Raw genomic sequence first — 144,179 nt, 5'->3', positions numbered from 1 at the left:
AGAGGGATTCAACATATCATTACGGAACAAAAAAAAGAGTACGGAATATATTTAAGTTAAGTTAAATACAACTGCACAACAAACGTGACTGAGTGGTTGGCTTTTGCGCTTCTATCGGGAAGTCCGGGATTCAACCATTCTGACAAAGCCTTCCTTCATTCCATCTGAGAATGTAGAAATAGTGCGTGTACTGGCCGACTAGGAGTGTAGGAGTTGGCCGACTTCCTTTCTTATTGTTTTTAAATCGTTATTATTACTAATTACCAGCAGTGACGGTTTTGCGAAGGTTAGAGGATCGGTCTTTCGGACTAAAGCCTGTTCTCCAAAGTTGTGGAATGTCTAAAACGAACGAAATATCTATTAGTTATGCCTTTATTCATAAACTTTAAGCTCCCGTCAAATAAAAATTACAAATGTTTAGAAAAACTAAACATTAATAGTAAGAGAACCCCTCCCAAAACACTTTTTTAAATTCGCCACTGATTCTCAGTATAAAATGATCTTCAAGGTTGTATCCGGAAGATTATTGCTAAACATATAAACGAAACGAAATATTAGTTATGCCTGTACTCATAAACTTCAAGCTGCTCCCAAATAAAATTAGGACTTTTTAGAAAACGAAACAATCAGAGAAACCCCTCCCAAAGTACTTTTCTAAATCCGCTATTGATTATTTGTATAAATTGGTATTCAAGGTTGTATCTGGAAAATTATTGCTAAATCATTGCACTACTACAGTATAACAGAAATGTGGAAATACGGTTTGACGGACATATTGAAAAACGTATGCTTTGACGGATATATAGAAAAACGTAAGTTTAACTTTCGTGCTAGAAGCTGGAGTACTAAGCTCTTAGAAATGAAACACGGATGACAAACTAAAATGACCTAGAGAAGGAAAAACTGTCGATAACTCAAAAGTTAAAATAAAGTTAAATAACCTGTAAAATTGCCCTCAATTCTTCATGTTAGCTTTAATTCGTAAAATATGTGCTCCATCCATCTTGATGGTGAATTACAGAGCTAAATATGGCATTCAGGTCGTGGAAATCTTATCTAAATATAGAATATACTATAAGAAAGCTATTTGGATAGAAAAATCATGAAAATGAAAAAAGCCAAAATTTCCAAAATTCTCGGTTTTTTTCCAAAAAAGCCGGCTTTTTATGTGAAAAAAACTATCGATTCAAAAAAGCCGGCTTTTTTGCATCTCTACCGTGCAGATCTCTACTACATACTAACATATATCAACTCACGCATAGAATGCCCAAACATTTTTATTTCTGATACCTAAGCGTAGATGATAATTCATAGCTTCGTTTGTCGCTTACTACTCGTCTCGGTGAAGTGATCCTGGAGCGGTTGCGTATTGGACGCTACATTCGTACATAGTGTGTGGCGTCAACGGTCTGTCTTCTGAAGCATGTGTCGTCTCGGCACTTTCTCGTAGAGTTTCTTTAATATCATATCTCAGAGCTCAGAGATTGATTACGACTACCTAATAACATTAATCAGATTCTAAGGCCTACACCTAGATTTTAATGAACAATTTCGTTTTTATATGTGTTCGGGCAGAGTTTCGAGTCAAGTCGAGACAAAACGAGCCAAATCCTGTGTGCAGTTTCAAGTACTGTATTCAAGTATCCTACAGAGACAATATAATTTTTAGCAATGATACTACTATTAGTACTACTACTACTACTACTACTACTATTATTATTATTATTATTATTATTATTATTATTATTATTATTATTATTATTATTATTATTATTATTATTATTATTATTATTATTATTATTGTAGGAATTCCGTGTATAAACATGAAAGATAGGCTGTTTGTATCTGAATACTAAAAAGTAGTTGGCTGCCGACCTCGGTAGTCGTGAAGTCTAGGAGGCAAGGACATGGTCCACGAGGTTCTGGGTTTGAGTTCCGGAGAAGCAAGTATTCGGGTTGAGTCAAAAATTGTTAAAAGTTATAGAGCGCCGGCCAAACATGTTCAAAACTGCTTGGCCCGGGTTTAGGGCTGTCAACAGTTCGAGCGGCTCGGCTTACAGCTCATTCACTATCGAGCCGAACTGAGGAATGAGCTGAGCCAACAGCTCATCCCAACCGAACCGGCTCGAGCTATCAGCTCAATTGAGCCGAGTCGATAGCTCATCCCAACCGAGCCACCTCAAGTCATCGGCTGAATTGAGCCGAGACAATGGCTCATCCCAACCGAGTCGGATCGAGCTTTTCGCTCAGTTGAACGGTGCCAAGCCGGTTGACATCACTATCCGGGTTGGGCTAAAAAAAAAAAAAAAATCAAAATTCGAACGTGCAGGTCTCAGCCTTCATTGTAAGAACTGCAATACTTATATTTGTCTCATAAGGCTGTCTCATTAAGGCTGTCTCATAAAAATCTATTGTCGTCTCGTTATCGAGACGAGACGAGATGCGAGCAATGTCCCCTCTCGTGACCAGCACTAAAAGTATTCCACACTGCTACATTTCTCATGGCTTTCGCTTTCCACTCTAATCAGGCTATGATTTCAAAACGAATTAAAACGATCTGAACGAGCGATCAATTTATCAAAGTCGACTCGACTCAAAACTCGACCTAAAAACAATGACTCGGCTCGCAACTCTACTCGAGAAAATTACCTTTGACTCGACTCGTGCTCATCCCTAAAAGATATATTCGTTATATTTTCTATTTTGTTATTTCTTCTTTTAGTTTTTTTTTATTACTTCTGTTTTACCTTGCATAACTTCTTAAATTTTATTGTCTCGTAATTGGAGCTTCTGTCTTGTGCAGTATTTGGGATTGTTCCCGAAAGAGAGTTCAACTTTATGACGGTTATGACGGAATAACTAAAATTGCACTTAGCATAATTTAAAAGTTATGGGATAATCAGGAAATCACAAATACAATGATCATACATTTCTAACTTAAACTGGTTAATTATTTAACTCAAACTTTCCAAGTATGGTGTGTGAGGCATTAATCGAGTTCCTAGAAGAAGTTCGGATAGATGGATTAATTGTTAATAACCCGATTTTAAAATAATGATCTTTTCTTTGGTGAATAAGAATCAGTAATCTCTGACAATGCATACACAAATAACGCACATAGCGATCACAAGAGTAACATTGGTATGTGAGTAACTTGCTGTGAAACGGAGTTGTTAAGCCACGTTCAGCATGAAAGTCTATGCACACTGAAAATACTAGAAGTGTTATGGTGTTGGCTTCGCTTTCGAGAGGCTTTGGTATGAATCCCTGTCTTCACAATTCTGTGAAATTATTCTGGCGACCTTCTCTTTTTCTTCTACATTCATTCGCATGTACGAACTTGATGATTGAGACAAGGTTCGAACTAATACCATTATCAGCGAAGAAGTGTCCAATGTTCGAGAGGGAACCACATTGCGTGATCAAAAGTTTGGTCTGTGGAACCGAACTAAGAAACACCAACCTATGTCTAAAATTTCCTGGATCGATTTTGTCACTCGTGTTGTAGTGTAGCATTCTAAGAGGGTTAAAGATCCTGTCTATTTCCCAATGGTTCTAAAAATTTACTTCCGCAAACTTCCTCTCCGTCATTTCAGCGTCCATACACAATCAATTCTGCGTAACCAGCGTTTACATCGATTGCGCTTTGAACCTTAGACAAAATCGGTAAAGAGAAAAAAAATCTGGTTTGTTGTTCAAAGGTTACAATATGACATCCAAGAAAATGCCTATCATGTCCCTCGTTAGGTCAGAGAATAGATTTGTAGAGAAATTAAAATAACAAGCAAACAATATCCAATTTGAGAAGAACGCGGATACCTTGGCTACATTGGAATTGCAGAATTGAATAATTATCTTTGCTTACCCTTAATAGTATGTGGAGAAGAATAAAAAAAATAGCTGGGTCGAGCGGAAAATGAATGTGAGGGTTACAAATGGCGGGGGAGATAAGAACAATTGTATATATTATTGAAAATAGGGAGAGAAACTGGTTGGAACATTGGGTAAGAAGGACTTGTATCATGAGGAACGTACTAGAGGATATGGTGACAGGAATAAGAGGAGGTCAATGAGTAGGGATGCGCACGAGACAAGATTTGTGGCTGTCTCGTCTCGAAAATGTGCTGTAAAAGTGATGTCTCGACTCGAAAAATGTATATTTTACTATTGGAAGAGCCATGTCTCGACTCGAATTTTGTCAGGAAACTCCTGTCTCGACTCGTCTCGTGCGCATCCCTATCAATGAGGCTACAATTGATAGATGGTATCAAGACAAAAAAAAAAAAAAAAAAAAAAAGTACGTGAAAACGAAGAAGTTAACTGAAGACCGTAAAATATGGAAGGGTCAATCCCTCTGAGGTGGTCCAAAAATGGTGAAAATGGTTGCTCGACCATCTCCGAAAATTATAAAAGTTTGAGTGTGACGAACCGTGTGTATGGGGAGGTCAATAACGTCATTCACGTTGTCGTATGTGCAAGTGTTCCTGAATGGTGGCCGTCTTTGTTGTCGGTGGAGTGAAAATTTTTGCATTTGCAAGCGTTTACGAAAATTACAGTTGCTCAGGACGTACAAATCAGACGAACACCAAACAAATACGAATGTTTACAGGAGAGACTGAGGTACACGGAGAATATAAACTTTTGCGTCTAAATAAATATGAAGGGTTGCAAACTAATACATGAAATCACCAGAAAATTACACTTTTAAAGGGGCTGTATTTAAAATATTTGTACTGGTTCTACTTAAAATCTAAACGACGAAGGCATAGAGGAAGGAAATGGGTTCATTTCTTGAATATTCAAAGACCTGTAGCTGGTGCATTTGTGCTATTATTTAGTGAGTTACGAAGTGATGAAACCAACTTTTTAAAATTATTTTCGTATGTCCATAACAACCTTCGATGAATTGTTAGAGAAAATAAATTGGAATTCAATCTATTGCAAACCTCTCTCCAAATAGCTGTTATTTTGTTCTTAGACTTGTATGAATCGAAAGATTTGTTCCACAGTATGGGCCTTTCCTCCACCAAACTAAGTAATGTTTCTCTATCTCCCATAAAATCAATTTCTTAAGAGAGCCAAAAGCAACTCCTTCTAGCACCCTTCAATAAACTAGCAAACAGAATTTTGTCAGGCGCACGCCATCTATTCTGAAGAGAACCATAAGCGACAAAAGTAATCAACATGCAGTGTAAGGCGCCGCGCCGCGCAGCGTCTTGAAGGGCGCCTTGATGTTTACTGTGGCGCATGCGGCGAAACGCCATGGCCAGATAATCTGAAAAGCATCATATATACTAATGGTAATCAAATAATCACGGCGGCGTGCGCCGCATAGTCTGAAAGAGCCGTAATAATCAACGTTTATTTTTAACACAAGAATTAATCACATTTTTAAGTGTAGTAGTTCAAATTGTACAATGAGTTTTGTTCAAGGAGATGCTGAAACTGTAATTGTGACATGTGCCATTTTTACATTTTGTAACGACTCCTACACAGAAATATATACATGAAACATTTATGTGTTGTTCACAGTTTAAGTAAACAGTCATGTTCACCAAATTTTAAAGGATATTTGAGATGGTGTGTGATATTTTAAAAATCGGTTGAATTGACATGGAATGACACATTTGTGATTCCCAGTGATACGTGTCTCGTCCTTGGTGCGAGAGGTTCCGGGTTTGATTCCCGGTGAGGAAACTCGATCGAAAAAGTTTAAAAGTTTTTTCAGGCCAGCCATCCTGAGTGGTTTTCCTGGGTTTTCCTCATTTCTACCAGGAAAATGCCGGGATGGTACCTAACATACAGGTCACAGGCTACTTCTTTCCTTCGCTAGTTCTCTCTTCCTTCTCTTTCCTCGGATAGTGTTATCACCGAGATATGTCATCCCTCATACGTGGCGGGCTTAGGGATGCGCACGAGTCGAGACATATCTCGAATATCGACTCGATTCGAGTCGAGACACACTTTGTAAAATTCGAGTCGAGTCGAGAATGCTCGTAAAAATCTCGACTCGACTCGAATGTCTCGAAAATATTTCTATGATTTTTATATTATTTTGAAGAAAGTATTCACTCAGAAACAGCCTTGAAACCAATTCCAGCATTTATTACTTTAGAAAGATACAGAACGGATAAACTTAGTAGTTAATCTTTCGAGATCAAGATTTAATTTTCAGCTCAATTCAGTTAATTAAAACTAATAATTAATGTCGTGATATTTGATTGTACTTCAAATATAATAATAATAATAATAATAATAATAATAATAATAATAATAATAATAATAATAATAATAATAATAATAATAATAATAATAATAATGTAGTTTGTATAAAACATTTTACCGTAGCTTATATCTAGTTTGCATAAAACTATTGCGATAAAGTAAACTTCATAAATTCTCTGAATGAGCAATTAGGAGTCTATATAGTAATTTAGCGTAGTTATAATTATTGCTTTTTCTTTCCTATGAACGCAATAAGGCTACGTAACTCCTCATTATTCGCTTCCCCAACTATTTTGAGGCTTTAATGTGTTGCAGCATTTCATACTGACAATTAGGTAGGTAGCCATAATGATCTGGCTGATGTGTGCGTATATTTTAACTCGTACATTTTGTCTTGTCTCGAATTCGATTCGAGTCGAGATTATTTTCTCGAGACGAGTCGAGACAGGCATAAATCTCGACTCGTGCGCATCCCTAGGCGGGCTAACACGGCCAGAGGTGCCGAAAGCCCAGAAATCTAATTCCTAATCCTAATCCTAACGATACTTTTTTTTTAAAAAAAATAACGTTTTTCTGTTTCTATCACAAACAAAAAAATGTCAAGTTATGTTACAAAAGAACTTGCTTCCCAGAAAGTCTATCTTTAACTCTACATAAGTTTTAAGCAAGTTAGTTACATACCGTATTTTTTAAAAATACTTTCTCGGCTGGCTTATGCATCAAAATTTACCAGCTGTGGATGCGAATAGAAAGTATTAAGAAAGTGTATGATTAAAAAAAAAAAAAAAAAACCTAGAGGGTGATCACATGAAAGTAACCTAGTCAGTATTCGGTACCACCACGCTTGGCTAATCTTATATGGGCCATCTATTCTGAACTGGCATTGTTAATGAGCATAACTTCAATGTAAATGATCTCTGGATCTACTATCGTCGGGAGCACTAAAACTTTTCCGGTGATCATCCAGCATCATCAGGTAAATTGAGAGCTGCCTCAATTAAGACGTATCGAACTCCGGTCAAGAAAAACAGAAATAATAACGCCGATGGATTGATCACGAATCACTTAGTTGAACAAGCGTCATCTGGATGGCAGAAGTTCTTCATGGCTATAGAGAAAGGAAATTTAGTTAGTACAGTACTTTCTTCTATTTATTAGCTGATTTTGTCAATATTTCAACATCATATAACTAAAAGTTATCTTGTGGCCATATGATTAGCGTATTCATCTTTGGCGCGGCAGACTCGAGTTTAATTTTCAATGGGACATCATCACATGAAATGATGTGATGTAATATGTATTTAAACTATGTTATTAATGGATTATATTGCGTAACGACTTGCGTATCTCTAAACGTTCATAAATGCTCTTCAATGTGTTCGTACAACCATTTTATTAATTTATAATTTTATTTTATGAATAGATATGAGGTGGAATTTTTTCCGTTCTAAACGAATATCCATGACCAAGTATTAACTTAACATGAAGCTATGAAATAGGTTGGATGCATGTATAAAATAACAGCAAATTATAATTTCTCCAATAAAAACTTCTCATAACTAGAAAATTTTCAAATATTATTTCGTATTTGGTAATGAAACATGTAGATAGTATTTCTCTCTGTGTGTGTACAGTACAGTCAAAATAAATATGGAAACCAAGTTTTCTTATTTAATGCATGAACTGCATAAAAGTTTCTTATGGAAATTATTTATCTATGTCTATATCAGTTTTCTTTGGTTATACAAACTGGGATGTAGCAAGGGACTTCTGCTCCCCGTAAATTTCTGACTTTGGAACAAAGTTTTGTATGTTTCGGGAGGGAGAGAGAGAGAGAGAGAAGTTATGTGGAAACATTGTATTACTCGTACAAAACTGATAAAACGTCGATATAATGATTTTTCTACGATCGAAATGAGTTCTATAGAAAAAGTGCATTAAATTTTTCGAACACATTTTTCGCGAAGTTTCGCTGGGGCTTTTATTACAAATGAAGTTTACGATATAACAATGCAGCAGGAAAAGTGAAACATTTTTTTTTCCTTTTAGGAAACGAAATATTTTAATCACTAACTATGAATCATGTAATATTATAAATAAAACAGTGTTTGAGAAAAGACTTCGGTGAAATACTAAATATAAAATGTTATAGATACTAAGGATATTAAAAGTAAATTAACTGGAATAATTACCTTACCAGTGACAGCAACAAGAAGACCCAGAATGATCTATCCATGAATGTAAGTTGCTTCTCAACATAAACTTCAAAGCTTTTTCCAACTCCTCGTTTTATATCTGATTTTGTCATATAGTTGCTACTATGACAACACGATAAACATATATGCCATAAAATTCCCGCATTGTTGTACTGTCTCTGTTACACGATCGAGCACTACGAATACATTGTTTCTTAGTTACTCTTTCGCAAAAAGTTCATTGCCACCACAACTTTAGCCACAGCGTAAAGAGGCGAATCATCCAGCATTATAATAAAATAATCAACGTATGTTGACATCACGATCTAGTTTTATATGAAAGAGGTATCTTACATAACGAAGGAAACAAAATTTAGAATCGCTTAAACTACCGAGAACATTGGACACTTCTTCACTTTGAAACTCCTTGGAGCAGAATTAAAAGAGGTATTCGAATGTGTCTAACATATATTTGTTTACGAAAACTAGGTTTTCGGGTGTCCATGAACACATATTAATTCTACGTGAAAGGAACTGAATAGAAAGAGGGTCATGACAGATTTCTCCAGCTCAACGCTAGTTAAACATGCAGGAATAACCATTTAGTAAGCTGAGGCTTATGAACTGATCATGAACTCAACGGCATTTCATTTTCTTTCTAATTTAAGGGAAACGAAGGATAATGAATTTTTACATGAACATGTTAATCATACATTCATTCATTGTTCTAGTGTTTTGTCTGAATAATATTTTTTTAAAAAAAGTGATCTATCACTGAAGATGTATAAAGAACCAGCATCCCAATACTCAGCACCAAAATTATTTTATATGAATAATAATAATATAGATATATATTATTATTATTACAGTGAAACCTGAGTTTAACAAATTTTCGTAGTACTTTCGGTTGAGAACAGGATTTTACTGGGAAAAAATACAGTACATTGATTTTGAGCAAAGTATTATTGATTACAGAGCAAAAAGATGAAATTCTACCTTATTATTATCGTTGAAAAAGGGTAGTTGAAAGATAATGTACATATCAACCAATAGATTTTATTAAACTGAACAAAATAATAGGATGAATGTAAATCCTCAAGTACAGAGCCGCAACTAGGAGAAGCAAGTGAGGCATGTGCCCCGAACGCGTAGTTAGAGGTGCTTCTAAATGGGCAATATATAAAAATAAATTTGGGGCTCCGAATTTCGTGATTGACCAGGATGATACAAACCCTAATTGCAGGCTTACTCAAGCATAACTCTTCTAAAATAAATAAATAAATAAAACTAAAAAAAATGAAATCAAATCTTTCTCTTTGAGAGTCTTCATCCCGGCGAAATTAAAATACCGCTAATTTTACAGTAATTATATGATATCTTCAAATAGATAAAAGATAATTGAAATATGAAACAAGAGCGCCCTAGACAATATTATTTTGCGTGAGGTACTGTTATCACAAGTCACCTAGTGGCTTTTCGTTTTCAGCTGTTTAGAAACGCGAAAATAAATGCCGATTTTCAAAATGGCTCGAAATCGAAAGCAGATAAGTGAGTCGTGATAACGGTTTCTTATGTAAAATAATATTCTCTAGGGCGCTCTTGTTCCACATTTCGATTATCTCTTATCTATTTGAAGATATCACATAATTACTGTAAAATTAGCTGTATTTTAATTTCGCCGAGATGAAGACTCTTAACATCCCACAATTATGTCTGTTAGGGTAAGGGAGAAGGATTGTTAAGGCAAGTAAATGTTGCTGGAAGAATTGGTGGAATTATAATGTAGAAGGAAACGGAAGTACCCTAGAAGACCCACGATCCACAAAGAACACGATATTGTCCACCAGAAACTTACTTGATCGGGTATCGAACCAGGAACCCCACGCACCAGAGATAAGCGCTCTACTATTGAGCCACCGTGCCGTACAAAACAAAAAAAATTAAAAAATGAATTTGTTTGTAAACTGGAAAATTGATGCTTTACGATAACAACGTAACCTTCTAAGACGAAACTGATGCTGATCTACAATCTCATCAAGCTTCTAATTATGGCATTACCAAGATGACAGTATGTAACATAGATAATGAGATATACAGTAGATGTAAATTACGATTAACTTTTAAACTTGAGTTTTTTTTCAACTATGATATTGTCCGAATATAAGGTGCTTATTAATATCAATCAACAGATTACATTCAGTCGAATAAAATGATATTCCTGAGGATAAATTCTGATGTGTAGGTTTTCGTGAGACTTGAGAAAAATGAATTTTTATGGCGTTGAAAAACGTGTTCCTCATTGTGAAGTCTTTATTTATTTATTTATTTATTTATTTATTTATTTTTTTAAAATATTTATTTATTGGAGTAGTTTATTTGAAATGAAATGAAATCTTTACGTTTTACATCCCACGATTATGCCAGTTAGGCTAAAAGAGACGGTGATGATAAGAAATGAATGAAATGGTAAAATGAAGAAAGTGGGAGGAAACGGGTGAACCCCGAGGAAACCCACACACGGGTGTTTGTCCACCTCAAAGCTCGCTTGGCGCGAGCTAGCGTCGAACCAAGGATTCTATGCACCAGAGCTCACGCTCTGACAATGAACCATAGCGGCGAATGGTTTATTTGTTTACTTATCTACTATATAAACATTTACTTTATTTAGTAACAGATTGTGTCTATTGTTTGTTTTATCCTCATAGCCACGCCCATACTCCAAACAGTGACATATTCCTAATAATGTCTCACATATGACTAGTAATCACTATAGAGATATTACACTAATTTACTGTATGTAAGTTAAATGCTTCACGACAGTTATTCGCGAGTCAGTCTTTCGTATGTTCTAAGTGGAAACCTATAGTATTATAAATTTTGGAAACAGTAATTTAAATATAAAACATTAACAGAATGTTAAAGAACAAAACTACTTTTCCACTTAGTGGTAGATTTAAGCATCTTACAGCTCTAAACAGTTTATAGCCGGAGATCTCTTACCCACCACTACAGTCACTCCATGGTAAACTGTCTACTAGTGAAAAGGTTACAGCATACTTTTGATATGTTTGCTTTAACCATAGACTGTCTTACAGTACACTACTTCTACAGATTATAAAGGTATCTTTGGAGTCAACAGTTTAGTAGATGACATCACCCAACGCTTCCTAATCAATGTTGAGTGTGAACTATGAAGTCATTTTGACATAAAATTTAGGTTTCTTATTTTAGACTTAGAATGAAGTGTATCAAACTGAACAAAACGTAAAACAATACCTGCATTTAGAATAATAATAATTCTTCCAAATGTTGATTCCTATTTGTTTTGCGGCTCCTCCGAGTTCTGCGGCTCTAGTCAGCTTGGCTTGTTTGCCTAATCAGAAGTCCTACGGTGCTTTCAACTAGCAAATTTCAGCATACATAATGAAGGAAAAAAACCTTCTAATTGGTTTTATGAGTATTTCCTAAAGCTACAGAAATTTTGCAATATTTCAACGTGACCCTGCGTCGCTCAGATGCTTTCTATTTAATCACTCACTCTATTGAGTCTGATGGTCACACACATTTTGATTTAATTGAATTACTAAAATCAATAATGCAAGACAAGTATGTAAAACTGCAATTAAGGGGAAATAAAATATAAAATATTAATGTTATATTTTGCTAAGATCTCTTAATAGTCTAAATTAGTACACGACCAAGCTAATGTATGTGTTATTTGATGTGAATGTGGCAGTCGATTTTATGAGTCGTACTTATAATCCATCGGTCGTACTTATAATAGTAAGTACACTGTTATTTCCTAGAATATTACATTTGCTTTTCAGACAAAGTTTTTACAGACATTTTTTAAAACAAGATTCCTTAAAAACTCACTTTTCAACGTAAACAAAAGAAGGGGTAAGTAGGTAAGGTAATACTAACAAGACTTACATTATGGTTGACTGGTAAGGGAATTTTTTGTCTTTCGTCATAAGATTTTGATTTCATGTCAATATGTGTAACCACATCTTACATAATTTCGTACGGAATGTTAGACTAGGAGTTGGCGGCAATTATCCAATGCACAACATTTAGTAGTAATTGAGTATCAAGAGTTTATATTATAAAACAGATCTGAGCACTGAGTGATGAAACAATATCCGTCGAGTATTGCCTATTACTATCAGAACATGTTTCCTCTAATACGAGAACCTAAACAAAGAATGTGTTTTTTATTTGGGGAGTTTGGTGCACAAGATATTTAAGCCCAATTTTGATAATTTTGGAAATATTTCGTCTTAAAGATCTCTACTTGCATGCGCGCCGATTACGCGGGTGCTCCTGTACTCCAGCACCCACACAAATAATCGTGTTGGTGCGCCGCTCCCACAAAATTCTTATTTTGATAGAAACAAAATAAAATTATTATTTCTCACTTACCATTATCAACAAATAATAAGCAATAAAATATTGAGATGGAAATTAAAATTTCTAACACCTAAAACATAATTGTTTGTTTGAAGTGTGTTTGTCAAAGGCAACCAAGCAACATATTCCCCCTTTCTTGTCTATTTCTGACCTAGTCAAAGACAGACCCACAATAAAAAATGGAACTATATTGTTAATAAAATCGCATACTTTCGGATTGCTTTACTATTTCCTTACAAGTGACACACTACAATACCACTTATAGTAGCGGTATATTTTACTTTATCACAGCACAGCCTTTTATGATTGTGATCAAGAAGATCTTAACTAAAAGGAAATCAATTAAAAATATCGAGGCTTCCCTGAAAATATATAACACGCACCACCATCGAAATGCACCCACATGAATTTTGGAAGTTCGGCGCCGTAGTCTACCTGAAGTTCATTTCAGGGCTTAAAAGAATCATGTCCAGATATTGTAAATAGCTCTAATAATGTAAAAGATTGTTCACTTTTAATGTATTTAAACGTTGTATACAAACTTTCTCTCTCTTTTTCTCAACTTTAAAAATTGGACTTGAATCCCTTGTGCTCTGAACACGTTTTTTTATAGAGTGAAACCGTAATTTATTCGTAAAATTGCGCGATTATTGGTTTAATGCATTTATATTTCGTTAGTGTGTTACAGTCATTGGAAATTTGTTATTTACAACTGCCGACAACTTGTCTGTGAAATATTACATAGAATATTTAAAATAAAGTGGGGAAACGTTCCTCAGAGTTAAGATCTACAAAATACATCCCATGTTTCATGGAAATCTGCTAATTATTAGGAAAGATATGATTAAACTATTTATATATATACAGAGTGTTTCAAAACAACACCGACAACGTTTCGGAGGTGATTCCTTACACCAAGATGAGACAAAAAGTATAGACCAAACTGGGTGCACAAATGCTTCCTTTTAAAATTATAGGCTGCCGAAAACATGAAAAAACGAACTTTAAAGGTTCATAGCTCCAAAACTATGGGACCTATAGCAGTCGGGTCAAGACTTCACTTGGGAAGTAACACGTGCCGTATCCAAAAATCCATGTTTCAGAATCCTAAGGTACTCGCGTAACAATTTTTATAGAGGGAGTTCGGCTCGGGCACATAATTTAAAGTACTCACCAACCACCTCTATAAAAATTATTGCGAAAGTAATGCAGGATTCTGAAACATGTATATTTGAATAGGGCACATACTAGTTCCTAAATGAAGTCTTGACCCGACTAGGCTAGATCCCATAGTTTTGGAGCTATGGACCTGTAAATTTTATATTTTTTCATGTTCTCTTCAGCCTATAACTCTGAAAGGAAGCATTTGTGGCACCCAGATTGGTCTATATTTTTTGTTTTGGTGTCAGGAATCACCTGCTCATTTTGTCGATTATTTTGAAACACCCTGTATAATTTGCCCATCTTCTTATACCCACTTGATCTTAGCCGTAAGCAATGTGAATGATTTGGAAGCCTGAAAGGAAATATACAGTATATTCCTATAAATCTTTTTCTAAAGTTGTTGGAAATGTGTTTAGTAATCACATAATTTATATGCAGAAATACACAAGTTGAGGTTGAGGTTGTATACCCTTACTCTTGGCTGATTTCCATTCCCGACTAAATAGACTTATTTCCTAAATCTCAATGTACGCCATAAGTTATTGTAGAATAGGCTAAACAACAGATACGTAAGTGTATGTTCAATTGACTGGTAGAAGTTCACTCATGGTTGTTCATTATTATTATGTTTTAAGGGAAAATATTAAAGGAGAAATACTGAAGAACAAAATATAGTATATACCGTCAGGTAATCGAATGATTAGCGTACGTCACTTTAGCTCATATCGTCTGTACTGGATTCGATTCACAATACAACAGAATTTTCGGGATGAAAAAGCGGTATGACTTTGATTTCATCTAAAACAAACGAAAATTATGTACATTAAGCTTGCAAAATTGCAAGCAAAATTCTATCTCATCAATATTGAATATACAAAAAGAGTAAGCGGTAAATATTTTATACATAACGACTTGAGTATTAATTGCTGTAATTTAGAGAAAACAATTATAATAGTTTTAAAACTGAACCACATAACATCTCTTGAAGCACACTTATTTCCGCAAACGGGGACAGGAAATGTTAAGTACACATTAAAAAAAAGAACCCGGTCAGAAAGCTGAAAACTCATGGGTCAGAAAGCTGAAATTTCAAAACGGTCAAATCTCCCAAAAGTACGTTTACAACGCCAACAAAAATTGTCAGAACGCCCAAAAGTAGAAATAGTGCCACAAACATGCAGATTAACTTTACTGAATAAATGTGACGTCATCCGGTGAGTACACCCACATACAACGCAGCGAGCTCATATGCATTTATCTTGAGTTTATGTTTACTGCACATATTAACTAATGTACAGTATCTCGCCTTTACATTTTGCTTATAAACTAAACTGATCCAGTTGGTGGGACCAGTCTGATGGAAAGAATTTAAACAATGAGAAAAAACAAAAAGGCTACTACTCACTGCGAAAAATATGTAGCAGAATTTTCTACATGCAACAGGTAGCGCTTTCGGAAGATGCTACTTCCTTCTTCAGCTTGTGATAGACTCCAAAATTGATAAAACATGAAGGAAGGGTAAAAAATGGTTAAAAGTTTAAGATATGTAAAAACCAAATCTTTTGTCAAATATTCAATTCTCTCTGTCTTACAAGTTAGAGTTAAGACAACTTTCCTCACAGGGGAAATACTAACAATATGACTTCACATGTCTACTATGTTGATTCGTACTTTCTGAGAACGTAACGTGTTTAGCAGATAATTCATGAATACATAAGGGTCATTCTTAGGGCCTAGTATGAGTCATAAATGTGTCTGAAATGTTATTGTTTCATTGTAAAATTGTTTCTAACTTCTTCCACCATTACTAGAAGTAATAGCAATATTTTCGTTCGCCATTTCCAACACGTTCCATATATCCGTTCAACCAAAATTTGTAAATAGGATCTATTATTTTTATATTTGTACGTATATTTTGTTAAAATATCAATATAACGCACATAATCCAAAGTAATTTACCCAAAGAAAGGACGTTACTATGTATCGTGATGAAGACAAATCCCACTTAGTTTCTGTTAAGACATCTAATGTTTCGATATTCGTGTTGTCTACAAGATGACACCTTTTTTCTCTCTCTTTTCCTTCCGGACACTAATTCTTCCAAATTATCTCTTTTAAGGCAATTCATCCTAGACAGATTCCAAATCAATTTCTTTTCCTTTTTCCTATCAAGTTCAGTATACTTATTTCCATTGGAATAGAACGTAATATTGAAGTCTCACATCTTCAGTAATAATAATAATAATAATAATAATAATAATAACTATTATTATTATTATTATTATTATTATTATTATTATTATTATTATTATTATTATTATTATTATTATAACAAATGGGTTTACAACTAGGGGTCCATCTCTTAATTTTGCATGGGAATCTCGTAAGTCTGCTACGCCAATGGTGTCCCTTAGTCTGTGTTTGTCTCTCTTTCCGTTTCTTGTGGATGTTTGTTGTTGTGCTGTTAGGCATTTATATTAAACCTTTACATTATGTAACCCTTTTTTCCTTTACAAGTTTTCTTTTTTTGAAAAAGGAAAGAAGCTGCTTTCCTCTGATATCTATTTCTTACCATTCATCTTGTTTAAACTGCTTAAGTAAGATCATTTTGTAACTTTTTATGTCATCCATTTCCCTCACAATAATAAAACCATCATTCTTAACAATTTATTTTATTCTCTTATTTGCAGTTTGCCACACTCATATATTTGTGACAAAATTGAGGTTTGGTCCAACGCCTTTGAAATTCTCAACCACTCCAACGACCAAGCTTTATGGGTTGCCTACAATTGCAGGAAAAGGAGACTTGTAGGTGGTAATGCACTTTTGGAGTCGTGTGTACAATCCATTTTTATATATTGATGAATAGTTTCCTAACAACATTTTTTTAAATATATGAAAATTTCTAGGAACTCAAACCGATTTGTTCAAGATCGAAAAAATTCTCCATTGCGGGTGTTGTCTTTTTGATTTCAGTGGTTTACAGGGGTTACAGCCGTACTGGGATGACAAACGGTAATAATTTCATTAATTTAACAGTTTCGTATGTTATTATTTGTATTTAATCTCATTCACCATGTGAAGAGTTTCAAATTACGTTTTCTTTGTGTATTCTGTTTTTAAAAATAGAACATAAGTTGTTGCAACATGCTCATTTTGTGAATACAAGTTATCTTCTGTTTTTTTTTCAAAATAGGTTTAAAAAATTCCATTTAAGGTAAATTTTATTCGTATATTTGCTCCGTGTATGATTAACTAACTAACTAACTCTATGGCCTATGAAACCCGGAGGTTCAATACCGCATTCACAAAAGCTCTCCACTGACTCTTATCCTTAGCCAATTGGATCCAGCTTTTACTTTCCATTCCTATTTCTGCCAGATCCATCTTGATATTGTCCTCCCATCTGCGCCTAGGTCTTCCTAATGGTCGCTTTCCGATCGTTCTTCCAGTTAAGACTTTGAAAGCATTCCGTCTTTCTTTCATCCTAGCTACATGACCTGCCCACCTACGCCTCCTAGACTTGATGACCCAAACAATGTTTGGTAAACCGTATAACGTATACATTCCCTCGTTATGAAGTTTCTGCCATTCCCCACTCCTGTTCCTCTTGTGTCCGAATATTCACCTCAGATCCTTGTTCTCAAACACTTTCAATTTATGTTTTTCCCTCAGAGTAAGCGACCATCCTTCGCAACCATACAGAACAAGAGGCATGATTATCGTTTTATATATTTTAAGCATCAAATTCCTCGACAGAATTCGCGACGACAAGATATTTTGAACTGAATAATAACAGGAATTCCCTGCTTTTAGTCGACATTCTTTCCTTCGTGTATCACTTCATTGCCAAATAGAGGTTTGCACGTTAGCAGCTCTGAGAAATAGGTAAGATTATTCCGATATTAATAGAGGTCATTGTAAATATTCCTTAGATGTTCGACGCATCTTTCCTAACAGAAAGGCTTTAATAATGGTTATGCAGTCTCCCACTTATTTCTAGTGATTAGAAACATGATGCCTCATGGAGGGATATGGTGGGATTACATATGAGTATAAGGTAAAACCAATAAATTAGTCCTTATAATCATTTGATTAACTCAGTCCCATTTAACTATAAAGATCGGTCGTTAGGGATGCGTTCGAGTCGAGTCGAGACAGAATTTTACTGACAAAATTCGAGTCGAGACACAGCTCTTCGAATAGAAAAATATATATTTTTCGAGTCGAGACATCACTTTTACAGCATATTTTCGAGTCGAGACATTCTCAAATCTTGTCTCGTGCGCATCCCTATCGGTCGTTAACCCTAGAATGATCAGGGGAGTCAATTTTGCCCGAGAGCTCTTTTTAATTAGTTTTTATGAATTAATATATATTTAGGATTCTCTGTTTTTTGGTTATTGTTCATTTTGATAAAAGATTCATTTTCGTTTTTCTTCAACTGAAACATGCTGTGTTCTTTTTTTGTAAAAAAAAATGCACGTTGTAGGGGACCGATTTGACCCCCCTTTATTCATAGATGCTACCTATCTTTATTTTCTGCAAAATTACTTTCGTTTGTTTTCTATATATAAAACTTGTATTACTTTTTTTTTTTTAAAAAAAAATGTTACTTCCTTTATATGAAAACTTAGGCTTTCATAGAACTTGTCGAATGTTAGTTATAATACTGGTTTTCTGCATAGTGTTATAAAAAGAATTGGTGTAATATATAAGCAGTTTCACACAGTGTTTAGCCCGTTCTTTTACAAATAAAAAGCAGAATTCCTTGAAAGACTTCTTTTTTAAAATTTAGTTCAACACATTAACTCAAATTGAACAAATATACTCTGAAAACTATTTAAAACCAGCACCGGAAACTTTGACCCCCTCTTGGTCCTTCAGTTAACATATACAAGCACGGATTTTCTAGAGGATAGAGTATATCGTTCTGTTCGTTTTGAGCTTTATTTTGTTAGAATGTGTTGAGAAGTTTCGAAGATACGGAGGAAATTAGATTCTACAGCTTAACAAATCAAAACAAATTTCTGAATGCATTGTGATATATTGTTGAGTAGTTGAATACAAAAAGTTTAGCAAGAAAATAAGATAAATACAACGAAATCAAGCAAATTAGGTCAACAACGCTACAACTCTCGAATGGAAGTGGTGTTTTTTTTTTGTTTTTGTTTTTTTTTTTTAATCTTAATAACGTTGCATGGGTTACATTCGTACTTGCATTACAAACGGTACTGATTTCATTAGTTTAAGAGTTTCGTATGTTATTCTTTGTATTACCTTTGACTAATCATGTGAAGAGATTCAAATTACGTTTTATTTACGTATTCTGCTTGTAAAAAGAGAACACAGGTTGCAGAAAAATGCACATTTTTGTGTGCAAGTTATCACCTGTTTTTTAAAATAAGTGAGGAAGTTACAATATCGTCGATCCAATGCCATAACCGCGAATGTGTTAAATTTGACTTTTGGGTTATAAGTATTTTAATATTCAACTTACCCCGAAAAATCAGTATATAGACTTAGGTACATGTTTTAGAAATTGACGATAACCTCGAATGTAGTCATATTTCACAAATGGGACTTTAACATTGGAATCTGTGCGCCCCAAGTAACATGAAACTGCACTTAGGTGAAAATGACAAAATTTGCACATTCGTGGTTTTGGCATTGGACCGACGATATTTAAGGTAAGTACTCTGCTCCAAGTATCACTTGTTTGTCAAATGGAAGTTGCACGTTACCAGGACTCAAATATAGGATTGATCATTCCGATATTAATAAATGTCATTGTAAATATTCCTTCAATTTTGGACGCATCTTTCTTAACAGGACAGCTTTAATATTGGCTATGCAGTCTCTCAGTTGCTAGTGAATACAAACATGATGCATCTTGGTTGGATATGGTATAATTACATATGACATATAAGGTAAAAGCAATACATTAGTCCTTATACGCATTTGATTAACTCAGTCCAATTTAACTATACAGATCTCTCGTTAATACGAGAGGATGGAGAATATCGTTCTCTTCGTTTTGAGATTTGTTTCGTTGAAATGTGTCGAGAAGCTTCGAAGATATAGAGGAAATTAGATTCTATAGCTCAACAATTGAAAACATTTTTCTGAATATACAGTCTTAATATGAGGCGTATAGTTTCTAAATCCGCCATCTCCAATTTTCAAAAAAAATGAGGTAAGTAGATTTACTGGTATTCCTTTCCATGCCCTACATGATGGTGTAAAGAGTTGTTTGAAATGTCGCCACCTCCACCCTCAATTACTGCTTTAAAGTTCAGGGTATTCTTCAAAAGCCGCCATCTCCACCCAGCAGTGTGTTTGTAAACCCCATCATCTCGATTCTATTCTATTCTATGCTATGAATTGAAGACCGACGTTAATGAAAAAAAGTTGCAAGATGTTGTTCAACTCCTAACGAAACACTTTGGGGAAAATTGGCGTGCTAATTCAAACTTAGCCATTTATGTTGATGCTGAAAAGAGACTGACTGCGTCAACAGAAGAAAGTGTAGATGAGGATTAGGCTGAATGTCAGTGTTTGGAACATGATTCTGATGAGAACTATATCTGAAAACAGTGTAAAGATCACTTTCAATCCTTTTCTTGTTGGTAAAGGTGGCATTTATTCCGAAATTCTCATCCTGTTATGTCAGTCTATGTTAGGTTAGGTTAGGTCCCAATGGGTTAGATTAGGTTAGTGAGGTGAGGTTAAGTTAGCTTATGTTATGTTAGGAGACGATATTTCTAAACGAGCTGGGAACTTCTGAACTTGACCCGTAAATGTAGCTAACGTACTATGATTATAGCTTCATTTTTTTCCTTGTTTGTGCACATTATAATGTTACCCAACAAGTTAATATCGTTGTTTAGATTCAGTTTATCTCCATCTACTGTTCTGTTCTGAAATAGTTATCAGAAATTATAATAGTAATGACTTGGAAGCAAATAAACCCCAAAAAACTTAAGTACGTTTGTTTCAAAGTCCTCCATCTCCAAAAGTTGTTTTCAAAATCCGCCATCTCCAAACTGCTTTCTGCAATAACCGAGAAATGGGATGAGAGAGATTTTTGTCAATTGGTAGTTATAATGAATGTCCAGAAAGCAGTAAAGTATTTCTAAAAAGAAAATTTTATCTCACATAATCTCTGAGTTATCAGTTTTTCCTGTTTTTCTCGAAACCGTTTATGAAGGAGATGGCGGATTTAGAAACTATACGCCTCATATATAATATATATATATATTCTGCTCAGAATATCTGAGTCATATTTAAATATGGAGATCTCTCATCAATATCAGAGGATAGAAAACATGTCTCTGTTTGCTTTCAGCTTTATTTCGTTAAACTGTGTCAACAAGTTTTGAGGGTATGGAGGAAATTAAATTCTACAGCTTAATAATTCGAAACAATTTTCTGAATATACAATGCATTATATTGTGCAGTCGCCCCTTGTCGGTCTGAGAGCTCAGATAATGTACTTACAAATGACGTAATAGGGGATGTTAGAACCGACAAGTTGCGCCCAGGATTTTGTATAAATTGAACCTGACAAAATGTGAGGTACGGGATCCAACCTGGGTTGCATGTAAATAAAATCTAACATGTACAAAAGAAACAGACTGTGATGTTAAAGGGGATGAAAAGGGGTAAGAAGGGAGTAACTTTCAGGAGAGGTTAACCTACTTGCACTTACTTGCAGGTCAGATTGTTGCCCTCTTGACGATTCCTCCAGCAGGCCGACGTCCGTCCATCTCTCTGTTTGGCTGGCTGGTCGTTCAAGTAACCAAGGTTAAGAGTCAGCGAAACCCGGTCTGAGAAACCAACTTTGCGAAGACCACAATTTTAGTTAGAGTCGAAACTTCTTCTCAAAAAAACAATACATCGTCGTTAACAGCTGTCTGACGTTAGCTGAAACAAAGGTGCTCTATAGAACAGAGCAAGGCTACATCAATCGTAATTTTCAAGAAGAGTTTCGCGGTCTACATCTTAACTCGTTTCTAACTTCATGTCGACTGTCCCTTTCAAAAGTCTCTCAATCCATTTTGCATAGCGTGCCTTCCGGGTTCATATTCTCGGTTATTCACTCTGATTTGCGTCCCGATGAAAAAGTGCGTGCTCGTAGATTAACCAAGGTAAGGTGATGGTAGGAATACGGACGGGGAAGCAATCTGTTGTTTTATTAATTGAGAAATTACAAACGTAAGAAGTAAATGACAGACAGCAAAGACAAATGAACTTAGAAAAAAAAGTCGAAAGGTGATTTAACTTAAAATGAATGAACAATATTATTGAATAGTTGAATAAAAACGTTTTTGCAAAGAAAATAAAAGTTTCGACATAATCAACAAATTAGTTCAGGAACGAAAGAACTTTCGATTGGAGGTGATGTTTCTTTTTTTTTTTTTTAATCTTAATAGTGTTGCAGGGGTTACAGCCGTACTTGAATTACAAACGAATAATTTCATTGGTTTAAGAGTTTCTTGTGTTATTCTTTGTATTATCTTAGGTTAATCATGTAAAATGATTTAAATTATGATTTCTTAATGTATTATGTTTGTAGAAAGAGAACATAAGGTGTTAAAAAATGCACATTTTTAAATGCAAGTTATCATATGTTTTCCAAAATGATTTAGTAAAGTGCAATCTTTAAGGTAAGTTCTGCTCGCATTTTGCCTCAGTATCAGTTGTAATCCAAATGGAAATTTGCACATTAATAGATCTCTAGAATAGGTAATATTATTCATATATTAATAAAGGCTATTGTAAAAATACCTTCGATTTTGGAAGCATCTTTCTCAACTCAAGATGATTAATATTGGTCATGCGGTCTCCCACTTGTTGCTAGTGATTCCCAATACCGTTTCTCATTGTAAACACCTTGGAAATTCATATTTCAGATAAGGAAAAGTAATGAATTAGTTCTTATAGTCATTTGAATATCTCAGCTTATATAACGACAAAGATTTGGCGTTAAAACCAAAGTATAGAGACAATAGCTTTGTTCGTTCTGAGCTTTCTTTTGTTCATATGCGTGGAAAAGTTTCAAGGATATGGAGGAAATTAGATTTCACAGTTTAACAATTCCAAGCAATTTTCTAAATGTACAATGCATTATGATATATTGTTGAATAGTTGTCTAACAATATTTTCGCAAAAGAATTAAAGTTCCGTTTGAGCTTTATTTCGTTAAAATGTGTCGAGAAGTTTCGAAGTTATGGAGGAAATTAGATTCTACATCTTTAGAATTGCAAACAATTTTCTGAATGTACAATGCATTATGATATATTCTTGATAGTTGCCCATCAGCACATTTTTGTTAAAAAAAAAAAAGGAGAATTTCGATGTAATCAAACAAATTAGTTCATGAACGACACAACTCTTGGCTAGAGGTGGTGTCTCTCTGATCTCAATTGTGTTGCAGTGGTCAAAGACGTACTTGGATTACAAATGGTAAGAATTTCATTAGTTTAAGAGTTTCGTATGTTATTCTTTGTATTTCCTTTCATTAATGATGTGAAAACATTCAAATTACGTTTTTTATGTATTCTGTTGTAAAAAAAAAAAAAGAGAGAGAACATAGGGTGCATCAAAATGCACATTTTTTGAATGCAAGTTACCATCTGATTTTCAAAATGGGTGAGGAAATTGCATTTAAGATAAGTTCTGCTCGTATTTTTGTTCCGAGTATTACTTCTTTGACAAATGGAAGTTTGTACATTAATAACACTGTAAAATAGGTCAGATTATTCCGACATTAATAAAGGTAATTGTAAATATTCCTTCGATTTTCTACGTATCTTGCTCAACAGAAAAGGTTTAACATTGGCCATGTAGTTCTCCAGTTGTTTCTAGCGATTACAAACATGATGCCTTATGGAGATATATGATAGAATTATATACATATGGAAAAAATATTAAATTAGTACTTATATTCATCTGAATAACTCAGTTCCATTTGGCGATACAGCTCTCTCGTTAAAACGAGAGGATAAAGAACATAATTCTGCTCCTTTTAAGCTTTATTTCATTCAAATATATCGAAAACTTTCGAAGATATGGAGGAAATTAGATTCTACAGTTCACATGTAAGTTACATCTTCCTAACTTCAGGAATTCGTAATATACACTATTGTTGAGAAAAACTGAATCTCCCATTACGCACTAGGAACATTCTGTACAAATTTCACATTTCTTCCTATACTAGTATAGCTTGATGATAAGACAGTCAGTTCTATTCTTGATAACCTGGAATGTTTGTGGTTTCTTGAAATGTTATTATTTCGGAAAATTTATGAAAACAGTAGTTGTTAGCGCATGATGTGATAATATGTGATATTATCCGTTGAAAAATTTGATTCAAGCCTATTACGTCGAATTTCAAAGTTTTGAATACTGTTTCCGCCACCTTGTGACATAGAAGTAAGAGTCAGTATTTCCCTCCAAATGTACTTCCCGGGGAAGGCATACCGCCCCATTCCAGATTTTTCCAATCCCCTTCTACCAGAGCTTTGATAAATTCAATTGCAATTATATATCACTGTTGTACAAAATATGCCTTTTAGCAGATAGTGCCCCAGTGAGCGCTTTCACATTTTAATTTTGCCTGTTGAAGAAATCCTTATTAACATAATACCATTATACCTCCCTGATAAGCTATAGTATTCGACTTTAATTAATTAATTTAGATATAATACTCACTATTTAATAGTTTCTTTATTATTTTTACTATTAAAATCACGATAAAAGTATGTTATTGAATTGTGATTTTATTTTCTTACTACCAGCATGTTGATTTGTTATGAGCTAATACGATTTAAGAACACATTTATAAATGAATAAACATTTTTATGATGTTCTACATACTCTTTTTGAAACAATGTTGCAGTTATATTGCCCCTAATGAAGCCCGTAATGTAAGAATAAGTTGGTTATATAATCAGTCAGATGCATTTGTTAATTTAAGAGTTGGTTGCTATATGTGAATGCTGCTATTGATTTTTCTATGATCCACTAGCAAGACGATTTGAGACAGAAAATTTAATCAAAAATTACGTATTTCAAATACCACAATATTGAAATGTAGATCATTTAATGAAAGCACGCATTACTGAAACATTAACGTTCTTCATTCGTAATTATTCATTTCAATTTATTTTATCCAGAATGTTCCTATTGTTTTATCCAGTAAATCTTAATGTAGTAGATTAAAATATATAGAGTCAAGTCGATTTCCTACAAGGTTTTATTTTACTATAGTTTAAAATATTAAAAAAGTTAAAGGAATGAGTACGTATTTATTGCATAACATTAAAAATTCAATTTTCGTCATTAATAGTCGATCAGGATATATATATAAAAAGTCATTTTGTTAATATTATTGTTTATATTATAGTTTGAAATAGGATGTACATAGTTAAAATAAAGTACTGTATTAACATGATTTACAGAATAGTAAATAGTTTAATTACATAAGAATGTTTTTGAACAACTTGTTAATAATATGTAAACAAAATTTTCAAGCTGTAGTAGTTGAAGTAGTAATACGTTAAATTTATACCAAATACAAACTAATAATGTTTACACTCTGTAAAATAGAATTTTACTATACTAGTCCGAAAGAACTTTCATATTTTCACGAATTCAAATTTCATAAATATTTATATGAATACTAGAAATAAACAATAATTGAGTAAAGACAACAACGTGGACTACACCTAATGTTAAATTGCAATATCTGCTACATATTTACTTTCGTAAGTATTCTCATAGTTGGAACAAAAACAATGTAATATACTGTATATGAATAGTTTCTCTAATAGCATATCCAGGAGCATATTTTAAATTACAATATTCACGCTCTGCTTCTGTTGCTTGGAGCACCAAACAAATAGATTAAATTAGGTAAAGATACGTATTTGTATTTAAGAAACATGTTTACGGATAATTTGTTAGTGAATTCTTATTTTTATGGAAGAACTTGCATGACTTACAGAAACGTTGTTACGATCTTCATACACTTGTTCCCAAATCCAACAGAAAAAACGCTGATATTTTTATTATATATGACAGTAGAAAATAAATATATTTGTTGTCGAACTAGAAACAAAATACCACTTTTAGGACACATTTTAATTTTTGGTTTGTTTTGAAAAGACACTATGTACTTCAATTATTAATTCTTAAATATACTGACTCCGCACTTAACTTCAAATATTTATGCGGAAAGTGACTGCGTTTATGTTACATTGTGAGGTACACTTTTCGACCAAACACAGCGTAAAGTTAATTTATTACTCACATAGCGTTCAGTGGTTAGATTTCAGCAATTATTCAACTTATCTTTAAGGCTATAGAACTAATTGAGAAGATTAGTTGTAAATGTAGTACAGGTCTAAATATTTGGTAAGGGAGACCATAGATCCTTATTTTGAGAATTGAAAGAACGTTTTAACGACTAGCTTCACCCTGTGGTTCAACGCTATTCTAGAAGAACTGGCCTACCTTGGCTTCCCTCTAGTCACATCTACACTTATAAGATTATTAAGTTATACAATAAAAATATAAGCACTTCTAAAATTTTATAAAATATTGTACTATACAGCACAATAACATCGATATAGCTTTATTAATATGATTTCATCGGTAATTATTTGGAATAAATTGACTCATTTAAACTCAATGTTCCAAGAATTACAAGATACATACAATAAATACGGTTAAACAAATGTTCATTACTAGCGAAGTAAATTAACACACTATGTCAAATAATCAGATGAAAATCATAAACACACTTAAAACAATATCAAATTGTATAAGATTTCATGACAGCGAGCAGATTTTCTAATGATAGTAAAATATATATTTACATATTTCATATATTTTAGACCATGACCAATTAAACGTACACTCATTATGTTAAATTGTAAATAAGCTGGAATTTCGTGCAAAAGTAAAGCAATAAATCATTTTGATTTCTGAGAATTGTATTCTCTGCAATAATTATATATGTAAAATTATTTTTAATAAAAATGTGTACACTATTTTACAGTACTATATTAAGAGTTTACTATATGTATTCATAATACCATGTTTCTAGTACTTCAAATAAATTTATAAAAATAGTTTTTTTTTATAAATTCGAACATGAGCGTTCACCACATTAATATTTTATGTTAATTAAAATTACCTTTTTAAACATAAACAGCACATTTTTATTCAGAGTATGAATGAATATTTCAGACATTGTTATTAGTAAGGTTATTCTGTGTTAATTTTTCAAAAATATCTGTCCTTGTACTATTAAAGCACAGCTAAAATAATTATATATGATAATGCTAATTTTGAACAGAAGTAATCAATTTCTCTTAATAGCCATGCAACATATTCAATTATTCTTTCTATGATAGAATGAATAGCAATAATTATAATTTGGATAAACATATTTTCAACCATATTATATAAAACTGAAAAATGATGTAGTGTTACTTTTAGCAAAACGCAAAATCTGTGTTTAAAAACTTTGAATATTGTAATGACATCCTCACGAAAATAAATAAAGACAAGCCCTTTTGCGTCATATACCTAAGCTCCTAACATTTAACAATAATTACTTTTTTATCGCGATAAAAGCTACAACATCTTCAATGATTTTGATAAATGTATTTTATTTTCATCCTATCATCGAATATCTCGAAAACATCTTGGTAAATATTTTCGAGAGGTGCAAAATTTCTACGTATTGGTGTAAACTGGTTTGTAGTTTCCAATGCATAATTTCTTCATGATGTTCAAGATACACTAGTGGGCAGAAGGGAATATGCTTATGAAAATATTATTAATTCAGTGAATGTATAATATTCCTTTGGACATTTGATTTTGCAATAGACACTTCATTGTATTCTATTTAATACATTTGTGTTACAAATAATGTTTTATTAAAAGATTAAAATTTAATAGCTATTTTAATAAGAAGCTTCGAAATTGAGCTTTAAATAAATTTGGTGATATATGACAAAGATTGGTAGAATAAATTGTCTACTTTACAAACGTCTTTTAACACGTGATAAGTTTACACTTTTCAAAACATGGCTTGTGAACACATAATCATAAAATTAATATTCCGAAATTTCTTGTTAATGGATTATTATCTTTTCATTTTTCCTACATCTACTGTTCGAGACCTTTGGTTAAAAACTTCAACTACTTACTACCATCTACTTCTTAAAAAGTAATATCTCGTCTTTAAATGCTTTTCATTGTCTACATCAGAAATATATGAATTGGCTTAAAGTGTTCGTCAATTCGCCTATAATAAAGTTAGTTTTCTTCTAATAAGAAATAATTCTTATTAGTTCTATAACTTGTAAGTTTTATTAATGAACGTGGGCGATATGTTATATATGTGTGTATAAATTAATCGATACTAGGTATCTTAACCTCAAGTTCCCTTCAATTGATACAAAGAATCTAAAAATCTTCTCTAAACCTATTTTCATTACCAACATTTGTGTTGCTTTGGTAAATTAGATTATATGATCTACTCAGAATTTCCCATTCTTTCATCTTCTCTGTATTCTGGATCCATATACGTTCTATGATGTGATTTTGGTAGCACCGGCAAAAGTACTGGACCAATAAAATTCGGACGATTATTTTTAGCGTTTCTCTGCTGTTTCTGTTTAGTAATTTTATTTGAGAAATTACGGCCTCTTGTGCTACCACTTCGGGACCTTTTTTCGTCACTTATATTTCTTGAAGGTTGCTTTTGTTCATAATGCGTACAATTTACATTATGTACTGTTTCAGTTTCGCCACTACGAAACCTTGTAGCGTTTTGTTTCCGTCCATTACCCCTTAGGGAACTGTTTACCAAAATGCAGTCGTTAGAACCCAGATCATTAATAATACTACCATTTTCTCCTGATTGTTGACTTTTGGAGAAGTTATTGTAAGATTCATTGGTATAGAGGTTTGTATTGCTTAAATTTAATTCCCTCCCTCTAACAGTTACCTTATTTTTAATTTTTGTCTTGTTATTGGCAGTTTCTAGTGATTTAACTACAGTTTTTCTTGAAATGTTTAAACTTCCTTTATCTAACAATTTATACTCTGTAGTTGATTTAAGGGTTGTCTTGTCTTCCACAAACTTTGTGATCAATTTATTCATATTTTTTAGAGTAGAAATCGGGGTGGAACTTGTAGTAAGTAAATAGTCAACGGTAGTAGTAGTTTTTGGTATACTGTTCATTGACTCAGTAATCAATGTAATGTCTGGTTTGTCAATAATAGTCTCGTTTTGTGAAGTGGAAGTTGAAAGAACATTCTCTGATTGACTAGTTGTATCTCTTGATTGCTGGCTGTTGGAGGTTTTGTACGATTCATTGGTATAGAGGTTTGAATTGCTTAAATATAATTCCTTTCGTGAAACATTTGGTATATTTTTGCTTTCTGTTTTGTTATTGGCAGTTTGTTGTAGTTTAACTACACTATTTCCTGAAATTTCTAAACTTTCTTCATCTAGCAATTTATCCTTTGTAGTTGTTTCAAGGGTTATGCTGCCCTCCGTGAATTTTGTAATCAATGTTTCCGTATTGTTTAGAATAGAAGTCGGAGTAGAACTTGTACTAAGTAAGTAGTCAACTATAGTAGTTTCTGGTATACTAATCGTTGACTCAGTAATCAAGTTAATATCTGGTGTATCAATAATAGTTTGCTCGTTTCGTGAAGTGGAAGTTGAAAGAACATTATCTGACTGATCATAAGATGACAGTGTGAAGTTTTCTAGTGACAGTTCTACAGGAGATACGCTTGAAGTTATTGGCAGTATGGTAACAATAGAATCATTGCTGGAGAATGTGTCACTATCAGAGTAATTTTCATAGCTGTTTGATTTTGAATAATTATTTGAATTAAGTGAGGAAACTAGCTTATTATAGTTTATTATTATCCTTTGATTGCGTTGGACTAGTTTTGGAACTTTCATGTCTAAAGCTTGTGAAATATTTCGATTATTTACATTTGGGTTAACAGAATTTCCTATGAAATTCGGTACCATCAGTTTGTCTAGTGTTCCAGCAAAAGTTTGTTTTTGATTTACATAAATTGGTTGTTGATTACGAATAACAGAAACATTTGCAATTGGAATTAGGTTTTGAGTAGCTCGATTAGATATTTCACTAATTACAGAATCATTATTATTTGATTGCATTTCGAAAGTATTTGTAGTATTCAAGGCTTCAGAATGTTCCTGCAAAAATCTTTTCCCTTCGTTTAGATTTTTATTAGTTCTTGTTTCATCACTATCATTATGAACGCCATTTAACATTTCACTTAGACCTCTTTTCGTTCTCCTGCCTGCATTACTGATAGCATACATGTTATTACGAAAATAATTACCTTCTAAAGGGCCATTACGATAACTTTTTCTAAATTTATTTGGTCTTAAACTACTAATTCCAGACTTTCTAGGCATATTTTTTACATTTTGACTTGTAGCATAATTTGTATTAAAATTACTTTGTATGGGAGTGTATTCTAACATATTGTATTCGTCATCGTTCTCCATATCTAAATTATTTTTGTCAGGGATATTGTTTGTATTTTGATTTGAAGTATATTTTGTATTAAAACCACTTTGTAGGGGATTGTATTCTAACACATTGTATCCATCATCTTTCTCCATATCTAAATTATTTTTGTCAGGGATATTGTTTGTATATTGACTTGTAGCATATTTTGTACTGAACCCACTTTGTATAGGAGTGTATTCTAACATATTGTATCCATCGTCTTTATCCATATCTAAATTGTTTTTGTCAGGGATATTGTTTGTATTTTGACTTGTAGCATATTTTGTACTAAACCCACTTTGTAAAGGAGTATATTCTAACATATTGTATTCATCATTTTTCTCCATATTTAAATTATTTTTGTCAGGGATATTGTTTGTATTTTGAGTTGCAACATATTTTGTACTAAATCCACTTTGTAAAGGAGTGTATTCTAACATATTGTATCCGTCATCTTTCTCCATATCTAAATTATTTTTGTCAGGGATACTTTTTGAATTTTGACTTCTAGCGAATTTTGTATTAAAACTATTTTGTAAGGGGGTGTATTCTAACATATTGTATCCGTCATCTTTCTCCATATCTAAATTACTTTTGTCAGGGATACTTTTTGAATTTTGACTTCTAGCGAATTTTGTATTAAAACTATTTTGTAAGGGGGTGTATTCTAACATATTGTATCCGTCATCTTTCTCCATATCTAAATTGTTTTTGTCAGGGATATTGTTTGTATTTTGACTTGTAGCATATTTTGTATTAAAACTATTTTGTAAAGGAGTGTATTCTACCATATTGTATCCATCATCTTCCTCCATATCTAAATTATTTTCGTTAGGGATATTGTTTGTACTTTGACTTGTAGCATATTTTGTACTAAACCCACTTTGTAAAGGAGTGTATTCTAACATATTGTATCCGTCATCTTTCTCCATATCTAAATTATTTTTGTCAGGGATATTTTTTGAATTTTGACTTCTATCGAATTTTGTATTAAAACTATTTTGTAAGGGGGTATATTCTAACATATTGTATCCCACATCTTTCTCCATATCTAAATTATTTTTGTCAGGGATATTGTTTGTATTTTGACTTGTAGCATATTTTGTATTAAAACTATTTTGTAAAGGAGTGTATTCTACCATATTGTGTTCGTCCTCTATTTCCATATCTAAGTTATTTTTGTCAGGGTTTTCTGGATCAAACTTCTCCATATTGTATAAGAAGTCTTCTCGTATAATATCTTCTTCCTGATTAACATCATAATCTTTGACTTCCGTTCTTGGTTGGTTTGTTTGATCTTTATCAAATTCTTTGTTATATTTTTCTGTCACTATTTCGTTGGGGGTTTCTACAATTGATTTTTCTGTTCTTGCTACATAAGGATTTCTATCAAATATAGCTCTTAAATTGATTCTTTCTTTAGATGCAACAGAAGGCAAGGGCAATTTGTCTTTGGAGTGTTTTGTTTTACTAGGTAATTCATGCTCATTTTCTGACTTTGTTTTTTCTAATGTCATTTTAGAACTGTCATTCGATGGCACCTTCTTATACTCTTTCCCTGAAGATTTAACTTTTAATTTTTTTCTACTTCCTTCATACAATACATCTTTTGACGAACTTTTAAAGGTTTCATGTAACGTACCTTCAGTAGTAGTGTCACTGTTCCTTGCATATTTAAAGTTTTTCTGATATTTTGGTTGAGAAATTTTCTTTTTCCATGACATTGCATTAAAACCAATTAGCTTCAGCTTCTTACGCTTATTTTTATTGTAACTTGGGTCCCTTGTATCATTATTTTCATTCCTATTGTTCTTTTTCGTATTTTCATTTCTTTCGTAAATACTCATATCTTGTTTAACTATGCCCTTATTCTTCGCATGTAACCTTTCTATTTCTATAGAATTTGCTAACTTAGCTTTGAGATTTTTCTGTAACGTATTACTCTTAAAGGTGTCAAGTAAAGTACCTTTAGTAGTAGCGTCACTGCTACTTGCATATTTAATGTTTTTCTGGTATTTTGGTTGAGAAATTTTCTTTCTCAATGGCATGACATCAAAACCAATTAGCCTCAGCTTCTTAGACTTACTTTTATTGTAACTTGCATTTCTTGTACTATTATTTTCATTCTTATTGTCCTTCTTCGTATTTAGATTTCTTTCGTAAATACTCATAGCTTGTTTAACTATGCTCTCATTCTTAGCATGTAATGTTTCTGGCTGTCTAGAATTTGCTAATTTAGCTTTGACATTTTGACTCTTAAAGGTGTCAAGTAACGTATTTTCAGTAGTAGTGTCACTGCTACTTCCATACTTAAAGTTTTTCTGATGTTTTGATTGAGAAAATTTCTTTCTCAATGACATGACATTAAAACCAATTAATTTCAGCTTATTACGTTTACTTTTATTATAACTTGAGTTTTTTGTACTATTAATTTCATTCCTATTGTCCTTCTTCATAATTGCAATTTTTTCGTTAATACTCGTATCTTGTTTAACTATGGTCTCATTCTTCGCATAACGTTGTAACGTTTCTTTCTCTTTTGAATTTGCTAACTTGGTTTTGACATTTTTTTGTAACGTATGATTTTTAGTAGTGTCAAGTAACATGCCTTCAGTAGAGGTAGAGTCACTGCTATTTGCATGTTTAAAGTTTTCGTGATGTTTTGGTTGAGAAATGTTGTTCTTCATTGACAAGACACTAGAACCAATTCCTTGAATCTTACTATGCTTATTTGTACTGTAACTGGAGTTTGTTGTACTATTATTTTCATTCTGATCGTCCTTCTTCGTATTTGCATTTATTTCGTAAATACTCGTATTTTGTTTGACTATGCTATCATTTTTCGAATGTACCTTTTCTGTCTGCTTAGAATTTGCTAACTTAGCATTGAAATTTCTCTGTAATGTATTGCTTGTTGCACCAATTAATTTCAAATGGCGTTCTTCTTTTGTCGTCATAGTCAAACTACGTTTTCCAGTACTTGTAGAAGTAGATTCGGGTTTAGATGAAAGAACAGAGTTGCTCTTACTTCTTTCTGGCCATGTTCTATAATTTACTTCCGTGTCACGTGATGAATTCATTTCAAAGGAAGATGAATCTCTGGGTTCTTCTTTTACAACATTTTTCTTAGGAGACTTCTTTATTTCATATTTTTCTTCTATCTGTTGTTCGCCATTGCTTTGTGGATAATTAATGTATCTTTTCGATGCTTGTACAGCTCTGATTTTTTTAACATCTCTTGGAAGGAAGGATCCAATTAACCTCATTCGTCGATTTGTTACAGACCTGGGAAATTTATATGATGGTAATTTATTTCGAATACCAGAATTTAAAGTAAAACTTTTGAATTTACTTTGGTCAAATTCAGAGTAGTCATTCTTGAGGTAATTTGGATTACCACTTCTGATATGGAAATCATTTGAAGCTGTGTTTCGATTTTCAGTGATCTCATTCTTTGTTTTGCTTGATTTAATGATACTATTCATAATAATATTTGTGTTTTGGGGTTGAGTATCACTCTCCATGTCACGTAACGTTTCTAGATTTTCTCTGTTGTAGTTTCTTTCATTTCTAATAAGAGTTTCCAATTCCTCTCGTTCTTGCCTACCATATTTGTTACTTCTAATGTTAGATTGGGTATTTTCTCCACTTAGATCGTAAAACGCTATTTCATTGCTGTCTGACGTTTTCAACGGTGTTCTCTTAATTCCATAATATACTCTTTCATTGCTGTTTGGTCTTTTCATGTGATCTTCATCTGTGTTTTCAATTATTTTTTCCATATTATTTATATTTTCCACTTGTTTACGTGGTCTAATGTTAACGTTTCCTCCTATAATTCTTTGTCTTTTACTGTAGTCGGCTTTAAAGTGTTGATTTCCAATTATCGTTCTTTGACGATTGCCAATTGCAGTCTTTACAGTGGGTTTCCTGATTGCATTTTCATTTACGTGTCTCTTATTTAGATGTAAAGCTCCCCTTTGTTTAATTTTGTTTGCTCTTTTGAGATTTTTTGTAACATTCATAGGTCTAATTAAGTTCAATCTGTACGATTCTGTATTATATGATCGCTCAGGACTACCATCATCTACTTTTTCATCAATACGGCTCTCGTTTCCTCCAAATTGTTCAGATCTGTCTTCAGTAAGAAGATCTCTCCTTTTAACTCTAAAAACAGTACCCTTATTAATAAATTTGTTTGATTCTGTGTTTTCTGAGTCAATGTAATTTTCAAAAGTTGAATGGTTCTTAATAGTTGTTATTCCATTGAAATGAAAACTACTATTAATTATTTGGGGTTTTGGTGGTATTGTTCGAACTAGTGTATGCTTTAAAAGGTTTGAAATGTTTTTCGTTTGACTATCAATAGAATTTTCTGCACTATTAATTGAAACTGATATACTGCTTCTCAACTTGAGTTCATTTTCTATGGGAGATCTCTTGGTTCTATCCAACTTTTTGAAATCAATAGTTCCAATCAAATTGCTTGGCTTTTTGTTATTGCCTTTTTGTGCAACTTCTACTTCTTCATATGAATAAGAAAGTGGAAAATACTTTTCATTACTAGAACCTGAATAAAGATCTTCATACGAGGATGTGTTCGGATCATCTAAATCAAAATTGGGAATTTCGTAGTAAGCTGATTCCGTGTCACTTGAATCTGAATGTACGTCTTCGTATGAAGGTGATTCCAGATTACTTAGGTCTTCGTATATTTCATATGGAGAAATGTTCAGGTCGGTCGAATCGAAATTATTGTCCTTGTAGGCAGATGCATTTACGTTAGTGTCATTCTCATGATAATCTAAAGTATTTGGAAATTCGTAACTAACTTCATCTAATGGAGCATTCCATGCGGTACGGTTGCTTTCTAATGTAACTCCATCTTCAGCAGATAGTGTTGCCTCGGCAGCTCTTGACACTGCATGTGATTGTGCATTTACTACACCATTCCGTGATATTCGCAACCTCATAATTCCTTGGGTAGGCCTTCTTATCACAGAACCTATTAATTTAGGAGCGTGATGCAAATTGTGCCTGGAAAACTTATTATAGGATTTGTACGTTTCTGGAAAATACTTTCGATGTCTTCTTTGGGACCCAAACTTATTATAGGATTTGTACGTTCCTGGAAAATACTTTCGATGTCTTCTTTGGGCCCCAAACCTCACGTTGCCTGTGCGTAAGTTTTCTAGATCCATACTTCCAATAAGTTTCATACGTGTTGGATGCTTTCTAAATCTTTGAGCGGTCCTCAAATCACCAATTAATAGCAGTTCACTTGGATTAAGATTGTATGTTTGTCCATATCTTCCCATATCGTAACTAGCCCTTGTAGTATCATAGAACTTGTTTAAGAATCGACGTTTCCCTCGTACTGGAAAAGGTTTCATGCCTCCTTCTTTTAGCATATTAGGTCTATAGTAATAATTGTTTACTGTGTTTATTCTATTGTTATTATCTAAATGTCTTCCTCTGTTGAAATTGGAGTGAAATCTTTGCGTTATCAAGTGCGCATTAGGAGCATAGTGTTTTCTTTCATTGTAAATATTTCTGAACCTCGTCCAACCTGGAGATGTTGCCAGCGAAGGATTTGACTCTTGAAATTTATATTCGTTAAACATGTTGGCAAATGCTTCCAGCCATGTGAGGAACGACTCTGTAGGAATAACTTTATTTCCAAATCTTAAATATATTTCACTTTCGTCTGGTGAAGTGTACAATTCAAATTTGCCGCCATTTCTACTTGTACGACGAATGTCGTAGATATTATTATCAAAAACATTTCTTGTATCTCGAAACCCTTTTGGTTTGTTGTTTAATGTTGAAGAGTCCTTTCTATAAGAAAATTCAATTAATTTCTTCGCTGTTGGTTTCTGAGAGCCCGTTATGCGTGTACCATAGAAAATGTATCGAATGCGATTTTTATGATGATGAGGCAGATGGTGCTTAAAGTGATGTAATGATTCCAATCTCGGTTTGAAAAGTATTCGCCCTGTCAATATTCTCTTTGATGGATCAACATGATCTGTATCGATAACAGTACCTTTTATAACACGAGGGTAAATGGATCTCGGTGATCGATTTTGTTTCCAATTTTTCTTTAAAGAAAGTTCCCTATTTGAAACACAGTAACTGGGATTAAGGAATTTGAGAATAAAGCGATACAATGGAAATTTCCCATACAACTCGAAATAGAAGTGACATTCTGATGAACCTGTGGTAATCAAATGGTGTCTACTGGAAGTGTTCTGGAGTTTGTTACTGAAAGAACTATTTTGTTGATTGGGGAAAAATTCATTCTTTGGTAGTGGTATGTTGCTTGTTTCAGAAGAATTGAAGAAATTGCTACTGTTTATAGAAAGTGGTTCCTGTTTGAGATTTTCTTGTCCGCTTCTGATAAGTGTAGAATTGTGAAACAAACTTAACCCATACTTGTTGCAAATAAATCCTGTCCAGGGCCATGAATGAATCCTACTGCATATTGCTGAATTGTCAAAGACAAATACGTCCTTCTTCACTGATATGGTGATGAGCGTGGCAGCACACTGTAATAAACGAAATAAAAATGAGATTACACTTTACTGACTAACGAGCATTTACTCGTATTAGGGTTTTGTATTTACCAAACGATGTGTTGATATATTTAGTAGTTCGAATCTATGTTAGTAGGAACTTTTTCTATTGTTTTTGACGTTCGTTCTCAGATAAAAAGTTAGTTTGTGGTAATTAGAGACCGGATGATAGGCAAAATGCCTATTATTTAATATTAAAGTTATGGCCAAAAATAACCTCTTAAAGTTTATATGGGGTTTATAGTTTCGTTTTAAGCCAATTTCATTTTGCCTACTTTGCGTATATTGCTCCTTCCTGCCTAAATAATTATTTTAGTGCCTAATGTTGCCTATTCTATGCATTTTCTTCAAAATAATGCTTTCATTGATAAAATATATAAATAGTAAAAGAAGATATTAACAAACAGGTATGTTTCTATATACTTTGAATATTATCTATGACCTGAATCTATTTTTTAATTGTATTGAGTATTTAGCTTCATTATTTCGAGATACATTTTAGTGTCTATTTTACTGCCTATTTTCCAGATTTTTACTGCCTAAACATCCGGTCTCTAGTGATAATGAAATAGTAGAAATTTGAAGCAATATAACTCATGGTTATCGATTAAGAATTAAGTTATATGAGAGTAGTAACGTTGGATTTAGAGTGTGCATAGCTCTATTTGTGAAGATTTCTACAAGACAGAGGATTAGTATAAAATTTAATAAGATATTAAGTATCAGAATATATTAATAATAAAGTATTGAAAGTTTGATTGTCCAGTACAGTCTTATTAATCCTATTGTAACTTACGAGGGATGTACTTGAACCTGAACCCACAAAGTGGGGGTGATGTACATATTTTCTGAAAGCTTGGGTCAAGGTAAGATCAAAACCGGTTACTATGATAAAATTGGAGAGATTTCATGCATTCCGCTTGGGGCAGCACTTTACTTATTGTTATTAAAATCTTTAAGCGTGTTCATACGGTACGTTGCAACCCCGCAAAATCTGAAACGGTGAGACAGATATGAGAACAGAAAAACATGTCTTTCATCACTTCAAAAGTACAACGTATCAAAGTAAAATAAATTGTCCCACAGTCCCTCGCAGGGTCCCAGACGGAGTCCAACTAAAAATGTTGAAATGGGAAAGGAGTTCAAGTTGAGTATCGTATGAAAGCTGATGTTAAGTGAAAGAAGATGAAACGAGTCTTGACTCTTGATGATAAGCCTGTGCAAAATGGCGGTGGGTCGAAATGTCAACACAAGCATCATTGGAATGTCCATGTCCACTTCTATTAATCTGAAAAGGTAAGAGAGGTGTAAAAACAAAACAAAAGAAACTAGAATAAATCAAAGGAAAAACGAAATGTCCCAGGGTCAACCGCAGGATCCCAGATGGGTCCAACTCACAAGTTTTAAAAGCCAAGGAGGGCAAATAAACACATCATGTAAAAGCTGAACTTGAATCCCTTTCCCATTTCAACATTTTGAGTTGGACCCCGTCTGGGACCCTGCGAGGGACCCTGAAACAGTTTTTATTTTTTACTTTGAATCATTATACTTTGGAAATAATGACATATCCGTGATTTTGTTTTTACACTTATCCCACCTTTCAGATTAATACAAGTGGCCAAAGACTTTGCAATGAAGATTGTGTTGATATTTTGACCCATCGCTATTTTGCACAGCTTATCGTAGAGAGTCGAGACTTGATTTATCTTCTTTCATTAAACATCAACTTTCATACGGTATGCAAGTTGACCCCCTTTTCATTTAAAAATTTTGAGTTAGACCCCGTCTGGGACCCTGCGGGGGACCCTGGGACAATTTATTTTACTATGATATGTTGTACTTTTGAAATGATGAAAGACGTGTTTTTCTGTTTTCATATCTGTCTCACCGTTTCAGATTTTAAGTGGTTGCAACGGACTTTATGGACACGCTTGAAGATTTTAGTTCAATTCAATTACATCATTCATTACTACATTTATTCAATCACTTCATAAGAGCGGTTCAAGAAAAACAATATTTTGATTGTTTTTAAATAAGTGTATGTCACTTTGTTCCCTTTTACCTCTTTTATAACTACCATACTTGTAATGCCAGATACAAATCTTCAAGTAATATCTAGGATGGAAAAGTAACTTTTAAGTTACGGAAACTTACCAGTGTAGTTACAATAGCCACTACAATTTTCCAGTGCATCATTTCACTTCGTCGCCGTTACTCTTAAGATCTGAAAAAAGAAAGCAATATGTATTAATTGTGCTATATTAAGAAATCATTTGGAAATCATATCGTTCAATGACATTAAATATTAGGTTGTCTAAAAGTATTAAGCCTTTGGAGGTGAAAGTTGAGAATAAATTTATTGTTATTTGAAATTGATATTATGAAACCACATAGGCATTATTTTGTTTAGTGACCATCTATCATTTTAACACCATAATTCCATCGCTACAGAACTTCTGTTGTTTCTGTCAAAAAAAAAAAAAAGTAACACGTTTTTCTCACAGGCCTCTTTTACAACTAACTTAACACAATTCAAGAAGTTCTACAGAGACCAAAATAAATAAAAGTCTGACAGTGCTAGGTCCTGGGTACATTGTGGGTGCATTAAAATCTCCAAGTTAAGTTATCTCAATTATGGCGGGTTCGTTAGTAAATATGCGCTGTACCGTTGTAAGTGTAATATACGACATCCTTTCTTTCAACCAGTTCTAACCGTTTCTTTCGAATTCCTAGGTACACTGGCGCTAAATTTTCGACATTATAGGTCCGAGTCTGTCGTTCTGCCCACCGCCAGCAGCTCACGATGCATGATACCCTACCAATTCCACCAAATGTACCTAGGTACAGCATAACCTTTCTGGACGTCAGAGTGGGCTTTGTCACAGATGGTGGAGCGTCTCGTCGTTTCGACCCGATCTTTTTCCTACGTTGTTGTTGTAGGATGTCAACTTTTCATCACTCGTGATTACCCTCATCAGAAACGATTGGAGTTTGTTCTGTTTCGGTAGATATTCGCAAATAGAAAATTCGTTTGAGTAAATGTTTCTGAGTCAGATCTTGTGTCACCCTAACGTCGAGTTTCTTTTTATAGCCAGCTTTCTTCAAATAGTTTAACTTGTTTGGCAGTGGATCTTTTATTATTGATGACGTCATGACTGCTTACATGCCAGTCTTGTTCGTCTTTTGCCAGAATGTTATCCATTTTTTGCTGTGATTGGTCACCCACTGTAGACCCACTGGTCACCCATTGGACATAGAAATTTCCAGAACGAGAGCAACTGGATCATCTTTCGGCTGTTGTTTTTGATAATGTATCTTGCTCATAAAGAACATACATTTTCTCATGGACCTTTGCAGAATTTTCACCTTTAACGAAATAACATTGTAAAATGTGGCGTCTTTTTTGCGAAAAATTCCGTCGCCTTCACGGTACAGTACCTTACATTTGGTTATAAGAATTTCAATACTTTTTGCACATTTAATATCATCAAATGTCAATTATCAAATGATGTTAAACCTGAACCGCTGCGACTTCTATACCTTAAGATTTGGAATGTTAATGCCATCTCGTACACAAAAGGCCCAATAATTTTTAGGCAACTCGATGTCATAGATTTAATCCAAACACATTTTCTGGTACTTTTTTTTTTCATTTCATGCTCCTTATAGCATACACAACTCCAGTATTGATTCCGTTTAACATTCCATGGCAGAGAAATATTTCACAGTCAACAGTACAACATTTGAGAATTATTCTGGTCCGCAGGGTAACCCTTACAGAGTACATTGGAACTACAGGTACGGAAGCAACTGGACGCCTCCGAGCCCTTCTCTCTGTCCTCTCCAGTTTCAGATTCACACAGGGGAGTTGCCATGACATTTGGCAAATGTGCATTATACCTTTTCTTACGTATGCTTAACTGGAGTCAAATATCAACTGATCAGGAGCAAGGTAGCAAGAGCTATTACCGGACATTAAATCGACACAAAAATCCAGCATATATATAAAGATGAGGATATTCCACCCCTCCAAGACCTTCGTCTCCATATGAAATTCTATCAGGAACTCCATAAATCTAGCCATTGTAAACATCGGAACACAGAAAGTACACAGAAGTTACCAGATGCCAAGATTCTGAACATCGACTGAAGCTAACAAAACCGAGCCGCAAAAGTAGTTGTCCGACATTGTGTCCGATACTGAAATTCGTGGACATTGCACTAACTAGTAAATGAGTCCCACTCAAAACTAATTTACACCAAATTTTTGTTATGTACACTCACTGTCTTTGTTCTCTTGCAGTACCGATATATCTTTGTTTCTTCATCTTCGTTTTCTTTCACTTTCGGTTCATCGTTTGAATATAATTTGCTGTTGAATAGTTAAACCTCCTTCTGAATTTCAAAGTTTTTCATAGTTGTTTCATCTTTTTCTCCTTGCGCTAAGATCTGCTCCAGTTCGTTACTTAGGCTTTGCTTTGCCCTATTAAGAATCAGGGTTTCTTCAATTGTTTTTCTTACGATGTAGCTGTTGAATTTTCTCATACCTTATATAATGTTTTTGCATATTGTCTTGCGAAATTCCACAAATTCTGTGTCGCATTGTCTCATTGTCATTATTATTCTGCATCCTGCTTTTTCCTTTCATCAGATGTCTTGTTGTTCGGAGATTTTCTTCTCATTCTTCCTTGTTATAACACTACTTATATTCGTAGCTGTACCCATCAGAATTTTTGTTTTCTTCTTAGCTTTTGAAATGTCTATATCCTCTTTGAGTGCTGCAAAACAGTTTTTCAATGGAAATATGTTACGCTACTCTCTTTGCAGACGTTCCTGTCGCCCTACAAACTTTCTGAACTTCAAATGCAATTTGTACTTTACTATTCAATGGACACTTTCATTCTTCATTCTAGTAGAAACATCTCAGCTTTTAATCCCGTATCTTCTGTTTCACATATTGTAGTTAATTTCGCTTGTCCTCCTACTTGAGTGTCGTTGTTAATATTTTACGGGAGTCCTTTGAAGAAAGAATACATAACACACTGCTATTTAGCTTCATTAAATTCTACTAAAAGGTTTCCACATTTGTATTGTTCACCATATGTGAAATTTCCTATTGTTTCCGTTTTTCTCCTTCTGCCGTTCTCAAGTTCTCAATGACAAACTTTACATAATTATTTTCTGTTTTGAATTTTTTTTAAGAATTCTTCCACTTTCCGGTTTCAAGTTTATCGCTGGATAATGAAAACTGTAACATAACGAGAAGCTGCAAACGATTCAACCTTCAAAGATAACGTATCATGACTAACCTGAACCGGAAGTGGTTCAAGTTTAATATTACTTTCGGTTTCAACACTAATTTCAAGAGGAAGAACGGTAAGAGACATCGAGATGCTGTTTTCTGCAATCGATTCAGCGTTCCAAGATTAGATTCCATCTTCTGTACTAACTCTCTTTTAGGACTGAAAGTGGTGCAAGTTAGTAATTTCCGGTTTTAGCGTTTATCGCCATAGAACGAAAACGGTTACAAAAACGAGAAGCATTGTAAATGATTCGGAGTATCATGGTAACGTACCATGACTTTCCAGGACATACTACCGAAACCGGAAGTGGTTGAAATTTCTAATAATTCCGGTTTCAATACTGATTTTTATAGAGCAAAATCTGTAGGGGACATCATAATACTGTTTTTCACAATGGAACTTATCTTATTTTCACCGAAATTTCTTTTGTTTATATAAGCACAAATTCAGTGAACGAATTGCATTTCTATAAAGTCTTTGTGGGGGTCCGCGGTGGCTCAGTGGTAGAGAGTTCACATCTGGTGCACGGGGTCCTTCCTTCGATTCCAGCTCGCGCCAAGTGGTGAACAAACACCATGTGCGTGAGTTTTCTTGGTGTTCTCCCGTTTCCTCCCACTTTCTTCATTCCACTATTTCACTGATTTCTCATCATCACCGTCTCCTTTAGCCTAACCGGCAATAATCGTGAGACGTAAAACTTAAAGATTTCATTTCGTTTCATTTATAGTTTCTGTATAATTTGCCACTTGAAAGTGTTCTGTTTTCTATCGTTCCGCCATCTGGTGATGAAAGAATTAATGATTAGACGAAAAGGAAGAAGTAAAGAGAAGAGACAGTTCGTCGAAAATAGTGTGTAGTGCGTTTAGGTGCGTAGGTGTGGAGTGAATTTCAAACTTGTTTAGTCATTTTGACGAGTTCTTTTTGGCGCACATCCAGGGGCGTCATTTAGGGGGGGGGCAGGGAGGGGCATTTGCCCACCCCCCCTGAGTTTGAGATGTATATAGATTTTATCAATAGAATAGTAGTAAATCAGTGAAAAACGCGAAATTTTACTTATATCAAGGGGTTTTGCCCCCCCCCCCCCCAAGCAAAATTTGAAATGACGCTCCTGCGCACATCAATAAATCTCAACCTCAAAATAAAGAGGAGATTCGAGTTTATTAAAAGATGAATAAATCAAACTTGTAATGAATATGTTAAATGTGTTAGTTAAAAGTAATCGAAACAATCGTATTACTATAAGCAACAAGTTCTTAGTTTGCTAATTGAGTAATTAACAAAAGACAACCTTGCTAGAACTTACGAAAAGTGAATGTTGTGTCAAGAGTATTACTTTTGGCGCTGCAGTGAATGAACATCATGAAATATTTGTAAGACCCTCCACTAGCAAGTGACAGAATCATCGAAATGCATAGTTTGTCGTTACGAACTTCAATTCGTTTCGCTTTTCCATACCAGATGTTCGCGATGTCAGCAGAACTGACATGTGTTAGGCTAATTATGGACTTTGAATTACCATAGTAAAATTCAAACTAATTTTGTGGTATGTGAAATATTATCAGGTATCTTTTGTGCTAATAGACCCTATCCAATAAGCACGTAACGGATTATGCTATTTTTTGATTTAACATGTTTTCAGTAAACTATCAGTTCCAGTGAAATATATGTATGTACAGTAGTAATAGGTGTTGCAATTATGGGGAAGAGTAGGGTAATATCCATTACCTATTCTCCTCTAAACAAACACTAGACCATCTTGCAGTTGCCTTAGCTCCGAACTTTGACATTACAGTTTTGGGTTTAATTCTTTATGAAATCATTACTTCGTGAGAATCTGCTTTGTTTGAACGATCTCACCACACGTTTTCATTAGTTGAATCAGAACCAACTACTTGGAAGATGAGGTGCAGAGCGAAGCTTAGCTGGTGTTCCTGAAGTCGCGATGTTAGCTAACTTCTAACTGGATAGAAGTAGACTAGATAACTTTAATAGCAATTGATTCAGCTTTTCAATGAATAGGTTTCGCCTTCTGTATTAACCTTCTATTTAAATTGAAAGTGATTCAAATTAACCATTTCCTGTTTCAATACTTTCGCCAGAGAACAAAAATGGTAATAGACAACAAGTGGATTTCTGGAATCCATTCTTGGTGTAAAGAGAATATATTGTCACAACCCACAACACTCTACTAAAACCAGAAGTGAATGAAATTTACTACTACTTTCAGTTTTAATACTGATTTCCATACAGCAAAACTAATACAATATATCGAGATGTAGTTTTGTGCACTCGTCTCAGCTTCTATCTCCTTCCTTAACGATCTGTTCAGATTCGACGTGTTTCAAATTAATAATTTCCAGATTAAATTTTATTGTTATAGAACAAGAACTGTAAGTCATAGCGAGTAATGGTTCTCTGATGTGGATTCAGCGTCCGAGGAACAGGTTCTATCTTTCATTTTATTGATCTATTGCAACCAGTAGTTATAGATGTACTACTTAAAAGTTTGAGTATTGAATTATCATAGCTTGGAAGTCTACTGTGGTTTTACACTGTGAAAAAGTTCATTTATTATTATTATTATTATTATTATTATTATTATTATTATTATTATTATTATTATTATTATTATTATTATTATTATTATTTTGACTTGAAGCTCATCAGCAGGGCCCGGATCTTATTGACAAGTCAACTTTTTTCTGTTACACATAGGACAAGGCAACTTCAAATAAAAACGTTATCCTTCAACTCAAGATTCTAAAAGTATGTTGTTTTAGGGTCAACTTTTGGTCACTTTTTGGATTTTTGAAGTTTCACGTAATTTTTTAATATTTTAAGGTAACTTTCAGGTCACTTATGGTCATTTTAGTCTTTTCCTTCTACATAAGGAAATCTTAAAATGAACACTGTTTACGGATTTGAAAAATACGAAGTTACCTCTTTTCCTGCTTCCTGACTATTGGAGTGGAAAAACAGCATTCCTAAAAAGTTAATGAACACTAAGTTTTAGCTGGTTGAGTAGGGGTAGGAGTTCGTAGGTGGCCAAACAGATGGTTTTGGATTATTGACCACAGAGAATGGGATCACGTGAGTAACTAAAATGGATTAGAACACGTACAAACATTTTTAACGGGGTTTTTATCTATTATCCTCATGTATACAGTCTACACTTGCGAACATCTATTCTTTAAGTGTGCTTCCTAATTTCAACTCGAGACTGAATTGACGCATTCACTACGTACAATGCCGTACAATGCAGTGCTTAAAGTGACATCAGATGAGGTGACGGTATGGAACAAATATGACCATATATATATATATATATATATATATATATATATATATATATATATATATATATAGATAGATAGATAGATGCATGAGGTTTATTTATGCCAAAAAAGTCCTGCTAAGACCGGTTTTTCCAAGCACTCAAATACCTATGAGGTCTATGCCGAACTTCACTGGTCTATTTCGGTCCTCGTGAGGTCTAACCCGGTCCTCGCGAGGTCTAAGTAGGTCCTTTGAGGTCTAAATGTGACTTCAGGGCTGCCAACATACTTTAAAACAACTTCAAGAATCAAAATAAAGATATTGTGTAAAATGCAACATATTAAATTATTTTGCATTTTAAACAAACAAAAATCGCTGAAATTTCGTACCATGGAAATATTAACAGGGAGATATTTTTTGATGTATTATTTAGTGCAACAAAATTAACAGTGTTGCCATCCCAATAACAAGATTTTTCAAATAACACTAAGCAATGTTTTTCTATATTTCAAATTTGCATGTTAAACGAAAACTTACTGCCTTTATTGTTTAATAATGTAAACCGAAGGCGTTGCAGTATCGAAAACATTCAAATTTCAAAGGTCTCTACTACAATAATATAGCAAGTGAATTGCAAGGGAAAATGCATATTGGAAGTACCTTAGTGTCGAATACTACGATGACAATACGACTTATTTCGAAGAAATGGAAACAATGATACATCAAATTCTTTATTTTGAAAAAGGTACTAACTATAACAACAAACCGCATAATAGTTTTCAATAGACACAAATATTATAATGCCATTTACAACAATTTGATAAATCAATCCGTACTTACATATGAAAAAACGTTGTTAAAGATTGTTGTAGTGCATAAAATGAAATATCTGTAGGAACCTTTTAAAACACTGTTGGTTTCCTTTGCTTCCATGACATTATATCGATTGTTTTTGAAAATTGTATTTATAACAAATTGAGGAAGAAGATGATGGTCGCCAGATTAGTACACGAGCTTAAAAACTCACAGTTTTTAAAGATTTTTATAGTTTGTAACTATTTCAATTTTAGATTTTTTTTTTTTTACTTTGGTATGATCTTTATATTATTTTTTAAAAAATTCAATTTATCTGGCGTCATCGATAACGTTTATTTACCACAGTTTCTTATTTTAAACTTAAGACCAAGCTATTCGGATCCATGTCCAGGCAATTTTGTTAACAGTTTATGTTGTAGCTATTGAAGCTCTTATATTATAAGCAATTACATCATAACAATCTTAGTGATAAAGTGTACTTGGCCATAAGGCTTCGACTATTAGACCCCTATTATTATTATTATTATTATTATTATTATTATTATTAACACGAATAGATGAAAAGGAACTACAGAAAATTTTCGGAATTACATATTTTTTAGCATTTTTGCAAGCTTATCTCCATTGTTTATCACATCTCTGGAACAATGTCAGATATCAAATTGCTCTATACTACATTATGATCTTTATATCCATTAAAAAGAATATATGATTGAACGTAGTATTTTCCAAAGCGGCTTTAAGAAATAAAACATGTTTGATATGATATCGTACGATACTGTACTTTGAACATGAATTCCCCTCATTTAATAGTTTTAACGCATTAATGAAAGGATACGGCAATTCGTAATTTTCCATCGACTTCATTTTCTACGTAGTAAACAAAATAAACGTTTCAATTATTGGTTGAAAAAAGCATTCGATCCAGTTCTTCCAAAACATCGATGTTAGAAAAAAGTTACAAGTCAGAAACACATTTAATACAAACTGCAAAAACTTTTTTGTATTTTCATGTAGCATAGGCCTCAAGAACAAAATTTAAATGTAAGAAAAGACAGATTAAATCAACACTTGGAGAATATATTATCTATTCTTGTACAGTCGTGCATTTGTTTCTTTTTTAAAAAAATAATGTATCTTCCTTTTACCCTTCCCTGTAACTTGTTTTTATTTTAGAGTTGACTGCATGATAAGAGTTAAAGCTGTCTCGTCTCTAGAAGGTGTTGTGGAAAGGCTGTCTTGTTTCGGAAAATGTAATATTTCCATTTGGAGGAGTGCTGTCTCGTCTCGTATCACGTCACGAATACTCTGTATCGTCCCATCTCGTGAGTAACCCTAGTTGCATGAAGATACAAGTTAAAAGGTGTTATGCGACGTCCGTCAAGCTGGCCCGCACAAATTTCATATTCAAACTAAAACAGTACCAAAAATTTGTACCCAATATGTACCAATTTGTACCACTAAAATTAGAATTTGTACCCCCACCAATTTCGAAAAAAATGAATTTCTGATGGCGGGCCAGCTTGACGTCAAGCTGGCCCGCACAATTTATTTTTCTTTCCAATCCGAACAAAAATGGTACCAAAAATTTGTACCCAATATGTACCAATTTGTACCACTAAAATTAAAATTTGTACCCCCACCAATTTCGAAAAAAATGAATTTTTGATGGCGGGCCAGCTTGACGTCAAGCTGGCCCGCACAATTTATTTTTCTTTCCAATTCGAACTAAAACGGTACCAAAAATTTGTACCCAATATGTACCAATTTGTACCACTAAAATTAAAATTTGTACCCCCACCAATTTCGAAAAAAATGAATTTTTGATGGCGGGCCAGCTTGACGTCAAGCTGGCCCGCACAATTTATTTTTCTTTCCAATTCGAACTAAAACGGTACCAAAAATTTGTACCCAATATGTACCAATTTGTACCACTAAAATTAAAATTTGTACCCCCACCAATTTCGAAAAAAATGAATTTTTGATGGCGGGCCAGCTTGACGTCAAGCTGGCCCGCACAATTTATTTTTCTTTCCAATTCGAACAAAAACGGTACCAAAAATTTGTACCCAATATGTACCAATTTGTACCACTAAAATTAGTATTTGTACCCCCACCAATTTCGAAAAAAAATGAATTTCTGATGGCGGGCCAGCTTGACGTCAAGCTGGCCCGCACAATTTATTTTTCTTTCCAATTCGAACAAAAAGGATACCAAATATTTGTACCCAATATGTACCAATTTGTACCACTAAAATTAGAATTTGTACCCCCACCAATTTCGAAAAAATTGAATTTTTGATGACGGGCCAGCTTGATGTCAAGCTGGCCCGCACGATTTATTTTTCTTTCCAATTCGAACAAAAACGATACGAAAAATTTGTACCCAATATGTACCAATTTGTACCACCAAAATTAGAATTTGTACCCCCACCAATTTTGACAAATTTGAATTTTGACAAGTTTGAATTTTTCTCTTTAGTGTTTATACATTTAGTTTAAAAACAAAGCATTATTTATTCTTTTTTGTCAATTACTTGTTTAATTTTCCCATCCTGGATTTAATTCCCCATCCGTCTTGAGGAATAATTTTACGGAACTGAGGTTCATTGTGAGATTTCACAATCTGAATATAATTCGTCTATAGTGTAATCTTTAGTTTAGTCTTCCATTGTTAGTTTAGAGATAAGGTTAAAGCTTTTGATTGCTTCTATACATCACATGACTTAGCAAGTGCGTACTTCATCCTCCTCCCTCTTGTCTTTTTCAAAAAAATCTTGTATCCAGTTCTTATTTCTGTTTAGAGGAATAGATCAACCAAGAATTCATCATGCAACCAAAACGAGGCAAACCACCCTCTATTGAGAACCGTTATATCGAAGAGGAAATCATACGTATTCTCTTAATTAATACAAACACCAACTTACTTACGAAAAGAGTTGTGTTTTGAAAACTCGCATCGTGAATTGTTTGTGTCAACTTAAAAGCCATTTCGATAAAAATGCGAAAGGTCTCTGAATTAGCATTAGCAAGTCGAAAGAGGGAGCGAACCAGTTATATGGACCGTGCTGGCGTCGCAGGTCGGATAACCAACGTCGAGGGCAGTTTCCAGTGCAATGAGGAGTTGGAGTGAAGAGAAAGATAACGTTGGCCTCTGAGCATACTCTTTGTTAGCTTTTCAATTCTGGGGGAGATGCATTGAGTTCACTAAATTTCATATTACTGCGTTCGTTATCTTTTTTGGTATTTTACCTAAAAATTTGGGGGGACACATTTCCCATCACCCCCGCTAATGACAACTCCCATTATCTAAGTCTTATCATCATGGTCAAGTTGCAGGAGGGAAGTTGCTTGATGTAGTTTAATACTACAGAATTGAGAGTTGGAAAAATTTCAATTTAGTATAATATATCACAAAAAAGAATTTATAACCGATCAACAGGCCTGACGAAATGGTTTCGAGGGCCGGTTTTTTAACAGGGGTCCGACTGCTTTTAACCGTAATTAAAACATAAAGTGTATATACAATAGTTGTAATAATTTTAACTAGATACTTAGTGTCCCCCGGAACTCTGATATGTTTTTAAGGGCTGACATGTTTTTCAGACATGTTTTTAGGGGCTAGTGCCCCCCCGGAGCTCTGTGAGTGCTTCCGGAGGAGACCAGAATAATACGTCTATAATATAATAATAAATAGAACAGTACCATGTGAAAATAATAAGTGCTCCTCCGAATACCGTTGAGCCTGCCCCCGGAACATCATTTTCTGAAATAAACACTGTTCAGTGTCTGTTAGTATGTCCGAATGTTCTTACATAGACTGGTGTCTCTAATACTAATAATTATGTATTCTGTGCATAACTTCGCATGTTCTATTGAACATTTAACTTGGGAAAATAACTAAGTTAAAAATAATAATATCGCTCTAATATAAAGCCAATCAGGAAAAAGGGAAGAAAATACATCTACCACGTCTAAACTACTAAACAGATTGATTAAAGAATGGAAACAATACAAATCTCTGGGTGTAGACTTAATTTCTTCCGCGTTAATTTTAGCTGGGGGGGGGGATTGTGAAACGAATTACAGAAACTCATTTTCCTCACCTGGAAAAAGGGAGGAATTGCCACAAGATTAGAAGGGATCAATCATCGAAAAAATGAAATGAACTCTTTAGCTTAAAGTTCCACGTTTATGCAAGCTAAGTGCTAAAGGAGACGGATGAAATTGTAAGTGAATGATGGAAGAAATGGTGGAATGAGAAACAGGGAAAAAACGAGAGACTCCCGAGAAAACCCACGAATACGATTTCGTCCACCACGAATCAATCATTGTTCCGATTCACAAGAAAGGCGACAAGATCGACTGTAATGATTATCAAGGCCAGTGGCGTATTTATGATTTTGTTCCGGGGGGCTCTTCGAACTGTAGCGTCCACTGTACTTTCGAACTGTACTTTCGGTACTGTCCACTACCTCCTGGTTTGCAAAAGATAAGGTATAGTTTTAAAAATTACATAAATTCAAATTACTCGAAATGGGTGGAGGAACAAATTCTACTTTTCATGGTACAAATTGATACATGTTAGATACAAATTTTTGGTACAGTTTTCATTCGAATTGGAAAGAAAAATGTGTTGAGTAGGGCAGATTGACGTCAAGCTGGACCGCCTTCAAAAATTCATATTTTCGAAATCAGTAAGGATCCAAATTCTAATTTTGGTGCTACAAATTGTTACATTTGTGTACAAATTTTTCGCACCATTTTTGTTCGAATTGGAAAGAAAAATAAATTGTGCAGGCCAGCTTGACGTCAAGCTGACCCGCCATCAAAAATTCATTTTTTTCCAAATTGGTGGGGGTTCAAATTTTAATTTTAGTGGTACAAATTGGTACATATTGGGTACAAATTTTTGGTACCGTTTTTGTTCGAATTGGAAAGAAAAATAAATTGTGCGGGCCAGCTTGACGTCAAGCTGGCCCGCCATCAAAAATTCAATTTTTTCGAAATTGGTGGGGGTACAAATACTAATTTTAGTGGTACAAATTGGTACATATTGGGTACAAATTTTTGGTACCGTTTTTGTTCGAATTGGAAAGAAAAATAAATTGTGCGGGCCAGCTTGACGTCAAGCTGGCCCGCCATCAAAAATTCAATTTTTTCGAAATTGGTGGGAGTACAAATACTAATTTTAGTGGTACAAATTGGTACATATTGGGTACAAATTTTTGGTACCGTTTTTGTTCGAATTGGAAAGAAAAATAAATTGTGCGGGCCAGCTTGACGTCAAGCTGGCCCGCCATCAGAAATTCATTTTATTTCGAAATTGGTGGGGGTACAAATACTAATTTTAGTGGTACAAAGTGGTACATATTGGGTACAAATTTTTGGTACCGTTTTTGTTCGAATTGGAAAGAAAAATAAATTGTGCGGGCCAGCTTGACGTCAAGCTGGCCCGCCATCAAAAATTCAATTTTTTCGAAATTGGTGGGGGTACAAATACTAATTTTAGTGGTACAAATTGGTACATATTGGGTACAAATTTTTGGTACCGTTTTTGTTCGAATTGGAAAGAAAAATAAATTGTGCGGGCCAGCTTGACGTCAAGCTGGCCCGCCATCAAAAATTCAATTTTTTCTAAATTGGTGGGGGTACAAATTCTAATTTTAGTGGTACAAATTGGTACATATTGGGTACAAATTTTTGGTACTGTTTTAGTTTGAATATGAAATTTGTGCGGGCCAGCTTGACGGACGTCAACAGCGAGCCTTTTTTAAGACGGAGATCTACCGTTCAACGTAGACTCTGAACCTCAAGAGCTCCCGCCGGGGCTTTTCCGTCCCAAAGACTCATATGCTAACTATATACCACAAGGGAGCTCGTTCGTGGTTATATTCAATGCTTGAATTCGTTTATCGACATTGCGGGTAAGTAAAATAACGATCAACATGACACATACTTCTAAAGATGTAATAATTCAAAAGGATACATCGTTTTTTTAACCTCTCCCACTCTGGTAGCAGTCGTGAAAATAAAACTTTTAAATTAATAATTTTGACAACAACTAAATTAACGACGTATTTTGTGAGATACCTACAAGTAATCTTTCCGAACGTTCGAGTATAGTATTGAATGTGTCTAACAAGATATGTACAATGTCAGACATCTGCAAATCCATCAACGACTTCGTTAAAAGAGTTAATATAACATCGTCATACAAATTCACTTAGGATGACAAACTGAGGGATTTAAGAACACAGTTACAAGTGACAACTATAGGGACTATACAATACTTCAAGTGGGCAACGATTAAAAAAAATAGAAAATATAATAAATTGTAGTTAGTTTTGAGTTAAAATTTGAAGTCAAAAGTTTACATATTCCGTTCTGAAATACAACTATCAGATTAAAATTATATGAAAAAAAAAAAAAAAAAAAACAAATCCAGTGGAATATTTTCGAACTTGAAACCACTAAACACGGTTTGAGGTGGGAAGAAAGCAAACATTCCCTCAAGGGATGTTTCAGTTAGTTTCTTTGGAGATCATTCAAATGGGATTGAGGGGGAATATCTCTCTCGTTCTCCAGTAATTCGCACCCTGGTTGTAAGTATTAGGGTACTCTTTATTTTTCGACTTCTGGTTTTTTTTTTTTTTTTTTTTTTTTAATCTCACCGCGGATGGTTCCATATCAGACCAAAACAACTCATGAGAAAAATTAGTTCAGTTAAATAATATTAAATGGTTCTAAACCCGATCTCAAGTTTCGAATGTATTAACAACACACAATATGAGGCAAAAGTGGCCTACCTTATAAATTTGGAAAGACTAATGTAAGTTAACAACCACATATTATGAAAGTAATACGTATTAAATGTTTATAGATACGAAGGAAATAACATCAGACGTGCCTTCTGGTTAAACGCACTCCAAAACATATCATATGGCACTTTTCAATTAAAAATTTTGCACTTGAACCTAAGATGGAGGACTTCGGGATGGCAACCATTATGGTACTATACAGTAATAAATGCGATTCTACCTTAATTATCCTTATTCAAGATATGATATCACTTCTTCTAACCGTTAGAAACTTACAAGGTACTTTTGCCTCGCATTGTATATTGTAAATCATTGAAAACTTGCGGTCATTTTGGGCACCATTTAATATTATTCAATTGAGCTTATTTTCCTCATGGGTTACTTTGGTATAACATAATATGAAACCATTTTAGGAGGTGAGATTCAAAGAACCTCGGAAGTTGAAAAGTAAGGACCATCCAATATGAATACAGGGTATTAATGAACTACACCGACAAACTGTAAGAGGTGATTCCTCAGATTAAAAAAAAAAAGTTCCTATGGACCTCTGGGAAAAGCGCATAGTTTCAGAGATAGAGCTGTCCAAAATAGCGAAAAAGCCAAATTTGAAGAGGCCCTATTTCGAATTCGAGAGATCGTGGAGTGGTGGTCTTCATCAGCATAAAGAAGTCATGCATACGCAATCCAAAATGCATAATTCATTAATGTTCAATGGGTGTGTAGAGTATTCTCTAAAGGATGAAATTCCCAGACATGATATCAACCAAATATGATCTGATTTATGATTGGTCCAAAGTAGGCAAATGATCAGCCTTTACAGCAGTGAACACGAAATCCTTTGGCGCGATACGGAAGTGTTAAGAATCGTCAACAACACGGACTCTCGTACTCGAGAAAAAGCATGCTGTGATGTTTTCTTTCATGTTTATAAGTGAAGAAAACGTGAAATATACCGTGACGAAATGCACCGCATTGCACGTTATTATGAACACTAAAAAACATGGAGCTGCCTGTTCCTAACACTTGACTTCCCTTCGAAGTACTGGATGTCGATTCTTGTCAAGGCTTATCTCCTGCCTACTTTGTACCCTCCTTGAAATAAAAGTATATCTGAAAACTCTATTGAGAACATATTTAAGAATTATACCCTGTACAGAGTACCCTGCAAACCCATTGAAAATTGACGTAATATATATATATATATATATATATATATATATATATATGTGTGTGTGTGTGTGTGTGTGTGTGTGTGTGTGTGTATGTGTGTGTGTGTGTACATGAAGCGAGAGAGAAACTTTTACCTCATGATGTTATGCGAGTAATTATAAGCTATACAAGATAGTGAAAAGAAAAGTGAGTTATAAAGTGTAAATAAACGTTAGTTTTTTAAGGAAGTTTACGTACATATACTGTAACCATATACGTAATTGCGCAATCTGGTATCAAACTAACGCTTTCAGGTCCAAGAAGTCAAAAAATATGTAGAACTCATGGTATTACGAGTATGGTAATGTAATATCTGCAGGTACATTCTCAAACACGTAGGAAAACAATCCATTTATTATGTGGACCAAAAGCGTTCAATTAAAAATTGACAAATATGGTTCACCTCAGAAAGTGGGCATTAAAGAAAAACGATCATGTCAATAGTGTAAAATACCCAGGTTTGGAAAACTTTCTAATTATGTTTTTTTTTTTTAACTAATTTCATGATGGGGGCCGCGGTGGCTCAGTGGTAGAGCGTTCACCTCTGGTGCTAGGGGTCCCGGGTTCGATCCCAGTGAACTTTGTGGTGGACAAACACCGTGTGCGTGGGTTTTCTCGGGGTTCTCCCGTTTCCTCCCACTTTCTTCATTCCACCATTTCATTCATTACTCATCATCACCGTCTCCTTTAGCCTAACCGGGATAACCGTGGGACGTAAAACTCAAAGATTTCATCTCATTTTTTTAATTTCATGATGCTGAGTCCAATTATGCTATTTAAAAAAAATAAATGTAAAAAAATACGTCCAGTCACCTATAGACGTTATGGTATTTGAATGCCTTGGAAAAGAGGTCTAAACGGGCCTATAACGTCCCGTCTAGACCTCATGTGGGTATTTATCTACATCTATTTACGAACGAGACTTAAAATTTGACATTTTTCGGTTACCCATAAACCTTTAATTGAGGGCAGGGATACACCTACGGAGACAAATTGGGGCTCGACTTCCCACATGACTTCCTGTTCCCCAAATGAAGTTCGACTGTTAGGTCTTTACTTCAACATGTTTATTAAAGCAAATGAATGCTTATAATAGAACAAATAGAAGTGCCCATTCTTCACATGGGAAGAATAAGGTTAAAACGAACATAAAAGTGGAAATTTGAATACTATAGACACTGCCCCACTTATAGAAACTGCCGAAGTTTTGGAAAGGCTGAAATACGTTTTTGATTAATTTCAATTAAAAGCTTATGTACCAGACTTCTTACCTCTAACTTTAACAAATACTCACATAAAGTTTTATTAGTAAAAAATTTGAAATTTGAATATTATAGAAATTATTCCCTTTCCCCAATCTAACCTGAACACTCAAAACATGTATTCTCCTATTTTTGATTAAAAGTCTAAATATCGAATCCTTCTCCTCTATCTCACATTTAGCAGTTTCACAATAAAGAGTCGAAGTTCGTAAGATAGAATTTACCCTACTTTCGCTATTTCAGAGCAGAATTTTCTGAAAGCACGGAAATTCAACTTCAGTTAATTTTAATGGAGAGCTCAAATGCCAGGTTTTGTTTTCCTAATGTCAGATACTTCATTCTTTGAAAAAGATTTGAACCCCTTATATACATATTTTTAAAAATGTCTTCTTATGATTTGTTTTCGTGGCGGAGTCACCTGTCCAAATTTTGTTTCTACCTATAAGTATTCCTTTGTGTTTATGAGTGTATTACTTATACTACCGTATTTAATAATATTGATCTGAAGAAAAAAATCTAAACGTCAACTCATAACAATTATGAATTTCCGAAATTCAATAATTAGTACAACACTGATCAGTGGCATAGCCATAAATATACTATACCAAAGAAAGTATTAATTATTGCGTAACGAAAAAAAAAACGCTTACACACACACAAACGTACACGTGCACATACAGCAAACATTATGTGACGTTATCGGTTGAAATGTGGGACATATGGTCAGCCAGAGTGCTTCATGGGCTTTTGTGACACGAATTTTAGTATTGTATTTCATCATATAGAGGCGAGGCGAATTTCAGGTGAGACAGATAAGAAAGAAGTTAAATTGTTTCCAGTTTTCTGTAGTTACACAGTATTGAAATACTGATGAACTTTGGTAAATAATAAATTAATCTTCCTGACGCTACAGCCATGAAAGACTATGACTAGCCACATGGCTCACATTCAACTGGATGAGGAGCGACAGTGCATCGGTTCCCAGGCGCCATTATTTGTGTCTTTCTAGATCACAGTTCGCCACCTCTTAATTCACTAACAATGAGGTTAAACTAGATCTAAATAATAATATTATTTTTAAAGAAAAATAAACATCCACCTTCTTTTTAAGTGGTATCTACTCGTATCTGCAGATGGTAAATTTTGATGGCTATTGTAACAAAACATTGTTTTAAAAAATTAAGACTGTTATATAATGAAATCTTATGTAGAGTTTAAAATATAGCTTATGAGAAGTAAGTTTTTCTTTAAACATCTCATGTAGAGCTTGTTTCTCATGACAAATTATCTGCATAAAAGAGTCTTAACAATTCTAAATAAAAGAGTCACAAATGAAACACACTACATGAAAGCAGAATCTATTTCAGTATCAGTGTACTAAATGGGTGTGGATTTGGGCCAAACCAACTCTCTGCCTACGTCTTTGATACTGATTATTCATGAAATTTGTTGCCCTCCTTTACCTAACTGGATGCAGACAGTTTACTATCGATATGAGAGCGATCTTATCCTTTTCTTCGATTTTTCTCCATTTTTACTTACAAGTGTCGATAGGAGAAAAGGAAGTATGGTGATCGTAAAGCGACTAAGATTTTGTTTATATGTCATTTATAAATCTACAATGTTGTACTAATTACTCGTTAGGAAAATGTTTAAAAGGGTTCCTATTTATTGTTAATATTTACTATATCGTCAAATATGACTCATGCAATTTTACTGACATTACATTAACAAATTCCATAAATAACTCTACTACTTGCTAATCATTTGTAATTACAAAGTCTACATACAGTAGTCTGATTTGAGTCTGTTTTCTTCGAACGAAGTTTTGATAAGAAAAAGAAAGAAAGAAAAGGAAAGAAAGAAATGTATATTTCACAAATGTTTCAATAATACCTGTAGCATAATATATTTTTGTTTAAGAAATCAGAGCGAAAAAGTTCAGTACGGTGGTCCGTAAGCAGTAAATATATACCATGGGAGTGATTGGGTGTAAATAAAGAAAACTAAAGCTTTCCTTTGGTGTAAATAACTTGTATTCCACTTAAAAACTAATAGTTTTATGTGGCTTAGAAAAAAATATACCTTTGTTTACGCAAAATAAGAAGTAACTTATTTCTAAATCTCAATGATATTTGAATGCCTTTTCAAGCCTTCCAGTTATTGTTTATAGCATAGCAGATTGTCCTGTGAATTTAATCCAGTGTATCACATACGAATAGCCGAAAATGTAATATATATATATATAAAAGCCCAAACAGATCCTATTTACAGCATCAACACTATTGGCATACACAACGGCCACTGAGCACTTAAGTTGAACAAAATAGCTTAATGGACAAATAAACACAATGCACTATGAAACAAAAGTGTACACCATAAAAGACAATGATAGCACAGCATTTAAATGAATTCTAAGCAAAAAAAAAAAAAAAAAATGTTCACTTAAGGCATTGCACTCATTTACCCCCGCACCATGCGCCCAATTACCCCGTGGAGGTATTTGGAAGGAACAAATTTTAACAAAATTTTAACTGCCTCACAGTGTGGATTCAAGATTGCTGCTCTTCACGGCACCATCCTTATGATGTTTTTCAGCAGCACGAAAAATTCTGGCTCAAAACATTAATAGATGAGCAATTTATTTTAACTCAAACCAAAACACATACACACCTGAAACTCGGTTTCAAATATGTCATTTCTCAATCCAATCAGGTTTTGGTTTTTTGTCATTATTACACCCTCTCAAAATTCACGTAAGCTTTTTTTTTCTATCAACATCTACCTACCCAAAATTTGTGTGTTATTAAATTCCATAGAAATATACTGAAATGCAAAATATTTATATAAATTTTTAAAAAGTTTCTCGCCCAATACCCCCTTCTACTCTCTCTCTCTTTCTCTCTTTCCTAAATATATACCAAAATGATTATTAATATTTAAAAATATGTTTTAGTATACCATTGTACAAAAATGACATATACCTAACTAGTTATATGTATGAATCAATATAATGCATTGAGCTGAACAAAACCACATGTTTGAAGGTAAATTCTTATGCGTAGTATCGAGAAAATCGAGGAAAATGCTTTTGTAGAAATGAAAACTATGCAGTTCTTTAACCAATAATAACAGACAGTGTTTAATTTTACTGAAAGAGATAGTTATTGGCTTACGTAATGTATGAGTAGTTTAATGCACTGTTAACTAGCAAATTGTAGATCTTTGTCTTTTTCGAAGTGACACACACGCTCCTTTACACACATAGGATTACTACTTATAACTTAACCTTACAATTCAACGACCGTGTGCCATATGCTTTTATTTTCTATTATACTTGCTCATTCTTTAGATTATAATCCAGTTCCCGAAAACGATACTGGGATACTAGTTTCTGATATTCTTTCTAATGTGTTGATTTTAGCCAATCTGAATCAAGGACGTGCATCTTTTAAATTCCAGACAAGACGAAACAGTTGTCTCCCAAACAGAGAAAATAAATTAATGGCATCTCCAATTAATCAATAGGCGTGGGAGATTCGAGTTCGATCTCCGGTGGGGGGCTGCGATGGCTCAGTGGTAGAGCGTTCACCTCTGGTGCATGGGGTCACGGGTTCAAATTCTGCTCCCGCTAAGTGAACTTTGTGGTGGACAAACACCGTGTGCATGAGTTTTCTCGGGGTTCTCCCGTTTCCTCCCACTTTCTTCATTCCACCATTTCATTCATTTATCACAATCACCGTCCCCTTTTGCCTAACCGGCATAACCGTGGGACGTAAAACTCAAAGATTTCATTCTTTTTGATCCCCGGTGGAAGTTCATGTGGTTTGGATCCCACAATAAGTTCACGTTTTATGTAGCCTCGATACTCAAAGAGACGCTAAACACAAATCAAATCAAACCAAATCGATAATAGCAGTATCGCGTTTCCTCTAAAATAAGATCGAACCTATTTTTAGGTAACCAAAGGACGCATTCCGGTTTTTATCTATTTATACAAATATCGAGCCTTTTACATATCCAAAAGATAAATTCGGGTTTTTATCTATTTATACAAATACAAATATAGCATCTTTCTACATGTATTATGAGTAAATCAACCATTTTGAGTTCTGCAAGTACTGGGCCAGAGTATGGCTTAGCGTGTTTGCACACGATACCGACATAATAGGACGAAGCCCCGATAACATCGGTGTCGGTGTCGGCGTACTTTGCACACGTCGCCGAAAATATCGGTGGAATCCCCGATAATATCGTTGCCGGTGATGAGTGAAGTAAGCGACACACACAATATATTCTGCACTGTTTCTATAAATCTTCTCCATATATGAAAACAAATAAAAATAATAATAATCGGGAAAATTATTTTTTAAAACAAGGATTACAAAAACTGTTTTGAAGAGGTGTGGAGAACGGTACAAAACTTAGAAGAAATAGGCCTATGCCTAAGCATGTTTAGATTTAACAGTGCCGTTTTAAATATAAGTCGTAAACATACTATTTTTGCTTCGATGAGAATTGATGTTGCGGTACATTGCAAACTATATTCGTTTTTAATTTTTCTTGAAACACTGTTACATATTGTATGTATGTATATTATTTTGTTTTCCATGCAATTAACACTAATGTCATAGTAGATTAAATTATAAGATTCGAATTAGTGATTTTGTTTTACATTGCTCCATACATACACTGGCGCAAATCCCGGGGGGATGAAGGGAACGTGTCCCCTCCAATCTTGGAACTGGGGAGGTTCCCCCCCCAAAATCCGATTTGAAATGTGTTTTTTGGGGGAGAAATTTGATTATTTGTGTCCGGTCGCCAGAAAGGAAAGTGAGATGAAATTAATGTCCACTCAGAATAAGCCTCTAAAGTGCCCGCCTCCCAATGTTGAAGACAACTCTGCTCCCCTGATCCTCCACAGCATTGTTTCTCGACTGATCTTACCCGTCCCCCTCCCCAATGTTGAAGACAGATTTGCGCTGTTGCATACATACCTGTCGTTGCTCGTTTCTTTTTGTCCATGAACTCAAAATCCTGGGCAAGGCTTGCATAAACTTCTCGCCATGGTTTTTGTTTTCCAGTTCTGTCCTTGAAAGAGTCTGTTATCTTATCCCATATGCAAGGTCTACATTACACAAGTTCAACGTGGGTTAAAATATGGAATGGAAAAATTCTTGCCATCTCTACCAGTCACTGTAGCTAAATTGCAGAACTCTATGAGGGGGTTGATCCCGGTACAAAGGGAAGTGGATACATAGTTTTGGTCTTTGTTTTCAATTGCCATTCCACAAATTCTTTTTAAAAATGGGGAATTTGGGATAGTTTTGGGAGTGAGAAAAAGCATTTGCAACAAGTGAAGCATGATATCACATCCCTGTTGTTGAGATCGCAATCAAGAAAATGCCAAATGAGTCACTTGTAATTGAAGATTTGCAAAGAGTGTTTGATTGTGCTGGTTTCGTTACAAAATAATAATAATCCTATTTTGACTTGTCAACAATTCTGATGAAAATAAAAAGAAGTAATAATAATCAGGATTTTTTCCATATGCTTATGTTCACACAGGCACGTAGCCAGGATTTCGTAAGAGGAATAGGGTTAGTTAAATCTTTTGCCCATTTTGTATGGACATTTCTACATCTACGCATGCATGGCATATACAGTCAAATAGAACCAAGAATCACCAACAGATAGGGCAAAGCACCCGAAAAAGCACATACATGGACATTCCTTGTTTTTTCCCCTTACCCTTCAACTTAATTATAATTATTCTATTTTAGCTTCTCACTAATAAGTAAGTTGGGCATAATTTTACATAAGTGTACTGTAACTACAAAAATTACAGTCTCTACACTAATTCAATTTGTTTAGCTTTACATAGTTTTCAGATTTTTATGTACACAATAGTAATAAAAATAATCAACACTTTAAAAGCAATCAATTTTACACAGATAGATACAATACGGATATTTAAAAATAGAATAAAATGAAATTTCCAGTTTAAAATTCGATAATTTGAAAGTGAATTTTTATGAAAGCTGGAAGGAAACGGGGAAAGCTCTGAGAAAACTCATGAGAAAAAGATGTTGCCCACCAGAAATTCATACGATTTGGGATTGAAGGGCCTCTCGGACCAGATGTGAGCGTTTTACCACTGAGCTACCGCGTTCTCTCTTCCTCCTTCTTAGGTTTGAGCTTCTGATGCACTTTGGCGGTACCTACAAGACCATCGATTTTCTTATGACCGATAAGTTGCTTCTGATGAAATACGTGTACCCGTTTACACGCATCCAATTCTAATAGTTTTCAGAGCTTTACTCATCAGCGGTACCTCTTTTTGTGCCTCTACTTTTTATCTGGAAGGAAGACTTCGATTCTTTCTTTATTTCGTGGATTTACTTTCTTTTTTTCTTTTTTTTTTCAACTTGTGAATTTGTCAAATGATAAAGATTGGTCAAATGATATTCTGCGCTAATGATGATTTGCAATTTAATTTAATTTTTTTGTAGACAATATTTTTCTAACAAGGTCAGGAAAGGGGGAAACGAAACTCACCTAAACAATTTATATCTATCCCAATATAATTAATATTATCGTCCGAATTTTTTTTAGAGATGATCGCAGAAATGTTAACTGAAGTTTATTACTATTGTTATTTTATGAAATAAACTATTCCGATAAATATAGCGAAATAATAACAAATAAGATTTTTTCTGAATCTATCATATATTATTACTATTAATGTACAAATTGTTAACAGTCAGCTTGATTATCAACAGTTATTAAGATTCTACATTTCGCCTTTCGTGAAAATTCTACCCAAAAACCCAAATGCAGGCTTCAATTTATTTACCTAATGTAAGTAGGAGCGAATATAGCAAAAGCGGGATAGACATTTTGTTCCTGACTTTTCAATGTTTTATGGAAAATAGAAATTACTCTAGCGTATTAATATACTGTTGTTAGCAAATTTTAGAATATATTTTCCTCATTAGAAGATATAAAGTTTTTAGAGCAAATGTGGATATAATTTTTCTTTTTCAATGTCACAATTTTATGCACCGAATCTAAGGGAGACGGTAATGATGAGATAGATAATAATGGTGGAGTTGTCCCGCGTAGCGTAGTTGCTAATGCTCTCAGCTTTGTCGCCAGAGGTCCCGAGTTCGATGCCTTGCGGGTGCACTCGATCGAAAAGGTGTAAGAGCTTTTTCAGACGAGTCCTGAGTGAAGTATTTCCTCATTCACATCAAACCGGGATAGTACCTAACTTCCGAGTCCCAGACCGCTTCCTTCCTACCTTCCTTATTTCTTCGGATAATGTGCTCGCCGAGGGATGTTATCCCCACATGTGATGGGTTTAAGGCGTTAGATACCGGTGATGTGGGGAATATGTATAAATAAATAAATAAATAAATAATAGAATGACGAAAGTGAATAAAAACACGAAAACCCTAAAGAACCACGCATGAGGTGTCTGTATACCACAAAGCCCACTTGGAAGAGCTAGGATCAAACCACGGACTAGAAGCACCAGAGGTGAGCGCTCTACCAATAAGCCACTGCGGCCGCAATGCAACAAATGTAAAGCATAACATCTGCAAACCTTCATGTACATCAAAGATGATCATGGTGCCCTCGCATCTGAGAGTTTATCTCTGAAAAGATTATCACTTACTCATCAACGCCGAGGGCATACTTCTTGCTCTTAATTTATGTTAATTAAAACTTGTTTTTAATTTATGTTAGTGAGTGTTCTTGGACATTGAATAAAACAATTTTAAATTATACAATATTTTGAGGAAGGGACATGGACCTTTGGATCTTTCTGGGTAGGTCCTGATATTGACAGGATCTACGAACATGTGGGAAACGAAATAAATAAAATTTGTGTTCCATTTCAAAAAGGAAATTAAAAAAAAAACATTACGGAACAGTTTTGATAGATGTTCGAGTGCTAAAGAGGCAAAAATAAATTTTCCCAATTTTCAAGAAATATCCTAAAAATCAACTTTGTAACCTTCAACTTTGAAGGCAGTATATTATAAGTTTGAGTGATATTAGACTTAACTCCATTTATACAATAGGTTGTTGGAGTAAGATTGTTTATTTCAGTTTCTTTTTTCTCGTATTATAATTATGGAGATCTTTACTATTTATCAGATATAAATTACTACGTATATTACGTCTATGTACATTGTGCACATACATACAAGAATGAATTATTATTAGTGACTCAAACAGCAGTAGAGCTTCTTCGTGGTTAAGCGGTTAGCGTACGCGCCCTTGGCGTGGAAGACCCGGGTTCGATTCCCTGCGGTGGCCCATGTGGTTCGGATTCCACGTTAATCAGTTGGTCCCGTCTCATATAGCTTCGCTGCTGAAAGGAACGTTTAACTCAAAGTGAACTCAACTCAACTCAAATAGCAGTATATTTGATTCCACAAACTAACCCTTTATTTCCTTAGTACATAGCTATTATGGCTTTTTTTTGCAATATTGAGATTGAGAATGCTAGATATTATAATTATGCAGATATTAGTATTATACATCTGGCACTACTCGCCAGTTACCATGTTATTTAAAGCGCATACATTTATTTATGAAAGCTACTTTTTGGATGATTCTTCATTTATTTTCCCTTCAACTTTTGGAGACTGTTACACTGTCTCTTCAGTAAAGACGTTCTTCATAGTATTTACTTTCCAATATCGTAGATAGTCTATGTTATTTTTTAATAGGCTGTATTCTCATTCAAATGAAGACCAAACAAGGAAAGAAACAAATGAATTATCCAAAGTTGAATACATACTAACGAGCAGTTGGTGAACACAATATTTTCTAATGAAAAGAGTCTATAAAATTAGAACAGACTGTTCTATTAAGAAATTTGGTTTCCCAAAGCTTCTTCATACGCATATTACCCTGTTCGTTTGTGCGTTCATCCGTACGGAAGACGAAAAGAATGAATAAAAATAAGAATAAAAAATAAAAACTCATTAGCTACTTGATGGATCACCACGAACTTTGGTCGGGATGTAGAGGTTCGAAAATTAGCAATCGAGTTCGTTGAGGTGATGTTTAAACCGAAAATGATAGAGATTAGTCAGTTTCGATTTTAACATTGATCACTATAGGGCTAAAAAAGGGAATAGATGGCTAGAAACAGTTCCCTGCAACCGATAAAGTGTCTCAAGAATGCATTTTATCTCCCTCCTTAAGTCTCTACTAAAACCAAAAGTGATATAAATACATATATGACAATGTCCGTTTCAATATTGATAAACATTGAGCAACGGATAAGATATAGCGAGAAGTGGTTTCTGAAATAGATTTAGTGTTCTAAGAATAGGTACTGTTTTCTGTCTTAACACTCTTTTCTAACAAGAAGTGGCAGAAGTCAACCACGTCCGGTTTTAACGCTGATCGCTATGGAGTAAAAACGTAAAAGAAAGCGAGAAGCAGTTCCCAGTAGTTTCCTTAATTAAGCGTCCTAATAATATATTTCACTTCCACTCTTAATTTCTCTGTTTCAGCCGAAAGTGGTACATATCTACTACCACTTCGAGTTTCAATATTAATTGAAAAAATCACGCTATAATATCCAAATTTCTTCACGTTGTGTACACGTGGCAGTGCTACTTGTTTTATGTACTGTACACAGGCCTGCAAGGTAAGATATTGAATGTGAAAGATAGTACAATTTTTAATAACTGTATGTGAGAAAATTCCGTTATGTGGAATACAGTGTCGCCCTTCGCATCTTACTTTCTCCATGCGACGCAGACGTATGCAAAGGAAAACAAATGACGTATTGATTTAATGGTTCATTTTAAAAAGAAAATACTACTGGTTTCTGATTTCTATAAATATAAAATTATAAGAAAGGAACAAATAACACAGAACTGGATAATACTAAAAACAAGTTGGTTAGATATATCCGTGATAAATGCAGTTTGATTCTCACATGGAGTCCTTTCAAGTATTCCTAAAAATGTAAGAAATATTCAAATTTTACATAATGGAGTTTACCATATATGAGAAGTTATTATTATTATTATTATTATTATTTTTTTTTTTTTTTGAAACACGATTACTCGGAGAAAGATGTTACGCATACGTAGCTTGGGATCCCCAGCACTATACTCTAAAGCAAGCAATTATTGATTGGCGTTACCTTTTAAATTTGATCTAGAAAATAGTCCTATCGTTTTTCATTAAATCTGGTGAAAACTTGCCTTTGAGTAAACGAAGAAAAATGGGTTAAGAGGTTCAAGAGCGTCATACGAAAATAAATAAATAAATAAATAAATAAATAAATAAAATTAGGAGCAAGAGCGTCATAATTGAAGTGACCTCGTAGAATTATGGATTTCCGAAATACTGTTTACTTAGTATTTGAAAATACAATATAATTTGATTTTAATACTTATGCAATCTGCAAAATATTTTACACTAAACATTAAATAAAAAAGTTTTCCATGGATTCGGATTGGAAAAAATTTAAGACGCAATTCTATTATTAGTAGCAATTTTTTTATTATTATTATTATTTGTTATGGATCAAGTAAGTAAGTGTTTTATTGACGTAAACTTCAATATAGATTACATGTATATTATAAAAGTGGCTTCAAAATATGCTTTCATTAGTAAATGGCTTTATTTATAGAAGAACTTATAGGCAAGTTCTACATATTCAGTTTTCAGTGACTGATAGATCCTTTTCAATCAGAGAATTAAGACTATATATTACGTGAGACTAAATTAAGTTCTTTTTTAAAATTTTATTTTGGTGTAGGTAGCTGTGAAAATAGTTAGAACTTATGCAGTTTGTTTCAAGCTTCGTATGTATGAAATGCTGGATACATTGCTTTTTATTTAACTCGAGAAATACTCTTCTATAGTTGTCTATTTTCTTTCTTAAAAGAAAAATCTCCCTTTGTATGTAGTATCGTTACAAAGTAAACAGTCTTCTAAAGAAATTAAATAAGAGATAGATCTCCAAATAAAACTTATGATGATCATATCTCCTTAGTTACCTGTCTTACGAGATAATTCAAAGATACAAGAGAGAGAGAGAGAGAGTTCTACGTATGTGTGGCGCAAGTGGACATAGACTTTTCATTTATTACGTATAAACAATTTCTACTTTATGTTGATAATGACAGAGAATTAACGTCGAAGAAAATTGAAAATTAGCTTACAAACGTGTATCCCCTTCTTTATAGGATTGCTAGACATCTGGATTTTTAGCACGATCATCCATTTTGAACGAATTATATATCAGCTGTGTGATTTCCAACCGAATGTATTATCATTGTCATCTTCAAACTCATTTACAATGAATCTTTACATTTCGTTTCCCGTCAAATTTCGACTTCTAATCGTTGCATCTCCTACCTTACGTTTAACATATTTACTGTATGATTCATCGTAAAGTGGTTACGCTTGAACATGGTCTACTAAATCCCGAAATTATCTTTACAGTACGCTTTCTAGGGTTTCCAAATCCACAGTTATATATACACAGTTTGTAATAACATGTAGGATTACGAAATGTACAGTACATATTTGAATATTATAATTTTATATATAGTAAATAAATGGGAACTTATTTTAAACCATTGAATACAGGGATGTACGCATAAACTTATTTCAGAAAGGGTCCAAATTCAATTAGACTATAAATTACATTAAAAGTTATCAAGTCACTTCTAAATTTAGACTAAATTTTCGAAAAGTGGGGATTTCGGAGAAATCAGAACTCCAGGAACCACTCGCTGCGAATGCCCCTATTTGGGTAGTAAATCTTTTCAATATACTGATTATTCGAACAACCTTGTAAATTATTGATTTCATTTGAGTTAAGCTACCCTTTCAGCAGCAAGGCTATATGAGACGTGGACTTACCGCTTAACGTGAGATCCGAACTACATGAATTACCATCAGGAATCAAACTCGGATCAACCGAGCCTATTGACTGAGGATGTTATTCAGCTATCTCTTGGCATTAGAAGACAGTTCTTTGGCCTTCTCAGAAATAAAAAAAAAATGGCTGCCATTGGCTCAGATTGGCTTAAATCAACAAACGCGGAAGAATATCAGAAACTATGGAAAGACAATATTCTTGTCAGGAACTGGATACTGAAGAATGAACAATTATAATAAAAAATAAGAACATGTGAGTCAGTTGAATTGTAAGGTTGAGTTGCAAGTAATATATGCGTAAAGGAGTGTCTGTGTTACTGTTTGTAAAAGACAAACATTAATAAATAGATCTATAATTTCTTAATTAACTCCTTCAGTGTCGGTGGAGAGTTAACTCGTGTCTTCAAAACGTACCTGTTGTGCGGATGGCTTATATATACGCTTTCATTTTGCTTTGGCTATTTTGTATTGTGAATGGCGAATATACTTGGGCACAGTATGAGTAATGTTATTCCCGACAATATTTAGCGAGTTTGCGCTCACCTAGGAACCCCAAGAGACCACACAGAAAAATTGGGCTTGATCTGTTGAGGCATTCCCAAATTTTGTGTAACCTAACCATATTATTATCATTATTATTATTATTATTATTATTATTATTATTATTATTATTATTATTATTATTATAACCATAAATACGACAATGACAAGTTATAGTAGCTAATTAGAAGCAACAAAGATCATAATGCCGAAAATTTCATTGTGATTGCTCCAGAGGTTCAAAAGTTATTAAAAGGTAACAAATTCCAAAGTTCTCAAAAAAAAAAAAAAAAAAAAAAAAAAACTACACTTTTTACAGCAGTTCGCATCTGAAAATTACGCACTGAAGGGGTTAAGAGTTCATTTTACTACTCATGTAATAAGTAATTCAATAACAATTTCTGTCAAAATAAAAATCAGTTGTTATTGGAAATAAACGACACAATTTCTAGAGTCGTAAATCCTCTTTTCGTTTACCTTGAAAACTACGAATGAAAACTTATCTTTGACATGTGATTTTATTTAGGTCGATATAGTCTATTGATTCATATATTTTATATGAAATACACAATATTACAAAGAAATATATGTTAAAGTTCATGTTAATAATAATTTTGGGATATAAATCTCATTAATCATACTATATACTGTCATCTTGCTAAGGTCGTAAGGAAGAGTTTAATAAATGTATATTTCAGTATCACATTCATCTCAATAAGTATCATGTTTCTCCTATATCAATTTTTAAGTTTACAAAGTTTCTTTTACCCAAAAAAAAAAAAACTAGATATGAGCTTTTTACTTCAGGCATACTATTTTGCCCAGTTCCATTAGATTTTTCGATTGATACTTTACCTTTGGAAAGTTTTTTTTTTTTTTTTTTTAAGGGATAATAATATTTTAAAATTTTGAAGAAAGACACTATTTTGTGCTTCCGCAACAGAGGCGAGCACTAAAAACGGGAGCCAGTGCATCCGAATCCCCATCCGAAACTTCAGAATTATACACACATGTATTTGCGAGACTGTTGAATACTATGCTCAATAAACGTACGAAAGGAGAAATAAATTTATCAGAGAAATCTAACAAACGGTTTTCTCATGGTTTCCATTTTTCAGATTGTGTAAAATCACAATTGTCAAATTCAATTATTCAGATTAAAACAGTATTTACACAACACAGCGCTATAATATAAACTTTTGGTATTCATCTTGCTATCAATCGTTATGCAATGGGAAGTTGCATCCAGGGTCTAGCCTAACATCCCGTAGGAAACTATATAATACGGAGATCTACATATTGACGTGAAATATGAATCTTATGAGTTATCACAGAAGACAAGATTTCTTCTTAGTTAACCACAATAAAATTATAATTAGTGTGTTATTTAGGTGCGTGAACTTGCCCCCCCCCACTTGATGCACTAACGATAAAATTAATGTCAATCGTTAGTGCATCGTTAGTGCTTCTTAGTGCACCAATCCCTAGCGTTAGTGCTTCATTAGTCTAGGAGCTATAAGTAAAAACTTTTGGGAGGCCAAGTTCACGATGCCCCCCACTTTAAGCACTAACGAAATACCTAGTGCCATTCATTAGTGCATCGTTAGTGCTTCCTAGTGCACTAACCCCTGCCGTTAGTGCTTCATTAGTGTAGGCTCTAGAGCCAAAACAATGGTACACGCTGCCTCTCCCACTTCAAGCAATAAGAAAAGAAATAGTGTCGTTCGTTAGGGTATCATTAGTGCTTCTAGAAAATACTAATAGTTTCGTTAGTGCTTCACTATTAGAGTAGATATAGCCAATTGTAAGTAACGAAACTTCCATAAGAAATGCATGGGGAATTTTTCACTGCGTCAAATTACCGCCAAATTCAAAAGCACTAATGATTTTTTATTAGTGCAATCGTTAATGCATCGCTAGTGCTTCTTAGTGCACCAACACTAACGTTAGTGCTTCATTAGTGTATGAACTACAAGTAAAAAACCCTTTGGGCCTAGCGAGAACTTGACCCCCACGTTGAGCACTAACGAAAAGATTAGTGCCATTCGTTAGCTCATCGTTAGTGCTTCTAGAAAATACTAATAGTTCGTTAGTGCTTCACTATTAATGTAGATATAGCCAATTATAAGTTACGAAACTCCCATAAGAAATGCATGGGGAATTTTTCATTGCGTTAAATTACCATGTAGCCACGAGGGAGCTCATATATGAGAATGTGATCAGACTATGGTTCTTCTTATACTCAGGTAAACCCCCAACAGAAATGGTTTTCAGGACCCTGGTGGTTCACTGGTAGAGCGATCTCTGCTTTGATCCGATCTCACACTCAGCCAAGTGGGCCTTGTAGTGAACAAATACCATGAGAGTGGGTTTTCTCGAGGTACCAGTTTCCTCCTATTTCCATCATTATTGATCTTATGATCATCGTCTCCTTTGCCTTCGGCGCATAAACGTGGTACGTTAAACAAAAAAGAAAAAGATAGTGATTCTTCTTAACTCCATTCTCATCCGAAGCACATAATATATAGCTAGCATCCTTTGTTAAGTTATGCTTTCGTGTTGCATACAGCTTCAGAATTAAGGGGGATGTTAAACCTGAATTAGTTAACTCAGCTTTGCACTTTCATCTAGCTTCTAGCAATATTTTGAGTTAAACTCTATCTTTATTCACATAATAAAATAGTATAAAGTTTTTTTTCTTTCTTTCAAAGATGAAGTGTCAATTATTATATGAAAATGACAAAAAAGAAGCAAAGGATATGAAATAACATTGCATAGTTTAATATTAAGTGTATAACATATAGTGTGGATAAGTACATACGTATTTATTTATTTTTTATTTATTTTTATACGACCCAAGCCTATTTTTATTTAAATAATTGGGTTTGTTGTAATGTTCAAAAGTTAGTTGTAGTCATAGTTACGAGTTACCATCGAGGCAGAAACCTAGAATTCAGTCCCAATAGCTATCGCCTAAATTATTTAATTGTAAATTGCATCCTTCTATTAGCTGGTAATTCATAGATGTAGATTTATATGAATCATTTATGCACATAGTATAAATCAATTTTCTTTTTTTTTAAAAAAAAAAACTACTTATCAAAGCGTATCGTGATAAGCACACAACACAATGCATGTAGACTTATAAGCCCACAGTAAATCAAATATAGCCACAGAAAACTATTTACAATTTAATTATAAATACGTGCTCAGTGACGCGTGACCATGGTTAAAAATGAATTTAATAGCCTGCGACGGATAGTGGTAAGATAATGCATGAAATACTCTAGGTGTTCAAACAGGTTCAGGGGATGAAATGAAACTATGTTCTGCCAGGTTACGAAATGAGAGCCCAACTTTACTGCCTAAAGCCTTAGTAAAGACTAAGAGAAAGTTTAGTTTAGTATTGAAAAAAGAAAAAAGAAGTTCAGTGCAGATAACGTATGATGTGAACCTAAAGTTTAAGGTGGCTCTACCGTCAAATTCAAATCACCGTAATGCTTTCAACATTCAGGCACAGGAAATCGAACCCACAGCCAAGCTCATGAAAGTCGAGTGCAATAACCACTAGGCAAGCGAGGAGGTAATATTGATATTTTTGTATATTATTGTTCATCCTTCTTTATTGAAACAATTGTGGAGTGCCTAAGTAGGGACTTGTATTTACAGTACATTATATATGGAACAGTAGTGTAGTAATGACTGATATGTCATGCTAGATAGAATATCTATTTTCATTCACTCATAATTGATTTTGTATCAATGAGAAAAACCTTTTCTCTTCGGGCGAATGCCAGGACGACAATCTTCTTTAAAAAAAAAAAAAAAAATCACAAAGAGGGAATAAGCACGTAGCCAAAGGGTTAGATTAAGAAAAGCGATACGACGTATGCTGTTAATCAGTACCTAAGGCTTCGTTGTGCAGGTATTCTGCTATACACCCAATTAATATTTTTAGTATACGCAACAGGTTCTGAAGAAAGACTGTAAATAATAAGTAAAACAAGAAAAATTGAACAAAAATGAAATGTGAATAATAATGTATTTTTGAATGACAATATTGGAGCAATTAATGCATTGAAATTTCGCGACCTGTGATTTACTAAAGCAATGAACAGTTGAAAATGAAATATACATCCATATTGGCATAGATATGTGGAAGCAATATACAGGCTGTTTCAAAACAACACCAACAACGTTTGGGAGATGACTAGGGATGCGCACGAGACAAGATTTGAGGTTGTCTCGTCTCGAAAATGTGCTGTGAAAGTAGTGTCTCGACTCGAAAAACGTATTCTTCTCTATTGGAAGAGCTGTGTCTCGACTCGAATTTTGTCAGGAAATTTCTGTCTCGACTCGTCTCGTGCGCATCCCCAGAGATGACTCCTGACACCAAGATAAGACATAAAGTATACACAAAACTGGGTGCACAAATGCTTCTTGTCGGAGTTATAAGCTGCCGAAAACATGAAAAATTGAACTTTAAAGGTTCATAGCTCCAAAACTATTTGACCTACCGTAGTCTCGTCCAGACTTCACTTAGGAACTAATATGTACACTAACCAAAAATACGTGTTTCAGAATCATAGGTACTCACGTAGCAATTTTTGCAGAGGGAGTTTGGTTACGGACGTATGAGTTGAAGTACTCACCAACTACATCTATAAAACTTGTTGCGGAACTTCCGCAGGATTCTGAAGTATAGATATTTGGATAGGGTACATATTAGTTCCTTTAGTGAAGTCTTTACTCGACTACGGTAGGTCCCATAGTATTGGAGCTTTGAACCTTTAAAGTTCAATTTTTCATTTTTTCGACTGCCTATAACTTCGAAAGGAAGCATTTGTGCACCCAGGTTGGTCTATTTTTTTGGCTTATCTTGGGGTCAGAAATAATCTCCCAAACGTTGTCAGTGTTGTTTTGAAACACCCTGTATAGACATCCAATTGTTTCACGATGCTAGGGTTGAACCGAAAAATCTGAGGATATAATCAAGAATCGAATCCAGAACCATGCGCACGCACGCTAACCACTTGGCTAGAGGGCATTATATGAGCCACTTCGTTGCGAATATTATTATTCCTTTTTAATTATCCGTAAGTCTATTATGGTTAAAAATTACGAATCTTTTCTTATAGTTGACTGTAAGAACGTTTCCTACATTCCTTAATTTAAACATTTTTTCCTTTTTTGATGATTTATTTTCATGTTGTCAGCCATTATAAGCAGTGTATGAGGTAATAATTCTCTCCAGAAAGGAAACCTAGCCATCACACACACAAACAATAGCTATAGGGTCTACATATTATTATTATTATTGTGCATATTTAAACAATTGCTGAATGTGGTGGGTCAGTGATAGAGCGTTCACCTGTGGTGCAAGCGGTCCTTGGTTCGATTCCAGCTAGCGTCAAGTGAGTTTTGTGGTATTCCACCATTTCACTCGTTACTCATCATAATCGTGGGACGTAAAACTTAAATATTCCAATTTATTTTTTTTTCTTTCCACCTTCTTCGAGGCATTCTAGCTTGCTCATGGTAAAAATAATGCATTTTCTTCATAAGGAAATAAATATTTCAAGAAACAAAAATGCATGATTCTAATTATTACAAGAATGTTGAGAAGTGAGATGTTTCACAAACTGCTAAAATAAAAGTGTTTGTTTTTTTTTTCAGTTTGGCTAGGCAAAATAAAAGTTGTTCCCTGTTTCTATATTTATGATCATTCAAAAAAAAAAAAAAAATCTAGAAAAGGGAGAGGTTATTCCTGTCAAGGATTAAAATTTAGTTCTCCAGGGGGATAAAATTTTTTGTGAAGGGGGAAGTCCCTAAGTTCCCTCCGTCAGTTCACAAACTGATTATAAGTGAATAATAATAATAATAATAATAATAATAATAATAATAATAATAATAATAATAATAATAATAATAATAATAATAATAATAGATAATCTTTCGCTTACTTCGTTAGAGTTTTGCACTTGTAATGTGATATAATCCTTGGTTAATCCTACTGCCTGGTTGATAACACGGTCACATCTCTTGGTTTGAGATTGCTCATAGTTGCCGAACTTTTCAATACTCAGGTCTAACGTCTGTTTTCGCTACTGAAGCCACATAAGACATTGACATAACGCAGTTTATACTAGAATCCAACCTCAGGGCTACCAAATGTCCCGATTTTGTCGGGACAGTCTTCTATTTTTATCCTACTTCTGCCTTTTTAATCTGAAACCGGGACGAGTTTATGCATATTAATTCAAACAGTTAAACCTTAATACGATGGCTACTCTGTGCTGCTGGTAAAGAAAATTAAAGGAAATTAAAAGGAAACCATAGTTTATTATATTGTATCCAAAGTATACCTACCACAACAATAGGTTACTTTTGAGAGTTGAGTATGCGAGTTTGGCATAGGAGACCCAGTTTCGATTCCCGGTGCGAACTTATGCTTTCCGAAAATTAGTGTAAGTACCAACCGAATTTTCGAACTTCAGATGGCACTTCAAGATAACTCTCTCTCTTCTCAAACGTGTCAGTTCGAAGTCCGATTTCGGACCGAAACAAGCTACTATGAATAATTTATGTAACAGGGGCATTTTTCCTTAGATATAGTATTTTCGCTCTAACCAGCTTAGTCGTTGATGTAATGAATTAATATCTGTGAGAGTTTTCTTTTTACCTTGAAAATTTCTTTCGTAAGTTTCTCTTTTCTTTTTGTCTTCTTTGTTTAATGTCTTTTTCTAATCCTTCTTGCATTTATATTATAGGAAATTTTTCATTAGGTATTACTTTCTTTTTTTTTGGGACAGCACAGACTTAATTTTTTAATACATAAAGATAAATAACTGTTTTCTGCTGTTAAGTGCTTTATTATTATTATTATTATTATTATTATTATTATTATTATTATTATTATTATTATTATTATTATTATTATTATTATTATTATTATTATTATTATTATCTCTTTTTAGTGCTTTGTTGAAGTTGGTTAATATTGTTTTTTTTTAAAGTTTTTATCAATGATTTTTCTCCTCCTCCCTCTAGCATAAATTCCAATGACTCACAGGGAGGGGGACACGGTGGCTCAGTGGTAGAACGCTTACCTCTCGTGAGCGAGATTCACTGTGGACAATATCATGTCCGTAGTATTTCTGCAGGTACTCCCGTTTACTTCCACAATTTCATTCTACCAGTTCTTTCATCGCCATTCACTCGTAGTCTCCCTTAGCCTAAAGGACATAATTGTGTTACGTTAAACGGAAAGATTTCACTTCATTTCTGACTCACCTGCGTCATAACCCTCTTGTAGGTATGTATCTCTGGTTTGGAGGATCTGTGTGCATAGATCTGAAGTTACTTAGTTGTCTTTTATAATATTGTTATAAATTTTAATTTACTTATTTTTAAAAACTAATTTATGTAGGATTCAGCCTGCACTAAGTTGCTTCTTTATGTCAATATTTAGAAGTAGTCAAGAGAAATATAAATTAACAAATACCTTTTCTTTTTAAGGAGAAATAAGATCGGAAAGAACCCATACTAATTTTAGGTCAATTATGGTAAACATAGTTAACATTCAGCTCGATCTTCTAAAGGAGTTTCAAATGCCATTCCAGAACAATTTAAATTAAATTTTCTGAAATGGGAATATACATACTGTAATTCATTACGAAAAAACAAGTCATGGAGTCATGTTCAGAAACTTTACTTCCCATAAGTTCTATCTTTAACATAAACCTCCCGTGGAAGAACACCCTCAATTAGAGATGCAAAAAAGCCGGCTTTTTTGAATCGATGGTTTTTTTCACATAAAAAGCCGGCTTTTTTGGAAAAAAAACGAGAATTTTGAAAATTTTGGCTTTTTTCATTTTCATGATTTTTCTATCTAAATAGCTTTCTTATAGTATATTCTATACTCAGATAAGAATTCCATGACCTAAATGCCATATTTTGCTCTAAAATTTACCATCAAGATGGATGGAGCACATGTTTTACGAATTAAAGCTAACATGAAGAATGTAGTATTTGAGGGCAATTTTAGAGGCTATTTAACTTTATTTTAACTTTTGAGTTATCGATATTTTATCTTCTCGATATCATTTCAGTTTGTCGTCTGTTTCATTTCTAAGAGCTTAGTACTCTAGCTTCTAACGCAGAAGTTAAACTTACGTTTTTCTATATATCCGTCAAAGCGTACGTTTTTCAATATATCCGTCTAACCGTACTTCCACATTTCTGTTATACTGTAGCTGTGCAACGATTTAGCAATAATTTTCCGGATACAACCTTGAATACTAATTTATACAAATAATCAGTAGCGGATTTAGAAACGTACTTTGGGACGGGTTTCTCTGATTGTTTCATTTTCTAAAATCTTCTAATTTTATTTGGGAGGAGCTTGAAGTTTATGAGTACAGGCATAACTAATACTGTATTTCGTTTCGTTTATATATTTAGCGATACTCTTCCGGATACAACCTTGAAGATCATTTTATACTGAGAATCAGTGGCGGATTTAGAAAAGTATTTTGGGAGGGTTTTTTTCTTACTAATGTTTAGTTTTTCTAAGCATTCGTAATTTTTATTTGACGGCAGCTTAAAGTTTATGAGTAAAGGCATAACTAATAGATATTTTGTTTGTTTTAGACATTCCGTAATTTTGCGGAACAGGCTTCAGTCCGAAAGACCGCCCCCCCTAACCCTCGCAAAACCGACACTGCTGGTAATTAATAACGATTTAAAAACAATAAGAAATGAAGTCAGCCAACTCACCGTACACGCACTATTTCTACTTCATAGATGGAATGAAGAAAAGTTTTGTCAGAATGGTCGAATGCTGAGTTGAATTCCGGACTTCTCGATAGAAGCGCAAAAGCTCCAGTCAATCATGTTTGTTGTGCAGTTGTATTTATCTTAACTTAAATATATTTCGTAGTACTTTTTTTGTGTGTGTGTGTTGGTGGGGTTGGGAGAGTTCCATAATGATATGAAGGGTGTGAGCCAAGAACATGGTAACTAACAAATTTTCAATTGCTGAGTTACGCAGCATCAGATAGGCAGCAACGCACACCGCTTGGTTTAATCCCTCATGTATAGACTTATGTGAAAAATCAGCTTTCCGACTTTCAGAATGGATTGTGCAGCAGAAAATTTCTATTTTTTTAAAATAGTAAAATTATGGGTTACCATGTTCTTATCTCACACCCTTCATGTTCAATCCCTCTTGTTAAAAATACAGAAAACTTGAGGACTGAATAAACCGTAATAGTGCTTATATAAAACTGTAGAATTTCAAGAATATACAAAACCAAAAGCTCTAGGTGTGCAGCCTTTAAGTGTATCATATAAATCTAAGTATTTTTCTTATGTTTTATTTTAATTTTATTTTGCTCCAGAAAGAGGGTATAGAATATTTTGAAGTAAAAATACTACATAGAATTTTGCTACTTATTTGAGTATTTTTTAAAAAGAAGTATTTACTTTTAGGGTTGGCTGGTTTACACCAGCTGTTTTTCGTCTTTTTTTTTAAAAAAAATAAACGACTGTTTTAAACTGAAAAAAAAATAAAAGGTACGAAAAATGCGAATCGTGTGAACTTCATGGTGACGTTTCAATACATCAAACCATCTGCATTAGTTTTATTTCCTCTTCACCTTTTAATCAAGGTGTCCCATGTTCAATTCTCGGTAGAACCACAACCCTTCTTTCATGCGTAAACAAAGTAGCGGTTCGGATGTCACTTTAAGCGAAAGTCTTCTCCTTGATAACCTCGGTATTACGTAAGGATGTTAAGCCTGAACATACGAAACGAAACTAAATTGTATATTTCTGTATGCCTGAATGCCTGTTGTTTTATAAAGAAGCCAAGGTTGCTTAAATATACTGATATAAATTGACAAAATTTATCGATTGCCTACGTAGCTTCCAACATTAGCTTGGATTGTACTTTCAATGATATGTACCTCAGTTTTAGCGTACTGATTATGATACGTTGACCTTTAAATTTTACATGCAAAGCAATAACAGGATTTTTTCCGTTATTGTTTTACATTTAGAGTAATGACGGGATTTTCCCGATGGCTAGGGCGGGAGTTTCTGAATTTAAGAAATTTACTGACCGGACTTCTTTAAGCTTATGTGACCTCTTCCAGCATAACCCCGTTGTTGCATAATAACACCAAGGCGAAACAAACTTATTTCTGTCAATATGTAATATAAATACATAAAGCAAAATATCTAAACCCCAAAAAACCTGGTTTAAACCAAAAAAGCCTAGTTTAAATTCCCCTCAAAAAACGGGTTTTTGGCATTTTCAAAAACAACGATGGCTCTTGCCAACCCTGCTTACTTTTGTATGTAGGAGGTTAAAAAAACTTATTATATACATTGGTTAATCCTTTGGAATTCATAATGTAAATATGTTGAGAAGTAAAACTGTTTGAAATATCTTTTCGAAATTCATGGTTTATTTTCGAGGTTTTATATTATTATCGGCATCAACCACTAATTAAATGACTTTTTGTGTTGTAGAGAAGCGAAACAAAATCTGGTTTATGAATTTAAAGCAGAATTTTCAAAAAAGCCCAAAATTTCCCAAGCAAAAAAGCGAAGCAGAAAAAACCGAGTTTTTTTCCAAAAAAGCCGGTTTTTTTTTCGAGCCCTTGCATCTCTACCCTCAATACTGTTTATTGAACATAAATTTTGCAGTAAGAACAATCTTAATGAGTCGTATAGTATGGTGCAGTACCTATAGTGTGCTATGAGTGTAAGATAATAAATCTAGACTTTGCTTTATTTCAAATTCTACTATATTGTCGTATACCAACTCATATTCAGTAAGATTTTTCTCATGGCTTATGTCTCTTATTTTATTCATTTTATGACCATTAAGTAGAAAACTATAGCATAACAAATCTTTTTCTTATATATGACTATCAACAAAAAGGCAAATTCTATTTGCTATGCAACTAAATTTGCATGTACTTTATTATGGAAAGCCATTTAAAAAGTAATGGCCTATTATTTATAAAATAGCTCCGATTAAATAATATAATATAAATAATTCAATTTTTGTAGCGTTTGGCAGCTAGTACAACTGAAACTAAGGCCTACAATGCCTCTTATTTGAAATAAACAATTTAGGTTTCAATATGGAAAAATGATTGGCCAATTACTTTCAAGAACTAGTTGATATCTAGTTTCGGCCAATCAGAAACTAGTATTTGTTGCTGTTTAGAGCTACTCCGGCGAGTAAACTGAATGTCAACGAATTCTTGCATGTAATAGGCCAGATATTCCTCCACATTTTATATTAGAACTGATCAATAAATTACGTAGAACTCTAATGGCTTTCCACTATGATATGTACACCATTTACTCTGAATTTCAAACATAATTTACTGTCCTTGGTGTTAGTAACGTAAGGGAAATATGTATAGTCCATTATAAGTATTGCATCATAGTGTACGACTCCTTAGGATTGCTTTTACTTGGAAGCTAATGTTACAACTAATAGTTTTCTTCGAAACAAACGCATTTCTTCAAGTTCGATATTTTAATACTCCTTGAAAAATAACCTTCGACAAAAATACCATCCTTATTACAATAAAGTACATTCAACTTGTGTAATTCAGGATTAATCGAATGGAATCGAATCGGAATCGAGCCTAACAGTTCCACACGGCCGCAAATAACGTGTCTATCTAAAGAACTTTTGGACATAACTATATATCAATAGCCGTATCTGAAGCCCTTGAACAGTTTTTTTTTTTTTTTTTTCATGGGCGCAAATCACACTCAACCATACACTAAGGCTGATTATCAACATAAACATTCAATAGATTTCTAATACTGGAATAGACTCTGAAGAAAGTATGTCATCCATCACGTAATCATGTCAATCATACTCAATAATATGGAGTGGGACACGGCTGTTTCAGTGTAGGGCGTTTCGATGTAACACATTTCGATCCTCGCAACCAGAAGGATAAGATCTCCTAGCTGAAGTTTTAGACGGACAAAAGATATCACGTAGATATATTCGTAGTAAAATAATGGTAGCCTATGATTGCTAATTTACTTTCAGAGAAGCTGAAATGATATAAGAAAATCAAGAGGTCCTGAAAGCAACTGGAATTGTAGGGAAAATAATTAGTATTAAATTTCCCGTAAACCTAAATATCCCTTATTGCGTTAGTTAGGCAGAACAGGAACTCCTGTTATACCTAAAGATTAGATCAAAAATGCCTTACAAAGTGCTGGAGGGTCATAGGCAGAACAGGATTTAGGCATAACAAGAAGACACCGATAAGTTCATCTCTTTTTCACTAATTTAGAGATCAATCAAAAAATAAGTACATAAATACTGTATTGTGTAAAAATCAAATATTATTTACGGAAGCTTTCTCGGGAGTTCTTTCTAAACAATAGACCCTAACGGAAGGAGGATTAATTCAATCCCTTATTCTTGATTGACTTTAAGGTGGTGATTATGAAGTTACTGCAGCGAATTTTCAACATGTTTACATATTTTTTAGCTTTTTTTTAAATGCATATGAATTTCGAACAACACTTATGTGCATATATATCTCCCCAACTTACTATTCAGTTCTGCAGTGACATTCAAATTATATGGTTTTACCTTTAAAATAGTATTTTCCTTTTAAAATGTACCACCAAACCAAATATTGCTTTCTTTCTCTTGTTAAAAGTTCAGTACTAAGCTAAAATTCACAAAAACGTCGAAGTTGTATACTAATAACCCAATATGGGATGCAAAATGAACTAACATCCTATGTGTTTGTATGTTTCTTTCGTTGTTAAAGAGTGTAGTGTTAAAGAGTGAGGCATGTAAATTTTTCATAGTATATTCTGTTCGGTTGGAAATTGTACTTCGAGCCGGCAGGTTTGAAAAGAGAGATAAGTTATGTTGATGTGCCATTTGAGTGTAAAGAAATTCGATCGAAGAAAGGACTGATAAGACAGTCGGTCGGAGATAGGAAGTTGAAGACACCCTTTTGGGGTCCCACGTTGTATATCCACGTCCCACATATCCTCGGTGCTGGACGGGACGCTAAACTGCAAATGAACCAACCTACTCCGAGTTGAATGAAAAGTGTAAACAAGCTCTTCCCAGTAGATTAAGCGGTATGTTTTCTGAGTAAATGTCGAAGATTAATAGCGGTTTGAAATATAAACATATAATAATAATAATAATAATAATAATAATAATAATAATAATAATAATAATAATAATAATAATAATAATAATAATAATAATAAACTAAAGAAGCGTCCAGATGTTCCTAAGAGATAGGTGTTGCATAGGGCCGAAGATCCGACAAGACACTAATTTGCTTGAACGACGTACCGGTGCGTCCAGCCTACTGTATTTTAAGTCTTGTTATTGTGGCTGAAATTTCATGTTGAATTAAATTGCCAATAATTGACATGCTTTCTTTATTTCCTATCATACAGTTGGTAAGTTTAAGTTTCAGAAACATGAAACGATTTCGCGCTTTGAACACATAGTAGACTTATCTTACAGAGAAAATCGAATGTGCTAAAAAGAATTAAGGAAATTGTAGAGTGGAAATATGAATATCAAAGTTAATCGAAGATTTCGTGCTGATATTCTTGCCTGATCCGTATATTTCAAGCAACTAAGAATAGGATAGAAAAGAAGGTGAAGAGACATTTTTTATTCGAATCAACTCAAATAAATAAATAAATAAATAAATAAGTTTAAACTAAACAAAAGTTCTGCTATATACGCCTTGATGCAGAAGGTACATTTTAACGACTAAGATTAAACAGAAGGTGTATAGCATATACCGCCTACAGCCCTATATGTAAGTACATGGAAAAGTCAATATTATTATTATTATTATTATTATTATTATTATTATTATTATTATTATTACAGCTATATACAACATTTGGAAAAGATTCCTTTAAGCTCTGAAAGGAGCTTCAAGTAGATATCTCATATACGAAGTATGTTCAAAATGACTAGAAATAGACTTGATTTCCTCGTGCACTGAACGCATTATATTGAAGAATTACTGTTCAACATAAGTTGCTTCTAAACAAAAGCTTTACTTCGACCTTATTATACACTAGTTGAATGAAATATATCATATACTGCAAGGCATAAAATGTATTGTTACGTGTGCTTCGTCGTATTTAAGGACTGGAAACCACTCGAACAATCTCTTGGCATACTAGTAATGAAATAAGATATAAATTTATGGTATTGATTGAAACAAATTCCGCATATATTAAACAGCACCCTCCTTGTCCTCGTGCAAAAAACTCGAATATTATTGTATACACCACCATCATGCTCATACTTGTGTATTTTTGTAAAACGTTTCTGTCAGCTTCTAACTCTCCCCTTTCTTCTCACTCTTCCGTCACTCGCCGGAGATAAAAATATTTGAGTCAAACACTTTTAAATGAATATATTCGTAAGCATTAACAACATCAAAGGGGTTAAGAAGGACGAGTGCACCACGCCCCTCGTTGTTACACCTGTCCCACGGCTCATTTCCCAGATATGTATTGTAATGTAGGTCTAGAAGTATACAATATCTTTTTTTGTATTTAGACAAGTAACTAACACCCTCAAACTTCTTTGTTTTACTGACCCCTCCCCCTTAGAAAAAAAGAAATATGTAAATAAAGAGCAAGCATGCGCCTCACTGTTTGTAACTACAGTATTATGGAAGTATACTGCTTGGAACGTCCTGGTTCGATTTATGGTGAGAGCTCATGTGGTATGGATACCACAATAAGCTATGGATCCACGTTTGTTGCTAAAATGAGACGCTAAATTTTAATCCAACCTCGGAAGTTAAAAGTGCTTCTAATTTCAAAATTCATTTCCACACATTTCGAGATACTGACACTTTTTTACTTCACGTGAAGATTTTCATCATCACATTTGTTTCTTGAGTATAAGCGTCAATTTTTATTATACTTCCAAACTATGCTAAACGTAAGTGTCGGAAGACTTATAGAACGACTTTCTCCGTCTGACCGTCTGTCAACAGGAATCAGGTCAAGAACAGTAAGAGATATCGAGATGCGCTTTCTCGAAATCGAATCAGTGTCTCAAGAATAGCTACTATCTCCTCTATTAACTATCCATTCAACTGGTTCAAATTAATCATTCCATGTTTCAACGTTTATTTAGAACGAAAACGGGCAACATACAATAACTATCCCAAACCAGAAGGTGTTCCAAGTTACTATTGCTTCCGATTTCAATACTGATTTCCATAGAGAAAAAATGTTAGAAGGTATCGAGATGCGGTTTTCTGAATCGATTTATTGTACAAAGAATAGGTCTCACCTTCTTCATTAAAACTCTACTCAAATCGGAAGTGGTTCAAATAATCATTTCCGGTTTTAAAATTTAGTCATACAACAAAAGTGGTAATAGATAACGGTATATGGTGCTCTGCAATAGATTCAGTGTCTCACTAAAGCATATATTCGCAACCCGCAACACTACCAAAACCGGAAGTGGTTCAAATTTACTATTATTTCTGGTTTTTGTACAGATTTTCATAGGACAAAAACTGTAAGAGATATGAAGATGCTCTTTGTTGCAATTGATTCATCATTCCAAGAATAGGTCCTATCTCCATCATTAACCATGTATTCAAACCGGAAGTGATTCAAATTAACTACCTCTAGTTTCAACATTGATCGCCATAGAATAAAAATTGTACTAGGTCTATGTAGCGGTAAACTATTTTCTGCAAACGATTCAGGGCGTCAAGAGAACATATCTTCATAGCCCACAACACTCTAGCAAAGCCGGAATTTACTACTACTTCCCGTTCCAATACTGATTTCTGTAGAGGAAAAACGATAAGAGATATATATCTAGATGCAGAGTTCTGCAACAGATTCAGCTCCCTAAGAGTATGTTCTATCTTCTCCAATAACCGGCTGTTCAATCCGAAAGTGGTTCAAATTAACGATTTCCAGTTTCAACTATTCCCCAAGCACAACGAGTAATGACTTTTTTATATGGATTTAGTGTCCAAGGAATATATTCTACCTGTGATCGTTTTAATTAATCTATTAGGGCCGGTAGTTAGAGATGTACTACTTCAAATTTGAGTACTGAATTAGTAGAGTTTGGAAGTCTACCGTACTTTAGCATTATGAAACGAAACTCACTCAATATTGTTTTCAGTGGGTGCTCATCTGCGGTTTTTGAAGAAAAGTTACAACGTTTTTCATTCTAATTTTTTCAACAGATTCAATAGATTAGTGGTTATCAATCTAAGGTTCCCCTTTGAGATGCATGAAAGACTATCAACGGAGGGACACTGGCCTCTGAAATCAAATGAACTGTGAAATTAGTTTCAAACTGCAAAGTCGTCATTTTTTTTTCATACCACAATTGCCATTTTTTTCTTTTTATTGAATTTGGACTGAACATTAAAATTTTATTTTCCCATATTAAATGTGTAAGCAGCATTGGTCATTGTCTTAACTTTTAAAATTGTAACGTGTAATTAGATGAATTATACTCACTGCTGAAGCTCATTTTATATTACCTAATTATTTTATTGGTATAAAAAAACATTCGATGTTAATTTCAACGCATAAATCCAATTTGTGCTAAGTACCCATTAAGAATCTCAAATGGGCGCTGAGTCCTGGAACATCCACGTATTGACGCCTCTGGTCCCGAGTGGAGCATTTCGTGTCAATGCAAATATAAATTAAGAATTTTTCATACAGACAATTTCGGATTGTGATAGAATTTATCCTTCTATAGCAATCACTTTCAACTGGATGCTCTGCGACGTCACAGTTTGTTGCTTGTGTTCCCAGCAAATCACACGTAGAAAGGAAGGAAGCAGCAAACATACTGTTGATAAAATACAGTCAAACAAGACGAAGTCGATAGTTTTGCAGATGCACTGTTCGTGTATTGGTGATTAATCGAATACTGCCAGCTTTTTTTCTATTCAATTTCATTCACATCATTCCCTCCGTTTCTCTTCTCAACCTATTCTAAGGGGGACATGGTGGCCCAGTAATAGAGCGCTTCCTTCTGGTGCGAGGGGCCCTTGGTTCGATCCCGGCCAAGTAAGATTTTGATTAACAACATCATGTCTGTGGGTTTTCTCGGGATACCCCCGTTTCCTTTGAAATCTCATTTCACCAATTCTTCCATCATCATTCACTTGCCTTAGTCATTGTCTACCTTAGCCTAAAGGGCATAATCGTGGGACATTAAGCTGAAAGATTTCATTTCACTTTTTTTAAAAACTAGCTCTCATTCTTTCTCTCCTGGCTCTGATCGTAAAAGCTTGCTCCTATTGTATATAGACAAGTAGGAAATGATTACTCTGTAGGTATAACAGCAATATGATTTTCACGAGATTATTAAATATCTTAAAAGGATTTTGCTTAATGTATTTATATAATTTGAGTGTCATGGATATACAAACGCTAATATACACTGTAGACCTAACTGCTGTAACGATTCCTGAAATCCTTACCAGATACACTTTCCCCGAGAGATTTCTTTCTACCTTTCTTTTTTATTTTAATTGCTCGAATTGCCAAAAGTGAAATTACATTTTCGGTTAAAAAATAATGTTAATGTATGTTCCTGACTTTACTTGTATTAACAAATAAAAAGAAAAAAAGTGTAAGCTTTCTTTGGTGAAAATTTGAAGAAATTCGGTTGGGTACTAAGGAAGTTACGACAAAAAGAATGTAGAAGAAAATATATGTTTATAAGGTTAACTCCTCGTTGTACAGCCCACGAGGTGATGTTTTAAACTCTAGTCTCAGTTCTTTTGTTTACTAATACACGCACATCATCACAGCACTAAACCATTTTCTCTGTCATTGTGTATTGAACTGTCAATCAACCATTCAACCGAGATATGAATGGTACGCGGCAGTTTGGCCAGTTCGTAAAGAAACTAATACTCCCCCTCTTCTCCGTACGGCAACAAATACTCCCTTCTCCTCTGCTCCTCCGACGAAAAGATTACAACAAGAAGCGTGTGGTTTGTCTATTGTCTCTTTATGTCGAAATGTTATCCATAATGTTGGTAGCCATGACAAACTTCAATGTTCCAACTACAATATTTAAGAAATGTTTAAGCGGAGACAACCTTCATATGGTAGTGGTACGATTTGCTTTGGTTAAGTTCTTAAGTATGAAATTTAATGAGTTGTAATACTATGAAATAACTAGAAAAAGTTCACACTAGACCTCATGACCAAAAAAATTAATTGCGTATTAATTCTTTATTTTTCGTTTATTTACTATGTTACTTTGTAATAACATTTCTATGAACGGTTAGCGTAAATTGATAAAATTTTACTTAAATTCGATCAAAAACCTATCAATTATTAAATATTTTTCGAAAATTATCTGGAAATGAGGACCGTAATAAACCTTCCAAAACGATAGATATGGTATAGATATAACATTTTTAAATAATAAATTAACGAAATTCTCTATGATAATACATCTTGTAATATATTATTGTTCTGAACCGGAATTGACCCAAAACAAAAACTTTTTTTGTTCTTCGATTTTTTGACTTCACAGAAAGAAGCTTTGGTGGGTTTTACTGATTCAAAGAGACTTTATTGCTCAAAAAACGCAAAATTCTTTATTTGTGAATCGATAATATAGTAGATAAACCTTTTTATAACTATTTTAATGTAAAATGGTGGAATCAAATCTCACTCCCTTTGAAATAAGAGCCATTTTACAGAAAATACGTAAACTCTGTAAATATTTCATGAAGCAAAATGTTTTAACAAAGAGCGTATATGAAAAGTATTATATTGTTTTATTAATTTTTATTTTTAATCATAAGTAGAATCTTATGATAGACTCAAAATTACAGCTAAATGTCGAATATCTGAAAAGAAATGCAATATCTATTATTGGGACCGAAATAGACCTCGAGCAGCTATAGATAGATAGATAGATAGATAGATAGATAGATAGAGAGAGAGAGAGAGAGAGAGAGAGAGAGAGAGAACTAATATGTAAATGTTTCACGCTCCACTATCATCAGTGGCGTATATACTGGTTTGCTGGCTTGAGCTACCACTAACCCTTCATAACACCTGTACATTCATAATAATAATAATAACTCTTCCTCTTTGGAATAATGAGTTCTTGCTAGGGAGCCTAGTTTCCTTCCAGTTACACCTATGCTTTGGATAAGTTGTAACACTACTCACCAGAGTAAATGGGAGTTGTGCTAGCAATGAAGAACGTTGAAAGAGGCGATTAGCCAATGAAGGAGGCTCAGTTTTAAGAACCTTTGCAACGTAACGCAAATAATGAAATAAGTAATTATAAAGCTCTGCCAATTCCCGCAAAATACTGTCAAACACAAAATTTGAGTTGCGTTGACGCAAACCATTACGGAACGAGGCTCCAGGGACCCGAAAATGCGCTGTCATTACTCGTATAGACCGATTTCTCTAGAGGTAACTAATCCTACCTGGCAGGCTGTTCGTACTCTGCGGATGTGGATGGAGCGAAGGGGAATGCGTTCATAGCTACACGATTCTTGCTGCAGAGAGGAAAATTTGTGAAACATACTTCGACCTCACCCCCGCCATCCATCTTATGGAAGAAACTTTCCTTTTGGTTTGGGGAAAGAAGTGAATTTCTTCGACTGCGTCGCCAATTTGTCATTCAGTCGTGTGGTCTTTGGCGAGTGAAGATCGTAGACTACCTAGAATGGTTAACCAGTCGGTGCACAGCGAAGCCCGTGAAATAATTAAATGTAACAATTCTGTCCACATCCAACAAATGAAGGGTCTCGGCTACATCAACTTGTCTTTCCTCTTTCGAGGGAGGTACGGGAAAGCACATACTATTGACAGCAGCGCCAGAAGGGGCATACTCGAAATATAAAGGCTCTAGTCCCGGCAAGGAACCGAATTTTCCTTCTCTGAACTAAATGAACTTAAAAACTTTTGAATATCCAAATATAAAAGTGTAAAAGGCTTGCCTAAGTGGCTTGCAAGGCTTAGGCTTTCTATTGTTGAACTAGCCTTTAGACTTCTGCCTCCAAACTGATTGTTGAGCAATAGTGATTACGAAGTGGGGAAAGAAGCAGAGGCGGTATGCTTTCGTAAAACTTTTGCTTGACCATATCGGCGATCTAAATGTGGAAGAACACCGATGGTACGTTTACTTAAACATCGTATTTACAATAACATAGCGATCCAACGCGGCCTTAAGTAGATTAAAACAAGAAAACATATATATGTTCATATGTTTTTTCGTCTCGTTTTCAAGGCTTTGTAAGCAATCTCGTCTCGTCTCTAGTATCTAATTTTTAATGATTCTTTCCAATTTCATTTCCATTTTCAAAAACTTCTTCTGGTCTCGTCTCGTGTTCAACACTAATTTTCTTATATGGTTGTAAACACAGAACTCCAGACAAAATGAAAAGAATAATTTTGAATTTTAAAAAAAGAGTCCTGTGAATATCACAGACCGATCCAGGTTAAACATTTTAGGCGGGCAGTACAGTAGTTAGAATTGTTTGAGGGGGGATGGAATCGCTCTCACAAATGTTGAAAAAAATCAAAAGCACAAATTCTGCAATGGAATAGGGTGATAGGGAACTATTATTAACTTTTCAAAGAAGCAGCAACGAAATCTTTGATACTATAAACATATTTGTTGACTCAATGCTAACATCGTACTTATTACTGTGTAAAATCTTTCTTTTTTCTACATGCAAATTACAATTTAAATATGTTATTTTTACCGGTATGCCATACCGGCCGATTTTCTAACTTTCGGATGCATAACCGGCTCATACCGCCTCACTTTGAGCACTGGTACAATGCAATGATCAATAGACTGCAACTAACTGAAACAAAATTTTTGAGAATGAGAAATGGTAATTAAAATCTAATAGATATTCCAAAAAAATGACAATGTTTAACGAAATAAACGTTTTAAGAAACGCAAGTTTTAAGGTCATTTTTTGTGAATTTTAGGGTCATCTTTCAGGAATTTTAGTGGCATTTTGTAGGTCACTTTTTAGAAAACTTTAGGTCAACAAAATCCGAGCCCTGCTCGTGAGTTTTATTCTGTTTCGATTTTTATGTTTCAATTGTACTTGTCAAAATACATCTTAGGTATACTATATATCATCGTTGTGTCTTGTGCTTATTTAATAAAAACACAATTAATTATCGTAGTCTACAGAAAAAGTAAAGAAAAATTTCGAAGAATGAAACTCAAAATAAACAAATAAATTAGTCATTCGGTAGGAAAGAAAAAGATCAATGGTTGAATACTGTTGGTTCTTCACTTTAAACAAATTGTTCGTTAAACTAGAACGCTGTTCAACAAAAAATTATTTCTGTTAAAAAAGAAGAAGAAGAAGAAAAGATAATTATGCTAGCAATAACTATGTACATTTAGATGGGAAATGTAAAACCCCAATGCCACAATGATATTATGAAGATACAGAGCAAGACATTACAGATATGAAAAAAATATAAGCTATTTATGCTTTATGATCTTATGAATCCGTTAAATAATGGATATTCCATACATCAAATATTTTTAAAGAATGAGCCGCTAAAATGAATTATTATTATTATTATTATTATTATTATTATTATTATTATTATTATTATTATTATTATTATTATTATTATTATAGGTAGCATGAGTGAAGGTGTATAATTAAAATTATGATTATCATCTCAGTAATTATTGGTGTAAAATGGTTTAAAATTTTTAATAACTTGAGATCCCCTAACATATCTATGGCCGCCCCAAACTTCTGTGGCTAGTAAAATCTGAAATGACACTGCTGCAGTGAAATTTACAATATGCTCAAACCTTTTATCATTAAAACATAGTTTAAGAGGGATATCTATTAGCATCCCTAGCAGAGATACTTCAGTTGATTTTTTTTGGGGGGGGGGGGAATCAACATTTGATTGAGGAGAAAATACTCTTCTTGCTGTAATTCACACCCTTATTTAGTTACAGACGTGCTTCAATTATTTTTTGAAGTACTTTTGTTTATATTGAATTGTAGTTTTATCTGCATGATTTCTTAAACAGATCAAACTAACACCTGTATGAAATGGTGGGTATTTTCAGTACATATTGTATTTTGTGTTCAATAATCCAAATAATACTGTTGTTTTTCGTGTCAGGAAAATACAATAGTTAGAATCTGAGTATATGATAACATCAGTGGCGGTGAATTAGTATGGATCTAGTAAGGTGGTAGAAGATTTACCATATATTCTTAATTTGTACAAATTCGTAAATTAGTCCAGTAAACGGCCTCTACGTTTCTACCAATTAAAATTTGAAACAAATGCTAGTGAAATGAGAAGAAAACTATATTAGGTAGTAATTTGGTAGGGATGTGGTAAATTGGCGACAAAACCTTCAATCCATGACGGTTTAACAGGTTAAGAAAAGTGATTAATCGCTCCAGAATGCATCATGTATGGGATGTGAAGAAGTGAAGGAGGCTATTAGGCCAAACACGTAAGCAGTAGTGAGTATTCGCAAAAAGAAAAAGGAGTTCAACCTCTCAAGTTCATGTCGTTTCAGAACTTTTGTGTAGATCTACCTATCTTTATATGGTAAATTACTAGACCTATTTTTTATGTCATATTCAAGTAGGGAAAATTGGAAAGAACGTCCAATTGCAGTGTAGAAACCATTCACTATTTCCTGGACCAGCTTCGGAAACAATATAACGTAGAACAACGTGTTCCATATGAATTGGCTGTGGGATCAGGGAGCACACAAATGCATGTATTAATTTGCTGTTTCGTCAAGCAAAGAATTCATTTCTTGACAGGCTGCTAATGTATGATGGAAGTGGGTTCTTCACCAGACTCTGCAGTCCTATTGAGAAAGAGCCAGAACCATCATAACTTCAACAGAAGATGATGTTTTGTGTTTGGTAGATTACTAAAGGTATCGTGTATCGCAAAATGCTACCATTATTCAGATAATTAATACCAGTGTTTCTTTCAGGAACAATGGTACACATACTTAGTATTTCGAGGCCACACTTAGTATTCCGGGGGGCACGCTTAGTATTCTGGGGGCACTGATGATACTATTCTATTTAATACTAGCAGCGTTCACCCCGCTTCGCTGCGGTCACCCCGGAACGCAATAAACTTTGTTACTTAGATAATTTTTACTTTTTCGCTTTCAAATTGCAGTAAATGTTAACATTATAGCGCCTGTCATTTATGTTAACCCGCCGAGTGACACGGTCATGCGGGTTGCATATAAATACGTTTATTTTTATACCTATGATGAACTAACAAAGGATTTGTACGTTATGAAAACTTGAATGGTCAATTATCTCAAGACACTGGTAATTAAAAATTAAAGTGATATGATAAAAACCATCTAGGGTCCAAATCCTAATAACCCCCCAAAAATAAAAGAAATTGGTTCAGCCGTATTAGCGTGATGAGCTAACAAAGGATTTGTGCGTTCTCTTTTATATAATAGATTATATTACGGACGTACTACTTTGGTCTCTTTCGGGGGGACACTCTCAGAGCTCCGGGGGGGCAGTGCCCCCAAAAACATGTCTGGAAGAAACACTGATTAACACAACTATGAATTCAAAGTGACTGGAATATGTGCATAAGAAATTGAAAATCATGAAGCTAGCATTATTATGTTTCAGGGTAACAGGAAACAATATATTGCTAAGATTACCCAGGATACCATTGCCCGATGAGGTACGGAAACTCTAATGCATTCTACAATCTCCAGACATAACCATTACAACCAACAATTCCTTCGACAAAAATTAAACAACAATATGAAGGAGTGGGATTCCGATCTCTTGTCCAAGCGACGCATGCACAGACAACATGTTTGGTACATGTTCCTTTGAAAAAATGAAATCTTTGAGTTTTACGTCCCACGGTTATGCCGGTTAGGCTAAAGGAGACGGTGATTATGAGAAATGAATGAAATGGTGGAATGAAGAAAGTGGGAGGAAACAGGAGAACCCCGAGAAAACCCACGCACACGGTGTTTGTCCACCACAAAGTTCACTTGGCGGGAGCAGGGTTTGAACCCGAGACCCCATGCACCAGAGGTGAACGCTCTACCACTGAGCCACCGCGGATGTTCCTTTGAGTACTAACTGTGGAATGATAGTGTGAACGGGCATTGGAGATAGTTATACTGCTGCTAATAGAGACTATAGCTCATCTTCCAAGCATTTTATTACCTTTTTCTTTCGGGACAAATTATTTCTTTTTAACTTATAATAGAGTTTAACTCTTAAAATGAATGAACACATTTGTACACTTCATCTGGTGCTGTAATCTAAATAAAGTAACATGGAAATATGGAAATATCAATGTTCAGTCAAAGTTTCTATAGCTTCAGATATAAAAGTCTAATAAATAAATAAATAACATTTTAAAAAATCATATCGGATAACCTTGAATCAGAAAATAACAAACTAGTAAAAATTTCCTTATATACTTGTGCATAGTGAACATGATTTTTTACAAAATGAAGTTTTAAGAACAGAGTAGCTTAGTGGTTGGACGCTCATCAATGAAGTTACATGTCCCTAGCTGATGACATTGTAGTGGAGAAAATCGTTCGGGGTTTCTCATTTTGTCCTACATTCTCTCACAATTTTTTTCTATAATCCTTTACTTTCAGTTATCTTAATTAGACTAACATACATAAGCATGGGTCACAGTGGTTATTCCAGACGTTTTCCTCTCGGGAGAGCAATTTCAATGTATGGGAGATTCAAAATATTGCAAAAATATTAATGGCACACATTGAGCACGACTGTAGATAAGGCCATAGGGAGGTATTTCGAAATTTTGTGTGGGAATTTCCCTCCTCGGTCCCGCTCTGAAATTGTCAATAATTGAGCGACAAATTGAAAATCCCTTTCATTAGAATTCTGCAATTCTCATTTGCATAATTTTGAACGTGACCATTCCTTGCATTGTGGTCTCGAAATGATGAATGAATGGTTCTGATATATCGCAATATGTTAATTTAAATTCTCTTATAACAAATACAGAGATGCAATGCGGAAATTTTAACTGAAGATTTGTTGGACTTTAGTATCTTTATTCTGGAATGAATCTAATAGTTTGACAATTACATTTATTTGTTTAAAGCAATTACAGAATTGTTCTTTGTAGTCTGTTTGACAAGAATTTAATCCTCTTTCTTTAAACACAAAGTAATAGTGTTATATAGTTGCTATTATGCAGAAATTATAAGGAAATGTACTAAAAATCGGTGGACACGAGTCGAAGTTTCAGATATTTTTGCAACACAAGATTTACAATAATTATATGGAAAACGACGCTTGAAACGAAATTTAACTCGAATGTTGTGGAAGTTGTTCCGAGAGACGCTTCGAGTTTCTCATAGAATTTTATATGCTTGATATAGACTAACTGATCTTACTATGAAATTATGTAACCACTATGTAAACGAAATCGCACAAATAGACGTCAATTCATGACAGTGACGAATCAAACTTGCGTCTGCATTGAAGTAGAATTGCTATAGATTCGTCAAATAAGGATTTCATAATGTTGAGTAAAATTCTTAATAAAACGCTATTTTTTGCTATTGTGACACAAATTTACCAAAACAGACAGGAGATTGCAGCTCGGTGATTCATTTGTAACTTTATTTACATGTTAAAATATAAATCAATTTTGTATTTATTTTTCAGATGTGGGGAATGATGTAATCGCTTATTTGTAAATATTTAATAAAGGAATTTTTTTGCTATTGTCAAACACTAGAGAACAATGACTTCATTAGTCTGAATAGTATAATACTGTTTGATTTATGAGAGGAAACCTACTGTTTAAAACGTAATTGCAACCTACTCTCTCTCTCGTTCTATCCAGGAGCGAATTAAGAGCGGAGCCAATGGAGCCCAGGCTCAGGGGGGCCCAAAACATTTCCCCTCTTTAATACTAAAATATAGCGATTAGCTTATTATATAATAGGCTTCAGACCTATGCTATTTTTTTCCGCTCGCTACGCTCGCGGTATCGCTAGATTTACGTCTTCCACCAACGTCTTCACGATAATTATTTTGTGAGGAAGTGAGCTATTTTCGGGCTCTATTACAAACTAAATTATTAGCTTGTGATGATAATTCCTTTGAAATATCTGTCATTACTTAGAGCAAATCTAGTTTTTTTTTTTCAAATCTCTTTAACAATAAAGCATTCCTATTCAAATCAATTTGGGCTCTCTAAAATACTAAAAAATCATTCCCTAAACACGCGAAAAAGCATAAGGAAATGTTCTCCCATTAATTTTGAAACATGCGAGGTGCATCCAAAAAGTAAGTTTCCCACGCGTTCCATAGCTAGGAAACGGTATGTTGCGCGAAGCGACTACGTGTACGTGAGAGATTAAGGTCCTAGCATGGCACATGCACTAGCGGAACTTCCCTAGTGCTCTCAGTAGCGTCATGGCAGTGGTTGAATATGGACGTTCATATTCCAGCTCCCGCTGCGTGTGAAATGCGAGCAGTGATAAAGTTTTTGATTGCACAGGGCATAGCACCAATCGAAATCCATCGTCAGCTGTGCCAGGTAAATGGGCCTTAAGGGCATGAGGAAGCAGTTCCTGCAGATTTTCCGCTCCTTATTGCACACCACTGTCACGGAGTGCCTGTTCATCAGGAAATTTTGTGTTGAAGCCACTGACCCTAGAGCATAAAGCAAGGCGCACAGGGTCAGCATTTATGTTTTCAACGATATAGCTGACGATGGATTTTAATCGGTGCTATGCCCTGTGCATTCAAAAACTTTATCACTGCTCGCAATTCACACGCGGTGGGAGATGGAATAGGAACGCCAATCTTCAATCACTGCCACGACGCTACTGAGAGAATTAGGGAAGTTCTACTGGCGCATGCGTCATGTTAGGACCTTACTCTCTCACGTACACGCAGTCGCTTCGCGCAACATACGGTTTCCTAGCTATGGGATGCGTGGGAAACTTACTTTCTGGATGCGCCTCGTACAATCGATATCTTGTTTATCAAAATTGAATTCTGAGTAATTCCTGTTATTCGTGTGTCGATATTCAATCTTAGCCTTAAGTGAAACTAAATAATCTCTAATTACTGCGAAGCAGAATCTAATCCTGCATCAGAATTCTTATCTTCAATCAATAATGGCATAAAGATCGTATTACTTCGTGTAGTAGTGGACGATTAAACATGGCGCTTACTTCATATTAAGAAAATGTATGCGCTGGAATTATTCGCAACATAGGGCCCCCTTGAAATAGACAGCTCCAGTGCCCCAAAGTCTTAATCCGCCCCTGGCTCTATTCAGAACCGGTTGTTAAAAAATTAGGATAACACCACTGCCTTTAGGTTTAAAGATTGTGATGACTAGTGAAAATGAACGATTATGAAATAATTGGTAGCATGAAAATGTGAGAGGAAACGGGAGAAACAGAGAAAACACATGGAAACAATGTTGTCCACTCAAACTCACATTTTGTGGATCTCTCGCACCAGAGGTAAGTTTTCCACCACTGAGCCATCCGTGGCACCTCATATGGGAAGTGTAATATGATTTTAGTAAAATAGTAAGAATAAAGTTTCTGCAACTTTCAACAAAAGGAAAGAACATTATAAAATTATCAACACAGTTGTCTTATTAAAATATATAAGACAAACATATGTATTGTTAGAAAATACTATACATCACGATAAAGTTCTATGAAATGAAGTAAAACAAAATAATTAACTCCTACTGTTATTCCCTACAAGGAGACGCAAGTATATCATTAAAGTAATTGGTAGAACGTGGAGGTGAGTAGAAATGGGAGTATTACATACTCAACTAACGCTACGATAATTGATTGGTTTAAAATCTGATATATATCTGTATAACGCCAAGGAGAGGAATATTAAACATGGACCTACATTTTAACATGGAATCTAAACCGCATGTGCCCCTACCGAAGAATAATCATCTAATCCAATACGTATTTATTCGGACTGGAGTTCCAGCACGTGCAGTTGCATCCTACACATGGATATTGTGTCACTAAGTCGCCGAAGTTTCACAAATGATTTTAGAGTGTAAAGAGTAATCTATTTATCCTTATACATTTTATATTTTAGATTGTATGTATAAAGATATGTATTTCCAGATACAACATGCTTAATATTTCTAGTTTTTTGTTATGTTTTATACTACATAAACATTACAAGTCTCACGAATAGGAGATTCATAATTTCAAACAGTATTGGAGTCTAATTTGGGAAATATTTACTGGATATCCCTGTTGTCTAGATATAAATTTATTTCACACTACCTTTGAAATAAAATCGCATCGCTAGTTGAGTCAGTATTTCTTTATAAAAACCGATATCAAAATGGAAACGATTCATTATTATTATATAGATAATATTTCTATCGTCATTGTCTAAAATGAATTAAGGATTGCTTTAAGCAAATTAGCATAAATCAGCTAGTTTCACTAGTTTCTAATTTTCATCACGATATATTTCGATAGCGAAAAGTTTGTACCTATTGGTAATCAACACAGAAAGACGTACATCAAAATTAAGTCGATCGCCTACACATGAAGGCAGGCAGTTTTCAAATTATAATTAGAAGCAAATAATTATTAATCCACCAAATAATTGCAAAAAGTTGTAACGATCTCCCTCTAGCCGGTGTCTCATCTCTGTCTCGAAATGTTTACCTTCCCAGTAGCACGCTTACACAAAATCGGTAAGTGGAAACATTGTTAAATATTGCCTTAAGGACTAGCCAGCAAGAAGTTCTTCGTAATACTCAAGACGCAAGAAGGAAAAATATATTTATTTAATAGTATTTGCAAATATTTCAAGCTATATGTATTTGTGAATATCTGTTTAATTATATAGCAAATGACTATTCCATTTTTGGAGCTGTTGAAATGACCCGAGCATAATACGTGAAAAAGCAGGACTTTTGAAAAGAGTATATCGGATGTTCTTACTTTCTATTTCTTTAAGAAATTTTGGTTTAACACATCACGGTTATAATACAATGGGGATGACACCTGCTGCAGCAATATAATTTATGCCTACATGGATCATAAATAAATATACGAGGACTAATGTCGGGACATCCTCTGAATGTCATTATGACAGACCAATAAAGGTGACTTGAGTTGATTTTGAGTTTAACGTCCCTTTCAGTAGCAAAGGCTATATGAGACGGAACCTAGTGATTAACGTGGAATCCGAACCACATGAGCTCCCACTGGGAATCGAACACTTGTCTGCCACGTCAAAGACGCGTACGCTAACCGCTTAGCCACGAAGGAGCTCACCAACAAAGTTGTAGAGTGTCACTTGCAAGTTCCACTTAGTGCTCAATATTTCATTTTTTATTATTAATTAATTCACTATTCACTTAATATTTTTATTATTCGTCAATTGACTAGTATTCACTTACTGATATTTCTTTCTTTTTCTATATTATTTCATTTTGTACTTAGTATTCTACTGGTTGATTAATTTGCTAAGATTCCCCCTTTTTTTAAGCATCGAAATTATATGAGTTTGGGCGTAAAAAAAATATATTGTTTAAAATGGGATCCGAACCATATAAACGTACAGTTCGGATCCCACTGCACTCGAACTATACGTTTATAGGTAAGTTGTTGTGTTTATATAAATCGTCATGATTAACAAATAATTGGAACTTAAGATCGGTTGTTTGGAAAATTTGTTAAAATTTTCAAAATTTCAGAAATGAATGAAACAAGTAGTGTTTATATCCGTCTTGTCTCGGATATAAATACTACTCGTGTTTATACCCGGGAGAAGACCTTCCAGAAAGAATCTAACCTCCTGGAGCCACGGTTCGATTCCTAGTTCGATAAATTGCGTCAAATACAAGTCCGAGAACTGGTTTGTATCTCATTTTCAACACTAAGCCATGTCTCATATAGCCTCTGTACTGAAAGGAAACGTTAGACACAAATCAACCAAATCTCATTCTTTTTGATTATCTTGGATGACCACGCTATTAATAGTTTAATATTTTAATAAATTATTGCTTGTTCAATCTCCCTGGCATTTCAAACCAAAATTCCATATTTAAAAAAAATCATTCTCGCATTACCATTCAAAAAAGACACATCTAAGTTTGATGCAAACAAAATTTTCCTCTGTGTTCAATTTGTCGATCAGTTCCTTCCTCAATTTGTGCTAGATTAGATATATCACCCTTTTGTCTTCAGATATTCATATATTAGAAATAGAAATTCAGTTACAGAAAAAAAACATACAACTAGAAAGACATTAGAAGTAGATAATTACGGATAACATGCAAAACCTAAAACAAATTTCGGCAGAAATTATGAACCTGATAATGTTTTAAAAAATAAATTAAATAGCTACCTTAATTACAAATAAGATTGTTCTCTTACTTCGATCAATCCTGAGATTTCTGCTCAATTTCACTGAAAGTCACTGCTCAAAGGTGTTTGCACTACGTTATAACAGCTAGTAACAAACTAATTTTCCTTGATTGGCGCCTTTATATACCCAACATTGGCAACTCGAGTCAACAGGTAATTGGTAATACGGATATCATTTGTATCATCAGTCTTATAAGCACTACCAGGTGTCAATTTCGAGACATCACCCACACACACGGACATCAAAGAGACACAGTACAAGAGTGAATAAGCTGCTATCATATTAGTATACGGATATACCATCCATATTAAACCAAAACACGATAACTTCATTCATTCACTGCATTTGATGTCGTCATTCTGTTCAAATGTACCACAGCGTTCAGGATTTAACTAACAAAAACATGGAATTATATTGAAATGTGTTCAAACAAGATACTAGTTAATTTTTGTTTGTATACATGTTTTTATTTTTTATTGGCTATTCTTTCTTGGACACTTGATCCAATGAAAAGTTTATGACTCCTCGTAGAAAACAATAGATACAAAGTAAACAAATTCTTTTATCTGTTGTTGTATTTACACTGATGACGAGTTCCTACAATAGAGTTTACAAAAAATTATTGAATAGTATTTATATTAATTTAACCTTGATATATATTATTTTAACGTACATGAAAATCCTGTAATAAGAAATTGTATTAACTGGTTCTGCTGTTGACGAATATGAAACCGTCCCATTGATTCCCCACTTGGACTATTAGTATTGAGTGGATGAAAAAGAGAAACACGGATCATCCTATGTAATCTGATTCAAAATACAGGGTTGGTATAAAGTATAGAGACACTGAAAGAATTGACTTACTTTTTATGAAATACTAGCAGAATATCCGTTCTTCGCACAGGGACAATACGTTTCATATTGGACATAAAGGGTTGAATTTGGATTTAAACGGCGCCGGAAGCGTCACTGTTTTCAAAAGACCCGGGAACTATGGATTCGACACTAATATCGGTCATTTTCTATTATTTTTATATATCTTCCCCTCTTCCAAATTTCAGCATCAAAATGAAATGATCAAAGCCATCCCAGGCTTGAAAATTTGATCGAGATCAGTCGTCTGATTCAAGAGTTATTAAGTCACAAACGTAGTCACTTTCGTTCTTATTCATTTTTACATATCTTCCGAAAAGAAGTTCGTTGAATGTTCTCCAGATGGCTCTTCAAACAAGAAGTTTGATAAAAAGAACTAGAGATACGTGAATGTTTAACTTTTTGTATACTTGGTTTACTTGGCTTACTCCGTTTAGATCAACCTTTCCCAATCTGGGTCCCCAAGACAATCTCAACGGGTCCGCAGGCCAATCTGAGAAAGGCACACACAGTGGTGAGAAATACACTATTTAAAGTTAAATGATCGAATTATTAATGACAAGTCAATTTGTGTGAGAAGTAATATTCAACATAGGCCTACAAGAAGTTGCCTATACACCATCAGCATTTTCTTTCTTCTGATTAAGCCAAAAAGCGTGTAGACACAAATGTACGTGTTTATAAAATATCTTCATACAAATCTCCTTTGACACAATAGGTGAGTCGAAAAGAAAAGAAGAAATGAGAAATTTTTGCTCGGCATTCTTTCATTTGTCAAAAACCCTTTGCAACGTCCCAGTCAAGCAGTCTGGCCCCAGGTTTGAAACCTAGGACCACTCGATTACAGAGTAAGCATCATACAACTCTAACATGATTATACCACTGCAAAGAGAAGCAAAAACACACCCATACATATATATGTAGTACTCAGTTTCTCCTGGCTGCGGTGAACCGTTTTACTGTAATAGTTAATTTTAACCCTGGCTATACAATGTTTACTTAACAGGAAAGATCTGATGATCTGATGATAAAGTAAATTGCAAACCGAAACTACTAGTATTTAATTGATTAGAATTCTATAAATAACATTGTATTGTCGTGTCAGGTATGTTGTGCGTCGACGCATGAAGATGTTATATGATACCCATCAATACAACAACAAATAACAATTCAAAGTAATTATAACTACGTTAAAATTTTGTCATAGGCTCAGCTATACCATGAAAACGCACTTACCATGTATTTCCATTAACTAAGCGAAGACTTTGGCCCGGCACATCGGAATCGCCACCCAAACATGTAACTTAATGGTTCGGGAAGTCAATCAGAGGAAAAACCAAGATTCAAGAGGTAATGTGAGGGGTAACATCAGGATAAGTTTTATGTAATCAAAATGCTACGTTATCAAATAGAACCATTGACATAATATTATACCGTATATCTGAACACTAGTTTTAAAGAATAATCTTAATAACCTTAAAATTTAAATAATTTCACTTATAACTTTATGTCGTTATTATTATATTTATAACTTATGTAATGAGACTTTATGCTTTAACAGTAATAATATAGAAGTAGTATATCATATCACAAACCCACATCTAGCATTGTAAGTGACATTAATATTTCTTTCCTTTTTAATGTTGACTTTAAGTACATTTACAGCGCGTCCTACCGGAGTAAATACAATATGCAGTTATGTGGCGAATACCATCATTAATACATATATCTAGCATATTCTCCATTATTTTAAAATTTATTTATAACTAGCAGCGTTCACCCCGCTTCGCTGCGGTCACCCCGGAACGCAATAAACTTTGTTACTTAGATAATTTTTACTTTTTCGCTTTCAAGTGATATGATAAAAACCATAGAAGATTGCAGTAAATCTTAACATTATATCGCCTGTCATTTATGTTAACCCGCCCCGCTTCGCTGCGGTCATCCCGGTGCTGGTATATTGTAAAAGTGTCTGTAAAAATAAGCAAATCAATTAAAAAATTTTAAACAGAAGATTCAAGCTATTTTCCGCTGTATATCGCCTGTCATTTATGTTAACCCGCCGAGTGACACGGTCATGCGGGTTGCATATAAATACGTTTATTTTTACCTATGATGAACTAACAAAGGATTTGTGGACACCTGAATGGTCAATTATCTCAAGACACTGGTAATTAAAAATTAAAGTGATATGATAAAAACCATCTAGGGTCCAAATCCTAATAACCCCCCAAAAATGAAAGATATTGGTTCAGCCGCATTAGCGTGATGAGCGGACAAAGGATTTTGTACGTTCTCTTTTATATATATAGAAGATTAATTCTCTTCTTTAAACATATATATATATATATATATATATATATATATATATATATATATATATATATCTTTATATAGCATTAACTTTAAATACTTATTCTCCTCATTTCCTTATATGTTACTAACTCTTTTCTTCCTTAGTTTAAATAAACTTCTGCCACATTGCTTGACATTCGTGATGAGGACGCGTATGCACTATAATGTATTTATTGATTATTCTTTTAGGATCATATTTGGTGCATTTTATATAACTTGTTTTCAATAAAATTATAATACATTCTAAGCAGCATAAATAAAAGAGCATCATTAGCTGACATCCAAAATCGTGTATGAAAATCCAAATCAAAGTTTGTAAATTTAGGCCATTTCGCAATACTGTATCATATTTCTGAATTTTCGGTAAGGTTATTTAAAATACCAAATTATAACATGTTGACTGTAATTGATTAAAACATAAAATTTTGAAAGGTGTATCTTACATTTTATTATTATAAGAATATCAATTTGGTAGACTGAGATATGGGAAGAGAAGAGTCTCCCCCAAACAAACTCTTAGTTAGTAATTCATGATTGTTTTACTTTCTTTCCCTTCACAAAATTCATATCTAATTCTCTATTTTACCTGATATTCTTTTTTTAGTATTTAAAATCACATTAAATGGCGACGAATTTGTTTTATTTTATATTGTCCTTCAAAAAATCATAAAACTTGTTAAATCATAACACATACAGAAATAACCATATATATTGCAAGGGGTCCTTCACATATATTGTAGACTCTAAAGGGGCCGCAATGTGGAAAAGGTTGGGAAAGACTGGTTTAGATGTTTCTCACGTCACAAAAGAAGTTCGTTGAATGTCTTTCAGATGGCTCTTCAGACAGAAGTTGTTAAGAAAGTTTCTACGATCTACTACAGATGGCAGAGAAACTCAAGTATTGTTGTGAAGTGAATGCTGTTTGGATGCATTTCATGGCATGGTTTCACTAAGCTTTTGAGGGAAATAAATATGCATGAAGTAAACTCATGGATAGTAGCAAGCATATGTGGATAAGATTGTTTTTAAAATGTAATAGAGACATACATTTTCTTTGGTTTTGAAACCCAGTGCTATAGTGCACCCAGAAGAAACTCAGTCACCTGCTCTACCCTTATTTCAGAAATAGGCCTTTTTCTAAAACATCCGTAGCTAGGGCACCCAGGAGACTTAGAGCTTCTAAAACTTTCAGAGGTTGGTTTACATATATTCAGAAAATAAGCAGTCAAAAATTCTTACAACTTATTTTGTTTCCAATAAATAATAATAATAATAATAATAATAATAATAATAATAATAATAATAATAATAATAATAATAATAATAATAATAATCTTACATTTATTATTATTATTTTCTGATTTTGAGGTGTAAGAAAATAGAGAATCCAGTATTAAGATTTTACTATATCCAGCCCAATGTTTCTCCAAGAGAAACATTTAAAAAAAAAAAAAAAAAACACCTTCTCTGTTATCGTAGAGGTCTCTGTGCTAATTGATTTTTTGCATCACTAAAAAAGGGATGGCTTTAATGGTTTGCTGTTTTCAGAAATTAAAGTGTTTTCTCAGAAGTAGAATTTAATTTATTGTGCTAATTTGGTTGCTTCTGTATTTCTTTCTTTACATGAAAATTGCAAATAAATGGTTTCGACTAAGGGAGGAAATAATTGTTGGAAGTCTGAATTTATATAGGCCCTATATATACAGGGTGGGCTATTTTAATCAATCCACGGAAATATCTGAAAAATGATAAAACATAGAAGAAATTTTTGAAGTACACGTTATATATTGCTAAGGGGGTAAACCAATTCCGCCAAAAGTACCCCTCCCCGCCCCCCGTAAATGGGGGTAACGGGGGTAACTTTGAAATGTCAAAGGGAACATGGGTCGAGTAATACCTCGTTCGAAAGGTCTTGGAAAACTAAGTAACCAAAAGATGTTTCATATTGTGCACCAGTTTCAAAATGGCCGCCATGATGTGGTTCGGAAACTCCAGTACCCGTAGTATGAAAATCATGGAAGGTAAATGAATGGAACAAAATTGAAATACGTAAATATCCTCTCTGGGCCTCGTGGCGCACACATTAAATGGCTAGTAAACTTTAGATGTATATGAACATTATTCCACAAAACACACCTTTCTATCTATCCCCACTTCTGACTTATACTAGATCAAAGTTGACCGTTCCTGTCATGGTTCGTGATAAATAAAAATTATACTGACTTGTATCCTCTCCCTTCCTGTACAAAAAGGAGTACCTAATTTAAATTTACTCAATGGTGCTGATCTCTAATATTGCCCCATAATATATCTATCTCTATCTATCTATCTATCTATCTATCTATCTATCTATCTATCTATCTATCTATATATATATATATATATATATATATATATATATATATATATATATATATATATATATATATATATATATATAGTCAGTTTGTATGTTTCAACTATTTTTTCTCTTATCACCTCCGAAATTTATGTCATTGTTGTATACTTTCCACCGAATACTAAAGTGGAGAAATATCTTGATTTTTTTGAAAAAAAAAATGAAAAAATAGATGATATGCAATTTCATAATATTATTATAGTTGGTGATTTTAATATTCCTTCAATTATAAACTACTCGTTTGATTTGTTAGATGGTGACGTTATCTGTAAGTCCTTGGCAAACTTTATCTCATTTCATAATTTAAGATCAATGAACTCAGTAAAGAATGCGTATGATAAAACTCTTGACTTAGTTCTCTCTAGTGTTGAGTTGGAAGTTAACGTATCTAGAAATATGTATCCCTTATTAGAAGAAGATAAACATCATTCCTCATTACATTGTCAGCTGTACCTTAATAACACTATTTCGCGTATCAAACATACTACTAGTATTGTATATAATTTTAGTAAAGCTGATTTCCTTAATTTATATAGTTCTTTAAGGCAACAAAACTGGTCAGAATTACTTGTTATAAAATATGTTAATCTAGCAGTGAATTACTTTTATAACATTTTAAATGTTATTATCGATAGTAATGTGCCCAAGAAGAAAATATTCAAAAAGCATCATCACCCCTGCTGGTTTACGCAGAAAATTATTAGTATACTTAAAGAAAAAAATTACAATAGAAAACATATGCATGTTTCTGTTTATAATTTGAATAAATTTAAGGAGCTACGAAAACAAGCTAAAACTCTTATTAATAGGGCTTACGAACTTTATATAAGGAAGTCAGAAAACGACTTAAGGAATTAACGAATGCTTTTGGAATTACCTTAAGAGCAAAAAAAAAAAAAAAAAAAAAAAGAAATAATTTAGAAGTCAGTCATATGGTATATAACAATCAAATACTTACTTCTGATTCTGCCATTGCCAATAATTTTGCTCAATATTTCAAAAGCGCTTACTCTACATGTCGTCCAAATTATAATGAGTTTTATTCTCCCATCTTAAATGTTCCTAACTGTCTTGTGACCAATTCCATTACTGAACAAGATAATGTGAATGCCATTAAAAAGTTAAAATTGTCTAAATACTCTGTTCCTGAATTAATTCCTTCATACATTGTTAAGGGATGTGGGGAAGTTTTGAAGATACTTCTATGTCACATCCATAATCTCATATTAAAAACTTCTCTCTATCCTGATGTTTGGAAAATTAGTAAAGTCCGTCCTATATTAAAGAAGGGAAATCCTATAGCAATAGAAAATTATAGACCAATCTCATTAATTTCTACAATAACTAAAGTTTTTGAACACATCTTTTATAATAAAATGTTTAATTATGTTAAACCATATATATCAATTTATCAACATGGTTTTTATCCCAGGAGATCAACAGTTACAAATCTCGTTACTTTCGTTCAGTATATATCAGATTCCCTCAATAATAATCATTCAGTCGATACAAATTATACAGATTTTTCAAAAGCTTTCGACAAATTGGATCACGATATATTAATTATGAAGTTGTCTAGTTTTGGATTTTCAGAACAATTGCTTCTATTGATTGCATCTTACCTAAAAGACAGAAAACAATATGTGGTATTCAATAATCAAAGATCTACTTTATTTGATGTTTACTCAGATGTGCCACAGGGATCTAACTTAGGACCTTTATTTTTTGTATTATTTATCAATGATTTGCCGTCTGTTCTCAAAAATTCAAATTGCTTATTGTACGTCGATGATATGAAACTGTATAGACAAATAATGTTGATGTTTGGAAGCTTCAAGATGATTTAAGTAGCTGTTATAACTGGAGTCTTAAAAATAAACTGCATTTCAATATCAATAAATGTACTGCAATAACCTTTTCAAGAAAAAATAACCCCACTTATTTTGATTATAAGATTAATAACTTAAATATCAAAAGATGCCAAGACGTAAATGATTTGGGAATTATTATCAATAATAGGATGTCTTTTAATGTACATATTGAGAAAGTATGTAATGAGGCTTTTAAGCTTTTAGGATTTGTAATGAGGAACACCAGAGATTTCCACAATGTTCATACTTTAATAACTGTATTTAATACCCATGTTAGAAGTAGACTTGATTATGCTTATATAGTCTGGGCTCTTATTATAAAAACTATATTAACAACGTTGAAAGTATCCAAAATAAATTTTTGAGATATTTGTATTATACGTTTCTTAATATTAATTTTTATGAAGCAAAGGTATTGTACAAAACTCTTCTGAATATTTTTGGTTGTAGTTCATTGGCAACTAGACACGAGCGCTCTCAGTTAATTTTCCTCTACAAATCAGGAACGGAATTGTCGACAGTTCAGAGTGTCTAAAGTTATTGAATTTTAATATAAAATAAAAAAATTAGAAATCGATTACCTTTTATCTACAACAGACTAAGATTTAGATTTTGCTATGCCTTATTCAGTCTATGTAAAAACTCTTAAATAAAATTTTTGATTATAAGAGACTTTCAATTCGAGCCTGACATTGATTATGGTATTTTGAAATTAAAAGAGTATTTCTATTAAATTAAAACATTTCTGCTTTTTGTCAGAAATCTTATTTCAACATTTATATTTTGGATATTTATATTTTCGTTACGTTCTATTTGTTTTTCTTTCACTTTTTTTTCACGAAGGGCTGGGTTTATAGTCTTATCTAGGTTCTATTTGTATATTTGCATTTGTTATTGGAGGAATACAAATATATCTCTTACTTGTGTTTTCTCATGTTTGTGATGTTAATTGCATGTTTATTTTTTCTTTTTGTTGTGTTTCAATATTTATAAAGCTTGTAATTATGTAAGCCTATTGTAAATGGGAATATTCTTTTCCTGTAATAGGTATCTAATAAAGAAATAAAATTACAAGACGCACTTTGCACCTATCCACTTTCAGGATATCTCTTGGCTGCTATCTAGATTAAGTGTATTTCGCGTCTGCAGGATAGCTGGGTGGGTCAATCCGCTCCTGGCTCACAGTAAACTTACTTTTTCATTGTAACCTTTTAAATATTGACTTACGTAATCCCAACGTAATATTTGTAATCAGTTTGCGACAAGTGACATTAAATATCATTTGAGATGCAATTAACATCGATATAATTAATTCCATACACAGTAAAATCGAAAATTAAAATAAAAGCAAGAAATGCGTTACGCTGTTATGGCAAAGTTGCGAACACACGGTATTTTATTGGCCCCAGTTTATTCAAAAGATATATTTTAATGTTCGATAGTACTATTTGTGTAATACGGGCTATGTTTAAAACGAAATGCATCCTTGTGTAAAAATTTTTGCAGCCTTTCACTGCTATTATAGTGAGATCTCTTAGCATTCTGAATCCACAAACTTTCAGAGGAAAGCAACAAAAGGCAAATAATATTAGCAGAGCGAATAAGATCAGCCAAGAATAATTGTCTAATGCTGGTGTGAATGAGCAAATCAGAAAGAATATTCCTTCCTTTTCTTTTTAATGTTTATTATATTCTGTCGCTAGTTGCAAGATGAAAGGTTGCTTCTGTTATTATTCAGTGAACTCATTATTCACATTATCATAGCAACTTCACTCTGGCTTTATTGGTTGTGAGAAACCTTCCCCGCTACTAACAAGAGTCATTTGAGGTTAGTAGGATGTGAAATGTTCTTTACTTTACTGCGCCGTCTGTGACTAGCTGATACACAGGAATCTTTGTTGTCTTTTGCATCTGTGTGTGTCGCATTCACTGCTTGGCGATATCTGCCTATTGACCACGAAACTCTTCAATTGTGAAGGAAGCATGCATGAACATGGAACAGACATGTATTGCTTATTTCGCACGACATGGCTAAGGCTTTCAGTGATTTTTGACAATTAGGTCCCCATAAAATAAATAATATTCTATGACAAAAAAATGAGTAAAAGTGCTTCACTTTGCTTTATGAGAGAAATTTTTAAGAAAAAGAAACAGTTTCTTGAAGACGTTCATTGTGTAAGTATCCAGACATCCAATTCTATATTCGAACAATATTTGGTGAACTTTCTTAAGCTCCTTACAACACTCGTAATTAGAAAAAAAATCAACGCATGCAACATATAGTAGAATGTTTTCTCTTTGCTATTATAGTTAGCTGTGCACCTTCGAAATTCGGGAGACTGAAATTCGATGCCCTGTAGGAACTCATGTGGTTTGGATCCCACGTGAAGCTATAGAGGGAACTGTACGTAGGTCTACGTCTCATATATAGTCTTAGTGCTGGAAAGGACACTGAATTCCAATCCAACCTATCAATAGAATAGGCTGAAATTTGGTTGTTCCACAGCAGTGACAACGCTAGCATCTATGACCATATTAGCCTGTCACGTATGAAGAATGACGTCCGTCGAGGACCGCACTATCCCAGGAAAGGGAAGGAAGAAAAGATTGGGGAAGAAAGGAAGTGGCGTGGGACCTATATGTTATGTACCATCCCGACATTTTCCTACTGTGAATGAGAAAAAGCTAAAAAAAACTCACGCAGGATGGCTGACCTGAAAAACTTTTTACACATTTTCGACCGAGTGTCCCCATCGGGAATCGCACCCGAGACCGCTCCCACCAAACACTCGCACGTTAGAGACTACCGTACGCGGGGCCACAAGACAAGGGAAACGGTTTTATTTTTATTACGAGTATTATTATTATTATTATTATTATTATTATTATTATTATTATTATTATTATTATTATTATTATTATTATTTTATTTGAGTTTTGCGTCTTTTTCAGCATCAAGACTATATGAGACGTGGACTCACAACTTAACATGGGATCCAAACCACACTATCTCCCATCAGGAATTGAAGTAAAACCTCTCGTGCATATTTATTGATTGTGGATGCAATTCAATTACAATTTACTTCACCGAAATTAAAAGTGTAAGTTTTTATTGGCAACAAACGCCATAGTTTTTAGCACAAACAAAGTTCGCTTTCTCGGTTTTCTCGAAACCTACGCATGACAATTTGCCCACAAGCATGTGATTTTGTTCAGCTCGATGTAGTTATTGATTCATATATGTCTTATCGTTACACGATATTGTAGTAAACAAATATGCGTTCAATTTAAAAGTGGATAATATATACTCTACTAACTATATATAAGTAAGATTCTCAAAGTAAAAGTTGAAAATGATGACTTTGTTCTTGAATACACATGTTAAGAGTCTTCATCCCGACGAAATTAAAATACCGCTAATTTTACAGTAATTATGTGATATCTTCAAATAAATAAAAGACAATCGAAATGTGGAACAAGAGCCCCCTAGACTAAAACAGAATAAGGGGGAAAAGGAAAAAGAAAAGAAAAATGACTCTGTAACAAATGAGGTGCATGGAATAAATCGTGAGTGGGAACCCTTCGCCTCTGGTGGGGGGGATATTCATGAAGCTATAGGCTTATGTCTAATTCTATTGGAATATATTATCCATTTCTTAATTTCGAACATACTAGGTTCGATCGAAAGGAGAAAACTTTTATCGGACTTCTGAAGAAAATAAAATAAAATAAATAAATACATGACCGTGTTTATTATATATGGAATTCCCAGTCACGACCCCCTTTTCAGTTTTATTAAAAATAGAAGAAGAAGATGAAGAAAGGAAAAGGAAGATAGAAGAGAAGAGAAAAGAAGTAAAGTAAGAAGGTGATAAAGAGGAAACTGTTACTGGATATTTTGAGAAATATGGTAAAGGAAAGTGAATAATTATCGAATTGGGATCATTTCTAATGGCTATTGGGTGAATGTTTGGTATTAAGGTGATCAAAGGTAGATACATGTTAACCCATACCTCCCAGACCTAGATCCATCTAACCCCAACTACCGAATTATCCCAATCTAGCTCTGAGATAGATGAGAAAGTTTAGTTTAACCGTTTATTCAATATTTCCAGAAGTTCTAGACTAATATCCAATATTTGAAAAATAAACGACGAAGTTGATGGCATGTTAGAATCGACCACGGAAAGAAAAAAAAAATTCAGAGTAACACATATTTGTCGAAGATTTTGACTTTCAAAGTTCTCTCATGATGATCGTTCGTTCAGGTTACTTCAGTCCTTTTTGCTTCCTTCATAGAGCCAACTTAAATTAAGTTAGTATTGACATTCAACGACTTTAATTGCCAACTACCATTAACTATAGTAACTCACACATATATATATCAAAAGAATCGGTGCACTTAATACTAAACCTACATTTCACTCACACTCACGTTCATACAGGACAGTATATACTTCAGGTTACATTTAGTTGAATTAAACTAACCTAACTACATTTCTATAGACATTTATTACATTTCAATAAAAGAAAACTTAGTTTGACATAACAGGAAAAATTTGATACATGAGAAAAAAATGTTTCATAAGCATGCACAAAAATCTGCTACTTTCAATAATATCAAATAACACATTTCTCTTTCTAGAGATATTAAAAGTTGGATTACATTAAAAAAAATATTCGACAAAAGACGAAAGACAAAAAATTAAGAAAAAAAAAGAAAATTCAAAGGTCAACATATTTAGGATTCAATGCAACGAATACATTGTGGAAAAAAATGGTTAATCATTCTTTAAAAAAAACACTTTAGTAGCATTTTACTGAGTCTGTCCCAAGAGGAGAAATTTCGACAATTTTATGAGTCTTTTCTCGCGTCGATAATAACTCCTTTTTCAACTCTCTTTATTCACTATGATTGGTCTCCATGAGAGTATTTAATAATTTGTCTTAACGACAGACAAAAAATTTAGTTCCTTCGTATTATATATATATATATATAAATTTCTCATTTCGTCACTTGACGCACTTGATATAAAATTTCAAAATTTATTGAGATTTAAAATATCGAGTCCAGTCCCAAACATTGGGAACTTATTTCCATTATACTATATCTAAATGGAGCTATGTCTTTGGACCTATCTAGGTTCTGTATTCACATTCCTAAATTATTACCAAAATCAGTTCATCGATTTTTTTTCTGGTCTAGATCGTGTAGTCAAAAGATTCTAGTCACAGAACTGACGAACGACAAATAGTTATGTTTTCCAGTCGTAGGGGAGGATTTGTTTCATAGATTACTGATAGAAGGATTCGTTGGTGGGGCGCACTGTTTCATAGTTTACTGAGTTCACTATGATCTCGCAAAAATAAATTTGGATAAGGATTAGGGTTATTTTTACTTTTCTTACGACCTGCTACTTGTTCCATTTACATTCAACATTTGACATAGTATTAAAAAAATTGAATAGTTACAAACATTACTAACAAATCGATAAGGTGTCATTAATTATAAGTTACGCGGTAATACTTTACATCACAAATAATTAATCAATGTCGGGTGTCAAAAATCCATGGCAACCTAAAACAACCAGGATAAATACCGAGCCCTTTACATACATACTCGTATATATATATATATATATATATATATATATATATATATATATATATATATATATATATATATATATATATATATATATATTCATATTCCTCAATATAATCAATTTCACTCTAATATCAATCTCAGTAATTCGTCGACGATTAAATTCTACATAACCCTTTTATATTCAACAAGTATTCACGCTGGCTTGGCTCAAAGACAAAACAAAAACCCTGACTAACAAAATTATTTTTCTTTTCATATTTTGCAACATTGAAATGTATATGTATAAACCCGATAATTAATAATAATTCTCAATTTACTAAGATCCGCGTATAAAGGAATAGTTATTATTTAGTAAGTTGACACAAGAGGTGGAAATACAACAAATAGAGCAGGCACGTAACTTTCAAAATATGTAAGTACATATATAGATATATATACAGAGAAAGAAAAAAAATCAATGTTATTCGAAACTAGTGGGCCCAAACTACTAATACATACACCATATAACCAATCAATAGAAAGAAAAACCAGAAATCAGTAATCATCGGTTATAAGTTGTACGATCAATGAATAACAAGTAAGTTTCTGGGAATCTGAAATTATAGTGTACCTTCTCGCCAGCTTCTCCCGTGGTGGATTGAATATCGCGAAAATGGTCCTGAGTTGTGCTGAAACACCTCCCCGAATTGTATCCCTCGATGTCTCAGTTAGTACATACGATCGAAATAAGTGATATGAATATTGTATGTTTTCATGAGTTTCAGAACCAGGGGGGGAAGGTTGAAAAATTTTAAAAAAAACTTTAGAGAAAAATTTTAAAAAAAGTAGAGGAAAGAATAGGTAAAAAGAGAGGAGACAGAACACTACAACTACGAAAGATAAGTGGTCGAATTTACGTATACAACATACTATAACCAAATATTCTCTTTTATGCCAAAAGGGGTTCGGCTTACCAAATAAATAGCCGAAAAAAGATGTCTGCAAAGTCGAGACGAGTCTGTGTCCTCGATGGGATTTTCGGAAAGACAAAGGCTTTAGGGAAATCCCACCACTCACCGTATCCGGTCAACGCCCTTGCAGATCCCGGAATCCACCGGAAGGTTAGAGAAGGCACTAATTTAGAATTTCAAAAAGAAAAAATCATCCGACCTCTAAGAAACTAGCAGAGTCCAGAATAGTAATGAAACTAGAGTAATAGATAAGATATCCCTAATGAGAATTTGCCAAAATAAAAAAAATTAAATAAACTGAATTTTAGATCGGTGATTTCAATGACCAAACATCACCGATGGCTACCCTGCGCAGACATGCCAAAGTCTGGGATGTCGTTAATTTCCCTCATCTAAGAAAAGAAATGAAAATACTTAAGGGGACTAGGGGTCGACATCCGGGTACGCTAATGACATAAATATTAATTTAGTAGCAGTTGATTTAATCGGATAGTCCGAACTGAGCTGTCAGCTATATGAACACTGCACAATAAATAAATAAGGTAAGCAACAAAAAAAATCTCGGAGAGTCAATGAATGTTAAAGGTACAAATGACCAAACCTGTACTTTTCGATGATCACAGGATATAGCAGTTATTTTTCTTAATTATCATTTCTGTCAACCTTTAGAAGTAATTCCCACATGATGCTACCCTATCTGATGAAAGCTTAAGAATCCGGGGCTCTTACTATGAGGTACTTAAATGCGAAGTAACACACAATTCCCAACTATACTTTACTATCCAAATAGCAAACTCGGTTGGATGAATGTACTGGTGTAGAAGTCAAAACGCGAGAGATTTTTTAGTAAACATATTCATATTCTCACTATATAATATACACTAGGCCTATCCATTTAAATATAGGTGTCATATCATCTCATTCATATTTTATATCATATTACTAATATATCATTACATTCATTCATTATTTACTCATTTTCGCGCGAAGTAATATTTTATAGACACCCTATTTCATACATTTTACATGCAGGCCATACACATATTTACATTACACACTAATAAATATATAATTATCACAATCTATCACGCCCAAACTACCACACGATAACATTCATCGAAGCACGGACTCTTTATTTCGAAGCATCCAAATCGTATTTACTTCGCAGTAAAAAAAAATCATACGTGCGTATTCACTGAAAGTTAAATTGTCAACGAAGCTGTAATTTTCAAAATAGTAAGATCTCATGCTATCTTATATGAATGTATACTCATCTGAACCGAAAACCATGTCCACGGGATGTAATTTGAGAATAAATGGCCAAAATTAAACAACTTAGATAACTAAGTCATGCGACGTCGTAATGTCAACAAACAATTGACTACCGAAAACGGACACGGTAGCGCTGTAGTGGAGGCATAATTTACCGTGTACTGAAATATATACTTGTACTTATTAATCAGAAATCTAATCTTTACTCTCGTTTATTTATGTATAGTTAGAAAAATGGTACTAAATTGACGCATATTTAATACACTGTCCTTATGGTAAAATCATGCACTCACTCAGAACTACTAACTACACACACCACTATAAATACTACACATAAATACTAACTAAGCAAGCACCATTTAATTACAGGTATATTAAAGGCAAGCACCTTTAATCATATTACTCCTTGTCGGTATATAGAGTTGGCTCTATTGAACTTGATGGGGGCAAAATGAGAAGGGTAACCCTAGGTCCAACTGACCTGACCAATTACTTGAAACAGGTTTGCAAAATGATTACTAAAGATTGATGCCCTAGAGGCACCTTTACAAGGTTTATTGAGGGACCCTTCCCCTGAAAGGGGAAAAGGCCCTAAAACACACAATAACTAACCCATTCCCCCGCTAGAAATGGTTCAATTTGGAAAGGGAATAGGAGCCTTTTAGTTAACTTAAGCCGTCATTTTGATAGTTAGTATAACAAAACCTACTACGTACAGGCACTTACTAAAAAAAAAAAAATCACATTTACCAAATACAAGAAAAATATGCACAAAACAGGTCGTATGTCCCTAATCCCTAACTGAATTTTAAAGATCAAAAATCATTCTTGTAAACTATCTATGCTTTGGCTTGAATGACGAGCAATATGGCGTCTGAAAAGCTGGTTCCTATTTCTCCTTTATTTTTACAGTTCACTTAACACAGTATAGGCTTGTATGCTTCTAATTCATAATACGGCGTCTCCTATGACAAATGAAACTAAAATTTTACCTGACTTTCGTCGAAATCCTGGTTTTTTAGGTAGATATGTAGCCGTAAGAAAATGTAGGTTACTCCTCTTAATGTGTCTTCGATTAGAATAATAATATTGCGCCGAAAACAACAGGGATTGGAAAATTCCACCAATGAGGCAGAGTCCTCCAGCCGCCGAAATTACAAAGCGAATAGAAATTTGGCAAATCCAGATGTAACCGGATCTGAAAGTGACTATGGACTAGTGAGAGGGGGTGAGGGAAAATTTAGGTACCTGGCCAAAATCTACATTGGTCTGAAATTAAAAAAATTTATATCCAATGGCGGAACTATATTTCGGTATGACGTCAGAATTGTAAACCTTGTAACTATTCAACTTGTATATGCGAAAATGGGATTTACAATTAATCAAAATATAAATAAATATATTATTCAGTTAAAATATGATTACTAACGAAACCTTTCGATTCATTACATTTAATTTGAAGTAAGGAGAATAAATAAATTGTGTAATTAAACCGAAATCGAATAAAAAAAATTACTAGGTACAGGGTGCGTAGAAAAAAGTTGCCATTACTTTCAACTGTAATGGTACATTACAAGACAATATTATTTTACATGAGAAACCGTTATCATGACTCACTTATCTGCTTTCGATTTCCAGCCATTTTGAAAATCGGCATTTATTTTCGCGTTTCTAAACAGCTGAAAACGGAAAGCCATTAGGTGACTTGTGATAACGGTACCTCACGCAAAATAATATTGTCTAGGGCGCTCTTGTTTCATATTTCAATTATCTTTTATCTATTTGAAGATATCATATAATTACTGTAAAATTAGCAGTATTTTAATTTCGCCGAGATGAAGACTCTTAACACGTTTTTCCATATTCCGTGCAACATTACGGAGGACTTGTATATACAATTATACTCTTAATTTCCACAGTAGTATTGTGCCTCAGCTCTTCTAAGGTGCATGGATTCTGCCTGTATACTTTTTTGCTTAAAAACCCTGCACAAGAAATAGTCCGCACTTATGGGGATCTGATACGCCACTGTCCATTTGAGATAATCTTGTTTCCAAAGAAATCTCTTTTAAAAGCTATAGTCTCATTAGAAGTATGCGGAGTAAGCGTCGTGCTGAAACCAGCGCCGACGTTCCTCTGGTTCCAAGAGTGCTACAAATTGCATTATATTGTTTTGGTAAGATTCACTATCTATTTTGTTTGCCTCTCGGCTCCTAAATATGGCACAACAGATCACCAACTTTCTGTGGGTGGAGGGGGAAGTCCACGAAAAGATGGGGGTTTTCAGAGCTCCAGGTTCGATAAATTTTTGCGAAGACACGTAATCATTCAGCTGAAACCATGCTTCATTGGAGAAGAACACATAGTCCAACACAGTGATGGCGTTTCCAATGAAGTCCTCCAACCATTGACAGTGGTGCAAAGGATTATGGTAGTCAGTTTGTTATAATTCATGAAAAACCTGAACTTGATATGAGTCTAATTTCAAGATTTTCCTCACTGCTGTGTGGGCTGATCCTCCTATTCCACGGATTTTTGCATGCTTGCCTCAGTGTCTCACATTAGCGTTTAGTTGTCTTAGTTCAATCGGTTTCGTCACAATAATAGTTTTAAAAAATTAATAAAATATTTGATTTACCGTCTTATGCTTATGTTCTTTAGTCAAAATAAGCCACATGATTAATAAAAGTGAATGACTATGAAAGAGTTTGTAGAATGAGAATGTGTAACGAAACGGAACAACTTCAATAGGAAACACAGACACGATATTGTCCATCTCTAATTCCCATGAAATGATATCGAAACAGGACACCCATGCACCAGAGGTGACATCTGAGCCATTGTATCCCCTGCAATAATAATTTGTTACGACTTATCACCAGGCCGGTAGCCCGCCCAAAAATTTAGGGAGGCTGAAGTTAGGGGGGCGATCCAACCATATAGTTTATCATCATATAGTTCATTTGCAAGCCTACCGTGAAAATTTAGGGGGGAAGCAACAATTTAGGGGGCCCCCTAGACCCTTCCTGTATACGGGCCTGCTTATCACTAATGTTATCTCCAACCGTTGTCACTGTACCTACTCACAATATTAGCAAATATTTTTATTCGAAACACTTCAATGTTGAATGTTCCGGATCTATTGTATTACTTGTAGAAGACCTCATACATTTTCATCTTTTCTTTAAGGTTATCCCTTACTCCGCCCCTATTCTACATCCGGTAGCTCATTAGTAAAATCTAGGAAAGAAAATCGTTGTTAAGCCCTTTAACCCGACCTTTATCCGACACTTCAATCTCGAGCATTCTCGTCTTTTTCCTTATAGTTTCGTCATATTTTCGTAGGCTACAGCTACGAATTGACGCATTTCTGCACCGCATTTCTGCATCCATAACATTTTTCATGTCTACATTTCCTAAAGGGTTTTTTTTTTTTTTTTTTTTTTTTGACGTCTCCGAACACTTTCTCCTGTATGTGTCGACGATTTTTAAGTGTGGAGACTCATCTGCATCCAGAATTTTGGCCTCACATATCCCCTCATAGATGATAGTGCTCTTTCTGGCTTTAGTTTTCATAGATTACCAAGAAATTTCCTAGTTTACTTCGGGGGCTACTCTTGGGTCGCTCCTGCACCACGTCGAATTGTACATTAATGACATCTACGACTAAAAATAATGAAGATCAATCCGACATTCTGACAGTTTTGGCTGTTTTCGCACTTTTCCGACAAATTTTCAACTGTTCATAGAGTCTCAAGGAAGGTATTCTGCATCCAGGATGGTCTATACTTTTTGTCTTATTTTGATTTAATTAATCACGTCCAAAAGGTGTTGAAGCTATTTCCGATCACCCTATAGATCATTTTATTGGTCAAAATACTATATGACTACCTTATTTTTCTCCTGTTCGTAAATAAATTTATATTTCTTTTAATGTTTTAGCAAGATTTCACTATACCAGGATACTTATCTATCTATTAAAATGCTACAACAGCAATTAAAAGCACCTGAGCTCCAACCTATAACTTTAGCTTTCAAATCTTTCACTTACGGTTATGTGTGATTTCACGTTTAACAGAGACAAATATTTTAAGTATTTGTACTTTAAATAGTCTAAATTAGTTAACTATATCTTTTTCATAAGGTTTATAATATAAAATTATTGTTCAAATCCTTTGTATTTAATAAGCCTTCTCTAAAATCAATGCATGTGAATTGTGCTTTCATCTTCCGAGTTCTTTTAAACTATATGTTGAGGACGTTTATATGTTTGTGGTCAATCCTTTCGACAATGAAATCTCGGAAACTACAGGCTCTAGAAAGATGACATTTTCACTGATTGATTGGAATTTTTGCGTAGATTGTCCAGTTCTAATTGACTATCTAAAAAAAAAACATCACCAGTATTTCTTTATTACATTCTTTTAGGGTACACTGGAAGCGTTGAAATAAAAAAAAAACTAAAGAATCATATCCTATGCGTTATACATTACAACACCACACTGTTGTATATTTGGGTTGTACCAAATTTCACAAAATTAAATCCCCACGTTAAGCGGGTTTGCATAGCAAGGCTCCTAACTATGAAAACATTTACGCTCACTCCAACCTCAATCATTTCACGAATTCAACCTGTTTTACGTATGTTATTAGGACATAATATCGATTGTGATTTCTTCTAAAAACACTTTTATACATTGCAAGAGCTGTAACGTCCAAATATTTACTGAAAACTCATAGTCGTATCGGAATAAACAAAAGCGAGTATGGAACAGTAAACTGCTTTCACAAAAGGCAAAAGAACATGTGCAAAGGCATACAAAACGGTCGAGTGGTTTGGGTCGATATACTATCAATCACATGTTTGTGTGTTCAAACCCGGTAGCAAGTTGTTTCTTTTTTAAGTGTCTTCCTATTTTCATCCGGAGGCTGAAAATATTTCTTTGAGTAACTCATTGAAAACTTCTTTTGTTTCAAATTCGATTAGAACGGAACATTATATGAATTGCGAATCTTAAATCCATAGCTTAAAAAAAAATGAAGTATACTCACTACTCCATTATCCTCTGATTTGTAACGAAAAACTATTTATAAACAGTGGTGACTTCAGAAAATTATCCTCGGGGGGAATTTCAATATGCGGGTGGAGGGCAAACATTGGTAGTCCACATTGAGCACGATCGAATATATGGTCCTGAAGGCGGAAATTTCTTAGCTCGAAAGGGGTCTCAAATTCTCCGTCAAATCACGCCCTGAAAGTATCATTGCTTAAAAGCTTTTCGTAGCAAATATAATATTACACTTGTTTCTCGTTCTACATTTAGAATTGGTAAAATCATAACTTAGGGAGGATTATAATAAAAGCATAAAAATTACAATATCAATCATGTATAAATTATCCTGTAAGTTACCAACTTTGGGTCAGATTAAAAGTCATATATTTGTTTTCGGATTGCACTTAGAAGTAAGTCCTCTCTATATAATCCTGATTGGAAAACCATGTATAACTAATTAATTAATCAATATTTATACAAATATTTTTTTTATTTTACTATTTTTACTATTCAATATTATATACACTTCATTTCCAAAATCAAAATCTCGAAAATGTATATTGTACGAGTGCAGATTCGGAAATAAATGATTATTTATCATATATATATTGGTCTCTATTCGAAATTCTATTTAATCGAATCCGACAAGAACACAGACAGAAACATTGAGCACAGGTGAAAAAAAGAGAGAAAAAGGTGCTGTACCCGGCGGAGACTCGAACTTAGTTCGAATGGTGCTTTATAAGCCGAACGCCTTAGACCACTCGGCTAAGGTAACAACTAGTGATGGTAGCAAAGGCTTCGAGTAGTAGTTCCTATTACAGAATAACGTTTTCTATTGCCTAAAATGTAAACCTAATTTACTTTGATATAATATATCTATTAATTTGTTTCATGAACACGTTTTCGTTACTTTGATGAATGATGCATGTTGTTGATATAGATTCTATTACACGTTCTCTCGTAAATATTATAGAAAGTATCAGGGTTATTTATGATCTTTCATGGAAATTGACTGGCGCATGCGCAGTACACAGACAGTTCAATTGGAAGGCGAGGAAGGAAACGCTAACACACTGTTAGAATGTTTCATCGCTGTGAAGTATAAAGAACAGCTAAAATGAATTTTGCGCTTGTCATTGCGTAAAGAATCACCAGGTTAATGTTTGTCTAAGTTCTCACTGATCAACTGGACTCATGAAAAATAATTAATATTGTCATTACTGCACAATATGAAGAATAAAGAACGTAAATTACACCACATTGTTCTCGAATTCGAACCTAGCTAAGGAAGGGACAATAAACAAAATGTGATTTATTCATTCGAATTGAGATAATTCAATGAAACTAGAAATTACACAATAAAAAGGAAAAACATCGTTAAAAAGACAATAATACTTTTATCCGAGGTGTGAAATAAAGTTATTAATTAACTGAAATGAAAGTAATATTGGGCATGATATAGAGTAAGAAAAAAAATAAATGTATTCTTAGAAACGTTCAAAGTAAATTCACAAATACTTTTTGAAGATATACTACTCTTCCTTAACGTTTTAACGAACTAATAAGTAAACAAGCAAAGGAAAAGAATGAAGAACGAAAGTATTGCTTTTGAAAAAATATAATAAATAAATGAAACTTAAATAAATGTTTACACAAAAAATAACACACCAGTACTTCGTGTAATCACCTCCAGAGTCAATAACTTCTTGAAGTCTGGAGGGGATACTAGATACAAGTCTCGAGCAATACGACGGTGTGTCACGAAAATGTTGCCACAGTTCCATAACATGATTTTGAAGAAACGTTTGGTCTCTGTCTTAACGTCTCTCTTCCCATTCTTGCACCATGTAGGCCCAGAGATGTTCAATTGGGTTCAAATCTAGGGATAGAGGGGGCCACTCAATACAAATTAACTCTGGGTGTTCACTTAGCCACTCTCGTGTTTGCCGGGAAGTGTGAACGGCACTGTTATCGTGCATAAAGATATATTCTTCCTGTTCGGGGAAGTTTCTTTCTAAGGACGGCAACAAAGTATTTTCGAGGATATTAATGTAAACACTGCTGTTCATTCTCTCAGGCACCGCAACCAAATCTCCAGGACCAGCAGCCGTCATGTATCCCCAAAAGTGTGCTGATATTCGTCCTGAACAAGAAGTTCTGATAATATTTTGTTCAGCATACCTGGTTCCGCGCGGTCTATACAGTATAACTCTGCCTTGTTGGTTAGACTTGAAAACCTTCTCGTCGGTCCAGATGACTAAGTCCCAATATGACTGAGGTTGGGTTATGTTATTCTGTGCCCATTCCATTCGTCTGGCCTTGTGAGTTTCAGTCAGGAGAGTCTTCCTAGCGGGTCTTGAACAGTGTAGACCAGCCCCCAATAATCTTCTTCTTATTGTTTCGTGAGAACAATTATATTCTCTGGCTTTGTCCAAGAGGATTGACGTGTGGCGTAGAGTTCTGTTGATTACTTCTGTAACTAAAGCTTGATCTTGAGCTGCAGTTGTCACTTTTGGCCTTCCACTTTTTGACCGAAACCTGAACCATTCACCACCTTCTTCATGTCGCTGAACCCATTTCTTGACCGTTTTCTTGTCACATCCCAGATCTCTAGCAATCTGAGGCACAGTTTGTCCCATTTTTGCTCGGCCTATGATTTCTCCTCTCAGAGCAACAGAAAGTTCTCCACAACCTTTAGAGCGAGGCATTTTCAGAACCTGTTAGAAATTTGCGTTCTGGCGTGTATGACAAATGTCGGTAAAGTGCATCTTTCTGTTTCTACTGCGCATGCACCAGTCAGTTTTCATGAAAGATCATAAATAATCCTGACAATTGTTGTAATATTTATGAACGAATACGTAATAGAACCTATATTAACAACATCATTCGTCAAAGTAAAGAATACCGTAAACATAAAACAATTTCAACAGACTATTACATCAGGCCAAAATAGGCTTAAACTTCAGAGAACACAAAATAAATTTCATACTGTAACAAAAGATTGAACACGCTTACACGCAAACACGCTTACTATATTTTCAACTTGTGACATTAGCCGAGTGGACTAAGGCATTTGGCTAGAGATTCTGAGGCATCATTCAAGAGTAGTTCGAATCCCACCACAGTACAATTTGGTTTAACCTCTTCCTGACGTTTCTGTTTGTGATCCTGCCGGATTCTATTAATTATAATTTCGTAATACGCAAAAATATACGTAATATTTGAAATTCTTAACCTCCCATTTTTACATTTTTCAAGCTCAGTTGAGAAGAAAGAGGGAAAATGAAAGTACAAACATTTACAATAATTACATAGCATTTACTGTCATTGTAATTGTGGATATTTTATTTATGAAAATGTATAATGAACTAAAAATATATTTAGTAGGTCACATGTCTCCATTTTTTTATTCTAACTTGAAAGTTACAGTTTAGGCGGTGACATATCAAAGACCCCGGGGGTTGTAACCCCTCCCATGGAAACTTTTATATTCTATTGAAATAAAAAGTGTTCCAGTTTATAATCTTGGAAAAGCAACAATCACTGTGTGTGGAGGACGATTTATTTATACTACGATTTATTACTTCTAAATGTGTAGAAGATGTGACTGTATATTGTGCATAATCATTCAAGAAATATAACACAACGAAGAGACTTCGTAAACCCTTCACGCCACCCCAGGAGGATGAAGTGCGTCCCGTCGTCCCTCGGTTGGGAACTACTGCTTGTGAGGGAAACATTCTAACAGTGTGTTAGCGTTTCCTTCCTCGCCTTCCAATTGAACTGTCTGTGTACTGCGCATGCGCCAGTCAATTTCCATGAAAGATCATAAATAACCCTGATACTTTCTTAATATTTACGAGAGAACGTGTAATAGAATCTATATCAACAACATGCATCATTCATCAAAGTAACGAAAACGTGTTCATGAAGCAAATTAATAGATATATTATATCAAAGTAAATTAGGTTTACATTTTAGGCAATAGAAAACGTTATTCTGTAATAGGAACTACTACTCGAAGCCTTTGCTACCATCACTAGTTGTTGCCTTAGCCGAGTGGTCTAAGGCGTTCGGCTTATAAAACACCATTCGAACTAAGTTTGAGTCTCCGCCGGGTACAGCACCTTTTTCTCTCTTTTTTTCACCTGTGCTCAATGTTTCTGTCTGTGTTCTTGTCGGATTCGATTAAATAGAATTTCGAATAGAGACCAATATATATGATAAATAATCATTTATTTCCGAATCTGCACTCGTACAATATACATTTTCGAGATTTTGATTTTGGAAATGAAGTGTATATAATATTGAATAGTAAAAATAGTAAAATAAAAAAAATATTTGTATAAATATTGATTAATTAATTAGTTATACATGGTTTTCCAATCAGGATTATATAGAGAGGACTTACTTCTAAGTGCAATCCGAAAACAAATATATGACTTTTAATCTGACCCAAAGTTGGTAACTTACAGGATAATTTATACATGATTGATATTGTAATTTTTATGCTTTTATTATAATCCTCTCTAAGTTATGATTTTACCAATTCTAAATGTAGAACGAGAAACAAGTGTAATATTATATTTGCTACGAAAAGCTTTTAAGTAATGATACTTTCAGGACGTGATTTGACGGAGAATTTGAGACCCCTTTCGAGCTAAGAAATTTCCGCCTTCAGGACCATATATTCGATCGTGCTCAATGTGGACTACCAATGTTTGCCCTCCACCCGCATATTGAAATTCCCCCCGAGGATAATTTTCTGAAGTCACCACTGTTTATAAATAGTTTTTCGTTACAAATCAGAGGATAATGGAGTAGTGAGTATACTTCATTTTTTTTTTTAGCTATGGATTTAAGATTCGCAATTCATATAATGTTCCGTTCTAATCGAATTTGAAACAAAAGAAGTTTTCAATGAGTTACTCAAAGAAATATTTTCAGCCTCCGGATGAAAATAGGAAGACACTTAAAAAAGAAACAACTTGCTACCGGGTTTGAACACACAAACATGTGATTGATAGTATATCGACCCAAACCACTCGACCGTTTTGTATGCCTTTGCACATGTTCTTTTGCCTTTTGTGAAAGCAGTTTACTGTTCCATACTCGCTTTTGTTTATTCCGATACGACTATGAGTTTTCAGTAAATATTTGGACGTTACAGCTCTTGCAATGTATAAAAGTGTTTTTAGAAGAAATCACAATCGATATTATGTCCTAATAACATACGTAAAACAGGTTGAATTCGTGAAATGATTGAGGTTGGAGTGAGCGTAAATGTTTTCATAGTTAGGAGCCTTGCTATGCAAACCCGCTTAACGTGGGGATTTAATTTTGTGAAATTTGGTACATGTCTCAGGCGTTTGTTTCATGGCCAAATAATAATGAAAAAGGAAGGATAACCATTTCTAGCGTCTAAGATAAATCTTTATTTTTTGAGTGTTTTGCCCAATGAACACCATATATAACTGACATTATAATTAATTGTATATGTAATGTATTTGCTTATTACATACTGCATGCAAGAAGAAAGAAAACACTGGTCATACATGAATTAGAAACTCCAACCGGAAGTAGACTCAAATCTTGCAAACGGTGCGAAATATTGAGAAATAATAATCGAAAAAATCTCCCCTTTATAATACCCCTTGCCGATTTTTTTTTTTTTTTTTATCAAGACGTCTTTCACTTGTGTCTGTAAAGGGACATGTACATATGTTGTGAGTAATGAGAGGAGATTTATGCTCATATGCGAATGATGCGCTGTGTAGAGAGCGCAGGTTCAGCTAGTTATATTTAAAATAGTATTAAGTAAAATTTCCCTAATTTTATATTGGTAAAAGCATCATAAAATACATATTAGATTCTTTCTTTAAGAAATTGAAGGCTATAATACATCTAAGTTATCAGAATTCATTCAATCTTTACCTGATTAAATTATTAAATATATTGTTTGTATAATCTATGCCCGTTTGAGATTCAGAACTATGGTGCACAATTCACAATTCACTTAATTTTACCTTTCTTTCTTTCTTGGACTACTATTGAACCTGAGATCACTACAAGCGCAGAACTAAGAGAAAAAAGAAGATGAAGTGCAAAATGTGTCTACGAATGGTAAATAAATTTTTGTTTTTCGTTGTGAAAGAAAAATGTAAATATACTAACACATTTCTTGTTATTATTTTAACATTTAACAAGTTACTAGCTAAAGAAAGAAATTACTTAATTTAAAAATTCAAAATGTGGATTTAGCCATTAAAAAATGCTAACAGCTATTTATACAAGAATCTGAAAATGAACGTAATGTTACTAACGAGAAAAAATCGGAATATCAGGCATTGTCTAAGGAGCATCCTTCCACATATTCAAGTGGAGGAGTGAAAGATAAATTATCTGAAGTTGCATGCTGGAATTCAATCAACAGAATGAAATGAGGTAAAATAAATAATTAAAATAAATACTTACTCTAGTTAATTCCAAACTAAATGCTACGTAAATATAACTCGAAACAATAGAAAGAGAACATTTTTATCATAATGAAAATAAAAGATATCATTTAGTCCCTGTTCTTGATTGCTTGGTGAAATTAAGAACATAATTCTTAATAGGAAAGGGGGAGTAAGTGCCAGACGGAAACATTCAACGTTAAATCAAGTACATAGTTCATGTCTTGAGAGAATTTGCCCAAACCTAGTACAGTATTAACATACATATACACCTCGGATATGAATATCTGTGCTATGAAGGACATAAGTATGTCTCTTAATTACTTGTTTTACCTCATTTCATTCTGGGGATTGAACTCCAACATGCAACTTCAGATAACTTATCTTACACTCCTCTACTCCAATACGTGGAGGAATGTTCTTTAGACAGTGCCTGATATTTCTGAAAACATGATTCAAATTTCATAGCTAATTAACTAACTCTATGGCCTATAGAACCCGGAGGTTCAATGCCGCGTTCACAAAAGCTCTCCATTGACTTATATCCTTAGCCAATTGGATCCAGTTTCAACTTTGTTGTATTCCTATTTCTGCGAGATCCACCTTAATATTGTCCTCTCATCTGCGCCTAGGCCGTTTTCCGATTGGATTTCCAGTTAAAATGTTGAAAGCGTTCCTACTTTCTTCCATTCTGGCTACATGACTTCCCCACTTGAGCCTTCAAGACTTGATGACCCTAACAATGTTTGATAAACGGTATAAATTACGCAGTTTCTCGTTATGAAATGTCTGTCATTCATTATTCGCGTTCCCCTTGGGTTCGAATATTCATCTCAGGATTTTATTCTCAAATACTTTCAGTCTGCGTTCTTCCCTCAGAGTAAGCGACCATGTTTCATAACCATACAGCACAACAAGCATCGTTATATAAATTAATTTACAATAGTTAAAATTCGTAGAGTTTGGAAGTGTTTCCGTCAGTTCAATGCCTCAACATGGCATTAACTTAGCAGTTATTATTATTTTAAGGGCTAAACTACTTTAAATCGTAGACTCCTTTGTAATAGTTAGATTAGTATAAGTATATGTATAAGAATGACCAGAAATTAGCGACTTCACAAAATATCTCCACTGCAACCATATACCTAAAAAAAAAAAAAAAAAAAAAAAAAAAAAAAAACTACTTCATATACATATATTTGAATCAAGACTAGTGAGTTATAACAGGAAGATTATTTTATGAAAATATATGCATCACTTAGTGCAAACTTTTTCCTATATTTTGACATGACATTTCTAGCAATCGTACGGATAGGAGCCAAGCTATAGTGAATTCTGTACTGCAAACTGGGTTTTACAGTTCTATATACCTAGTTAAGAGTTTTCAAAATGGCGGTCAATATGGCATATTTCCTCCAAATGGATTTCGATAGACTTTCGATATGCTATTCAGAGCACCTCATAGGACCAGAAAATATATATATATATATATATATATATATATATATATATAAAACATTTCTGTTGCAATTTGTTCTAGGTAATGCCTATTTTTTCAGTACCACTCCTGAACTATAAGTTTGTTGATGCCTTTATACATGCCCGAGTGCTCTTGTTGTTACTAATTATATTCAAGTTCATTAATTTTAGCTTTCCAACAAATCGTGTTTCTTTGTTTTAAAAGTTCTGGATGTTTCCCACTTGATGTCAACGAAATACTGTGTAGTTATATCGCTTGGGTTTTGTAGTCAACGCAGTTTTGTCTGCTTTCTCTTCTCTGCTAGTTTAGTGCATTCTGATCGAACAATGGTTTGTTCTTATACAGGGTGTTTCAAAACAACACCGACAACGTTTGGGAGCTGATTCCTGAGACCAAAATAAGACAAAAAATATAGACCAACCTGGGTGCAAAAATGCTTCCTTTCGGAGTTATAGGCTACCGACAACATGAAAAAAAATGAAATTTAAAGATCCATAGCTCTAAAACTATGGAGCCTACCGTAGTCGGGTCAAGACTTCACTAAGGAACTAGTATGTGCTCTATCCAAATATTCAAGTTTCAGAATCCTGTGGTACTTCCGCAACAATTATCATAGAGGTAGTTGGTGAGTACTTCAAATTATTTGCCCGTAGTCAAACTCCCACTACAAAAATTGCTTCGTGAGTACCTTAGGATTCTGAAACATGTATTTTTGGATAGCGCACATATTAGTTCCTTAAGTGAAGTGTTGACCCGACTACAGTAGGTATCATAGTTTTCGAGCTATGGACTATTGAAGTTCACATTTTCATGTTTTCGGCAGCCTATAACTCCGAAAGGAAGCATTTGTGCACCCAGATTGGTCTATACTTTTTGTCTTATTTTGGTGTCAGGAATCACCTCCCAGACATTGTCGATGTTGTTTAGAAACACCTGTAATATATATTTCCGACTTTTTTTTTCTGAGATTTTAATGCTATCCCTAATTCCAATCCAAGTATATTCAACACTAATACACTCCAAACCTTCTAAAACCGAGACGAGATTCTGTTCGACACTTCAATCTGGTATTCCCATCTCACCTAACTCTCTTCCAATTTCTCTAAATTAAACCTTTCCGTTTTCAGATGTTGAATAACTCCTGTAGTCAATGATAATCTCTCTCTCACTATTGCTGTTAGTAAGTACGTAGTGATCAATCTCACAACCACATCAGCTTGTCTTATACGTCCAAACATCAATTATGCTTGACTGTCTTTTTCTATCTACCAAAATGTGATCTTTTTTTTCCATCTGGTGAGATCCAAGTATATGAACGATGCGATGTAGAAATTTTGTACTGTTCACGAGAAGTTTGAATATTGCAAATTTCAGAAGTTTGAATTTCTTTAGGCAGACTTTTATTCCGTATTAAAGGTTTGGAAATATCCTCTCGTCCTATCTTCCTAGTAAAATCGAAGAATTTTCATATCGTGTCATCGTCATCCTTATCTTCTGTTTGGGCATGTATATTTTAAACAATAATATCACACCGCCGACCCTTAAAAGTAGTAAAAGAGAAAGTCCATTATTAACAATTAAGCCGTTTAATTACTGAACGAGAAACATGTGAAAGAAAAGAAAATTTAATAAAACTAAACAAAACGAAGAAAGTGAATGCTATATAAAATACGTCACTTCGGATTATATTTGTAAAAATATTCATACTATAAGAACTTTACAGCAAAACCAGAGACTACAAGTAAGTGTTAAGTTGAACGTTCAATTTGCTTTGCTTCAAGAACTGTAATCAGTGTAAGCCAGTGGTTCTCAACCTAATTCCTATTAGGACTCCCATTTTCTCACACCCTCTTTCCAGCGACCCCCTTATAATTTCTGGTTTGATTTTAAACAACTCTGCACCAGAGTTGGAGTGGGTCAGTGGGTCGGTGGGTCAGTGTTTCAAGTGGGTCAAGTTTTCTGAGTGGGTCAGTGAGTCGTGGGTCAACAGCATGTGACCCACTGTGACCCACCACCCACCTTGACCCACTGTGACCCACCACTCACCGTGACCCACTGCGACCCACCACCCACCATGACCCACTGTGACCCACCACCCACCATGACCCACTGTGACCCACCACCCACCGTGACCCACTGCGACCCACCACCCACCATGACCCACTGTGACCCACCACTCACCGTGACCCACTGCGACCCACCACCCACCATGACCCACTGTGACCCACCACCCACCATGACAAACTGTGACCCACCACCCACCGTGACCCACTGCGACCCATCACCCACCATGACCCACTGTGACCCACCACCCACCATGACCCACTGCGACCCACCACCCACCGTGACCCACTGCGACCCACAAACTCAGTATGGTCTACCGACCCTCTCTGCTCACTGCATTGTAGACAGTATCTTCTGAAGACTGGTAAATTTGTCTCTGTTTTACTTTCAAGACCTTCATTTCCCTTCCTTTTCCATTTGTTTCTGTCTACCTACCTGAGGTGAGTATATGTAACCAAGTGAAAAAAGAACTTCAGGCACTTTTGGATATTGATATTTTTAATTGTAATAATAGCAATAGGACTTACACTACAACTTGGCTTTCGAGACCTGTGAGTTTTTAGAGCTAACTACTGGGAAAAAATATACTTTTGAATCACTGTAATATATATAAAAAAATGCATGTAACTATGTGTGCCTGATCATCACGGTCACATTGCCAAGTCAAATGAAATTACTTTTGGTATATAGTTCGGCCTTAATCCAAATTGGGGTGTTATATTGCTTTTATTATAATGCATAATATCCTAAGGAGGTAGTGAGGATTCAAATGTTTGAGGGAAAAAAAATTAGTATCTCGCAACCCGTTAAACTTACGGAGCTGAAATTCAGTGTATTAACTCTTTATTGAAAATAAACAGAATGTGTCCTAGCATTTTTTAAATTCTTCTTTATGTGGGGGAGGGGCACTTTTCTATATATGGAAAATTGGTAGTGAGTTGGTTTGTAAAAATTAGGGATGGGCACGAGCGAGTTCGAGCGCGTTTTCTTTGAAACTCGACTCGACTCGAAACAGACATGTTTGAACTCGACTCGAGAACTCGGCTCGAAAAATTTCCTCCAACTCGGCTCGAAACTCGACTCGAATTTGGTTCGAGTTTCGAGTTGAGCCAAATCGAGCCTAATCGTGTGTGTAGTTCAAGTACTCTCTTCAAGTATTATACATACACAATACAATTATTATCAATGACACTACTACTACTACTACTACTACTACTACTACTACTACTACTACTACTACTACTACTTATTATTATTATTATTATTATTATTATTATTATTATTATTATTATTATTATTATTATTATTATTATTATTATTATTATTATTATTATTATTAATTTCAGCACACAAAGTGTCACACATGTAAACATTTTCGTGAAAGCAGAGAAATGAACTTGTTTTTCCGATTGCTTTTGTAAATAGCTGTGCGATTCTTCCTGTTATTTGAGGAGTGTCTGCAAATTTTGACTACCATAGCTTTGCTCAAATAAATGACACACTGCCGCAGAGAAGTAATATTGTTCTTCTCCTATTTTTATTGCCTCCTATAAAAAAGGAAAGAGCTTAAAACTATTCAGTAAAGAAAAGTCTGAACCTCTATAGGGACCTCTGATTACAGATTCCGTTTGGTGGTAATTTGTTTACTTGCAGAGTTGCAGGGCTGTTGAACAATAAACCACATGTGTTCAGTTGCAGTTCAGTCTAAATCTGTAAGAACGTTTGCCTCCAATGAATAAGATAAAAAAGAATTTCCGGCCATACAAAATATGAAGAAGCCACTTTATTTACCATAATGTGTGTGGGGGGGGGGGGCGCGGTAGCTCAGTAGTAGAGCGTTCACCTCCGGTGCTTGGGGTCCCTAGTTCGATCACAGCTCGCGCCGTGTGGACTTTGTGGTGGACAAACACCGTGCTCGTGGGTTTTCTCGGGATTCTCCCGTTCCCTCACACTTTCTTCATTCCACCATTTCACTCATCTCTCATCATCACCGTCTCCTTTAGCCTAACCAGCAAAACCGTGAGACATAAAACTTAAAGATTAATTTCGTTTTTACCATGATACGAGAGGATTTAGCGAACATCATGATAATTGTTACTTCTGGTAAAATTAAGTTATTAGGTGGACCGGATTGGTATTAAACCACAAGGGAAACTTATTTGGTATGTGTCATTGTATCGAATTGCATAGGAATGATGAACTTTCTTTTCATACTTACTCGAAAGTCAGAAAATGTGGCATACAATTATGTTTCCACAAGCTGCCCATATTATACAAATAACAACATTGTTATCCGGAATAGGCTTTTCATAATATTGTTAATAATAATAATAATAATAATATGTAGAAACTAGATGACGATTATTCTTCTCGCAAGAAATTCTAAATATGAGGAATTTAAAAATACCATAGGAAAATTATAAAGCTAAAGACAATATAGGAATATTACTAAAGAGTATTATGAAGATAATTTAAAGTTAAGTATGATTTCTTTTGTCACTAGAATTCTTTATAATGATTGATACTAACAGAAAAACAGACTAATAAACCAATATGTTAATACTGAAAAATTAGTAATTTCTCCACATAGCCTATGATAAGATATAAGAAAAGTGATCAATTTTGAATTATCCCTTTTATTAATCATTCATAATGGGAGCCATTTCAACACAGCTATACACAGTCACATATATAAAGACAAGGAGATTTAATGTTGATAATTATGGTTGGAGGGGTTATTCGAGATATATATGATAAAATATTGGAAAACATGGTAAATTTTATGTATTAATTAATTAATCACGAGTATTCATAACGTGAGAGCTGCTTCAACACGGCTATAGCATAAAGGTGTATACCAGGAGATAAATTTATGCCCACATCAATTTGATTAAAGAGGGGTTACATGAGACACATCATGTATAGGCCTATATCCATCTAAGAATACCCCGGCAACCCTGTTTTTTTTTTTTTTCTGTTCTGGAGTTAGCAGTTATCTGAATCACCGCGGTGCTCTGCCCGTATTTAGGGTTGTCAACGGATCGAGTGGCTCGGGTCACAGCTCATCTACTATCGACCCGAACCGAGAAATGAACCGAGTCAACACCTCACCTAACCGAGACGGCAAAAACCGATGGCTCACCAGGGCCGAACCGAACCGATTCGGTGGCTCATCCCGAACGAGTCGGCTCAGGCCATCGGCTCAATTGAGCCGAGCCGATGGCTCATTCCAACCGAGCCGGCTCGAGCTGTTTGCTCAGTTGAACCGAGCCGAGCCCGTTGACATCACTACCCGGGTTGGGCTTCTGCTTAGGTTCAGAAATACGACCGTGCAGGTCTCATCCTTGATGGTAAAAACTACAGTATATACATATATTGGTGCTCACGACATTTGAGGCTGTCCTTTTATTTAAAAAAAAAAAAAAAATCTATTGTGCTCTCGTTATCGAGACGAGATGAGATGCAAGCAGTGTCCCCTCTCGTGAGCAACACTAAAAGTATTACACAGTACGGCTTACATTTCTCATGGCTTTCGCTCTACAGTTTAATCAGGCCATGTACCAAACTTGACTCGACTCGAAACTCGATCTCAAAAACAGTAACTCAGCTCGAAACTCGACTGGAGAAAACAACCTTTCACACGGCTCGAAACTCGACTCGAATTCGAGTCGAGTTTCGGGTCGAGTCGAGTTTCAGCTCGACTAGTGCCCACCTCTACTAAAAATGAACGAAAACGATCGATGTTATTTAAGAAAAAAATCAGAAACAAAAAATACAGTGCTTGGCTTCATATATCCATTGCTTTCTGTTATAATAATTGCTGAAGCTTATGTTTATTATATGGAGCGCTTACAGCACAGGGCAATCAACCCATAAAGTTGTGAGAAAAATAGGCATAAAATTTGTACTGTAAGCTTAATTACACGGAACCTTTAAGTTTGGATTGTGCGCATAATTGTATGGAAAACTAGCAGCGTTCACCCCGCTTCGCTGCGGTCACCCCGGAACGCAATAAACTTTGTTACTTAGATAATTTTTACTTTTTCGCTTTCAAGTGATATGATAAAAACCATAGAAGATTGCAGTAAATCTTAACATTATATCGCCTGTCATTTATGTTAACCCGCCCCGCTTCGCTGCGGTCATCCCGGAAGTTTTCGCTTTCAAGTGATATGATAAAAACCATAGTAGATTGCAGTAAATGTTAACATTATATCGCCTGTCATTTATGTTAACCCGCCGAGTGACACGGTCATGCGGGTTGCATATAAATACGTTTATTTTTACCTATGATGAACTAACAAAGGATTTGTACGTTATGGACACTTGAATGGTCAATTATCTCAAGACACTGGTAATTAAAAATTAAAGTGATATGATAAAAACCATCTAGGGTCCAAATCCTAATAACCCCCCAGAAATAAAAGAAATTGGTTCAGCCGTATTAGCGTGATGAGGGAACAAAGGATTTGTGCGTTCTCTTTTATACATATAGATTTTACACTTTTTTTCCTTTACGTTGGTCTAATTACCTTGATTTGGAACTTTCAAATTTCATCCTTTTTTCCACTGAAAAGTATTGATAATTCAACAAGGAAATAATTATATTATGATAATTTAATTGAAATTCATCGTAATTTGGCACATGGCAAACAGCAGTGTGGTAATTGAAGGGGAAGGAGGGAAATTCCCATTCACCTCTGAACACTTTCCAGGAACCTCGTTCCCTTTCGCTTTCTAGACGGGGGAGGAAACTTGGTAATGGTATCAAACCTTCATGTGTAACTACAAAAATTAAATTTATAAACAAATAAGAAATCATCAGTTTATCATATCAGGCTTTAATTGATAATTTATTCACAAGATTCCCTATCAAAGGTGTGCTAGATGAAGTTTCTGTTCCACATGGGTCGACATTGCCAACTGACATGGTCGATATGGAAAAGATGTTGTATGGTGATGGAGAGATGATACGTCTTGCTGAGTATTTCAAACCTGACCAAGAAAAATCGTTATCAGACTTGAGTCTAACAAGTAGATTGTCGATGAGAAGTTGCAGAAATCGGGTAGAAGTATTATCAATTTCCACGACAGAGTGCAAACGGGGATTTCTCCTTATGAATTTACAGATGACATATTAGAAATAGACTAAGTGCTCAAACATTGTCTAACTTGTTGCTCATCAATGTTAATGACCCACCGCTAGACAAGCTCGAAATAGACGAGCTAGTTAATTCTTGGCTGAAGGATGGACATCATTCCGCTGCGGACGATTTACCACGAAAAAGTTACCAACAGGAAATAAATCCGATTTCAGATTTGTTTTAAGGAAAATGTATACTTGTATTACTAATGGCTAATTACTTATGTTATTCAACTTTGTACCTAATTTTTAGTAAGTCTCTTCTTTGCTTTAGGTAAACTACTTTGAATAAATATTCATAATAATTGCAATTATGCATATTTGTAACTTATATTTAACGTGGTATTTTAGTGATTACACAAATTACAATTATGAGCATGCTTTATGGAAATGCTCTCACATAGGGTACCCGAGCACCTTTATACACTATGAAAAACTGATTTTTCAAGTTTTTTGTGAGAAAAATACCGTGAACTGAGAAACCATAACCTTTTCCATATTGTACAGGGATATTTTCCTGCGAATAGAAGTTTCTTGGGGAATGCGTTCAGAAATTAACACTTGCAAGAATACTCTCTTAGTACAAGTATATTTTAGGCACACACTAATTTCCCCCCACCTCGAACTGCTTCAATTTCCTCACTACAAACACTTTACCATTTTATATCGTAAAGGTCAGATCCACCGTTATTGTAACAGAGTTGTGCTTGAGCGATTGACTAGAAATTCAAACTCCGATTAGTGATAATTTCGCACTCTTGTTTTATTACAAGTGTAAACTCTTTAGTCAGTTCAGAAGAGGCCGTGGATCGTGTTCAGAGTTGGTGACGATGGATTTTGGTGAGTCAGAGTAGGTCAAAGTGGATGAGAGTAGTTCATGGTGGTGATGGGTCAGAGTGGGTCACCGTGGGTGGTGGGTCACGGTGGGTGGTGGGTCAGAGTGGGTCACCGTGGGTGGTTGGTCATGGTGGGTCAGAGTGGGTCAGAGTGGGTGGTGGGTCATGGTGGGTCGTGGGTCAGAGTGGGTCGTGGGTCAGAGTGGGTCATGATGGGTGGTGGGTCAGTGGGTCGTGGGTCACGGTGGGTGGTGAGTCAGTGGGTCGTGGGTCAAGTTTTCATTGACCAACGCCAACTCTGCTCTGCAGCTGTTAAAAATGTTCAGTAACCCTATTTTTTGTTGCTCTTAACAGTATGTATAAAATTATGCCTATCACATCAAAGTTCAAAATAATATTTTAAAATGTTTTCCGGTATTAGACTCTAATTATATTAATCTCTTCCGCTTGTCTTCGCTAACCCCATGAAACTCTCTCACGACCCCCAGGTTGAGAAATCCTGGTGTAAGCAAAGATGGCATTAGTAATTTCCTTTGCTAGTGCTGTCTATTGTTTGTATATTCAATACTTAAAAAGTAATCTTTCTCGCCAAGTGTGTTGCACTGTACCGCACAGCTTCATGGAATGTGTAGCGAAGCTTTTGAATTTAAAGACAGATTTTATGCCATCCAGAAGGCCTATAAGTGTAAACAATCTAGTATAGGATATTTTATTTTTATTATGAAGTCTTTAAGAGTAAGGTGAAATGTACCTTGAGATAACAGCAGGAATAATGTTCAATTTAACCTAACAGAGCTTAACTCTAGTGTCTTGTGATGTCTGGTCATTCAGTAAAATGTGTCATTAGTTAGGAAGGTTTGAGAAACGCTGAATTAAAGCAAGCCGAACCATTTAATTGAAAGTCAAAATAAGTTCTATGCTATTTGGTTCTTTGAAGTCATGGTGGTATATTCTTATGCATCTACACACTGTTTACTGTTGAGTTCGACGTTTCATCATTCATATATTCAATATATTTTCTTCTACGTGACATACAGAAGACAGTAAATTACTGAACGAAAAGATTAAACGATTCCAAAAATTATTTACAAAATGCGATTGATTATATATACATGTGAATATGTAATTATGTACACCTGCAGGTAGTTTAGAAAGGTTCTCAGTCTATGTAATTCTGTTATACAAGAAATTCGAGTATGAAGTTCGTTAGTTCATATTTAATTCTGAAACAACAAAGTACAAAATAATAATAAGAATAAGAAAATTACTTAAAATTCAGTACTTTCTAATTTAGTAAACTGACATTTGTCCCCACAATCCTTCACAGTCATTACCAATTTTTGGAAGTTAAGAGTTGCCAACTTTCTTCTCTTTCTTTTCTTGACTTTCACGTCACACGATTATGCACCGAGGCTAAGGAAGTCGATGATGATGATAATGAATTAAATGGTGGAATGAAGGAAGTGAGAGGGAGACGAAGAAAATCCACACACATGGTGTTTGTTCACTATAAAGCCCCCATGGAGCAAGCTGAGATTGAATCAGGAACCCCATGCACCAGAGGTAAACGCTGTATCAGTGTGCCACACGGCCCCATTGCATATTACTATTAATTGAAACTACACTAGGACAACTTTAATATATTATACAGCACTTCAATATATTATAGAGCACTTCAATATATTATAGAGGACGGAGAATGCAGCACTTTCAACTTGAGAGAGAAATTTCGTACGGTTACCAGCAAATATAAGTATAGGCTACGAGCTCTACATGTTATTTCTCACTCAGTAACTTAAGAACGTGTTAACCAGTTTTAATGCCGTCCGCTTGCTTCGATATTCGGAGAACGTAATTGTTTGAAGTCTTGAAGCTGTATTTCAATTGGTCAGTTTGTTTGGAAACTACTAGTAAGAGAACAAATAATGTGTGTACCAATTTTTTGCAAGCTACTGTACAAAATGATAATTTTAACAATTTATTTTTAAAATTCCACAGAGTAGATAAATGACAAATATAGGATAACTTATGGGAATATTCTTTAAACACAATACCACGTTGAAACCTGATGTACAGTAAGCCTAGAAACAAAAATTAAGAACGACCATGCAAAGCAAGAAAGTCTTTTATATCTACTTTCATTTCTTTCAACAATTCATATTACCGAATGATATATTGTGTAGAATATATAGAAAATAATTTTACTGTTTGATTTGTGTACGTACGTAGGGCTATGTCATTTTTTAGCAGTGGTTCCTACTCTTTCGCGTCATGATTTTGTAAATTGAAAGCTTAAACAGACAACACAGTGTGCAACGAAGTAGATATCATTAAGGATAAGTTCCATGAGAAAAGAAACCACAGAATCCATATTTATAATGGTTTAATGAATGCAATTATGTCTTCTATAAACAGAAATGCACGCTATCAAAAACAGCTGAGAAGAACTCTTTCTTAAAAATATAAGAAAGGTCAAAATTCATTGACAGTGCAAGAAGTGAACTATGGAGTAGAAGAAAGAAGAAAACACCTTTTCGTGTATTGCAAGCAGCAGAACAAAGCACAGTATAATTTCTCTTCTTCGTTTGCGGGGCAGGAGGAGAAAGGTGTAGATGGTATCTGGATCGAAAGTCAAGGCTTTGATGGGAACCAACTCACAGACACTGTTGGTATTCACATTGTTCTTCCTCTGAAAAATCTGAAGGGAAATCCTGTTTGGACAAGGAAGAACTCTTGTTATCAGCTGTTTCTCTTTCTTTATTATTTATTTCCTTCTCTTCCTTTTCTTCTTCTTGCAGGTTGCAGAAAAAAATATTGCAGTCTAAGCAACGTTAGTTTTGTCTCTGCAGTTAAAACTTATCCCTGTATTATCAGATACACACATCTTTCTTCATTTTTCTTCAACTGAAGCCTGGTGGGTAAAATCGAAGGATCAACTTTCATGTTTACTTCAAGTTAACCAGATCTCCAGCCTCGAAGTACCCGTACTTCGTACGGATGTCCGCGCCAACGGACTAAATTGACGGGTTTAAATATCATAAAATTACGGTAATTACCTATGCCATTTATGCCTTATAATTAGACATCGGATTTTTATGGAAATGCATGATTTGTTTGCTAATATGCAGAGGCGGATCCAAAAGGTAAAATCTGGGAATTAGTCGGAACCCACACTATGATAGGTATATCATGTTTACTATAAAGGTAACCAAGAAAGTTCTATCGCATTTTCACTCACCACCTTCGAACATCGGTATGTCATCTAAGACATAACTGGAAGGTCAAAAATAGTTCCCATCAGCATCAACAACCTTCTGTCAATGTTTTGGAAGGCCATGGACCCCATTGCGATAGAACTTGGTGGGCCGTGAAGCGAACAAAATATCGAGTGCATTTTGCACCTGTACTAGGGATTTGAACTGGCGTCCTCTAAGGTGATTGTCCAAAAAATGGAACAGGTGATAATTAGACGGTACAATGTCCGGGAAGTATGGCGGATGCAATAGTGTTTCCCATCCAAGGCGTAGAATTGTGTCCCTGGTTATCCTAGCCCGGGCTTAGCGTGTCCTGTAACAGGAGGACCGCTTTGCGACTCAGAAGTGCTGGCTCCAGAGTTTTGAGTTTTTCTTGAAACGGCTCAACTGTTGACAGTGCAAAATTGCATTGATGCTCTGACCAGCTGGTAGCAGTTTCCGATACACGATGCCGCGACCAATGCACCAAACACACAAGAGGACCTTCTTCTGGTGCAGTGCTGGTTTCGGCTGTTTTGGAACCGGTTTAAGGGATGCTAACCAATGATGACGGCGCCGTGGAGCTTCGTACAGGACCCACTTCTCATCACATGTCAACATTCTATCCAGTAATGGTTCCTTCCTCAGATGAGACAGCAAAGAAAGCCAGGTGTCCGCTCACGTTGCCTTCTGGCCCGGGGTCAAATAATGTGGAACCTATCGACCCAACTTCCCAAGTTTATAGAGGTGCTGCCGAATGGTTTTTCCACTCGTGAATTGTATTCCCAGTTCCTTACATGTCTGACCCCGGTTCGTCTCAATTGCTGCCTAAAGATCTTCATTTTGAACATGTGTTGGTCTTCCGGCACGTGGTGTGTCTTCGAGTGTTTGGTCACCGTCCTTAAACTTGTTAAACCACCGCTGCACTGTTCGCGTAGTCACGACACACCCACCAAAGGCTTGGAATGTCTTCCGCCCTGCTGCAGCAGCGTTTGGCCCCAGTTTGAACTCGTATAGCATACACGCCCTTGTGACGCTCTGTGGAAGTGCTATGTTCACTCTATCCTTACGCAAGTTTACGGTGTAACTGAACTGACACAACAACGTAGTATGTTGGATATACCTACACCACCAACTGATCTTCGCTTTATCTCCATTCGCGTTCAACTCACGGTGTGAGGGCCAATTGAACACAGACCTCCGCAGAAAGCGACAGAACTTTCTTGGTTACCTTTACATAAACTTTCCAAATATATATAAATAATAACTTATTTTTGTCACCCAAAAAACTGAGGACTCACGCGCCCCGTGCCCGGCCTAGATCCGTCACTGCTAATATGCATCTCTGTTAAATTTGATAGGAGTTTCTAAGAACAATAATACAGTTTGAATTTGAAGGTTTTGTAGTGCATATAAAGGCATATTTTAAAGGTTAGTGCATATGTTTATAGCAAGTAATGAATCCAATTTTAGTTTGTAATTTTAGTGATGTAATTTGAGTTATCACGAGCTACAGTCAGTTTCTGGTAAATTCAGGCGCTCTGTGGAAAAGAAACTGATGGAAATTCTTGTCAGAAACTCGGATTGCAAAATAATTGAAGCAATAGGAAAATACCTTCCTCGGTTAGATTTCAATTTACAGAAAATATAGATACTAAACTTGTTTCAGATCGTATTCTGACTAAAATTGTCACATACTATCAAAAATGTAGAGAAGCATCTCGTGATATATTCTACACCTAATTACAGGAAGGAGTAAATCCTTAAAAACGGAAACTTTTTTTAACAGTGAAAATGTACTGTAGAAAAGTGAGGCTCGTATTATTTCGTGGAAAGTAAATGCATTCTAAAATATATAAAATACAATGTCTAAAATAAAAATTGTAAAGAGAAACTAGAGATCTCCAAATATAAGGCGCACAAGAAAGTTTTTGATTGTAATATATTGGATCTTTTGATCCCAAAAATAAATAAATAAAAATAAAAAATAAGATAAAATAAAACTTTATCCATCTTGCAAAAATCATACTAACTTTCATTTCTAATAGGTTTTTAATTATTTTATCAATCCAATTTTTTTTAAAATCTGAATATTCCCCAATAACAGTATTCCTAGACAACTATACTTCTTCCGAAATGATTCTGAAACGATTATTTATTTTTTTTTTAATATTATTACGGTGCTTGCAATTTTGTTTCTGCATCCTCCACAAAAACAAAGAATTTTGTTTCAGGCAGTGTAAATGCTACTAGAATTCCCAACGGGATGCTCTTTGAAGTCTTAGAGTTCATAAAACTGTAACAAATAAGAATCTCAATCAAGGTTAAAATGAACACTAATATCAAAATAAGCTGCTTTGGATGTGCTTGTAATTGGTTGAATGGTTACGCCACTAGAATTTAACTTCTCTTTTCAGCACCGAGGCTGTATGAGACGGAGCCTACTGTTTAAAGTAGGAATCGAACTACTATTCAAGTTACTGATACGAGTACCCTACCTGGAATCGAACTTGGGACCACAGAAAGCAAACACGCTAGCTACTCTGCCAAGAAGGGCCAAAGGAATCATAGTATTAAAGAAGAATTTAAATCCTGTAAAAGTAAAATCCTGCCATATTAGTGTAAATGCCAGAAGTATAACTGACTTGCCAATACCCGCTTTCTTTAGGATTTTTAAGTGCATGAGAGAAATTCATGTCGGGTCAAAGTGCAGAAGTCATGAAATCGCTTTGAACCTACATTCTTTTCTTTTTCCAGGGTCTTCTTAGAAGGAAATATTGAAAAATTATGAATATTATTCGTGCCGTATGGAAAAATGGTTAGAAGGAATAGGCTACTATTGGAAAATTATATGACACTGAATTGTGGTATTTCTTTTATAGCACAGAGCTTTTCAATATCGACTATTGATAATTGAAATACTCACTTTTCCCCGATTCTTTAGTTTAGGCCTACTATGGACTAGTTTTTTTCTTTCTCTCTCTCTCTTTTTTAATTTATCAACAGTGAAACTATGTAATTAGTGGTTTGATGAGAAAAACATAACTGTATACACACTTTCTTTCGTTCGAACATCTTCCAATTTCCTCCAAAGTCCGTTCCACCTCATGACCTTGGCATTTTCCAAGTACACTGGCCGGTCTTCCTCTTAAAATTGGGGCCAATACTTTCTTCGGCGTGTTGGTCATTCTCACATACGACAAGCACATCTAGTCTCATAGTTTACCACGTCTTTTCCTTTCCCCTTCTCGCTTTGCGTAATTGTCTTGGGTGTATGTGACAGAGTAGAATCACAGAGAGAACTGCTGCCTGAAAGAAGGTCAACGGTCGGTTTGTTGAATCTGGGAAATAGACTGCTGCGTGCCTTACTGTCACGTGACCAGAATACATGAAAAGGCTGTACTATATATATGTGTGTAAATGTATGTGTGTGTGTGTGTAGCATAATCGAATGAAAAAGAGAAAAGGTTTCCGAAAGAAAGAAATGGAAAAAAATTATCTTATAACCGTTTGTCCTCTACATCTTCACCCAGCGTTTGTGAAATATCATTTTTGACTGTAAATCATATTTCACAAATCAAAGTAAATATGGTATGTTGATTTCTGATTTTTTTTTTTTTTATTTCTCGAAAATGTTCTGTTTTAATTATAACACGTTTTACAAATAGATTCTTTATCAAAATAGTTTCTCTGCATTTCGTTGAGGAAAAGGTAAGTAGCTGTGACATATGAGAAATTTTAACGATTTCTCCAAATAGTCAATAGAATACAATCTCATTTAACCGAATTTCCGGGTTAACCGGATTGCTAAAAAAAAAAGAAAAAAAGCCTTTACTAAAACAAAACAAAAAAGAAAAAAATATTTTCTTTCACAAGCTAATTAAACTTCATTGTTTTAGTCATACTGCTGTAATTTAACAATGTTCAGTTCTAATGTTTAGTTTTGAAGGTGGTATGTCTTGTCAATATCTTTTCATACGAAATATATAAAAACGTATCATACGTACAATTATGTATACCAGAAAACTTTTCATTCAACCGAAGCACCATCGATATACAGGGTGGCCCAAAAGTAGGTATACAGTACCGTACTCATCAGCTTATTGCATTTTATATCATTTCTTATTGTTATCCATCAGTTAGACTTAGTTTCCTTATTATTTGTTCTTAATGTGTTTTTACTTATATCTTAAGCTCGGAAGAACCGAAGTAAATAAACCCATAAACTAGAATGTTATACTTGATCAATGTAGGTGTGTATACCTACTTTTGGGCCACTATATATATATATATATATATATATATATATATATATATATATATATATATATATATATATATATATATATATATGTGTGTGTGTGTGTGTGTGTGTGTGTGTGTGTCGTTCGGATAGACTTTTCCCAATAAAATCATTAATTATGTATTTAGGACAGGTTAGTACCCAATTGGAAGAAATGTTGCAAATATGAAAGACATCAAGAATTGGCAAGTAGAATTCTTGTGGAGTGTTGTATTTTCTTGTGCATTATATATTTTACATTGAATAAAGATATAGACTGATTTTATTTGGTTATTTATGAATTTTTACTTTGAAATGATTCATTTACAAAACTTACAGCATATTTAACCTACATTTGAATAGCCATTGAACGAATCACACAGAAAGATTAAAAAACATAAACTTTAATGATTTATTTGAGACTAAGACGTGAAACGAAACTATATTATACTACCAACAACATAACTTTGTCTAGGTCACTCGTGACATAATTCCATTAAATCGGTCATATGAGCCACTGTATACACACACGCCCCTGATGATAGAAGTCCTGGTTATGAACTTCAATGGTCACTACAGTCACACTTATTAAAGAAATTGGTCATATGAGCCACATTCACGTTTGGTCGTAGCCGCCACATGGATAACAGACACACCATACAGTAGGTTCAAGGTTGGTCATACGAGTCAGTGGTCAGAGTAGCTACTGCTCTGACTCCACCGTTCTGCTAAAGACACGAGAGTGCAGAGTAACGATATCCTAAGAGAAAAGGGTGGAATTGCTATGCAAAGGGATCATTTTGAAGGAGATAATGTACGAACGTAGATAAACAAAGTACTTTTTTGTAAACAGAATAAAACTTAACTTTTTGATACACCTAGTAGGTCTATATAATGAATATATATTTTCCAAGTCTAGACTATTTTTCTTTAATTTTGGTAAATCAAGTGCTGCAATATTTTTAGGTAAGGAACATTGAATTTTAAAATAGCTTGCTCATTTATTAAGTTAAATTTGCCAGTCAAATTTAGATATTGGTTTTGTAATCTGATTTGGTAATTCATTCATTTTATTTACTGATAGGCTTCTTATTATTTAGTATACTCGATTTTGAATTCCAGTTACCTCTATTCATTTATTATTATTATTATTATTATTATTATTATTATTATTATTATTATTATTAGTAGTAGTAGTAGTAGTAGTAGTAGTAGTAGTAGTAGTAGTAGTAGTAGTAATAGTAGTCATAATAGTAGTAGTAGTAGTAGTGGGAAGGGAGTGACCTGTAAAAATAAGCGAAAACCACAGATATTAATTTCCAACCCGTAGTCTTCGGGGTCGCTGAGATGAATGACACGCACGGTGCCATACAAGTCAAAATTCGTCCCCCTAAGAGGGTTAGGGGTTCACGTACTAGCATGCTATTCTCCCCATGCGAAGAACGACAGTTTTAGCTATATATTATTATAGTGTACACAGTGT

At 34.3% G+C, this 144,179-nt stretch overlaps 2 protein-coding genes across 4 annotated transcripts in view; both read right to left on the bottom strand.

The window, feature by feature from the left end:
• The window catches only part of LOC145681549 (uncharacterized), a 12,597-nt gene extending 3,729 nt beyond the window's left edge, over nucleotides 1–8,868 (bottom strand). The window contains exon 1 of one of the 2 annotated variants that reach the window (XR_014130809.1): nucleotides 8,418–8,868. Coding sequence is in view for 1 of the 2 variants with exons in the window: in XM_081753188.1 (XP_081609314.1) it covers nucleotides 8,423–8,533 (111 nt within the window). In the remaining variant the exon portion in view is untranslated. The remainder of the gene's footprint in view (nucleotides 1–8,417) is intronic. The other variant, XM_081753188.1, reaches the window with a different exon arrangement.
• A 16,587-nt stretch (nucleotides 8,869–25,455) lies between these two features.
• Nucleotides 25,456–98,907, bottom strand: LOC145680872 (uncharacterized). 2 transcript variants are annotated; one of them, XM_081752012.1, is made up of 3 exons: nucleotides 98,828–98,907; nucleotides 39,310–39,379; nucleotides 25,456–37,128 (listed from the first exon to the last, which is right to left on the bottom strand). In XM_081752012.1, exons 2-3 carry the CDS (start codon nucleotides 39,349–39,351, stop codon nucleotides 28,549–28,551), a joined length of 8,622 nt encoding a protein of 2,873 aa, XP_081608138.1. In that variant the 5' UTR covers nucleotides 39,352–39,379; nucleotides 98,828–98,907; the 3' UTR covers nucleotides 25,456–28,548. The 2 variants fall into 2 exon arrangements, with proteins under 2 accessions (XP_081608138.1, XP_081608139.1); XM_081752013.1 differs by having other exon boundaries at nucleotides 98,799–98,904.
• Between the last annotated feature and the right edge of the window lie 45,272 nt (nucleotides 98,908–144,179).

This window comes from Thermobia domestica, chromosome 3, assembly GCF_964235325.1.
Source record: "Thermobia domestica chromosome 3, izTheDome1.hap1.1, whole genome shotgun sequence".
In the NCBI taxonomy this organism is placed as follows: Eukaryota; Metazoa; Arthropoda; class Insecta; order Zygentoma; family Lepismatidae; genus Thermobia; species Thermobia domestica.
The sequence above is the reverse complement of the archived record's forward strand: the minus strand, read 5'-3'. Positions and strand labels throughout refer to the sequence as shown.

Excerpts from the sequence above, each read along its gene's own strand:
- LOC145680872 (XM_081752012.1), bottom strand. The coding sequence starts at position 39,351 with ATGATGCACTGGAAAATTGTAGTGGCTATTGTAACTACACTG. Across the intron at positions 37,129-39,309 it reads TGGCTATTGTAACTACACTG|TGTGCTGCCACGCTCATCAC; the intron begins GTAAGTTTCCGT and ends CGTTTATTACAG.